Raw genomic sequence first — 130,069 nt, 5'->3', positions numbered from 1 at the left:
TAGTTCCCATCAGAGACATCCAAAACACCAATGCCAGCTATTTTATCCTGTATGGGGCCCTAGACAGTAGCCCCAAAGGGCCCCACCCCCCATAGGCCTACGTATAAACACACACAAACATTGATTTCATTCAATTAAAAAGAGTCACGGCTAATTTCTTTTGCAATGGAAGGAGTACCAATCAGAGATATCCAAGACACCAAAGCCAGCTATTTTATCCTGCACGGGGCCCCAGACAGTAGCCCCAAAGTGCCCCACCCCCTATAAGCCCTACGTGCAAACACACACACACACACACACACACACACACATTGACTTTATTCAGCTGATAAGAGTAACGGCTAATTTCATTTGCAATGGGAGTAGTACCCATCAGAGACATACAAAACACCAAAGCCAGTTATTTTGTCCTGTGCGGGGCCCCAGACAGTAGCCCCAAAGTGCCCCCCCCCCCCCAACACACATACTCACACAATAGTTTCATAGCTGAAAAAGGGTCACGGCTAATTTCTTTTGCAATGGAATTAGTACCCATCAGAGAAATCCAAAATACCAAAGCCAGTTATTTTATCCTGCATGGGGCCCCAGACAGTAGCCCCAGACAGTAGCCCCTAATTGCCCCCTTACCCCCTCCCCCCCCCCCCCCCCCCACACACACACATTGATTTCATTCAGCTGAAAAGGGTCACGGCTACTTGCTTTTGCAATCGGAAGTAGTACTCATCAGAGATATCCAAAGCACTAAAGCCAGTTATTTCATCCTGTATTATTCGGGGCCCCGGACAGTAGCTCCAAAGTGCCCCCTACACACACACACACACACATACACACACACACACACACACATATATTGGTTCCATTCAGCCGGAAAGGGTCACGGCTAATTTCTTTTGCAATGGAAGTAGTATCCATCGGATATCAAAATACCAAAGTCAGATATCTTATCCTGCACGGGGTCCCGTACAGTAGCTCCAAAGTGTTTTGCTTTATTCTCTTTATTGTTTGCATCTCTTCTTCTTAAATATGCGCTCCTTCGTCTTCATTTTTGCGACAACGACAACGCGCCCTCCTCATCATCATCAGTTTTGCTGTTCTGGCAAACATTTTCCAGCGTATCGGCTACGTTCGATTTTAGAGCGGCGAGAGCGGAAGACGTGCATAATTGAGTCTGGGAAAGCGTATAGGAACAGCGTAGCTAAAGCGGCCAACAGCGTTATCGAAGCAGGAATGAAGCGTCGTTGGAACAGGCCTTGATTTTATACGAGAGTAGAGAACTTAGTGAGAGCGTCGTTAAAGCGGGAAGGTCGTGCTTTGATCAAGAAAGCGGCGTAGCAGCGGGACCATGTCGTCGGTGTCTAGTTTAGACTATATTTCCCGTTCTTGTGCCGCTGTTACTACGGTCAGAAAAACCTGGAATTGTTACGCTCATCCCGCGGTATTTCAACTGTCACTGCTCTCTCCCCGTTTGAGCTACGATTCAAAATAGGTCAATCTTGATGGGGAGATGAGGAAGAAATTTTGAACCAGTTCAAAATTTCTTCCCGATCTGTAAAATTGCCAGATCCAACCCCATCACCCAAACGCTGTTGCTACGATGCTCCCGGTCCCCGTACACTTTTGCCGCTCTCTCCGGATCTGACAGATTGAATAGATCGAGATGCAGATCTTGATAGTGGAATTACATGTGGGGACACTGTCTTTAGGAACACTCCTCGGGGCCCCGTACAGCTATATAACTGGTTTCGGTGTTTTTGTGTATACCTCGCTGAGTACTACTTCCATTGCAAAAGAAATTATAGCAGTGATTCTTTTACACACACATTGACTTTATTCAGCTGATAAGAGTAACGGCTAATTCCATTTGCAATGGAAGTAGTACCCATCAGAGACATACAAAACACCAAAGCCAGTTATTTTGCCCTGTACGGGGCCCCAGACAGTAGCCCCAAAGTGCCCCCCCCCCCCCCCAACACACATACTCACACAATAGTTTCATTCAGCTGAAAAAGGGTCACGGCTAATTTCTTTTGCAATGGAATTAGTACCCATCAGAGAAATCCAAAATACCAAAGCCAGTTATTTTATCCTGCATGGGGCCCCAGACAGTAGCCCCAGACAGTAGCCCCAAATTGTCCCCTTACCCCCTCCCCCCACCCCCACACACACATTGATTTTATTCAGCTGAAAAGGGTCACGGCTACTTTCTTTGCAATCGGAAGTAGTACTCATCAGAGAATACTAAAGCCAGTTATGTTATCCTGTACGGGGCCCCAGACAGTAACCCCAAAGTGCCCCCTACACACACACACACACACACACACACACACACACACACACACACATACACACACACACACACACACACACACACACACACACACACACACACACACATAATATATTGGTTTCATTCAGCCGAAAAGGGTCACGGCTAATTTCTTTTGCAATGGAAGTAGTATCCATCGGATATCAAAATACCAAAGTCAGATATCTTATCCTGCACGGGGTCCCGTATATAGCTCCAAAGTGTTTTGCTTTATTTCATTTATTGTGTGCATCTTTTCTTCTTAAATATGCGCTCCTTCGTCTTCATTTTCGCGACAACGACAACGCGCCCTCCTCATCATCATCAGTTTTGCTGTTCTGGCAAACATTTTCCAGCGTATCGGCTACGTTCGATTTTAGAGCGGCGAGAGCGGAAGACGTGCATAATTGAGTCTGGGAAAGCGTAGGAACAGCGTAGCTAAAGCGGCCAACAGCGTTATCGAAGCAGGAATGAAGCGTCGTAGGAACATGCCTTGATTTTATACGAGAGTAGAGAACTTAGTGAGAGCGTCGTTAAAGCGGGAAGGTCGTGCTTTGATCAAGAAAGCGGCGTAGCAGCGGGACCATGTCGTCGGTGTCTAGTTTTGACTATATTTCCCGTTCTTGTGCCGCTGTTACTACGGTCAGAAAAACCTGGAATTGTTACGCTCATCCCGCGGTATTTACACTGTCACTGCTCTCTCCCCGTTTGAGCTACGATTCAAAATAGGTCAATCTTGATGGGAAGATGAGGAAGAAATTTTGAACCAGTTCAAAATTTCTTCCCGATCTGTAAAATTGCCAGATCCAACCCCATCACCCAAACGCTGCTGCTACGATGCTCCCGGTCCCCGTACACTCTTGCCGCTCTCTCCGGATCTGACAAATTGAATAGATCGGGATGCAGATCTTGATAGTGGAATTACATGTGGGGACACTTAAGGAACACTCCGTGGGGCCCCGTACAGCTATCTGTAACTGGTTTCGGTGTTTTTGATACCTCCTTGAGTACTACTTCCATTGCAAAAGAAATTATAGCAATGATTCTTTTCACTTATAATAAAATAATACGGGAGCACTTTCCAGCTACTGGCTGGGGGCCCTTAACTGGATGGGTTTGTGTTTTACGTATCTCAGCTGTTAATTCCACTGCCAAGGAAAATAGGCATATATGACTGTTTTCACCTAAAAACAATTAATTCATATGGGGTGGGAATACCTTGGGGCTATACCTGTCAAGGGCCCTGCATCCGGGCCAATATCGCACCTCTTTTAATCGAATTCTTTAATGTTGAATTAAATTTAGCAAAAATTTCGCCTAGATGACATGGTAGTTCAATGTCATATTAATCTCTTCATTCAAATTTATTTTGAAACATTCACATTACCTCTAACCTTATTCTAAATAACACTTTTTCAACTGAAATCCGCATAAGACAAGTACCATTCCACTATCCGTTCATTCATAAATTCATAATGATATAGTCACGTAATTACATGCTGCGCTCGTTCATTCAAATTGATTTTTGGCCATCTAATTTAACATGCTCTGCAGTCAATAAACAGATAATGTTCATGCTTGGCCTCTTTCCTTATTTTCTTTCGTCGTAGTTATTGTTTTGTAAGCATCATAGCATTTCATGTTTTCGTATTCGTTTAAGAGACTTTGACACCATTTTTTAACGTGCTTTTTGAATCCAAAGAAGTAAGAAGCCACAACTTAATTATCTGGCCGTTACGAGCGCTTTATTACGAGCGGTCGGCCAGTTACAAGAAGTCAAGGTTATGATCCTCAAATGTTTTTTTTTTTAATAATTCTTTCTATGTCTTCTAGAGATATACGTCTGTATTGTGCTGTCATGACTATAAAAAATGAAGTTAAGCTGCATTACTGGTACACGTATAGGCCTATAATGACATGTACTATATATGAAAGAGAAGGAGCGTTACCAGTCTGGTTACAGAATAACCAAATCCAGTTATACTAGATAAGAAATATGATACTTTTACTGCTTTATAACAGTAATTTATAGATGAAACGAAAACACACATAGAAAGACATGTTAAAAAGATTTGAAACAAAGAAATAGAATGATTTGAATTTGAATGAACACGTTTGGAATTTGACTGTCTTTCGGCAAGTCAAGGCGAATTTGAATGAACGTAATACTATAGGGTACCAGCCAATTTGAATACCCATTTTACGAATTCGAACCTTCTATCAAAATTAATGAACCAACAAAAGTGCGAAATTGGCTGGGAAAACCTAACTGGCTTTGATGTTTTGGGTATCTATGATGTAAACTAAGGCCTACTTCGATTGTAAAAGAAAAACAACTATGACTCTTTTCAGCTAAATGATGTCATAATAATTATGTGGGGGAGGGGCACTTTATGGCTACTGTAACCTGGGCCCAGTACAAGATGAAATGACAATCATGGTTTTCGTAATATGGTCATCTTGGTTGTGCACTATACAGAAGTATGCTTCCTTTGCAAATTTCTTGAGTGTTTTGCTACTGTAACCTATGGGAACCCGTATACAGGATAAGATGACTTGCTTTAGTGTTTGTGATATCTCTGTTCAGTAGGCCCTGATATTAACGTTACAAAAGAATTTGTAAGACCATTTTCAGCTGATTCACAGTACATGTATAATGGATGGGACACTGTGGAGCTACTGTCTAGGGCTCTGTGCAGGATGAAATAACTAGCCTTGGTGTGTTGAATATCTCTGATAGGTACTTCTTCCAGTGCAAAAGAAATTACCCGTGTTTGGGGCTATACTGTGCGGGGCCCCATACAGGATAAAATAACTGGCTTTGGTATTTTGGATATCTCTGATGGGTACTACTGTACTTCCATTGCAAAAGAAATTAGCCGTGACCCTTTTCAGCTGAATGAAACTAATGTGTGTGTGTGTGTGTGTGTGTGTGTGTGTGTGTATGTGTGTGTGTGTATGTGGAGAGGGGGGGGGGGCACTATGGGGCTACTGTCTGGGGCCCCGTTCAGGATTAATTACTGGCTTTGGTGCTTTGGATATCTCTGATGGGTATACTTCCATTGCAAAAGAAATTAGCCGTGACCCATTTTGGCTGAATGAAACTAATGTGTGTGTGTGTGTGTGTGTGTGTGTTGGGGGGGGGGGGGGGGGGGTGCACTTCGGGGCTACTGTCTGGGACCCCGTACAGGATAAAATAACTGGCTTTAGTGTTTTGGATATATCTCTGATGAGTATGCCTACTACTTCCACTCTCTTAATTTCTAGGACTTAAATTTTAAATCTTTCTTACGACTTAAAATATTTTAAGTCTTTAAGACTTATTTTAGGTGGCTTCGATTAAAAGTTGAGTGTCGAAGCTGTTCGCAATCTAAATCTAACAAGGACTTAAACTTTCAGCCAATCAGATGACTTGTAAATGACGTCATGCGCTATCTTGAACCGCCTAAAACCGGAATTGGCGCTGGCCGTCACTTTGCTTCATGCGATGCTAGATAGCGTAGTCATACACACACATTCATTGCACAATACACTGTATGTACATTGTACATGTACTATAGTACTTGTACCTATACCATCGACCATTTGCAAACAAACGCTATTGACTCGAACAGTTGAGTTGGTCTTGAAGGCAGAAGTCATGCAGGCCGGAGTTTTTTGAGGGCATGATCTGACGGAAGCTTGACCAAGTTGCTTAAAGGTGAGCATATTACTGTATGAGTGCTTAAGAATGTGTTTGATAACTCTGGGACTCAGTAACCAAAGACAAAAGATGTTAAGATGTGCACTAACCGCCCTACACTTTTGGCGAGTTTAAGCCTTGCCGCTGTATACAGCGCTGTCCATCCCTGAAGCGCCAGTGCTAACGTTAACCTAGCTGTTCATGGCTAATGTGTCTATCCAAACATTGTAACAAGTTACATGTAGGCTAACGTTATACTAGTATTGTGGGGGCTCTATTTCGGTGAAACTGCAAGTACAAGTGTAATAATACAGGGACTCTTATAAAGCGCCCATTCTACCCAATGATTTACGATGTTGGTGTCTTGACTGAAAGGTAAAGCTATGGGCATAACAGGCTACTGTAGCGTAGGCCTAACTGTCGTCTAACACTGAGTAACAGTAACAAGTTAGTGTCAGTTCACCCCTTCTTACACTCTTGTAAGGTTTAATTTATCAATTTCTACGTAGAAAGGCACAGTTCTAGGCCTTATCATGCCCCACTATGCTGTGATAAAATGTAGGGCATATGCTGTTAGATGGGTTTTATTTTTAACGTTGTGTTTAGGCCACCAATAGTACGTAGACCCTATATGGGCGCTACAATAGAACTGCGACCAGCCCAAACACGAAGCCCCCTGTGTGATGAGCGCCCCAGGGTTTAGGGCGCCAATGTTGCAATGCCAGTGCAGTGGCGTCAAGCTCTGAACTGTAAAAACTTCTATCGCATGGGCCATATTGGCTGACATCACCAATTTCCATTGACTGCCATATTAAAATAGGGGGTCTACAATTAATAAACAGTTTCTGTTCCATTGCATGACTAGGTCTACTGAGTCTGATGTCACAATAAACAATTACCTTTGGCGTGTGCACTCAACACTCTTACTATCAAGCGTGCATCATGTCACTCATTTTACTGGAATAATCAACTTCAATGCTACTTGCACTCGGCTGCGTACATGTGTATGTAATGTGAATGTGCTACTGATTTGCATTCCATGAAAATACTTCTACTATTATTACTACCACTCAGTAGTAGGCCTGGACACCTAGGCCTTATGGTTGCCATTTCTGCACTGAATTCAAGACTCTTTCTTGAACTAGTAATTAAGTCTGTTAGTGTTATTGTTGAAGGCGTTGTGTGAAACAAATAATGTATGGGATTAACTCGTGCAATGGAACAAGATTTCGCACCTGGATAAAGGTATTCTACTCCAGTCTTTCTCTTTGTAGCATAATCAATGTGGTGATCTGTGTTTGAGTAGAAGGATCTAGACTTAAAAATTCTACAGATCTACACTTCTGGCTGAGATGTATGCATTAAGCATCACATACATCAGTGAGAGAATGTAGTGAAGTTTTACAATATATGAGGCCTTTTTTTATTTTTTACTTTTAATATTCTTTTAAATAAAGGGAATGCAAATTACCTGTTATTTGTATAATTTGTACTCCAAGGAGTACTCTGTCAGGACTATCCCTTCTTGGTGTTTAGATATGCAAGACATCCCTGGTATTTCTAAAAATTGATTTTAACGATAACATCTGAAACAAAAATCAGAGATATCGGTCTCATTTTTTCCTCCAGCATGAAATACAACCCTCGAGACCAATAAGAAATAATTAATTACATAAAAATCTAGAAATGTGGCTATGGCGACCGTTTATACCCCCGAAGCATATTTGTTTTCTTCCTTTTTTTTTGTCAAGCGTTTCTGTTTTTCATTTTCCACTTCCTGATCACTGATATTTCACAGTTTTTGTGTTTATTTTCACATCAATGCGGACTTTGCCCAGTTGTACCGAGAAAAGTGCAGGAGATGGTGAACAGATGGGGGCCATTTTACGTCAATAGAATCTTGCACTTGCCAAGCGAAACCACCCTTAGTTGCAAGACATCGTAAGAAGATGTGAAGACATGGATGGAGACAGTAAGTCCTTCCGCCAATCCTCATAGATCTTGTGGCATTGATTATAATTACTGGAACAATTTCTGTCAAAAGTGTGAGAGTAAAACTTACTCATTTGTTTATGCTTCATTGCTATTACACCTTTCAGGAAAGTGAATGTGTACGAGTTTGCTCTTCATAGACTGATATTGATAATAAGTCGAAAACTGAATGTTAGGGATTGTCAGAGCTGATACAATACGTCATATCTAATATGTTAAAGAGAATGGGTGAAATACTTAAAGTTGAAAAAAAAAATTGTATTGTGTTCCATTCTATAGGAATTTTGTGGAATGTCACTACTTGCAGCGATGCTTCACAGACCCAACATCCCCATGTAGAAGAAAGGGAGAGGACCTCTCATGCTCCCGAGGGATGTCCAGCAGTACCTGGTGCAGAATGACTATGTGCCTGTAAGTACAGTATATGCTTAATGTTTATAGACTTGAAATCAGTTTATGATCAAATCATTGAGCTTCCAATTTTGAGCATTATCAATATGCATGTTTCATTGGGCTTTTAAGTACCAGCTCATGTTTAGAGAAGAATATTTGAGCTTCGTATCTTACAAAGCAAGACTCGTGTAGAATCTGCATGTACTCAGTAACAGGTGGAATTTAAAAATCTGAATTTCTCATGCTGTCGTGAGAAATACAAAGTTTTCTTCTCTGATATATCAGTGTTTTTGAAGCGATTCTTCTCAAACAAACTTTAGAACATTCAGCAATGAGTATTGTGTAGGGGTATCTACCGTGTTTTGACAGTTTTCTTTTAAATTCATTAAATTACGGATTAAAAATGCATGCTGACTTCTATTGATTTGTAATAATATGTACATCAAATATCTTATGAGTCTGGAACATTTAAATATCAAGTAGGCCCCACCCCGATGAAAAAAAGTAATCTGATTTCTGGGAACTTTTTTCAAGGCTTTGAGGTTTACCAGATGAGACAAAATGTTTTAAAATAATATGTTCCGAAATATGTCAGAAATATTTACTTGTACATCACAAACTAAAAGTTATGTGATGAATATGTTATTAGTACATTGTATTTAAGATCAAAATGTAAAATCATATCTTAATATTTTTTCCCTCCAGAGTGCCCTCTCACTGAGAACTTAACTTCCCTCTATGTGATGCAAAGTTTATTTGATAATAATTGTAGCCTTTGTCATTTGCTCAAACGATTCAAGTGAAATTTAGTTCGAAATATCAGTAGTGCTATACATGTTTAATCTCTTTTCAGGTAGGAACCAATGTTCATGGCATTGCTGATGCAGAGACTCCAACCCCAGCCCAAAGCATCTTCTGATCTGGAGATTCTCCCACCTGAAAGCCCTAGCAAACGGGAAACGCCAAGTTGATCCGCGCGAAACGTATACATCACGAGCGAGAAGCGCGAAGTTCAGTGATGCTAAAGATGCCACCTTCAGCCAGCCCTGCTTAGTCAGATAAGGGAGTGACTAGACGTACATCCAGTATTTTCTCATCCTGGACAAGACCATACTAAGTCCAGGCTGGAGATGACCGGAAGCAAGAATTTGACAGACTCTTTAAAGCCCACTGTGTCTTCATCGTCAAATATGCTTGGGTGCTTGAAGCATTCTTTGATTTTGTGGCGGCATATTCATGTACTGCTACAATCCCAAGTGAGGGCTTCGTTCTGGGCATTAGCCACGAACTTCAAGAACACGTCAGTGTATGATGCTAGTAAGATTTTTCGACATTGTGCCACAAACCCATGCACACAAGAAGCATATCTGACTTGCCCTGATGTGCAGCAAAGTTTTCTTAATTTTCGGTGAATTCTTAAATCAAAGTAACACAGGTAAAATGCTGCAATGTTTCCTTTGAAGATACTATCATGCATAATGTTTGACTCATGGATATTGAGTTATGTTATGTGTGCCTCACTTTTCCATTTACATTGAGCTACAAATCTATGCACACAAGAAGCATGTCTGTCATGCCCTGGTTGTAGTAAAGTTTCCTTGTAATTTTTTTTTGTGTGTGCATTTTTAAATGAAAATAACACAATAAGGAAAGTTAATGCCGCAGTGTTTCCTTTAGAGGTGATATCATGTATGTGTGTGCCTCACTTTTGCAATATTTCAAGTTTTTATACATGTCCAGTTTCAATTTATTTACTGTTCATCTTTGGCTTGTTTTCTGTATATTATGTCTGGTTGATGATGAAAAAAAAAAGTAATGCCAGATCCGCATTGATTTAAATTGAAAGAAGAAAGTTTAAGTTCCCTGAACACTTTTGTAATTGTTCAACGATTACCTAATTTTCATCACTCCCACAGTGTTGTTGAGCCATTGTCCATCACATTTATTGAGCGCTGATTTGTTGCTATTTTCATTATGACGTTGTGGCTAAACACTTTAATATGAAACTCTCTATTTATAAAGAAGTAAACTTTGGTTTTCCAGCCAAAGTATGTGTTTGAACCCACGAGGAAGGATAGATTCAGCGCAGATGGGCACCTTAAACAAATTTAGAGCATTTGACTTGAAATTTGGCACACATGAACACTATGGTATATAGACATGGAAACAATGTGGTGAGCAATGCGTTGCCATGGTAACAGCTTTTTTTAAACCAAAAAACATACAAAAATATTGTGGATTCAGCTAACTTCCTTTAGTCTTCGAGCATTTAGCTAGAAATTTGGCACAAAAGACCACTGTGGTATGTAGATGTGTAAACGTATTCTTTCGTAAGTGTCGATCAATGTGTTGCCATGGTAATGGCATATTTTGAATGAAAATCATACAAAAATATTGTGGATTCAGTTAACTCCCTCACTCTTTGAGTAATTGGCTTGACATTTGGCACATGCAACAACTTTAGCATATAGATGTGCAAACTTAATCTTTCATCAATGGTGAACAATGCGTTGCCATGGTAACAGCATCTTTTCACTAAAATGCATACAAAGATATTGTGGATTCATGTAACAACCTCAGTCTTTGAGCATTTAGCTTGAAATTTGGCACACCTGACCACTATGGTACGTACATGTGCAAACTTAACCTTTCGACATTGTTGATCATTGTGTTGCCATGGTAACAACATAGTTTGAATGAAAATCATACAAAAATATTTTGGATTCAGGTAACTCCCTCAGTCTTTGAGCATTTGGCTTGAAATTTGGCACATGCAACCATTGTAGTTCAGAAATATGCAAACTTCATATTTCTTCATTGTTAAACAATGTGTTGCCATGGTAACGGTGCATTTTCAATGAAAATCATACAAACATTTCGATTCTCCTGTCTCTGTTTAGAGCATTTTGGCTTCAGATTTGGCACATGTTACCTCTACATTACCTAGATGTGCAAAAAATCTTTTGTCAGTGTGGAAAATGTGTTGCCATGGTAACAGTATATTTTGCATGAAAATGATACACTAATGTGAATTCAACTAAACCCCTCACCCTTTTAGCATTTAGCTTGAAATTTGGCACATATGACGGCTATGATATAGGGCGTATAGTTGTGCAAACTTCATTTTTTTCTTAATGTCCAACATTGTGTTGCCATGGTTACACAATTTTTAGTAAAAACCATAGAAATCGTCAGTTTATTTATCTTGCTCACTCATTTTTTGAGCACTTGATTTGAGAGGTGGAACAGTGCATTGCCATGGTAATTTTTTTTCTTTATTAAAAAGTAAGAAAAAATAATCCTGGTTGAGCTAATTCCCTCAGTTGTGTGTGGGGGTATATTAATCACAATGAGTGATAATTCTAGTTAAAAATTCAGATTGCATCACTTCAACATAGTGCTTTGTTACGAGATACAGTATGACATCAAAGTAATTAAGAAACTAGTGGTCCATCTCACTTGAACAGTCTCTTGAGATGGTTCCCTGTCATCAGTTGAGATGGATTCTTAAATATCAATAGATTAAGCAGGAATTTGTATATTCTTTTGTCAAACATTTTGTCTACCAAAATGCAGTATGGAAATGTACTTATGTAAATCCATTTCAGACAATCGATATTCAAGGAATTTTAGAAGTAAGTTTAGAATGTTAATTGTTATTTGAGCTTCTTAATGTTTTAAGGTGAATTTACTTCAGAGTTTACATAGATCTTGCTCCCTACTGTTGTATGTAATACAGTTTGGATTCAATTGTAAATTTTCCCTATGGAATAGTGGAAAAATTAGGGAAGTCTGGTAAGAAATAAGGAAATGTAACACGTTTTCAGAAAACATTTCTTGACTAGTCCGTATGAATATGCAAATACATGCAGGTGAAAAGTGTAAAAATATTTTGAAGGAATGACATCATCAATTCCCTCATTTGGACGTTCATAAAGACTGGACAAGATCTGTTTTCTGGAAATGTGTGAAATTGAAAAGAGGCATATCTTCCTTATTTCGTAGCTGATTTTCATAGTCTTTACACCATTCTGTGTAGGGAAATTTCTTCTCTTTTCTAATGTGATTACACTAATTTTGGCCTTTACTTCCCTCTTGATTAAATTTATACTATGCATCATTCCAAAAAATGAAATAATTCTTTAAATTGCATGCATGGGACGTACAAAGCGTGTAAATCTAAACGTCAGCTTAATGGAGGCTGTATTATTTATTACACGGCATCATTTCTAAAATTCAAGTTATTAGAATTCATATATAATCTTATATTTGTTCATAGTTTCCATCTTACGACTTAACGATGCTCACCAGGGAAAGAAATACATAAAATGAAAGTGAATCGAGTCGTATGGAGTCATCTTGCAAGACTTAAAAAAAAAGTGAAAAAAAGTAATCTATTTGGCAATGAAGGTTCCAGTCGTCTAGTAACTTGTTTACAGAACACAGTGAAAGAAGCATCAGTAACATGAATGTGAAGATGTGACCATCTGAGACTATTGCAAAATATGCTCTGTTTTCATCATGTGGTATTTCATTTTTTCTGGAGCCTACATGTGTATGACAATCATCTGTATATTTTGTAACTTATCGTTGTTTGTGAAAAATGCATCAGTTTGATTTTGTTAAAATAAATAGACCTTTACATGTGAAGAAAGTGCATCAATTGGCTGTCATTTTCAGTAGTCTGAGTTTAAATCCATGATGGATTTATTTGAAATAAATCCAAGGAAGGCTTAAAATAAGTCTTTCGTCGTTTAAATCCAAGCTGGATTTATTCTAAAAACAAGTCTAAGAAAGATTTAAATGTAATCTAATAAGACGTAAAAAATAAATCCTATAGACTTGAAATTTAAGTCGAACATAGACTTAAATTTTTAAATCCTAGCTAAGACTTACTTTTAAGTCCTAAGGTTTTGTCTGTATTTACAGTCCGCTAGGACTTAAAGCAATAAATCCTTAGGACTTAAAAATAAATCCTAGAAATTAAGAGAGCAATTGCAAAAGAAAGTAGCCATGACCCTTTTCAGCTGAACAAAATCAATGTGTGTGTGTGGGGGGGGGGGGGGGGGAGCAATTTGGGGCTACTGACTGGGGGCCCCGTGCAGGATAAAAGTAGCTGGCTTTGGTATTTTGGATATCTCTGATGGGTACTACTTCCATTGCAAAAGAAATTAGCCGTGACTCTTTTCAGCTGAATGAAACTAGTGTGTGTGTGTGTGTGTGTGTGTTGGGGGGGGGGGGGGAGGGGGAGCTCCTTTGGGGCTATTGTCCGGGGCCCCGTATTGGATAAAATAGCTGACTTTGGTGTTTTTGATATCTCTGATGGGTACTCCTTCCATTGCAAATGAAATTAGCCGTGACTCTTCTCAGCTGCACGAATGAAATCAATGTTTGTGTGTGTGTGTACGTATGGCCTATGGGGGGTGGGGCACTTTGGGGCTACTGTCTGGGGCCCCGTACAGGATAAAATAGCTGGTATTGGTGTTTTGAATATCTCTGATGGGAACTACTTCAATTGCAAAAGAAATTAGCCGTGACTCTTTTCAACTGAATAAAATCAATGTTTGTGTGTGTTTGTAAGTAGGCCTATGGGGGGGGGGGGGGGGTGGGGCCCTTTGGGGCTATACTGTCTAGGGCCCCGTACAGGATAAAATAGCTGGCATTGGTGTTTTGGATATCTCTGATGGGAACTACTTCCATTGCAAAAGAAATTAGCCGTGACCCTTTTCAGCTGAATAACACCATATTTCTGGGGCCCTTTGGGGCTACTGTCTGGGGCCCCGTACAGGATAAAATAGCTGGCATTGCTGTTTTCATGATAAGTACACCCAAAGGAACAATATCCACCAACTTTTGTCCGTGACCCCCTTCGGCTGAATAAATCCATTTTTCGGGGTCCCTTTTTGTGGTCCCTAGGCTTACGGTACAGGATGTGACTTGCCAGCAATGCATTTTATTGACCCTTGGACACATCCCTATATGATGAGACCATTAAAAAGTGTGACCCTTTTCAGCTGAATAAATCTTCTGGGCCCCCGGTCTAATAGTGAAGAACCAATCTTGGAAGCACAAGTGCTAATTAGGCCTAAAATAATTTATCATCCAGTCTATATAGGTCTACTTCTGTTGTAAGTTTGGCAAGATTGATGGGGAAAGTATGTATCTAGGCCTATAATCGCGGCCTACTGACATGGATTAAACAGTGATATACACTAAAACACATAGGCCTACATAATTTCTTAAAACCAAGGTCTTATGAGCCTTGGCATAATAAGGGCCTATTTATTTAGGGCCTAATTTATACGTATGAATCTATACAATGTTACTATATATGATATCTTAGGGCCGGCGGGAGCAGGGGGCGCCGTCGTGGGCTATATAGGAAAGTTTTGTTGGGTGCTGTTCGTTATTCCGAAGGTTCGCTATTCCGAAGGTTCGTTATTCCGAAGGTTCGTTAATCCAAAACACACAATTCCAAATTCCCAAATTCCCTATACGGTACCTAGGGAGGTTCGTTAATCCGAAAATAAAAAAGGGCTCTTTCATCCGAACATTTGTGGCGTTATTCCGAAGGTCCGTTATTCCGAAGGTTCGTTAATCTGAAAATGAAATAGGGTTCGCTATTCCGAAGGCTCGTTTATCCGAAAATGAAATACAGTTCGTTATTCCGAAGGTTCGTTAATCCGTAAATGAAAAAGGGTTCGTTATTCCGAAGGTTCGTTAATCAGAAGAGATATAGGGTACAAAACGAACCTTCAAAACAACGAGTATTGTTTCATTTTCGGATTAACCAACCTTCGGAATAACGAACCGTATTTCATTTTCGGATTAATTACCTTCGGAATAACAAACCTCATCACATTTTCGGATTAACGAACCTTTGGAATAACGAATCTTCGGAATAACGAACATTCGGAATAACAAACCTTCGGACTAACCTTCGGAATAACGAACCTTCGGAATCGGAATAATGAGCTGTAACCGTTTTGTTGTTATTGTTGTTGTTGTTGTTCGTTGTTCGTTGTTTTGCCACATAGTTACACTGAGTCAACATGAAACCCGAAAGTGGCATCCCACGCACTTTAGTTGTAAAGGCCATGAATCTGGTATATTGATGCATTTCCGGTTAGATTTTAACAGAAACTGAACCCCCCCCCCCCCAAAAAAAAAAAAAAAAAATGTATTTTGGTCCTCTTGTGATTACATGAGTTCTAGTGTAAAAACACATTTGGCACCTTCTTGATTTACAGATCTTAATCAAAGCTAGCATATATAGGTCTTCTGAAAACTGACTTTGTCGCTATGAGGGCCTATAACTTTTTAATTGATTAATTATAATTATAATAATTGTCATGCTATCCGGTGCCATGTGCCGGTGGGTCTTTCGCTCAGCATGCATGATTTACGAGGTACATTTATAACTCATACATTTAGAAATATAGGCCTATATTTTTTTAACACATGCACTGTAGTGTTTGAAACCGAAAATTGAATTTGCGGACCGCCGTTAACAGAGTGCAGGAAACTGTGAGCCTATCCATATCTGAGAGTATAGGCCTATTGATCGACGGCCATTTTTGGGGCCAGCTGTGTAAAATAGAAGCTTTGTTGTTGTTGTTGTTGTTGTTGTTGTTGTTGTTGTTGTTTTAATAATAATGTTCCTCCACATCCCACGTGCAGCACCATAAGTTTCGAATCCCTAATCACAAATCCTGTCAACTTCAAATCAAAACAAAGCCATGATCAAGGTATAGTGCAAAAAAAAAAAATAAATAAAGCAAACGACTAGGGCCTATAATTGGTCCTATGCAAGAATAAAACTTTTGAAGTTGTAGTTCAGTCATACAGTAACAATAGCATGAGTCCAATTCAAAATCTACGGGGGTCTACAAATTATATTGCATGCACAAAAATCAAGGAACGGAAAACAAATCACAAATATATAATCAGTTAACAACATTCGCGGTATCAATCTACGTAATGATGAATAAATGGACAGTTTTTATTTTTCATTTGGCTATTAGTACTTGTATAGGATCAGTGATGCATGCCGCAGCAGGTTATTGAAACATTAAAAGTTTGAGGAAAAGTTCTGAAAAGGTTATGGAGTAACCTCCCCCCCCCCCCCCCCCCCCGGATTTTTAGTTTGATACTAATAAGTAACTGTAATTTGCAGTGTGCTGCCCTCTCTAGATGGCAACGCTACATCTTCCTGATGTTGTGCTGTGCTGTTGAGATCGATACACAGGGCCCCATTTCATAAAAGATGTTAGGTATACAGGATGACAACTCTTGCTGGAATTACAACTTCCAATAGCAACAGCCAATCAGAAAGCTGGATTCTTGTCGTTGTCATGACAATTGCCATTCCAGCAAGAGTTGCTGTATCATATTAACTTTTTATGAAACTGGGCTCCAGAACGATGCAGTTGAGAGAACTTCCTTTAAGGAGTTTCGCAAACACAATCATGTATCATCTTTTTAGGTCTATGGTACACTCCATAAACCTGCAGTAGTTAACATTTTTATGCCCCCCCCCCCCCCCCCATGATAATTCTGGGAATAAAAAAAAAGGCCTATATTATGTTCACGTAAACTACATTTATAGGCTACTATGTAAACCGTGGGCACCGTGGGTAAAACTGTTTAAAATAACAATATGGAGATAAGGCCTGGTATAATTCGCCTACATTGGTGACTGACTCCATAATTATGATGTTAATGGACATTGCTACGTCGAAGCTGTGACGGGATGGATTCCTATAGCTGGATATAATTTGCTGGATTAGCATTCATGCATTGACTGGACGTGGTTGTCATAATAAAAGCACCGGTGATAAGTTTTTTTTTTTTTTCAATTCAAATGGAATTTTATTTCCAATTTTCTCCTTGAAGTCGCGGGTGCAATCTAAGTCCAAAAGATTCGAGTAACAGAAACTGCAGGGAGTATATAATAATTCTATTACTATGCTTGACTTCATTAATTTGTTGGTACAGGGTACATGATTATGATTGATTACTTAAAAAAGGAAAAAATGTTTAAACGTTTATGCTTCAAAAGTCAGTTTGCTCCACTGATAAGTTTATATATCGAATAGATCAAACGCCTCTTTATAACAAGTAAAATCAGCCAAAAAAATAATAATTTCAGAAATATATAAACTACCCATTCTGGGGTGCATAATGATCGAGACAGTCAGTGTGGAATGACCACGTCGAGACTCTGCAGCCTGATGTTCTCATTATTAGGCCTATGCCGTAAACAATTTTCTGAAAGAGTAGGCTTATCCCACAGATGCAATTATTGGGTTCCGTAGAGGATTTTTTCTTATTTTAAGCGGGAAAATCTTAATCCATTTGTCCAGTCTCTTAGTGTTTATGGTAAGACTCAAATTTCAAAGAGATTAAAACACTATGGCAATGATAATTATGATAAAGAAATTTCATTGTACTTTTCCGATATTCCAATATAAGCAATATAGAGGGATGGATTTTCCGTAAAATCCTTTTTATAATATTGAAGGTCAGCCTCAAACTTGTTTTTAGCGTTAATTTCTTTTTTTTATGTGTTAGTTTGATAGTTTATTTTTTGTTTTGTTTGGGGGTCGTTTGTTTTTAACTTTTTTTCATCTTTATTACTGGTGTGTGCGTTGCTCCTGCAAAGTGTGCAAAAGTGTGCGCGTTCTCTTCAATTATGTGCACGTGTATGTGCATCGTCGGCGTCGAGTGCTATGGAGCATAGCACATGGTGTGTGTGTGCGTACCGTGGTGCGTACAACTTACGCACGCGCGGATACGTACTTTGCATGTTCATGAATCTGTTGGCAGTGCTGTGTTACGATTGAAGGAAGGCATCAAAAAGAACGTAAAATTATACAAAAATGGTAGCTCCTTGGCGACAAGTTGGAATGACGTAAGTAAAGCATATATTACAGCTGGAATCTGTCTCGTATACTGCTGGTTTTTCGATAAAATAAGATTTCTAGAGCCGTAGTTGGCAGTGCCAAACCTAGACAGAAAGATCTGTCTGTCCGGAGGACTCTTCTATATTTTGCCATTAACGCTGTCCTCCGTGTACTCTGTATGCGGAGGGGATCCGTGAAGCCAGACGTAGTCTCCGCCGAACATTCCCGACGGACAGATACAGACCGATCTTTCGGTCAATGCCAAACCCAAAGGCAAAGCGGTCGGTTTTTAAATGCTAATGACATACCCGTTGGTACCGGTTGTCTATGTGTACCAACTGAGACTCTACATGACATACGTGTAGGGACCTAACGTTTAAAGGCCTACTGTCATGACTGTAGGTTTTCTATCGTTAGGAATCTCTAAAACGAGTCGTAAATGTGAGCCAGTGAGCATGCATGCCCATGCTTTGTAATTTGTGGAGCTGGAGGCTACTGAAGTATATGATTGATGAGGGCCCCACAGTACAGCCGTGACTGGCACAACCCTGACCTTATTCTTCTTCTTGTTTATTCAGTTAAATTTACACTGAACTTGCACACACGTTTTTAGACAATCCGTTGTCTGTTGATGGGATTAGACAGCTGACACTGACAGTGTAGTGAATTGGTAATGGAGGCAAATTCTGGATCTGGATCTGGATGAATATGCTGAAAAACTCTGGATAGAGTATCACTCAGCACTGTGGTGTGTGATGTGCAGCTAATCACAACGGAGGTGACGCTGGAGCGCTTCTTTGAATGTGTCAAATTTATGAATCTGCTTTATGTTACTCGGCAGATTATTCCAATCCTTCGCTGTTCTATGGAAGAAGGAGTTGGCGAGAGCAGTTGAGGAACCGTGTAAAGTAGAGTAATTATCCGGATGATAACTTCGGGTTGTCATACCTCTCGGTGCTTGAGCAGGACTGATATAATCCTCTAGATTTAACATACCTTGGATAACATACCTTGGATGTGGGCGTAAAGTTATACTGAACTTATTTGCCCCTCGGTGTCGTCATTACATGACATTAATAACTTTTGGTTAGGCGCTGTGCAGTGTAACATGGACAAAAAAATATCCCATCGGGGTTGTATTTGTTCTTGTCTTGACTCCAAAACCTCTCTAGGTTAGACTTGAAACTATTCACGGATGGGCTGTCGATTACAAATGATGGCAACTTATTCCACTCACTAATAACTCTTTGAGAAAAAGAGCATTTAGATCAATATTGCCGTGCTTTATTTTATGAAATGTTGATAGCCTTAAAAGCTTGCGTCGTTCTGGGAGTGGATGAAGTTTGAGATCCTTTATCATTCCGGAGACGGAAGATTGCCACTTGTAATCATTACAGGTGAATCTGGCTGCTCTATTTTGTACTGCTTGAATCTTGGAGATGTTACGTTGAGTGAAGGGGTCCCATACTGTACAGCAATACTCCAAGTGGGGACGCACTAGGCTCTTGTATGCTTGTAATTTAACATTTCTCGGTGCATTATGTAGATTACGACGGAGAAAGCCAATCATGCTGCTTGCTCTGGCTGTAGTTATATCAATATGTCTATTCCATTTTAAATTGTCTGATAAGACAACTCCTAGGTATTTGTGACTGGACACTGTTTCTATCTGGTGACCGGCTAAGGTGTACGTGTGATGAATGGGACGAGACTTCCTTGTGAAGCGCATAACGTTGCATTTGTCCAGCTTGTATTTCATTTGCCATTTTTTTCCCCAAGCCTCTAAGGTACGTAGATCTTGTTGAAGTATGACACAATCTTTATGTGTCTTAATGGGACGGTAAACTACACAATCGTCTGCGAATAGGCAGACGTTGGATGAAACTTGTTCAGGGAGGTTATTAATATATGATAAGAAAAGCAATGGGCCCAGAACAGTGCCTTGGGGCACTCCTGAAGAAACATGAACGGGTCTTGAGGATGACCCTTGGACTACGACTGTTTGTTCCCTTTCTGTGAGAAATTGTGAAATCCATGAAAGTAATGAGCCCTGGATTCCAAGATACTTGAGGCGATGAAGGAGCCTCTGATGTGGTACAGTATCAAACGCTTTTGCAAAGTCTAACACAACAGCGTCAACTTGCTTAATGGTTTCGACAGAGGAGAAAATATGAATTGTTGTAATCAGTTGGGACTCACACGACCGTCTGGATCTGAATCCATGTTGTGTGTTACTGAGGATATTGTTATCCTCCAGATGGCTCATAATGTGGCGATAAATGATATGTTCTAAGACTTTGCAGCAGGTGGATGTGAGGGATACCGGCCTGTAGTTGGCTGGGTCGGATCTACTACCATTCTTATACAGAGCATTTATATTAGCTTGTCTCCAATCTCGGGGTAGCGTGCCAGTCCGAAGACTTTGCGTAAATATGACTTGCAATATAGGTGCTACTTGTGCAGCACATAACTTGAGAAATTTGGGAGAAATGCCGTCTGGGCCAGAAGCTTTATTCACATCTAAGCTCTTAAGAAGTTTCATAATACCTTCTGTAGAAATAATCAAATCTGATATTGTTGGGATTTGTCTCTGTCCCATATGAGGAATATTAATCAAATCTTCTTTAGTGAAAACTGATTGATATTGATCACTTAAGACTTCAGCTTTTTCACGAGCTGTATCGGCTAGTTTTCCCTTGGAGTATAAAGCCGATATACCATTTGTGTCACGCCTCTTTTGCTTAATAAAAGACCAAAATTTCTTGGGGTTAGAAGTGAGTGAGTCAAAAACTGTTGTTCCTAAAAAATGTTGTTCAGCTTTTCGAAGTTCTTTTTGGACTTGCTTACGAAGCTGCCTATAAGGCACCAGTTCCGATGGGATCCATCTGTTTTGGCACCATAAAACGCCCTATTTTTCTTTCTAATCAATCGCTTGAGGGTTCCGTTTATCCAAGGAAGATTAAATCGAGTACTCTTATACCTTGAAGGAACATTTGAATCAACACTGCTATAAATAGCTTCCTTAAATGCGTTCCAGTTCTCCTCCACTGTCTTATGTGCATAGTTGTCCTGGAAAACTTGAAAGAAATTTTCCATATCCTTTCTGAGATTAAATGTATCTGCTTTATCCCATAAATAAATCTTTCTACGTTTTGCTTTATGGAGAACTGGGCGTAAAGAAATTTCTGCTATCATATTGAAATGATCAGATATTCCTGCTTTTGTTACAATTGGTGCAAAACAGCCAGGGTTTGTTACGAGAAGTAGGTCCAGGATATTTCTAACATTGCCTGATCTCGTCTTCTGGTTGTGATTGGGTTCGTAAGCCAATTGAGTTAGTGAGAAATCGTGGATTAAATCGAGAAGCTCTGTGGTCAGTTCCTGGGGGTACACGCAGTGGTGTTCAGGCTTTCTACACAGATTGGACCAATCAATGTCTGGGACATTAAAGTCACCTCCTACCCATACTATAGGGTTTTTACTGAAATCTATCCTAGACAAGGATTCCCTGAGTTTCTTGATAGGGTCTGAACCCTTACTCGGTGGGCAATAAAAACACCCAATGTGGATTTGTTTGGAGTTCACCATCTGCAGTGAAATCCATATCAGTTCACAATCTACATCCAAAGAGATTAAATGAGTGGAGATGAGATCATTCCTTACTGCTATAAATACTCCTCCTGCTTTTCCCCTCTCTCTGTCTTTCCTATACACTGTATAATTCTCCGGAAAACACTCACTATTCTTTATGCTTGGGTTTAACCAAGACTCAGTGCCAACAATGATATGGGGGTCTGAAGAGTGAACAAGTTTAGCAAAGGCGGCTCTTTTACCAAAAATACTTTGACAATTGAGTATTAATAATCGCAATTTATTCTGATCAGCTGTTTGCCTAGAATGGTGGCTTGGCCCTGAGAAGGACCTTTTTTGTTTCTTACTGGGTTTACTAGGTGTGGATGAAGATACAGGTTCTCCTACAGAGCTATTCTTTCTGGAAGATGGTGAATCTGATAAATGGCTATAATCAGAATCAGAGTTGTTGTTTGATAGCTCTGGGCTGGACAATATTGCAAAACTATTATCATGAATAAAACTATTAGTTCCAGAGGTCCAAAACAGACTAGAGCTAAAAGAGGGCATGCCACATGTACAACAGCACCATGAAAGCTGGGAGTGTTCTGAAAGAATTTGGTACATGCCAGGGGACATAGGTATGCAGTCTCTATGGAGCCACTGCTCACAATGGTCACACTGAATGCCTTCTTGATTCCACCTGACTGCTTTGCCACAAATACCACATGGCCATTTACACTTCGGGCCTGGATTGGGATGTATGTCCCCTGAGGAGGACAAAATGACTAGCATCTGAGACATCAATGACATCTTGCATAGAATGAAAAGAGAGTTGGACTTTTGAAGGTGGAAAATGTGAGTGCTCACAATTGCAAAAGAGGGAGTAGTGATGTGAAGACCTTTTATCTTAAACCTGTTCTTCACTGGGTTGTGATCAAAACATACTATCTTGGACAAATCATGTGCCTGTAAAGACTGACAGAATCTCTCGTCTATGTAAAGGACGACAGTAAAGCCACATTCACGAGTGTGTGTGGACATGTTATTGCTGAAATCATGAGATGTGTAGGGGTTGGGTACCGAGTCAGCAAGGTAATCAAAGGGTAAAAAACTGACAAAAACCAGCAACAAGTATGAGGAGTGACTCTTCTGGTTATGACTGATGTCAGTACTGAGGTTCAGAGCTGGACTATGGCCAGCAAAATTTTGTAGTCCTAAGTTTGTTGTAAAGAGGAGAAAAATAACTGCTACAAGAACCCATAGGTTCTTGGATTTGCTGCAGGTATTGATGTCATACATTGTCATTGTCGAGAAAAAACGTCTGAAGTTCTTTAATAGGCAGACAAAGTTCAGTGAACTGCTGAATATCTCCTGGTAGAAACGTCAGATAATCTGAGCCGATATAATAAGTCTGCGAATTCTGAGTCTAATGTTGATGCTCGCTTTAACATCTAAGTAAAGCAGATAAATGTCGACAATCAGTCAGAGACTTTAAATCTGATATCGATAACAATATCAATTGTTCGAATAATTCTAATTTCAATAAGGGAGGAATGAATGAGTGTACTTCCCTTCTTGCTGTGAAACTTCTCGGTGCTCAAAATTGCTCTGGATATACTCCTTCTCCTTTTGGTTTGCCGAATACTTCAATAGGCTTCTAATCCTTCCAAATTCCCACTGTAGCCGACATGAGACAAAATGACTGCCGAGGTTCCCGCCACTGAAATTAGGTACACGTTGTAACTTGTAGTAGGCGTAGAAAACAAAATGGCTGCTGATATCCCGCCAAATGAATCAGGAGTGATTTCTCATAAAATATACACAAATATGATGACAAAACCGATGAAAAACAATCCTTCACGATGTGATGAAGAATGATGATAATGGATTGCAATTCGTTAAAAATGATTTCAGTCTTAAAACACAAGTTGTACACGCTGGTCAAAACTCCGAGGCAAGGGTTGATGCAGTAGGACGTGTCGTAGGAACACGTGCGTTTCACCGCCGCAGCGTGGCGTGGGTCGTATGTTGAGTAGCGTGGAGAAGTGTGTTCAAATGCACATTGACCGTGTTCCTCAGTTTCCTCAAACTTTTGGGTGCTCCATCCACAGATAAAATTTGAAAATAACACCGCAAGACTCACAGATGAATTAAAATACGCGGATTTTAATATATGCAGGTTTAAAAACACCAAAAGGTGACGAATAAGTTGACAAAAAATAATCATTCAGAAATTAAAAGACGGAGCTCCGAGCAGACACGTCCGTTCGCGAGCGCTGCACACCACTTGTGGTGCACTTTACGCCTTCCGCCTAATTAAGTTACGGCCCTATACCGTAGTTATGGGTAAACTCTGGCCCCCAGCGCGCACGTCACAATTATCTAACGTTATAATGCGCGCGCTGGGAGCCAAGTTTACCCGCTAGGCCGAGTTTACCCATAACTACGGTATCTACTGTAAAAGTAGAAATTTTTGCGGTGTTGACATTTTCGCACATTTTGCGCAACCAGAAACTAGCGGAAAAATAAAAGCATACAAATATTTTTGCTAGCTGAAGTGTATGTTCCTGTCCTTGGTATCTTGATTCCGCTGAATTAAAAACACAGGAAATGACTCTTCTCACTCGGCCAAGCGCGAAAATATCCACTTTTACAATATTGGTACGTCATTATGCCATGGTGATCAGGGTCTATCCCATGAACCACCACACTTGCTATAAGGGACGCCATTTGACAAGTGATAATATAAAGTCACTAGCGTCGCGCGTCAGTAGAAGCCTGCACGCCTCACTCACGGCCACTGAACTGCTACTAAGAGTGCTATGTACACACTTTGTAGCTAGCTGCGTAGCTGACCTATCAAACACTGCGATTGCGATACTGCGTGCCTTTGCTCTCTGCTGCAGGATTATCCAGCTTTACATTTCGTCGGTTGAGAATGATAAGGGTGTTAAGTTGCCACAAAACCCATAGTGTTTCAAGACAACTTGATGCCCTTCTCATTCTCAACAGACGAATTTTGTAATGTTACATCGCAGAAGATTACCGTGATCATGACGCAAAATGTGAGAAAGTTGGCAGTAAGTCTGTGCTACAGTAGCTTCCATTTCTGAACATCCTGGCTAGCCACAACATACAGTTACATGATTATTTTTATGTCTCTGTCATCCATCCCGACCTCATCACAAATCGTGCAAACCAATTTAACCACGCGGATGAGGCTTGTGTGTGGATGATACACAGCTCTGTCGCTGTATACAAGTGGGTGCTTCACATGATGTCTGGTCGGGGCCGATCGTGCAAGTAAATCGGAAACTGTGTAGACGATACAGTATAAACACAACAAACTGACGAATCAGGATAAGATTTTGGATTTTTTTGTTCATTATTTCGCAGAATGATTCCGCCAAGACAGTAGACATAATGTCCTCTGTGATAGGTTAATTACTGATCCCCTGCTTGAGATATAAAGAACGCAGCATCCATTCATTTAAAATTATGAATGAAGGAGGAAAGTTTACCACTGGTTGCATTCCGTTGTGTGTCATTGCACAGTACTCTGCTGTTTGTCTCTTCATAACTTTTCTGAGCATTATTAAAGAGCACTTAACTAACGGCTTTCAGAGAGCAGGGGGAATAATTGCTACCCTTAACATATGTCAGTATCAAGTTGATGGAATTTGTAATTTTATATGAAAAATGAATTTTTGTGGAATTTTCTTTATATTTTCTGGTTTATTGTCCACTCATATGTCATAACCTCTAGTCGTCTCCTAATCCAGCGGTTCCAATACCAAAACTTCAAAAATTCATAACTTTTGCATCAATGGCCCAATTTTCTTCAAACTTTCACTGATGTGTTCTACTAATATTGCTGCTTTCACTCAATCCACATTGCTCTTAGGGTTTGCGTTCCCTTTAACATGGAAGAGGGTACACACATACTCCGGGCAAGCAGTCTTCAAGTTCGAAACAAAACAGAACCCAAAGAAGATGCTGTGTTCGTTCAGTCACTAGACACAAAACGAGCTGCTGCATTGTGTACCAGGGGTGGTATTCTGAACACCGTTTTATCTCTGTTGTAACTTGTGTTGTAAGTCTGTGAGTTACAACACCGCTAAAACAGTTGTAAATCGGTATTCTGAAAACTGTGTTAATGGTGTTGTAAGTCATGATAACCACGCCCATCGCAATAATCATATCCAATAGGAAATATTGTTAGAAGTAGCATCTAAGACATTTCAACCAATAAGATCGCTCCCTTGGGCAAATGCGCCTTGCTTAACTCTGCACGTTTTAACAAGCGCTCATTCTCTGGCGTGCGCACAAATAGGACAATGGCATGCACAGGTAAAGAGAGCCAGAGATGTAAAGTAACAACAGAAGCTTGATCACTATGCCTTCTTACCGGTTTTGACGTATAGTTGGTGCGGTAGGGGATTCGCAAAGCTATCTCAGATTGAGTCTTTTTATTTGAAATTTTGTTTAAAAATTAAGAAGATATATGGCGTTCATAAGAGGAACCCAAATTTTATGGTTTATGGGGAACTAAACAGACGCTTCTAAATTAAGATAAGACCTTGCAATGCCATGTTATTATTATTATTACTATTATTATCATCATCGTTGTTGTTGTTGTTATCACTATCTTCACAAGATATCTCTTGGAGATCGATATCACGTCAAGTTCCATCATGGAACCTTACACTTCTAACACTTTTCTCAGGATTCGCGCCATCCCCATCAATAAGTATTTTTGAAACACCCAAAGGTACTGATAATGAATTCTTCATAGGTGAAGATAGTGTAATCATATTAAAAAATGTTTAATATTTAGAAAGATATTTTTGAAATGAATAGTGCTTAAAATAAACTGCCGACGGTGCCGGTAACCTTTCTGTTCATGCGTACGGTGTTTGTGTTTTTATCTATGTGCATAATTATGCTACGCTACGCGTAGGTACTTGCAATGTTACTGTTACCAAATTTTGTATTGTAGAATGAGTTTACATTTTGTCAAACTGCTATATCTTTTGCCTTTCTGTACATTGTTTTTATTTTTTGTATATCTTTTTTATTTTGAACTCGCATACCACAATACTGAGTTGATGAATTATCTCACTATCTAACATAAGTTAAAACGAAAGTTACAACGGAGTTAAAACACCTTCCACCCTGTTTTATCTCAGAAGCGTAATTTGCAGGGGGCATGACTTACAACTGAAGATAAAACAGTTTTCAGAATACCGTGTAATATAATGGGTGTTCAGGTTTGCGCCCACTGTTACGCGCTTGCGCATACCACAAGACAATGGTATGCGCAGGCAAAGAGTGTGCAAGATAAAACACAAGTTACAACACTAGTTACAACAGAAGTTACAACAGAGATAAAACGGTGTTCAGAATACCGATTTGTTACAACAGACTTACAACAGAGATAAAACAGTCTCAGAATACCACCCCTGGTCTTTCTCTCTGACCACTGTTGTGCTGTGATGATTCCATACTCCTGAAGAGTACTCTAGCTGGTTGGGAGCTAAGGCAGTACACTGACAGGCCCTGGCTTTGACCTCCTTTGAGCAGACGGAAGAGTTCTCTGTTGCATTACTGGACTGGTACATTTCTTACAACATTTTGTTACAATGTTGTAATGAGGCTTGATTGGTTTCAGTGGTTCTGCAAACCTCTCAGATTGGTAGTAGCCAAAGTAGCTTCTTGATAAATCTGAACTTGTTACTACATGTATGTCTAGATATAAAATGTGAACCTTTCCTCTTAATCAAAAGTCACAGCGTTTAGATGAATATCATGCTTTTCTCTGCGTTTTTTTTTTTAAAGTTTTGTCCAATAAAAAGAAAAGAAAAGCAGGCAGCCTCAAAAATGAAGTGGATGTAATGCTAAATATTTTGTTTTTATTCATTTATTTTTTTTTTTTACTCTGCCGAATGATTTCTTTGCTCAGTTGTGACCAGGAAAGTATCTGAAAGACAAAAATTCACAGTCATGAGTTGTCATGTGATACACATTTTCATGTGAGGCAAACATCACTCACTGGATGTGAACCCTCTCTCTCCTATCTTTCTGACATACAGGTACATCCAGTACTCATCAATATGTGCTCGACTGGTGAGGAGAGCACTGAAGCCAGAGCTGAGAACAGAAGCGCTCAAAGTGGAAGACACAGGGGCACGCTTCACAAAATGGGAGGGTGGCAAACCAGTATCAGCCAGTAAGTTCCATTTCTTTGACTTCAGCAGTAAGAGCTTTTTTCTCCTGCATGATCGAGTTGACCTTACTAAGGTGGCCCTTGTACCATTGCCCACGTTGAAATGGAATGAAAAGTTTTTGAAAACAATTAATACACATAACTGGAATTTATAAAAGTTGTTACTTTCGTGAGGGTCTAATTTTTTGCAAATTTTGTGAATCACTATCAGACCACAAATTTAACAACATGCGAAAATATTGTTGTGTACAGTGTGGCGTGTACTTGCAATAGCCTAGTGTTCTTTCATGTTCATTATATTGGATAAACTGTCTTAGGCTTAGCACTTACCTGTAGTGATATCACAAACTGTCAGAGTTACTGTTGACTTTATAGCATGAGAAAAGAAAGCTAGCAATATTGATTAGTATTGGATACCTATTTCTGGCATGTTCGGTTGTGGTTGGGATGATGATAGTCAGCTCCTCCACTTGATGGAATTGTACTTTATGTAATATTGGTAGTCACACAGTTGTAAGGACTGTAACAATGTAGCTCTTTTTCCTCTAAAAATTTTGTTCTGTCAAGGTACTCCAGAAAATCCTGATGTTATTTGTGTGTTGTAAACATGTTTCATTCTTTTTTACTGTCTTGTGAAACTTTTCAAAATATGACTGAGTCTTTGGGTAAGTCTTGGCTGTGTCGAAACATTATGTTACCCTCTAATGAAAGTAAACAAAGGATTCTACTCTAATATGGAAGCCACTGCTCATCAACACACAGCCACAGCAGTAAACATTGACATTATCCACATGGCTGCTTTTAGCCCTTCATTTGTGTTGTTATGTTTTTGAGGATGATGCACAATAATGACACTGTTGTTTGCTGCAGGGGTAGTAATAGCAAAGGTACTTATCCACTTATGTTATGTCACAGACTAAGGTAATGCTGTTAGATTGACTGACATCCTTTTAATGATACAGATGAGGTGGTCAGAACTCTTGAAAAGAGATTAAAGATCTGGTAGTAATGGAAGACCATGGAGTGGGAAGGCTGGCCCAGCTGGGATATACTAGTATACAAATAATGACTGCTATGAGGGGCACAGTTAAAATTATGGGCCCTCGGTGATGTGAAAACCGTAACCATGCCCGGAGCAAAGCTGAGGGCATGGTTATGGTTTTCACATCACCGAGGGCCTACATAATTTTAAGTGTGCCCCGAATATCAAGCAGTCATTATTTGTTTTATGTACCGAAAATATAGATTCCGAAATAAAGATACCGAAAATATAGATTCTAGTCTCTTTTACAGCACTCGTAATCAATGCTGATCGACAGCGCGGCGGTCGTATCATTGGTGCGTACGTACATGAGTGATCATTCTATGTGTACAGTGTACGGGGTTGCGACTAGACTGCCTCCAAACCAGTCTCTTTTACAGCTAGTCTCTTTTACAGCATGCTGATCGAATGCGCGGCGGTCGTATCATTGGTGCGTACATAATGAGCGATCTATGTGTACGGGGTCGCGACTGTCTCCAAACCTATTTACTAACTGTGCCCGGGCCCCGGTCACAGTAACTCAAAAAATAGGGCACAGCTATTTTCATGACTCCCCTTTTAACCAATCAGATGAGAGGATTCTCGAAATGAGGTATATAATATTCAAGAATCAATTCCTGTAACGAATTTTGTACAGCTCTATTATTGATCTCTCTGTGTAAAGTACACACACAGCCACACACACTCACACACACACACAGTCAACTTAAGTTGACTGTTACTGACGAGTGTACACTTCAATGTACATATTCGTTGACTGGTGCTACTTGTGGTTTTTTAATGTACCCTGGTGGGCAGCAAGTCAAATCGGGTCACCCTTAAATCCCCACACTATTGCATCTGTAACACACTTACAAAGTAATGTGTCCCTCGAGAGTATTATCAATTCTTGCCAACACAGAGAAAATAAGGAATGCTTAACATGAAATGTCTGTACAAAATGAATTCATGAAGTGGATGAAACGGTACTCACTCATTGTTATCTTTTTCCCACCTTTTTGTCCTTCTTGTGTGCAGAGGAAACTAAAGCGTGATGATTCGCCCTCAAAGATTAGTTGACATCTCTGCCATCAAGCTGGACTCAGATCAAGGAGACTGGAGTGAGACCAGGGAAGACCTATCACCCTTACAGAATGCATGGTGCTGGACTGCTTGAGGGATCTATTTTGCCACTGGTGTCGGATCAGCACTGTGGACATCTTTCTGCCCTTACAGACTTGGAGTTCAGGGAAATATTTGAAAATTTCACAGCGTCCCTTTCGGTTATTCTTCAAGTCGCAATGTAGAAGTAAAGAACATACTGCATGAAAATTCAGACTTTATGAACCTTGTCAATGATAACACAACCTCTTTCTCTCTTGACACAGATAGTGATTCTTTCAGAAATATCTAAAACTAATTGCTTAACTTTTCTGCTCAGATATTTGTTTTCCTACTTGAACAAGAGCTAGATGCCAGCTACTTCTTCTCAGATTAGTCTCAAAGTGGCAAACTGGGAGATGACTTTGAGCCAGGTTGATGGTAAAGACCATAGTTTATATCAAATTTGTGATGCATATCCTGCATTTTCAGTGGGACAGATTGTTGTTTATGTATTGAAGTTCGTTTTAAGATGAGGAAAACAAAGTACCAAAAGTGGATACTTGAAAGAGAAAGCTGTGTAATAAATAATTGACAAAGCACTGATCAGTTTTGGTGTCATGATTTGTGAGCGTTCAAATGGTTGTTGTATGGGCAAGGAAGCTTTTATTTCATGTAGCTTTATCAGCAGATCTTTTTTTTCAGTCTTTGTCTCTGTATTTTATATCCATTTTCTGTTTATTTGTGTGCTTGTTTGTTTGTCTTTCTGTCTAAAGCCTTTAGCATGAGTTTGTGTTGGAGGTATTCATATGTTTCGAGTGGTCTCTGTCACATACAGGGAAGCCGCATTCTAACAACCTCATGAACGAGGATGTACCATTTCTAACAAGGTGAACTTGGTGGTCCCAAGATTACATTACTGCATTTATCTGGTCTCTTTAGTGTGTATAATTCAACGGGGTACTGGTTATGACATGGTTAAGGTCAGCAATCCTGGTGACCTTGTTATAACAGGGTTTGCCTGTAATTATTACAAAGAGAACTGAAGATAAGCTGTCCTGAAATTAGCTGGAAGTTATGTTGAAATGCGACAGATGTGTACATGATATACCATACAAAACGGCTGAAAACATTTTGAATATGGATCAGTGGTCTAGATGGGGGAGAGTCAGAAGGTAACATAAAACCTGAAGCATTACATTGCAATTCTGTAAAGGAAAAAAAAAAGGGGTGGGGGCTTCAGCTCCAAGATTTGATTTTTATTCTTTGAAACAACAACCCGAATTCATGTTATTCTAAATGTTACTCATAATCGTCGTATCTAAAAAAAAAAAAAGTTGAGTGCTAGCGTTGCTGCAAAAAAAAAGAAGAAAGAAAGATGGGTCTATATTCTTTTGTTATGCAGGAATAATGACTTTATGATTGTCAGGAGCACTCTGAAAGCTGGATTGATTACCAAACTGTAGTGTTTCATTTTGTTTTTTTTGTTGAGCCCACCAGAGGTGAGGGAAGACTAAGGGATCACCTGCGGCGTCTGTCCATCCGTCGTCCGTCCGTCGTCCGTCCGTCGTCCGTCCGTCGTCCGTCCGTCGTCTGTCCGTAACGCTACAAAAACTTCAATAACTCATTACTCTAGGCTTCAATTGCAATCAAACTTCAAGGGAAGAGGGGTCATACAAAGTTTCACATTTTACAATATGTGAAGGTCACCTTAAGGTCATAGCTCACAGGCAGGGGTCAATGAACTTTAGGGCCCAATGTTAAGTTTTTATAAAATGGGTTCAAGAATGTAGCCAATAGGAAGTGCTGAAATGAGACACAAGTCCTTCCTTTACTTCAGTACAACTGCACTGCCTGTAATCCTATGGTAGATTGCCGATCGTCTGTGCGCGCGGCGGCTCCTTTGATGAATTGCATGCATACGCGTACGCGCTGTCAATCCTGTAAACAACTTCTAGTTCGGGCTGCCGGCCGGCCGGCCTGTCTTCCCTTGTGCATAACATATGTGGCGTACGTACGTATACTGTACTATACGTACACTTTGTACAGTACAGTAGACCAAGCGTTATGGGACCGGACGCGTACATGGAGTCACTTTGAAGAGCAAATCCAACGATTTAGCAGGTTAATTCTCACGCCGTTTTCAGAGTATGTTGTCTAGTAGGCCTATATGAGGAGTCTATATCAAGTCTTTAAGGTAAAGGGTGCATATTCTATGTAAAATAAGTAAGTTTTCATGCGGGTGTCCGGAAACCCAACCCCCCATTATACTTATACTGTATGTGCGGGACTTCCGCGAGTGCGACGTGCGTAAAAGTTTGGGACGAACATCTTCGGACGTCTTGACCCACAAAGGTACGTGAAAAACGCTGAAAAATGATGTTAGTTTTCGAATTTTCGACCCATTTTATAAAACAAATGATGCACAGGATTATTTCGTGGCGTTAGTGTAGGCGTAGCTCACTCTCGGGTATTTTACTAACGCACTCTATCCTGTGCATCATTTGTATATTATGGCACATTTTTATTATGGGTCATAACTTTTGATCCAAAACTCCATTTGCGACTAAACTTGGATGGTAGATGTCGCTTGGGGAGTGGATGGTCATCACAAGATCAATGGTCACAAGCATGGGTCAACAAACTTTTGGCGCGTTTCTATTACTGTATACGCTATATATTTCGCGGGGGTTTTATTTTCGCGAATTTCGCGAGTCGGGAGCTATTCGCGAAATTAACAACACGCGAAAATATTACCTTCCAAAATGAATCCCTTGCCTTGATGATACGAACATTTCAGTACTAGTATACAAATGTTCACGGCTTACCGAACAGACCATACTGGCTAAGCTTGTTTACGCACGTCCACGTCTACTTACGAATACTGTAGAGAGCCAATCCATTATCGCAAGGGGACCACTCGTCAGAAATCTAGCGCGATGGACTTAACCACTTCAAAAATGTTGAATTCTAACTTACTAGTTCGCAGAGTTTGGTAAGTTTTTTTCATGCAGTGTATAACTAGTATCATTCTTATTTGCTAGTAAGTTGAAAATTCACACTTTCTTTGCCACTTCATATTTTCTCTGGTCCCCCAATCGCGAATTTAACCACTCGCGAAAATGTGTGACAGCGGCAATTCGCGAAAATTTATGTACGCGAAAATTATAGCGTATACAGTATGGGTCAAAACTTTTGATCCATAGGTCCGTTGGATGGTAGATGTCCCTTGGGGAGTGGATGGTCACCACAGGGTCAATTTAAAGGTCACAGACAGGGGTCAACAAACTTTAAGGGCCCAATGTTAAGTTTTTATGGCACGTTTCTTTTTTGCCATAAATTTGTACCCTTTTATATCTTTTTTTATCTGTTATATCTCTTTTTATGCCTCCGCCACGAAGTGGTGCCGGAGGCATTATGTTTTCGGGTTGTCCGTCCGTCCGTCCGTCCGTCCGTCCGTCCGTCCTTCCGTCCGTCCGTCCGTCCTTCCGTCCGTCCGTAATAAATTTTGTGGACAGGGTAACTATCAAAACCTTTTAAGATATCCTAATGAAACTTGGCATGTATGTGTATTAGGGGGTGAAGTTGTGCCTATCAACTTTTGGGTGCACATGGTCAAGGTCAAAGGTCAAAAGGTCAAGGTCAAATATGTAAAATTTCACTATTTCCTCCATATCTATGCAATGCCTGAAGATATTTTCTTGAAACTTAGTGTATACATGTATTACCCAATTAAGATTCTCTGGTGAAAGTTTTGGGTCATGAGGTCAAAGGTCAAAGGTCAAAAGGTCAAGTTAAAATATTAAAACTTCGCTTTTATTCTCCGTACCTTGGAAATTGTTCAAGGTATCTTCATGGAACATAGTATATAAACATGTACTGACTGGCAGTTATTATTTAGAGAATCTAGGGTTCATAGGGTCAAAGGTCAGGGGTCAAAGGTCAAGTGCAACACTTCAAATTGTTACTATTTCCCTCATATTTATGTAATGCCAGCAATTTTTTTTTTTTTTTTTTTTTTTTACACTTGGTGAATGCATGTATAACCTAGATTATCTGGAAAGTTTCTTTTTCTCTTTTTTTTTTTTTTTGGGGGGGGGGGGGGTGGGGGTTTGCCTCAAAGGTCAAAAGGTCAAAGATCAAGGGAAAGTGCTGAACTAACTTTTTCCTCCATATCTCAGAAGTGGCTCAAGTTATCTTGAAGCTTACTACATATTTATGCATGTTCTGCCTGACAGTGATTATCCTATGAATTTAGGGTCAAAGGCCAAAAGAAAATGGTAACAGTGTACTTTTCAATACAGAAATTACACTTTTTCTCCATGCCTTGAAAATTACAGTATTCATACACTTATGAATGGGTCAAAGTCAAGTTAAAGTCCTGGAATCCCTAAATACATGCTCTCCTATTCATCTAATTAAACCTAGGTAAAGGAAGGTGAACATTCAACACATTTGTGGCACATGTAATTTCAATATTTGCCAATATTGTGAAAATGTAATTATGCATTGTCCACATGTACTATAGACCTATTAGGAGAATCATGCATTATGGCGGAGGCATAGCAGTTGCCTTAGCGACATTTCTAGTTTTAAAATCTGTTATATCCCATTTGCGTACAATTTCTTGTACGCGAATAGGCGAGACACATTATGGCACTTGCCTTGTTTAATATACAGGGGAGCTTTGTTACTGTTACGCAAGATATTTTTTGTGGCATCAAATTCATCGAACTGGAGCGGACGACCTTTTTGCAGCATGACATTTTTGTAAATTGTATTACCATTCCAATGTGTGGTGTAGACAAGAACTTTAGCGTGCATTTTATTCTTGAATCCTGCCTCGCGAAATTCGCAAAATCAAAATGCATGCGAACATTTGTTGTTTTACAGAGTTAAAAGGTCCTAAAAAACATGGCAATTACTTTGTTATGTCAGGTTTTTCCCTTTATCAGGGTTGGTTTGTTTGTTTATTTTCTCTCTGAGAAGATGGCTGGATAGCCCATATTCAGCTGCACTAGCTGGTCTTCCGTGGGGTCCAGTTGGATAATAGGGTACAAAATCAAAGAAATATACGAAGAGTTGGGACCTGAAAATCACCTTGTTATAAGTGGTCTTGATCCGACCTCTATATAACAGGATTCCTCTGTATACTTTAGAGTAAGTCAACACAGAACAGAATACAAGAATTGGAGATGTATGTGATGTGTAATTTCAGACTGAACAAGCAGCACAGAGACAGACAGACAGGCAGACAAAGAAGTGTGTGTGTGTGTGTGTGTGTGTGTGTGTGTGTGTGTATACTTTTTGAATATCCATGGTGTAAAACGAGGACACACATACGAACTTTACATTTAAACCGAGGGCACACAGAGAACCGAGGATGTCCTCAGTACACAGAGCATTCCAAACGGTCTGCTTTTGCATGCTTTTGCATGTAGGGGTACATGTTTGTAGGTCCTCGGTTAACATTATTGTAAGAAGTCCTCGGTTGGATTATAATATATGAATGAGTCCTTGCTTGACAAGAGTCCTACTGACACACAGGTCCTCAGTTATATGGTAAAATTCTTATGGGTAGAACAGGTCCTCAGTTTTTCCACCATAGACGCGTATGTGTGTGTGTGAGAGAGAGAGAGAGGGAGAAAAGGATGGAAGAAGGGCAAGGGAGAAAGAAATTGTATGGAATGAAAGGTTCGCTCCCGATGGTGAACAAAAGGATGAAAATGAGGTGCTACAAATACAGGGATGGCACAAATACTGGGGAAGTACCAAGTTTTCATGGTCTGTGTTTTCACTACATATGACTACAGATGCAAGCTGCCATTGGCCTAGTCCTTCTTCATTTACACTTGAAATCGAGGCATTATCGTGAGTGCGCCTGTCAAGACCAATCTACAATGAAGAAAAAGCAATGTGCAAACGTTTTGTTGATTTACAAGTTGTACTTATCATTTAAAAAAAGAATGGTTGACTGAGCTGCACAGTGACATTAAAATGGATGAAGAAGTACTCCAGAATACAAAAATGGGAAAATTAAAGCTGTTACCATAGAGGTATATATGAGAGAGAGAGAGAGAGAGAGAGAGAGAGAGAGAGAGAGAGAGAGAGAGAGAGAGAGAGAAAATTAACCTTGTCGATGAACCATTCAGGAACAGGCTACAATTGTATTCTGCATCTACTATCTGTAGGAAAAAATTGAATACATTGTACATACTGTCACTTGTTCATTGGACTTTACATGTCCATGCATTAGATATTAATGATTGCAGACAACTCTGAGCTCCCTCCTGGTGACATGTTATAAGGATAGGTGTGAATGATAATCATGTTTGATCTGTTAATGATTTTGCTTGATTTTATATTAGTACTATAGCTTTGGCAAATTATTTTCAATTCTCATGGTGAGACATCACAATTTATCATGAGCTGGAGTGAAAACAAACCCATCATCAGCATATTTTTGTGACAAAATTATCTAGTTTTCTTTGAAATTCTCTGAATCTATCAGGTATGATTTATCTTAAAATTTCTGAGAGCCGCAAAATGTTACTGACAAATTATGGTAAAGAATAGTAGATCAGGGAGTCCACTCCAGCTCTACCAGAGGATTTATGCATACCCCAACCAAGAGAGCAGAGCCCCTTCCTCCCCCCCCCCCCCCCAATCAAGAACAATAACATTCAAACTGCAGTTCATTCATAACTCATTTCACTCACTCATCAGAGACTTAGGTAGCTTGTTGGACCATAATGTTCACAATTTAGTTGTGATAGTTAACTTGAGGCTCTCTGCCTCCTGTTAGGGCATTGTAACCTGCCTGAGGAACAAGTGAATAGCCAAATACTGTAAAAGTGGAAATTTTCGCGGTGTTGAAATTTTCGTGTATTTCGTGCCATCAGAAACTAGCATGAAAATAAAAGCATGCAAATATTTTTGCATGCCATATATTCCAGTAGTTGATGTCTTCATTCTACGGAATCAAAAACACGCGAAACTCTTCTCACCCAGCCAAAGGCGAAAAATTAGTCACGCGAAAATATCAATTTTTACAGTATTAGTCACGTTATAGAAATGATAATATCATGAAGAACTGGAAATAACATGTAATTTGGATAGACATGCAGATTTGATGAGAGGAGCAATGATTTCCACCAAAATTCCAAACTTATTTTTCACAATGTGATGATGGAGAAATGAGTATTGTATGCAGAGTCATTTTATTTTTATTATTATCATTTTTTAAGCAGAAGTATTCTGCTACCCTTTGAACTGTTAGCCTGTTCGTAATGTGGCAAAAAAGAAAAAGTTAAGGGGACTGTACAGTACTGGTCGAGGTGAGGATTTAGCTTTTAGCATTGCGAGATATTAAAAAACTACTATGAGATGTCAAAGAGCATACAATTCTAAGGGAAATTAAAAGTTTGTTTGATTAAAATCGGTTTTGAAATGACCGAGATATCCAAAAATAAAGTGAAACAAAGAGATCCTAATAAAAGTCGTGGCCTGTCGCATTGTATTATTATTGCTTTTTTGGATATCAGCCATTTGAAAACCAATTTTCATCAAATGTTGAATCCTTGAAATTGCATGCTCTTTCATATTTCATGAGAGGTTTGTCATTATCTCACCAAAAAGAGTTACAGTATTAACTTGAATCCTCACCTCAACCAGTACTGTACAGTCCCTTTAATGGATTGCAACTCAAACATCATTGTTCATATATTCAAGAAGCAAAAAAACCCAGTGGATTGCTGTGTTTGTGTGAATTCAGAGGAGCTAAAAAAGGTGCCAGTGAATGAATGTTGAGAGTGCATGCTCATTGACCTTACTGTGACTGCCTCCTTGTGATGGTCAGTCATTATTGTGTGTTCTTCATTTACCTGCATATGTGCGTGTGTATGCCATACGCGTGTTGATATGCGATGGGATTGACAGAATAGTTTTGACTTCACCTCATTCGTCCAAGAAAGCTCACAATCAAAATACATGTACCGCTACTATTCATTGGGATTTTCATTGTCATCAAAATATCATAACAATGTTATTTTATTCGCATGTGGACTTTGGAATGTGATCCCCAACCAAAACATGTTTGAATCTCAATTCAAATGCTACTTTCTGCTTTATATGAAAGCAAGATTTGTTTCTGGAGCATTCTTTATTTTGCGTTGTTCCTTATATGTAACCTTGCAATTCCCTTTTAGTATGCACAGCCTTCTTCAAAGAAAATGTAATATGTGATTTCATGCTTAGTTTGGCAATATGGTTTTATTATCGAGAAACACTTCAACCTCTTGGTACATTGTGGCAATACTGTACATCAGGAATGAACTGTGGTATGAGGTCTGTTAAAATATGTCTTCTCATGTTCATCTATGAATGATTGGATTCATTGTTGAATTTTGTTAAGCATGTGAGACAGTTGACTTTCTTATTCACATGTTAAGTTTCCACACTTCTACATAAAAGCACGTAGATGCTCATAGACTCACACATATACTGTATGCATGCATGCACATGTGAAGGAAGCACACAAAAACACACGCACAAAACGTAGTTTGCATGTTGCTGTAATGGTGAAGGTTGCAAGATGTGGAACGTCACTTACAGGTGTAAAAATTACAAATATACCATCATTCACCACATCTCATAGCACAGATTTCACAGTCACAGCACATTAGTTGTATGTGTTTCCCTACTCAAATTTTGATTTTGTCACAACTCTACAACACACAATTAAAGCACCAGAATAACTACCAGACTAAACACACTGAGACTCGAATTCTACTTTTGCATAATGATTTTATTGCAAATTCAATTCCATCCAGTGAAATTCCATGCATCCAATACTGGCGACAATACAATGACTATCCATTGATAAGAGTAAAATTCCATTCATTAATCTAAATGATGAGGAAATTCCGGAGTTATGTATGATTTGCAGAAAATGACTTGTGTTTTCAGTTTGTTGTTTCGAAATGAAGCTCTTGTTGCACAGTGCACTCCCGTTATAATAAACACAGTTATAACGAAATTCCGGTTACAACGAAGGAAAAATTTAGGCCGCAACATTTTCAGGTTTATGTATTTTTATTGTTTATCTGTTCCGTTATAACGAAATTTCAATGTAACGAAAGAAAATTTCCGGTCCTGAAGGACTTCTTTATAACGGGAGTCCACTGTATGTGTGTTGCAAAGAAATTTACTCTGCAGCTCAACTGCATAGATCTTTTATTTCAGTTCTGCCTGATGTGAAAAGTTAATTTATGCAGCCTCCTCATCGCCTTCCTCCTCCTCGTCGAACTCTCCCTCCTCCTCAGCAGTGGCATCCTGGTACTGCTGGTACTCAGACACCAAGTCATTCATGTTGCTCTCAGCCTCTGTGAACTCCATCTCGTCCATGCCCTCACCAGTGTACCAGTGGAGGAAAGCCTTTCGCCTGAACATGGCGGTGAACTGCTCGGAGATGCGCTTGAAGAGCTCCTGGATGGCGGTGCTGTTGCCGATGAAAGTGGCAGACATCTTGAGGCCACGTGGTGGGATGTCACAGACTGCGGTCTTGACGTTGTTGGGGATCCATTCGACGAAGTAGCTGCTGTTCTTGTTCTGGACATTGAGCATCTGCTCGTCAACCTCCTTCATGGACATGCGGCCACGGAAGATGGCAGCAACGGTGAGGTAGCGGCCGTGACGGGGATCGCAGGCTGCCATCATGTTCTTGGCATCGAACATCTGCTGGGTCAGCTCTGGGACGGTCAGGGCACGGTACTGCTGGCTGCCACGGCTGGTAAGCGGGGCAAAGCCAGGCATGAAGAAGTGAAGACGGGGGAAGGGAACCATGTTGACAGCCAGTTTACGCAGATCAGCATTGAGCTGGCCAGGGAACCTGAGGCAGGTGGTGACTCCACTCATGGTGGCAGACACAAGATGGTTGAGATCGCCATAGGTTGGGGTGGTCAGCTTGAGGGTACGGAAGCAGATGTCGTACAGGGCTTCATTGTCGATGCAGTAGGTCTCGTCTGTGTTTTCAACCAGCTGATGGACGGAAAGAGTAGCATTGTATGGCTCAACAACAGTGTCCGATACTTTGGGTGATGGCACAACGCTGAATGTGTTCATGATGCGGTCTGGGTACTCTTCACGGATCTTGCTGATGAGGAGGGTTCCCATTCCGGAGCCAGTTCCACCACCAAGAGAATGTGTCAGCTGGAAGCCCTGCAATTTGATTGGAGGAATAGAAGTTTAATGTTATTGCTCGACTATCTTTAGTATTATGTCATAACAAACATGTGTTTACTTCAGTGGGAATATCAGTGATCAGAACTAAAATTAGACTGTTAAAACCTACTTTGGAATGGTTTGCATGCACTGGAAAATTACACACACACTACAAGAGAAAGACATAGGGAAAAGAGAAAAAAAATCGTACTGTGCAAAACCTATTGCCTGAAATGAAGTCTTCTGGTGTCTAGTAGTAGAGGCCAACAGAAAATATCCATCAATTGATATTTAATGAACAGTATAAAATACAAAATGCTATGTTGTAAATGGGCTACAGTACAGTGTGTTTATGAAAAAAATAAATAAAAGAAAGAGAAAGATTGCTTACCTGAAGACAGTCACAGCTCTCTGCTTCTTTGCGTACAACATCGAGGACGGAATCTACCAGTTCAGCACCTTCTGTGTAGTGACCCTTGGCCCAGTTGTTTCCAGCACCACTCTGCCCGAAGACGAAGTTGTCTGGTCTGAAGATCTGCCCAAATGGTCCAGATCGCACAGAGTCCATTGTGCCGGGCTCAAGATCGACGAGAACAGCACGGGGCACATATTTGCCTCCAGTTGCCTCGTTGTAGTAGACATTGATCCTCTCCAGCTGCAAGTCAGAGTCGCCATGGTAGGTGCCGGTGGGGTCGATGCCATGCTCATCTGAGATAACTTCCCAGAACTGTAAAAATCAACCATTAACATGAAAACATTGATTGATCACTCATCAGGTTCCACTTCTACATTAGAGTAGGCTATAACGTTAGAGATCGAGGGAACAAGCATAACGCTGGTTAACGGGTTAGAGCTAGCTAAAATCTAAAAGTTAGATTAAACATATAATAAAGATAACGTAGAGTTCTAACCATGTTACATTTCTTATTGACTCAGCCCGTCCTTCTGCAATAAAAAATACATTGTAACGTTAATGTTAGGCCCTATAAAAAATGTCTATTTCTTACTGTCCATTTGAATTTCACAGAAATTTCATACCGGAATTTTGCAAAAGAGAAATGAATACCCTCTAATCCAGGGAGGACTGCAACCGGTGCATGCCCCCCTTTATTTTTTGTTGAAACAAAAGAAATAAAAAGGAAAAAATGGGGAAGGGGTGCGTGCGCCCCCCTTTAATTTTGTAAACGCGCCCCCTCTTTACAGAATTCCTGGATCTGCCCCTGTATAACAGCTCGCAGCTGTTTATCTAGAGTCTAACCGTTACAGTTAGTTGATTTTAGCTGGACCATCAGGGTATGCTGTAGAAACATTTAAATATAAGTTTGTATGTAAATGTATGTTTGTTAAAACCTGTTGAAGTTAGACATCTAAAAACGTTTAACATGTTAACTGTTATTGTTAATTGCCACTGCATTGGCATTGGAATGGAAATCTCGTAAATTTCGTCTAACTTTAACACTATTGAAACGCTATAATTTAAACACTCACACAGCAACACAAGTTAGATCATGGAACATTAATTTACCTTGGCACCGATCTGGTTACCGCACTGTCCAGCTTGGATGTGAACGATTTCACGCATGTTGAGGTAGAGTTGTCAAATTCGAGTGAAGAAATCGAGGTAAAAAGTTGTGCAGGTAAATAGCTGCAAGCTCACGTCGTGGTGTGGAGTTAATGGAATTTGAAAGCTCTTCGAGTTTACACGTCCTTTTTGTACGCACGCCCTTCACAGCTGGTCACCAAGGACAACAAACAGTGAAATGTTTTGACTCCATAGTAATAAGACTACCGCGCGCACGCTCAGAGCGCACTTATTGTGACGTCTTCTAGGAACCTGTGAACCTTGTTAGGTTGCTAAGAAGGTTGTTAGTCTTGGAGACGCTCCACCACTAGTGCAAGGTGCACTGTGCTGGCTCGATGGGGCCGGGCGGGATTGATTGGCCCACGTTACCCGTTGATTACATTTAAACGCTAATAATCCCCTCTGTGTTACTTTTGTATGATTTTTTTTTTTTTTTCGGGGGGGGGGGGGGGGGGGGGAGGGTTGAATGGGAGGCGATGATAACTTTCTTGTTTAATCTGGTATCACTTGACATACAAACTGCATTTCGACGTTTGCCCCCAAATTTTTATGTAATTTTGAGGTGCACATTACGATGCCTGCAAGCTACATTATATTTTTCTGTCATTTTGCATCTGACGACGATTCTGCGAGGATCGAAAGCACAGGCTCCTTTTGACTCTATTTTTTGTACTTTTTGCTATACTATTATGATTTTTTTATTATTCTAATCTGAAGTTTGGGTCAGTTCCGATCTGTATCATCGAAAGTATGCACTACTGTAACTTATGACTTATCAACAAAACGTTTTTCTGTTACATAAATGCCACAAATTGATTACAAATGTATGCTGATCGTTTCGGCATTATCGTTAATTCAGATTAAACTAGTAAAATGTCCAATGTTATCTACACGATCACAATACTCAACAAGGCTCGAAATATTATGAGCGTTGACATGAGCAAACAAAAATTGATTTTTTTTTTTTTTTTTTTTTGTGGGGTGGGGTTGAGTGGGAGTTCTCCGACGCAACTAGCTATTGTCTTCGCCACTGATAATGCCTGAAGACCTTGGATATATGCACTATACTGGATATATAGTACATGGGTTAAGTATAGGCCGGTCAAAGTCAATGCAACAGCCTGTTATAAATAGAAGCACTATTGCTGTGTAGCCTGGGATTTAGCAGGCAGTGAAATACAATAAAGTACTAACCAAATGATAAAACGACATAAGAACTCGATTTGTGCGGTTACTGTATGTGTATTTAATTTGATGAAAGCCGTGCGTGAAAACCTTAAAGGCATCCGGGAGTAATATTTGTTTGTTTGTTTGTTTGTTTGTTTGTTTAGGGGAAAGTGGGAACACATTTACAGATGGGAGCATGGTCGTGACAGATTAAAAGTTTTTTAATTGGTCAGCAGAAACTTAAAAAGAATACACTACACTTTCTGATACAAACGATGCCAGAACTCGGCAAGGAATACACCTCTTCGACACTTACGCTTAAAATACAGAATCAGAGAAAATTCAGTCATCTTCATGCACTTTATATTCCATTCCACATATTACAGTGGCTCTATTGTAATTTCGTGAATGCCGTACGAAAAAGTGGAAGACAATTGCCTGAAATAGCAGTGCCGTACTCGTACAAAACAGTCTGGCCAACTCAAAGAGATTTTCTCCTTCCCACCACACTGGGGAAAATCTTTTTGGGCCAACTCGGCATAAAGAGATTTTTCTCCTCTGGGGAAAATCTCTTTGCAACTCGGTTACAGTAAATAATGTAGTTTTGATGACATGCGCCATCTACTGTTTGAAACAAGTGAGGCGTTGCCATGGTGCGAGTAGCGAGTTCGTTGGTGCAACTAATCCTCTCGGTACGTGCCGATGCCAGAAGGTCGAAATGGCTTAATGTAATTTACACGTCGACCTTTATATCCGCGTTTATCTGTGTTCCAATATCAAATGCTCATAATATACTAGTACGCTTCAATCTCTAATATTGCCTATTGCCTGCAGCGAAGGATCTGGTACTGTTCCTTTGCGTTTATGTTTTTTAACTTCGTCGTAAGAAATTCACCGCTGTAATTCAAAGGTCGATCCAAAATGCCATGGACGTACAGCTTACCTTGCACTGATCTATAGAATAATCATTCTATTTTTCATAAACACATTCTAACTTTTGTATATTTAATCGAAGAGTTTGGTCAAGTTGCATTTGTAATTTACCGCGACATAAAATCCTGGTAGTTATACCAAGGAGGTAAAAGGCGAGGATGGTACAGGCACAGGTACCACCTCCTTGGTAAAAGTGTCTGAAACTTTTATGCTCTTGTTTTGTTTGTTTGTTGCGAAGCGCTCGTGGGGGGGGGGGGGGGGGGGGTAACGAGGCAAGGGGAGTAGTGAATACAACTGCAAGAGTACAGTGTATATCATGTCCCACATGAAGATGTGCACTTTACATGCATACAGCGTAAATGTTCCTGAAGAGGGCACAATATGCTCCTGTGGGTTGGCAAGCGCATCCTTCCTATTTTTTATCTTGATATCAGCAGGCATGAGTGAGAATGAGTGAGAGTATATTGAACGAGGACAAATAACGATGTTCCATAATTTTTGGACACTTGCAATTATACATCCTGAGCTCATGCTATCACGGCCTTCTCAGTTTTTATACTACCCTGTAAGTACATAATGCATGATAGACAGACCATATCCATAATTATCTTATCAAGGAACTATCGCAGAACTTCTTGATGTTACAGACATGCTGTAAAAGCAGCCCAGTGTGTATGTTTCTATCATTTTGTGTTATTATTGTCTTCATATGAAGGTAGTTATTGTTCTTAAAGCCACTGTTTACCATTTGGAGCAGGGATAAGTTTTAAAAAAATGCTCGATTTATCACATACATATATTGTGATGCATAAGTATATTGTAGTTCAGTTATGTATCACAAAACATCCTGCCATAAATAAATTTGGCAATATAGCCACTAACATAACAATATAATTGTTTAAATTTCTCAGTATACCATATTGTAGACGGTTTACTCTTGAAACGATAAATAGATAAAAATATTGTTCACATTTTGTATATTCAACAATATTCTAAGAAGAAATCTACTCCAAAATATTGTTAATTTCATAAGAAAGGAACAGAAAGTCCCTGCAGAACAGTGCAAATACTGTATGATCTAAATCGAGGAAGAAATAAGGAAGTTATGACATTCTGAAATTTCAAAAATTTTCGGAAAATACTTATTGACCAGTCGTCATGAATATTCAAATTAGTAAGTTTGATGTCATGCCCGACCGAAAAAAAATCTCAGTTCAGGTGAATAAATATATAACTTGCTCAACCCCCCCCCCCCACACACACACACACAGACACACACACACAAACCCAACGAAACAAACAAATGTTACTTTTGATATACAGATATTTTGGTGTTTGAATATGCTTTTATCTGTGCTGGTTAGCTAAAAAAAAAAAAAAAAAAAAAAAGATCATTTTTCCGTATTTCATAATACATTGTATTATATAGCAGTACATTCATGAAAAATGTGAGGGCATGATAATCATGAACTCTCTCATTTGAATGAAGGACTGGTCAAAAATGTTTTCCGAAAAATGTGAAATTTCAAAATGTCATACATTGTATTTCCCTTACTTTTTACCCTTTTTGGGCCATTTTTGGAACGCTCTATAGGAATTTTTTCCTCTCTTCCTTTTACTTATTCTTAGGGGCGATTTTCTCTTTAACTTCGTGTTCGAGATTATGACCCCCATGTTCATCAAAGTTGGGATAACCATGTGTGTCATGTACCCGATAATCAACGTACATTTGAAAATGGAAACCCAAAGGCCACTTGGGGAGCCCTCAAATCCATCTGATTTTAACAATATTTTTTGATTAGAATAAAATGTGCCAGTTTATTCTCATATAGAATAACCATATGTAATTTTCTTCAGTTAAAACTTTTTGAGCAACTTCAATTACGTAAAATCCGAAATGAGCACAAATGTCATAAAATTCCTATTCTCTGTGATTTAGTACATGTATACATGTAAACATGTACAGACATCGTAAGGGCTACAATGCATGTCATTTGTGCTCGCTCATACAGCAAAAAACTACATACCATGTACAAGAAATTACGCACAACCCAAAGTTCAAGGTGGCGAGGAAGATGCGTGTACTTTTAGCGATTTTGTAGTAGGCAATGTAGATCCAATTTTTTGGGGAAAAAAACTGATGTGTACACAGCTGTGATGAGAAACTACCTGTGCATTCTGTACATGTACTTTACAAGCATCCAGGCATGTAAACTTTTTTGTTCAGATGGAAATGCAGAAAGTTTACACAATCATTGTACATGTATGTGCAAAATGTGCAAGTTTGGTGTAAATACTTTTTTTGCTTCCCACCACACACACACACACACATACAACCAACACAAACATGCACACAATGAAGTCAAAATAGAACACTGAGCACACCTTTCTGGATAGGTCTTGGTACATACAAATGTATTAGGCTAACAAGCTTTGTCAGTGTACAAATGTTGATCAATCTTTGTGGATGGATGTGCATGTGTATTATGCCAAGAGCATCTCTCAACATGTAACATCTGTAATAAAGGGACAGATCTTTTATCAGTTTAAAATTGTCACACTATTCCCAATAACAAAATTTACTAACATCCTTGAACTTAGTTTTAACATCAAATACGGTGCATTTGTGTCATGATCACAACTGACAACTCAACAAAATACTGAAACTGTCTTCAGATAAAGTTTGTTTCTGGAAGTGACAAAACCATTACGCATCCCATTCACTTGCCATCTCTAAACAGTACACACTCCATTCAGTTATTCACACCACATCATAAATGGGTATTACGCAACTAACGACATGGATACATTTTTTTTTCTTCTCACAAACTACACATTACAACACTTCACTCAACTATCACTCTCAAAATAGACACACATAGAACTGAAAAGTGGACACTTGGAAGTCTTAAGATTGTTGTAAAATATATTCTATTTCACTGTAATTCTATGAAATTTTGAACCAAATTCCAGGTGAGATTTGAACAAGTTAATCACTTGCCAAACATTTGTTTTGAACCAAAAATGTAATAAATCACATTATTCAAATATGTAGCATAATCGTTTCTAAATAAAAACTCTTTGGCTGGCCTGCTTGAAAAGTATCGTTGAAAGTGAAAGTGGTGGAGCTATCCTTCAATGGAAGGCCAAGTTGAAATCATGATTTTTTGGTTGAAAGCTGAAGCTCAATATATTGTACTTGAACAATTTGGGTCGCCAGATGTGGCATGTCACGAATAACTGCTTATCCAGTGGAATGAGATTTTGATCAAGTTTGTCAAAATAAACAGAATTTGGCTTAGGAGATTTTCATTAGGCATTCCAGTTGTCTGATAAATAAAGGTGAGTGTGTAGCAGCAGTCTGCTGTCCAGAAATGGGGCTTTGTTACTGTCCAATGACATAGAAGGCATCCAGAGTTCGTGTCTCATAAATTAAGCAGCCTCCTCATCGCCTTCCTCCTCCTCATCAAACTCTCCCTCCTCCTCAGCGGTGGCATCCTGGTACTGCTGGTACTCAGACACCAAGTCATTCATGTTGCTCTCAGCCTCTGTGAACTCCATCTCGTCCATGCCCTCACCAGTGTACCAGTGGAGGAAAGCCTTTCGCCTGAACATGGCGGTGAACTGCTCGGAGATGCGCTTGAAGAGCTCCTGGATGGCTGTGCTGTTGCCGATGAAAGTGGCAGACATCTTGAGACCACGTGGTGGGATGTCACAGACTGCGGTCTTGACGTTGTTGGGGATCCATTCGACGAAGTAGCTGCTGTTCTTGTTCTGGACGTTGAGCATCTGCTCGTCAACCTCCTTCATGGACATGCGGCCACGGAAGATGGCAGCAACGGTGAGGTAGCGGCCGTGACGGGGATCGCAGGCTGCCATCATGTTCTTGGCATCGAACATCTGCTGGGTCAGCTCTGGGACGGTCAGGGCACGGTACTGCTGGCTGCCACGGCTGGTAAGCGGGGCAAAGCCAGGCATGAAGAAGTGAAGACGGGGGAAGGGAACCATGTTGACAGCCAGTTTACGCAGATCAGCATTGAGCTGGCCAGGGAACCTGAGGCAGGTGGTGACTCCACTCATGGTGGCAGACACAAGATGGTTGAGATCGCCATAGGTTGGGGTGGTCAGCTTGAGGGTACGGAAGCAGATGTCGTACAGGGCTTCATTGTCAATACAGTAGGTCTCATCTGTGTTTTCAACCAGCTGATGGACGGAAAGAGTAGCATTGTATGGCTCAACAACAGTGTCCGATACTTTGGGTGATGGCACAACGCTGAATGTGTTCATGATGCGGTCTGGGTACTCTTCACGGATCTTGCTGATGAGGAGGGTTCCCATTCCGGAGCCAGTTCCACCACCAAGAGAATGCGTCAGCTGGAAGCCCTGCAATTTGATTGGAGGAAAGAAAGCTCCATGTCACTTCTCAGATACCTTCAGTGTTGTGTCACAATTTACATGATCACTCTTCACTAGGGGAAAAAATAAAATGTCGCTGATCTGCAGTAAAATTAGAAAGACCACAGAAAGTTTAACTAAGTGGATACTTGGGAATGCTTTACATGATTAGATAATTTAACTTCTGAATTCACACACATGAAAAAGGAAACAAAATGCCTTAATGAAAAGACTAAGGGGAGGTACCTGCAGAAACTGATTTTTGCTCTAAAATTAACATATGCACACAAAAATGAATGAAATAATGCTTTCACAAGTCATAACACAATTTCAGTTGGTTACTAGCCAGAAAAAGTATACTGACAGTACGTCAGTAGATCTAGATTATCAAGACAATAAGTTGCAACTTCCAAGAAAGTAAGCTGCCCAAGGAAAAAAAGAAACAAGGGGAAAAAAAAGGTATCACTTCTATTTATAAAGATCAGACTTGACTCTTATTATCAATTGCTTACCTGAAGGCAGTCACAGCTCTCTGCTTCCTTGCGCACAACATCGAGGACGGAATCTACCAGTTCAGCACCTTCTGTGTAGTGACCCTTGGCCCAGTTGTTTCCAGCACCACTCTGCCCGAAGACGAAGTTGTCTGGTCTGAAGATCTGCCCAAATGGTCCAGATCGCACAGAGTCCATTGTGCCGGGCTCAAGATCGACGAGAACAGCACGGGGCACATATTTGCCTCCAGTTGCCTCGTTGTAGTAGACATTGATCCTCTCCAGCTGCAGGTCGGAGTCGCCATGGTAGGTGCCAGTGGGGTCGATGCCATGCTCGTCGGAAATGACTTCCCAGAACTGGACAAGTAACAATGGAAAAGAAAAGTGTTACGAGACTCTATCCCTATTTTTTTTTTTTTTTTTTCATTTTGCAGTTGCGTAGAACTTAGACTAGAACAGTCTACTTGGAGGTCTACTTATATGCCGGTAGTTGAAGCCAAATCATGCAGGGGGCTCAAACTGAAGAGGGAGAACTCATTACCTGGTACTCGTCCAGGGGCTCAGAGCAAGACATCATCAGACAAATGACCACGATTTCTAACATTAAAGGGACAGTATAAAAAAGTTGACTGGTTGATATTTCATAAGACTAGGTTTCTCATTATTTCACCCAAAATATTAGAAACCCAAAATCGGGTCTCAACCAAAACTGTACGATCCCTTTAACCGTTTGAATTGCATGCTCTTTGACATCTCCACTCTCGCAAAACGTTAAAAGCTAAATCCTCACCTCTACCAGAACTGTAACCATGGTAACTGTTGATGTTAACGTTACACACCCTTTGCAAGTTTAAGTTCCTCACACATTTCTCACCGGTAAGCCTAATGTTAGTAACAAGTTAACAGGACCTTGTATTAGGACCATACAAGGCACGGTCTCATTTTTCAATGTAGCAAGTGAGGCATGCAGTGAAGTAGGCTATACAAGTAAGTAAACGTTAGGAATTGACTACTTCATTTTTAATGCTGTTAATTTACATGTGATTTATTAGGGTAAGAAATAAAATTGGGGTAGACTAGGCCCCCTAAAAGTTTCCGCGTTAGACTCAATGCCAAGCCCAAGAAGAAAATCTCAACACTGTCACGATAGATAACGAAATGTGTAACGTTACGTAGGGCCTATCGGTCGGTAGAGATGAACTTGAAGAGCAGCATTATCAGGCCCAGCGATAACGTTGACAATCAGTGTAAATAAAATAAAAAACAACGTAAATCAAGCTTACCTTGGCACCAATCTGGTTACCACACTGACCAGCTTGGATGTGCACAATTTCACGCATATTGATTTGTTACAGTATGATAAGTTATTGGAATTACAGAGAAGTCGTCTTCGTAGCGTCTTTCTCGCAAGCGATGAACTTCAGTAGTGCGGTACTTTCGTTTCGAATTAAAAGCATCGTGTGTGCATAAGCATGCCCGCCCGCTCGCACACGATCGATATTCATCCGCATGGCAACGGTTCTGCATAATAACCCAGGGATATCTCAACAGTAAAAGAAAATGTATGCAAAATATGAAATAAAACAAGTATAATTCAGTGTTGAACTTCACAAAAGCAATAAATAAGAATAAATTAAGATTCTCATGATTAAATAATGGGTTTTTATATCTGAGAATAGTCATAATGAAGAAAGAAAACATAATCCTATCATAAAATGATATGAACTTTCTGCGCTGGTCCCTGATACGCTGGAAGAGTATGAACCAATCAGATATGCCGGCGCTACTAAGGCATCGCCTGAAAAGCTATGTACACTCTGATTGGTCAATATTTGCCGCCCCTATGGCAACTTGCACCTAAACATCTCCGCTGAGTAAATTTGTAACGGACAGAAAATGACTGCCACAAGGCCAAGGCACCATGGCTACAAGCATGTAAAGTACTAGTACAGTACTTAGTACATGTATCAGCAACGCGTCAGTGAGCAGGGAGTTTGGGGAGTGATATCGCTCAAAGATGACAAGATAATCGTACATGACCTCAACTGCTACTTGCAACAGATCTTTACTTGTCTTCCGGCTTACGGACATAAGTCCTAGACCTATATTATTGTAGTTCATGTCGAAAATCCAAAGTTGACCACATTTATAGTCATTTTGTAATATGAACCCTAATTCTAACTTCGGGGGGAAAAGATATACAATGTACGTGATATATCACATGATATTCTCCCCCATTCGTGATAAGAAGGAAGAAATTGACCCCGTGTCGCCGTAATTTAACACTGGAGTAAAAATGTATAGGCCTAATTACCAACAGTGGACATGCTCATATAACAGCTATAATCAATCGTCTGTTACTAATATATATATATATATATATATATATATATATGATATATGTATATGCATCAAAATATGAAAGTTCTGCGTCGGTGTGTAGTAAATAGATATCAAGAGTAAAATCAGTCGTATAAACACCGCAGGACTCAGCTGGAGCGAAAAAAAAAATGGACTGACGTTTCGGTCAAAGACCTTTATCAAAGTAAGTCTGAACACAAACAATTTGATAGCATCAAATTGTTTGTGTCCAGACTTACTTTGATAAAGGTCTTTGACCGAAACGTCAGTCCATTTTTTTTTTTGGGCTTCTGCGGTGTTTATACGACTGATTTTACTCTTGATGTTGTATATATGTATATATATATATATATAATATATGTACATACATATATTATATATACTACATATATACACTGGACAGCAAAAGAAAGTACCCACTTCTGTCAAAGGCCGCACACAAAAATTCAACCGACTAGAAATAAACAATTTTTGTACACAGGTTTGCTACAATGCCCCTTACCCTAATCACATGCACATAAGCAAGTGAATGTCTTCAACAAAGAGGAACTTGACATGCCCAGCATTGTTGGTCACTAAATCAAAAGTCCCACACAAAAGCACTTTCCACCACGCCTAATCCTGGCCACTGAATGGACAACACTTTAAACAACCAATATGTCAAAGTGAACACCTGTTTTGTCAAAATGATGTTAATGAGTGTATTCTGTATCTAAGGATGCTATCCTTCCTAATTATGCTAATTTCTCTTTAGACTGGACATTAATTTACTCTGGTCTAAGCAAGCTTTCATCAGGAAGATTATGCCACGTCTTGTAAGGCTTGTAAGGCTTGTAAACAAGGCTCATTCTGTTACATTTTGTGACTTTTGATTCAGTGACCAAGATGCTGTGCATGTCAAGTTCTTCATTGTTATGAAGACATTCACCTGCTTATGTGCATTGTGATTAGTAAGGGGCATTGTAGCACACTAGAGTCCTGTGTACAAAATTGTTTATTTCTATAGGGGTGAATTTTTGTGTTCGGCCTTTGACAGAAGTGGGTATACTTTCTTTTGCTGTCCATCAGTGTATATTGGAGCTAATACATGAATTCGCACCATGTTTATATATATATATATATATATATAGGTCCTATATATATATATATACATTTATTTATTCATTTATAATATATATATAATATATATATATTTATATATATTATTTATCATTTTTTGCTGATAGAATGATAATCCATCGTTCAATATGATTAAACCGTCTAAATGCTACCTCAGAATCTTAAAATAATGTCTTAGCTCTATATTTGCAGAAAACCCCATTCAATTCGGTGATATACAGCGGTCACAGAAAAATGTGGATTTTTGTAAAGCATGTCATGAGTCCAAGTTTAGCACTTGGGTGCTCTTGGAAATTGTGTGAACACAGTGGACAGAACTTGGAGGGAAGAGACTTCTGACATGCATGCTCCACAAAAATAATATTGCTAATTTCTCCTTGACCAATGAAGCAAATCTTTTTATAATGGGGTCTACTGAAGATGTGGGCAATGAGTTACACAACTGTACAATGTAGTTTCATACCGTTAAATTGTATACTAGTATTGGATTGATTCACTATTTCAAAGAGCTCTAGATCGTTGCGGGAGATATCGTTGTAATCTTTTTGGGACATCGGTACAATATTATACTGGATGTACTTTACGTATAGCGTATACAGCAGCGATTAATCGATCTGTTGAATGTTTATAGACCTACAACTGCTTTTAATTACTTCAATATACACACTACTAATTTTGGTGACGTGGTTGATTGCATTATAAACACAAAATAATAGGATAAACAACCACAAACTTATGATTATACCGCCATTTAGCCATTGCGATTATGATTATCATATTCTGTATAATCAACATTTTGTTCTGCTGCATAAACCAACAGATTACACAAACTACATAATCTTATGCTGTTACTTATAATTTTACTGTCGCTCCAGTGTACTGATACCTCAGTGACGTACGGTATAGGTACCAACTATAAGTTGTCTAACGTATAGAGCACAAACATGTAAGAATCAGTATTAGGGCCTATACGGTTAAAGTGATGGAACGTGCATGTAGTATCTTTGGACGATTATACGGCGTTCACGACATTCATGCGAACCTTTATACATGTTAACATCTGACTTGAAAAATAGAAACGCTATAGAAAATAATTGATTTTTAAAATCCAATACATAGTAATAGTAAGGGAGACTTTTAAGAGCATGTATAGCCCCATATTCAGAAGGAAGGCCAATAGCTGCTGAATTATTGACCGAAGACACAAAATCGTATCCAACTATACCAAACCTATTGATGTTGAGAGGACATCGTATAAATATAATCTCATTCATTAATGTGATTGCATCTAGACAGCCGCTGCTCAGTAAAAAAAAATAAATAAATAAATAAAATAAAAATACAAAATACAAAAATTCATATCTCATTCCCATTTTCATTCCAACACGTTTCGTATTTCATGCTCAATTTCAATAACCGCTTTCTTTTGTTGGGACATTAATTGATTTGCTCTGATAAATCAAAATCGGCCTAAACATGGAATAGATTGTGAGATTTTTCACGACGGAAAGCGTGGACTATAGATAGCATGCCCCGCTGGTAGACTGCACTCTTATAATATAACAGAGGAATACCTATAATAGGAGGTAACTCATGTAAGCCTAATTATCACACAAGACATCTCCTTGGGGATACTCCCATCATCTGCCTCATGCATGCAATAAACGCAGATGTTGTGGCTCACTGGACATACAAGCAAGACCATTGCCTGATATCAATCACGAGGTATATCCCTTGGTATATCTTCGGGTGGCATTTTACGTCGTCGGTCCCTTGGTTTCATGCTTATAGTTTATTCACATGGTGGCCACCTGTGTGGGGGAATTGCGGTGTTAACAAAATAAAGTCGATATTGTTATTTCAAAAACGTAAGGTAAGACTTATTACCGGTTCACACTACTTAGCACACACTGAATCTTTATTTTATGATTTAAAGACTCCCATTCTGATATACAAACAGCAATATTTATGTATAAATATACATAACAATCAGCTCCCTGATTTGTTTAAAGACATATATATTTCAAATTATAGTATTCATTCATATCCTATACACCGTCCGCAGCAGATTATCATTTTGGAAAACCCTAAATTCATTGTAGCTCAAAATTCTATAAGACATCGTGGTCCAGATGTATGGAACTCATTGAAAGATGACCTTAAACGCAGTTCTTCTTTACAATGTTTTAAATCATCTTATAAACATATTCTTCTCGCAATGTACCACTCGAATTAGAAATTACGCTTTTGTTTTATAGTCCCCAACTCCTGAACACTGTATCTTATCGCTTTTCTTCTCTTCTCTCTATCTTCCTATTCGGGTACCTTATTCTCGGGCTTTGTTTTATTTTATTTTATTTTGTTCTGTCCTTCTTTCGCCTTTTTACATTCCACCTTGTGTTGTCCTTTTCCGTTAAATGACAGTTAAAATAATTTAAAGATTTACTCTATATTTTGTTCTATACGTGTGTATAATTGTTCCGTTCCTTCCTTTAGTTAAATTTTAAAAAAATTGTTATAAGGCATGTTATGTGCAGAGGCCGTTGTCCAAGTCAAGCGTTTTGCTGATAATTGATAACGGTCTCCTCCACCTGTACACTTAAAGATCGGAAATGATATCTATAATTCACATGATTATATATTTGTAATGCGACATTTTGTTTATATTTTCATGACTTGTGAATAATATGTTCGATATTGTCATACTTATCTTCTGTTACGTACAAATGGAGAAATAAAGCTTACTGAAACTGAAACTTCAAACACATACATTGATTTGTGTGCCATGTGCCATGCAGAACGTCATTTACATCACCAGGAAAGAGGTGGATGAGCAAAAAGCATGCAGAGAAGGAGGTACCTCCTTGCTTATCCATTTAGAACTATATAATTTATCTCCATCTCACTGCTTTCACCATGGACCTTATCTAAGGTCCAATACAGTTCTTTGCTATTTACCAAGGAGATATAGCTCCATTCTTATCTACCACAATGAGTATACTATAAGTGCATGCATTCCCCTATAACGAAGTCCTCGGGACTGGCGGGTTTCTTTCTTTATATCAAAATTTCGTGATAACCGAACAGTGAATTATGTAAAGAAATATAGCTTATAAAATCAAAGATATAGGTCTATAGATCATAATTCTGGGACCTCAATGTTAACCTCGATCTTTTCAACCGTGTTCGTTATGAGGGGAGCACTTTACCGATCTTTGCATACCACCCGTCTCACCTTGTCGCCGAGCATTCTTTGCTGGTCATTGTTTTAATGCCAAAGAGTGTTGCAAGTAAGTTGACCGATGCGATTTCGTTGTTGAGACAAAAATGCATAATACACCCAACCAAAAGAAGAAAATTACCGAACTTTCCAATGACTACTTGCACTTTAGATAAACATGCGTGCATGTATATTATGCTAATGATCAACTAGAGAATTCGGCGTTGAACTTTTAAAAGTTTTGATATTGTACTCAGACTTACATGTATATAAGTAGTAGTATAATACGGGACTTTGAAGAATAATAATGACAATCTTCCGTCCAGTGATGCCAATAATGATAGCGTTACAAAGATCAAGATCACGACTGGCAACCAAATCTGCAATGGCAAACTTAAATCCCCATAATTCTTTCAAAATCTACGTTATTTTCTTCAAAAATGTTCTCTAAATATGGGATATCATGCCACATCAATATAATCTCCATCGTGGTAATCTTTATACACACAAAGTGTTAAAGAAATACAGTTCGGAAAGCACATCATGGATGATTGGCCTATTATTTTACCTCATGTCAAAAATTTATTGGCACACACAATATGGATGGATGATTCCGTCAAGAGATTCAGTGATCTTTATGTTGGTGCAATAGATATTTCCTTAAAAATTTGGGAGTGTCAAAGCTGTTGACCATCCTTATTTCGTTGGCGCATATCCCAAAGACTGTCATTAATGCGTGGTGAAGAGACAGACAGAACTTTGAAATATTTAAACTTTCTTTGAGAAAGGCCTTTATTTTTTACATTCAGATATTGCTTTAATTCTTTAAATATCATGATGAAATTAAACCCTTCGTGACTGGCAATGAAATATAGCACGTGTATGTTTTTGTTCTGAATTAGCTATAGGCTGAATTGCTTTATTTCAGAAAGTTATCACACTGTCACTCTCCACCGCAGACATTACATTTTATTTCGAAGAGGGTTTTAGAGATAAAAATGGCGATTGTGTTAATATCGCTATCTTGCATTATTCTAATCAGCTCCATTACTCATTATTACTTGTCATACCCATATAGAAACATCGAGCATTAAGATTTGCTAAAAAAGAAATCCACAAAACAAAACACAACAAAACACACACACAAACACACACACACGAACACACCAAAAAATAACGCCAAATGAGGTACTTCTTGAACTGGTCATAGACCACTAAACTCCTATAAGAATTGAACCATTTACTGAAGAGTTTGTTAATCCAAACAAGTTTAGGGCGTTATTCCGAAGTATCGTAATTCCGGAAAAAAAGCTGAATATGAAAAACAGGTATCGTTATTCCGAAGGTTTGTTATTCCAAAAAAGAAAAAAAAATCGTCATTCCCAAGGTTCAATAATTCGAAAAATACAAATTGAAAGGATGATGTGAATACATAACAAACCTTCGGAATTTCGATTTTTTTTTTCATTTTCGAATTAACGAGCCTTCGGAATATCTAACTGCATGCAATCGGTTTCGCGGCACTTATATACAACATGCACTGATAGAGATTGAACTATATTACAGGCCGTGGAGGTTACATTTTAGATTCAGGAATTTGTTTTCTAGAAACATCATTACATTCGAAATTCATCTTGTGTGCTTGGTCTTCTGGATTCAATACCATATAACTATACATGGGCAAACGGTAGTTCTTGTTTCATATATCATTTACATTCGAATCTTCGAAAAGTTTCGAATTTGACACAACTGTGCAAGGAGGTATGTCGAGTGAGCGCTTTCAAGGGGGGGGGGGGGGGGAGGCACTTCCGGGTTTCATGAGCTAACAAGACTTTTTAGTGAAAAAAAAAAGGTCTTCAGCTCATCTCTCCCCTTCCCCTTTCTTCAGCTGACAAAAAAGGGGGTTTTCAGTGCAAACACATAACCTTACCTCACTCACACTTCAAGATCTCTATCTATTTCTTTTTAGTGCCGCTTACGTACTTCGGGGTTAAAAAAAAGTTGGGGGGGGGGGCAAAGTGATGACTTCTTATCTGAATAAGTAGGAAAATATATTCCTTGCAAAACATTGATGACTTATGACAAAAATTGTTAGTAGGACAATGAATAAAATGGATAAAAAACAGAAGACGGAAAGAGAGAGAGAGAGACAGGGAGAGAGGGAGATCACGAATGGATCTGAGACAGCTGACGCAAAAAGTTAAAGAACGCTCGTGGTCATACATTTTCGTCACATGCATCTTTAATAATTATGAATCTTGAAGGTATAGAATGAAATGCCATCTTTTCATGTACATCATTTAGAGGTTTGCTTATCATTCAAGCACATTGATCGATTTTGGTCTACAAGGCCGTCCTGAAGTGGGGACAACCACTCATCAGCTACGTTCAGAATATTCTCATTTGACGATAATTATATAAATACACTATGTAATTATGATGACGAATATAGTTTTGGGATTTCATTGACCTGACTATCATAAACCATACCACAGGTTGATGATATATCAAGCAATAATCATCATGACATGACCAAGCTATCACAAAATGTATAAAAAATCCAATTTCTGTACTAAAAATGACGGAGTTGTTCCTATGTATAGATTTTCGTTCATCCAGTGTTTCGATTCACATCTACAGTCTATACACTACACCGAATTACACAAGATCACGACAACATTGGCAATGATGAATACTTTAGTAATTCACTGTTTAAAAAAAATAATTATTAAGCATGCACAAAAAAGTGTTCATTTCTTCAACAGCAACAGGTATAGGCCTATCATCGATAAGGCGATTTAAAGAGGTGAACAGAAGGCAAAGGTGAGACATAACGGATCAACCTGGCTAAATTCCCTGCAAAGTTCATTTCTTTTCTCCCCCTCTCTCTCTTTCAAGAATTCGTTATAGGTGAGAGAAATATTGATCAGGCCAAGTCCTCTTCTTCCTCCTCCTCGTCAAACTCTCCCTCCTCCTCCGCAGTGGCATCCTGGTACTGCTGGTACTCAGACACCAAGTCATTCATGTTGCTCTCAGCCTCAGTGAACTCCATCTCGTCCATGCCCTCACCAGTGTACCAGTGGAGGAAAGCCTTTCGCCTGAACATGGCGGTGAACTGCTCCGAGACTCGCTTGAAGAGCTCCTGGATGGCTGTGCTGTTGCCGATGAAAGTGGCAGACATCTTGAGACCACGTGGTGGGATGTCACAGACGGCGGTCTTGACGTTGTTGGGGATCCATTCGACGAAGTAGCTGCTGTTCTTGTTCTGGACGTTGAGCATCTGCTCGTCAACCTCCTTCATGGACATGCGGCCACGGAAGATGGCAGCAACGGTGAGGTAGCGGCCGTGACGGGGATCGCAGGCTGCCATCATGTTCTTGGCATCGAACATCTGCTGGGTCAGCTCTGGAACGGTCAGGGCTCGGTATTGCTTACTTCCTCGGCTGGTAAGCGGGGCAAAGCCAGGCATGAAGAAGTGAAGACGGGGGAAGGGAACCATGTTGACAGCCAGTTTACGCAGATCAGCATTGAGCTGGCCAGGGAATCTGAGGCAGGTGGTGACTCCACTCATGGTGGCAGACACAAGATGGTTGAGATCACCATAGGTTGGGGTGGTCAGCTTGAGGGTACGGAAGCAGATGTCGTATAGGGCTTCATTGTCGATGCAGTAGGTCTCATCTGTGTTTTCAACCAGCTGATGGACGGAAAGAGTAGCATTGTATGGCTCAACAACAGTGTCTGATACTTTGGGTGATGGTACAACGCTGAATGTGTTCATGATGCGGTCTGGGTACTCTTCACGGATCTTGCTGATGAGGAGGGTTCCCATTCCGGAGCCAGTTCCACCACCAAGAGAATGTGTCAGCTGGAAGCCCTGGAGAGGAGCGTATGATGATGATAATATTATAACATTTTTGTGTTATCATATATTTTTCTAAGAATTCATTTGTCATTCTCCTCGTCTGGGTCTCTACTGGGTATGTTTCTGCTCATCCTTTTATTCTCCATAACATAGTGCAAAATTAGATTGTTGCCGTAGTACTATCAAGAAGGTGATACTTTAATTGGTCAGAATAAGAACAAAAGACATGCATCAATCTTCGTTGCCTGTATTGTTTCTTTATCAATGTTTCTTCATCCAACATCGATGTGGATATAGATACATCGAATTAATGACGGATATATTGGCAATGTATATGTACCTGCAGGCAATCACAATCTTCCGCTTCCTTCCGGAGTACGTCGAGCACATTGTCGACCAGTTCGGCTCCTTCCGTGTAGTGACCCTTGGCCCAGTTGTTTCCTGCTCCGCTCTGGCCGAAGACGAAATTGTCCGGTCGGAAGAGCAGGCCGAACTCTCCTGACCGGACGGAGTCCATTGTCCCGGGCTCCAGGTCAACGAGGATCGCCCGTGGAACATACTTGTTACCTGCAATACGGTACCATATAGGTGGAAAGAACATATTAAATGAAAATGGGAAAGATGTCCAGTATCTATTCAACATGTCGCCGACAGACATCATTATTATTATAACTACAGTATATTTGAAGTCAAACATCAGTGGCGGATCCAGAGGGGGGAGGGGCGCAAACGGCGCACGCCCCCCCCCTTTATTTTTCGTGAAAAACAAAAGAAATAAAAAGAAAAACAATGAAATGAAACCCGGAAGTGGCACCAGAAATATTAGTCATGTGAAAATAGAGAATGCAGTAAAAGTGCCGTGTAATATACGGAAGTTATTTTCTTATCTTATTTATGTAATTATACAGTCATTATCTATGTAGACTGTTCATGTATTTTGTCGCGATTATGTCATTATCAAAGTCAATTGTACTCATTGTGAATTTACAACGGTCAGATCGATCTTCTTATACGACCAAAACTATAGAATCAAGAATGGAGTTCTGCGAAAACATACATGTATATCCGAGCAGGGGCTTTGCTTTGCATTATTTGCTATGGAATACTGCGAAAACCTTTATGCATTTTTCATCTGCATGAGGATGATTGGTCTTTCGAATATGTTTTAAGACGTATGAAATCAAATTCAGTATCTCTTTATGAAACTTTGGATGTCAAGAGATCACAGTCCTCGTCGAAATCACAACGCGAAGCTGAAATTCTCTAGAAGATTCTTTACACTTGAGGGACTTGTGATTCAAGAACGCTCTATCAATAATCTCAATAAAGATCATTGATTCCATATTATATTATGTCTTCAGTACGATAAATCAGTACATTTCGAATGTGCCGATCTTTGAGCATCACGCACTCCTGACCACTTGTACACATTTGCCCTCAGTGCTTGAAATGGTTTCATCTAAAAATATTTGCATAACAGAACATACGACACCGTTCAAAAGCAGAAAGGGGGGGGGGGGGAGAAAGAGGGGAAAGAGGATGCATAAGAGCGGGAGATAAAGGTCAGATGAAAAACAACATCAAGAACAACTTCTCACGCAGCCCTGCGGTTGACGGAACGAGTAGAAGTCTCGTTCTTCTCACTTGTGATAGTCACGAGCCACACAGTGTGGAGTTTGAAAAGGCAAACAGCGATCCCTGTTACCTATAAAGAACTTTGGACTTCCCTATTCAGTCACTTGTAAAAACATCGGTTATACATTCTCCTTTGTGATTCAGCCTTTTGTTGACTTTGTCGGCATATTATTTTTTTTTCGCGTATTTCCCTTTTCTCGCTTCCTTTGAGATGTGACGATGGCATATTACTACTTACCAGATGCCTCCGAGTAATAGACGCTGATCTTGTCCAGCTGCAGGTCTTGTTCACCATGATAGGCTCCCGTAGTGTCAATGCCATGCTCGTCCGATATGACTTCCCAGAACTGGATGGTTTAAGAAAGTTAAATCATTCCTTCTTAATTTCAAGGTGAATAATTATAGCTCCTCTGAATGTGTCCACTGAACGAACAAGATAATACTTGATATCCAAACTAACTCAAACAAAATAATATCCAACAACGACAACAACAACAACAACAAATCATGTCAGGGATCTGCGTAATGATAAAGTTTTGTTTAGTCTTTTACAAAGATACCGTATATAAGTCTTCATTATTGTCTATTATGATACAATTAATGAAGCGCCGTTTGCCATAAAGTGCTGATAACTTATTAGTTTTCATAGTTTCATTTCAATTTCATATTCTAATTTCTGCATTTAACATATCACAGATGAACACTCTTAAAAACAACAGCAAGGCGTATACTATCAGTACATTCGACATTCGAAAATAAGATAAAATGTACAATAATACACTGCTTAAAAGTTTGAAAGAACACCCACGTTGATTTGGAGCTATTCAGGATAATGGAAGCTATTCAGCATATTAATGATTTGACTGTATATAGTATATAATGTATTGTGGGATCATGGGATGCTGTTAGAGGCTGTTGTTAAAAAAACATTATAAGCAAATATATCTTGAAAATACGACAGCCTGAAAAAAAAAAACACCCGATGTATAAAGATTTACATTGGTTACCTGGAACATAAAAGTCCCAAATCTGTGCGGTTGTGCCGATCTTATCGTGTTACAACCCTGAACTTGGCCATGCTTTGATTTCCTGTTTTCCCAATATACCCGAGCGGATCTTTACAGTACGGTCTATAATCTTATTTAGAAAGAAGGTCATTCCAAGTCAAATCCGGCCATATTGATGGCAAGACAAAGTGTGAACACGTCATCTATACAGGCAGTACGGTGTGATGGGTATATTGCATTATGCTTTTATATCCTATCTCAGTTTCAGACTTTGATCCGCATGTCACTTGAACCGTAAACCAGGTATCGTCTTGACCACACGCATGACTTCGCGTGGGTGGATAATGAACAGCGTATAGAATAGCATAGGTATGCGTACATGATATACAAGCACGTGGTGTAAAGTCTATTGAGGCTCAAGCATACCTGTACAGATATGGAAATCCTGATAAAATATAATAATTATTATCTCATTATCATCTGTATCTCTGTTGTTTCTTGCCTATCCCTTTACCCTACCTATTATGAATAGCTTAAACCTGATGCCATTTGGTGTGAGTCAGCTATAAACTTTCATTCTTTAATGTACTAAATGAACAGGAAATGATAATAATAGTGTACACCTATGGATGAGAGGCAATGGCATTAGAACTGTGGCCGACAAATTGGTTTCTCAGAACACTTCGGAATACAGTTTCGACATATAATGGGAATATGAAAGTAAATAATACTCGGCTTGGGGCTTGCGGCCACCAGGGAAAAGGCTGGCCCATAATATTCTGTATTCTGTTCATGTTTCTCTGTTGTTCATTTTCTTACTTTCATAATGCAGCTTGGATTAGTTTACGCCGGATATAAAGTGGTGTGATCAGTATTCGCGTGCTGCATGATTGGTTTCCCTATCTCTGACATGCTGGTTTAAAGTTTCTCGTCAGTCGCTTTCCCGTAGGTCGACAGCACCCGACTTTCAACATCAGCCATGTAAAATGATAAATTAATTACTAGGACTATGTTTATGTATGTGTGATTTGTGAAATTCAAAGAGAGCAGCGTGACATAGAAAAATGTCACACTTCCTGATTGGTGTTCTTTGTCACATTAGCACAGTTTTAGAGCTCAGCGTATACCCGATGGTCACCGATGACAATTTGTGACTATAACTATGTCGAAATACGAAACGTGGTCAATCATCCGATCTCGTATTCATTTTCACTTATGCCTTCACAATTATTATTGAATAGATACCTGATTTCCGTCATTTCGCATGCTGAAAAATATATCTACTAGTATATCAATAGATGTACAGCTGGTTTTCTGACACAAACAGTTTTTGAAAGGTATGTGCCTGAAGATTGCTGTATTCGCTGATGATGCTACGGTGTATTCATCCATCTTTTGTGGTGTTCTTCCTTTGAATATACAGGTCTGTGAATACAGCCTTTGTCCGAGAAAAGCAAGAAACGACTCCATGAAATGATGAAAGAGTTCTTTGGAAGTCGAGCAATACATCATGGAGTTAAAAATGCAGACACATTGTTTAGTTTTGTATTTTGACTGCAACTTTTCGTTGGCAAGCAGATAGCGAGGCAAGCAAAGTACATTATGTTATAGGTGCAATATCTGATCAGTATCATCAATGTGTGACCTCGATGACCTTTCAAAAGATAATCAGCCACTTCGGAATGCAGTCCTGCAACGTGTATCTAACGCACGGCTTGGCGGGACTAATGCACGACACTAACTTTTTAGCTCACCTGAGCCAAGGGCTCAAGTGAGCTATTGCGATCGCTCTTCGTCCGGCGTCCGTCGTGCGTCGTGCGTCGTGCGTCGTCCGTCGTGCGTCGTCCGTCGTCCGTCGTGCGTCGTCCGTCGTCCGTCGTGCGTAAACTTTTTACATTTTCATCTTCTTCTTGAGAACCCCATGACCGATTTTCACCAAACTTGGCAGGTAGCATCCCTAGGGGGATAGGATCTCAATTTGTTCAAATGGGCACCATGGCCCACCTGGGGGGCCCCAGGGGGGCCCAAACACCCTAAAATTAAGGAATCTTTAAAAATCTTCTTCTCTAGAACCAGAAGTGATAGGGCTTAAATGATACTATGAGTAAGTACACTGAAGACTGTAGTTTCAAGTTTGTTCATGGGGGAATCAGGGGTGCCCCCCTTGGGACCCAGGAGGGGGGTGGGGAGGGGTTCTAATGGGGCCTAAATTGTACATTTTCATCTTCACTTTGAGATCGCCATGTCTGATTTTCACCAAACTTGGTAGTTAGCATGCCTAGGGGGACAGGATCTCAATTTGTTCAAATGGGCACCATGGCCTACCTGGGGGGTCCCCAGGGGGCCCAAACCCCCTAAAATTAAGGAACCTTTAAAAATCTTCTCTAGAACCAGAAGTGATAGGGCTTGGATGATACTATGAGTTAGTACATTGATGACACACATAGTTTCAAGTTTGTTCATGGCGGAATCAGGGGTGCCCACCCCCCCCCCCCTTGGGGATCCAGGAGAGGGATGGGAAGAAGTCCTACAGTTGTAATGGAGCCTGAATTGTACATGTTCATCTTCTTCTTGAAAACCTCATGATGAATTTTGACCAAACTTAGCAGGTAGCATCCCTAGGGGGATAGAATCTCAATTCCTTCAAATGGGCACCATGTCCCTCTTGGGGGGCCCCTAGGGGGCCCACCCCTCCCCCACATTAAGGAATATTTAAGATCTTCTGCTCTAGAACCAGAAATGATAAAGCAAAGTTAATATCATGAGTTTGTACATTGATGACTTTAGTTCAAAGTTTGTTAATTGCAGATCCAGGGCTGCCCCCCCCCCCCCCCCCTGTCTAATGCAAGATCATGCCTGCACATCGACGTCTCGGGGACGGATTCATTTGGTTTGAGGAATACCTGTAGACTCTTCGGACGAACTATGCAGTGTGTATGATTTAAGAGCCACATCTTGAGCTAGCACCATAGCATGTTCTTCGTCTATTAGGTTAGGTGTCTGTAGAGAGTATTATAGTAATGAGAGGATTTCAACAGATACGAAGTCAACAAACCGGGTGCTGTGGAACAGTCCATAAATTACACGAAACAAAATCGGCATTACCCTGCATGGTTGACCTTCCTACTCTCTAAAAAAAATCGAGTGAAAATATTCACTCTTAAAGGAGTGAATATAAAAAAGAGTGAATTTAGAGTGAAATTTGTTCATTTTCACTCATTTTGGAGTGACCTCAGGGATCACTCGAAGATTTTGGAGTGATCCCTGACGTCACTCTAAAACGAGTGAAAATGAACATTTTCACTCAAAATTCACTCAAATTTCACTCTAAATTCACTCTTTTTTGTATTCACTCCTTTAAGAGTGAATATTTTCACTAGATTTTTTTTTAGAGAGTAAACAGTTATTTTCGGCAAAGTCTTACATTACTGCTTACAGGGGTTACATTATCTTTTCCGCATTATATTGCTATAAAGATCCAAACATAGCATTTTCCCAAAGAAGTGTGTACACTGCAAAAAGTCCGGTGTTAAATAGTGAACACCGAGCTGGTGTTAAATTTTCGGTGCTCATATGGTGTTAAATTAACACCTCAGGGTGTCATTTCCAAATATAAAACTGTTTTTGAAGAGTTTCTTAGTAACTGCACTTCTTGTTGATTTTTAATTTAAACAAGACGATCAAGAATTTTACATTGAAATACTAGATTTGTGAAAAAATGTGAAAATAAATTTACACCACAGTAACACTAACCAGCTGGTGTGGTCTCTTATTGAAGCTGGACGGGTGTTAAACCATTGATATTAACACCAACAAATATCAAATCAACACCATGTGGTGTCATTTTTGAATTAACACCAGTACAGTGTCAAAATAACACCAGGTACAGTTTGTTTGTTTGTTTGTTTGTTTGTTTGTTTGTTTGTTTGTTTTTATTTAATCACTTGACACCACGAAGTGTCAGGTGAACACTTTTCAACACCATCACAGTGCATTTTCTACACCTGTGGGTGTGGTCCTCTATTGAAGTTTGATCGGTGTTAGATTTAACACCAGTGGTGTTAAATCTAACACCGATGTTTTTACAGTGTAGGGGATAGTGCAGTCACGAATCTTTGCTATGACAGGAAAACAAGTAACAACCAAACACCAAGGCATGGCGACTGGATGTCAAACCGAGAGAGGGCGCTATAATACTTTTTCGTCCGGTGCCGTATAGTGGAGGTCATATTTCTTATTTGACTTTTAAACATCATAAATGTGTTTTTTATGATATTTGCCCCTACATCATATGAGAAATTACACTTTCAAGGATTATAAAGCTTCTCAAAGGGACACTTTTAGAAAATCAATCCCTTTAGGTTTTTTTTTTAAAATAAATCTTGCAGTTTTGATCAGTTCTTCATAAGATGAATACATAGATCCAGGCAGTTATCCTTGATTGTGGGTGTGTCATCATCACCTTATAGCCTACAAAGTACTTGATAAGACTTTGTTTTGTCAAACAGACTAATTTTATGTATTTTGAGCTGTTTCAGTGGTAGCCAAAACAAAGAAATACATTAAAATAACACAGTCATGCAAAGTTGTGTGATACTGATGACTGACTGCTATGTACTAAGATCTAGTGACAAGAACATAATATTAAGAAAAGAAAAAAAAAGTATCAAGGCAGAGTTGAGGAGGGGGGGGGGGAGTAGAGGAGAAAGGTAGAGAGGGGGGGGGGGTAGGGAGGGGAAGGGGAGGGAGGAAGAGATCTGACACAATACAAGATACACAATACAAGATTAACACAGTCATTCAAAGTTGTGTGATACTGATGACTGCTATTTACTAAGATCTAGTACCACCGCAAGAACATAATATTAAGAAGAGAAATTGTAGCAAGGAAGAGTGGGGGGGGGGGGGGGGAGTAGAGGAGAGAGGTAGAGGGAGGGGGTAGGGAGCAGAAGGGGGAGGGAGGAAGAGATCTGACACAATACAAGATACACAATACAAGAAGTCATTCAAAGTTGTGTGATACTGATGACTGCTATTTACTAAGATCTAGTACCACCGCAAGAACATAATATTAAGAAAAAAAATTGTAGCAAGGAAGGGGGGGGGGGGAGTAGAGGAGAGAGGTAGAGGGAGGGGGAGGGGGGTAGGGAGCAGAAGGGGGAGGGAGGAAGAGATCTGACACAATACAAGATACACAATACAAGAAGTCATTCAAAGTTGTGTGATACTGATGACTGCTATTTACTAAGATCTAGTACCACAAGAACATAATATTAAGAAAAGAAATTGTAGCTAGATAGAGTTGGGGGGGGGGGGGAGTAGAGGAGAGAGGTAGAGGGAGGGGGGGGGGGGAGTAGGGAGGAGAAGGGGGAGGGAGGAAGAGAGATCTGACACAATACAAGATCAACATAAACCAGCAGAGCTTGTATAGGATGAATACTTCCCATAGACTTGCATGTATTGCGTGCATTCTCTATAGGGCTCACACGGGTAAATAATTCCCCATAGAGACGTGTGTTAAAATTTAAATTTCAAAAAATTCTGTAAAATAGCTGGGAGAAATGAGGTGTTTCATCTTCACTAACCTGAATAAGTGAGATATTACCTTTCATCCATCAGATTGCCAGGGTGGGTTGTTCTGCTCTAATTCTGTCCTGGGGTCCGCAAAGCCAGACTACGAGTTCTTGTCACTCAAAAAATCACCTATTTTCCGTACACGTACCCAATGAAATATAGTCCCCTCAAATTCCATCAGAAAAGCTTTCATCTTCCAACCAAAATGCAGTTTGTAGAGGAATTCATACTCAATATATACAGCTATTCAGTTTTTTTGCCAAACTACATCATTGATTTTTAATTAATTTTTTTCTTCATTTATTTTGGTATCTTTGGTACGAATTTGTGAAGGGGTCTGGGACAGTCCATTTTATTTACAGGTGTGAGCCCTATACGGCACTGTTTTCTTCGCGTCGAATGGCAATAATAATGAAGTTGAATTCTAAATTCCTTTCATTAAATTTAATTAACACTAATTGTTGTAAAACGAATATGGGCTAAGTTGTCTTCTTAGAACAAGGTCTTCAATAATCACTGTACAATAAATGTTCCTGATGGACCAAGCTGCAGATAAAGCCTAAATAAAGCATATTGGTTGTCTAACCTCCTCATACTAGAGTTAGGCAAATAAATCAAAAAAGAAATAAAGTTTCATGATGATTAATATCTGAAAGGGATGATACAGTTTTGGTTGAGGTGGAGCTTCAGGTTTCCAACGCTTTTCGATAATTAGTTTTTTTTTTTTTTTTTTTTAGATAATCAGAGACCTCTCGTGGAATATGAAATAGGATAATAACAATTCTAAGAAGAATTCAAAGATTATTATTTTGATGAAACTTGGTTTTGAAATGACTGAGATATCCAAAATAAAGCGATCCTAAAGGTGGGGCCCACCTTGGTATAATAATGACAAACTAAAAAACGACTAATGAGCATGAGACAGATGTAAAATTGATTGTTCCTGTTCATAATCAGCTGTGCAAAGGCGTCTTTTATTTCTCTTTTAAAAAAAATCGGTAAACAGCCAGCGGCATTTCTCTCAGTCTTATGAACGAACTAACATCATTTTCTGAATAAAATTTTTGGTGACATGACATTTGTTCCTGCGAAAATTGTTCCTGTCTTATTTTCTCCAAGGACTTAGGGTTAGGATTGTGATATTTATTAGGATGCAGTAGGGTTTTAGGTGATAGTTTGATGTCAGGATTAGGATTGGGTGAGGGTTATGTTTGTGGGAGCAATCGGAGAGAATGTTATGGAACCGAAATTTTCAGATAACCAGTTGATAGGATTTGCAAATAAGCATCATCGCCTCTATTGGAGACGCCTATGGTATAGAATACCTCCTTGGAATTGACGGACAGGGAATAAACTAACCTTTGCGCCAATCTGGTTTCCACACTGGCCGGCTTGAATGTGGACAATCTCACGCATGTTGATTTTTGTTCTACAGGATGATGAGACAAAACGATCATGATGAGAGAAGACAATGAGTGTAATCATATGTCCTCGTTTAAAGGGCATGGCTAGTAACTGATCAGTGGGAATCAGTAGGAATGCTGGGGGAAGATTGTTCCAATCCTTTGTTGTGTGATCATTTGCTTCAGAATGGTCTCATATTCAAGTAATGTGCAGTTTAAAGGACAAGTTCACCTTCATAGACAAGTGGGTTGAGTGAATGCAGCAATATTAGTAGAACACATCAGTGAGAGTTTGAGCAAAATCGGAAAATCCGTTAAAAAGTTATGAATTTTTGAAGTTTCTGCTCAGTCACGGCTTGATGAAAAGACTACTATAGCTTGTGATGTCGCATGAGTACAACGATATAAAGAAAGAATAAAGAAAATTCAACATATTTCCATTTTTCTCGCATAACAAAAGAACACTCGACTTTTCTCTTTCAGAAGGTAGGGGGAATAATATTACCCTTAACATACGTCAGTAGCAAGTCAAAGAAATGTGCACTTTATTCAAAAAGTAAAGTTTTGCGAAATTCTCTTTTTATTTGCCTTATATAGTTGTACGCATGTGGCATCATACACTGTAGTAGTCTTCTCTTCCAGCAGTGACTGCGCAGATACTTAAAATATTCGTAACTTTTGAACGGATTGTCCAATTTTCCTCAAACTTTCACTGATGTGTTCTACTGTAAATATTGCTGCATTCTCTCAATCCTTATGTATATGAAGGTGGACTTGTCCTTTAATGTTTCCAGGTTAGCATGCCTGTACAGTGACAGGGCGATTAAACTGGTCATTACTTGAATATGAGACCATTCTGAAGCAAATAATTTTCAGACAACAATAGCTATATATTGTACTCTTAAATGAATCCCACAAAGATTGGAATAATCGTTCCCCAGCATTCCCACTGATTCCCACAGATCAGTTTACTAGCCATCCCCTTTAAAATTACGAATATAGGCTTCAGATTGATAGCTCTAGAGAATGTCGACTGAAATAAAATGTCGGAATGACAATGAATGCGATGGATGAATGAATGAATGAATGAATGAATGAATGATGAATGAAGAAATTCAGAAAGGATTTGAAAAGCTTGTATTCTGTTAAACAAATCGCTCGCTGAGATTTTACAATAATCAGAGTAATGTCTGCAAACGCCAACCAAACATAAACCCATAACACTGTTATATGTTGAGAAGTCGTAAGCATTTTCTGTTTCATGTTATCGTGCTGAAACATCAGCCATTCTGAAAACTCAAAATTCTATTATATAAAGCCTCCCATAGTATATATTATATAAAGCCTAAGAATCGATTGGTTTTCCTGCAATGATTAATGAACTAAACAACAATAACAAGCAAAAGCGAATTTGATCAAAATATGGTGAAAATAGCGCGTAATCTCACACAATCAATACAATATAATTATACTCACAAGACTTCAGGTGTAGGGGTGCAGAGAAGAGAAGCTCTTGCCGATGAATGGGACAAGGATATTTGCTGAGCAGGGTAATATACTAAAGAAAATGAGACTATCGAAAATAGGCTTCATCCCGTCGCTAAATAAGAATATCCTCTCTCGCTGGCGTGCAGGGGCGCGCTTGGCTCAGATCATCCGTTCGTTGCAAATGTGCCATAAAAGCAGAGATAAAGTGACAAATGACAGCTGTTTTAGTTCTTTTGTTGTTGTTGTTGTTCCTTTTTTTTCTAGAAACGCTATATGATATAAATCTCAGCGATAATGTGATGTATATAATAGTAAACATTCTATCCTTACAAATTTCATATCTGTACTTAGAGGTAGGAGAAATCTTTCAATTCCTTTTTTCAATTTACTTGCTTTGTCCACGGTAACGTCTCCGATATCGCGCAAAAAAAGGAAGCTGTATGAAAAGAAAAAAATGTGGATGAAACTGACCGCTAAATAATTCAAATATTTTAGAGGGTGAAAATAAATTTGAGGGAATGACTGGATTTACTTCTCTTATATTTATATAAACAAAATGTCACACAGTGTTGAGAATAAACCATTGAGTAGTAAACAGTTCATTTTATTTGTGCTATTTGTTCATACAGATAATGGTGACAACTGGCCGACAACTTTTGCATTGAGTCCCCACACAACAGTGTCTAGAAATAGTAACAAACACCTTGAAAATATTACAATTTTACAGAGTTTGATAACAGTGAGAGATTAAGTGCTATATACGACGCTTTTTTTTCGAGGCGCTTTGTTTGCATCTTAATTATTGTTCAAGGAAGAGATGAAGATCTCATCTGTCACCATGTGAGACTTTGCCTGGCCCAAGTCAACCATGGGTGATTCAAGCGACAGATTAGCGTAGCAGGAAGCAAACAGGAAAAGTGCGCCTCAAAGACGGGGGTGCCGCGGCTGTGACCCCTTGTCAATTCTCGCTTCCTGTGAGCACATTGGGTGTCGAGGGTCTATAGCAGAAACCCATTCCTGCACAGTAATAATGCACAAAGAAAAGGAAGAAAGTAACACACACAAAACAAGGAAGCAAAGCAACAATCCGACAATAGCAATAGCTGTGTGAATGGGAATTTACTCGCTACAATAAAATAATGCTGTTATAAATTATGCAGACATCGCTGGGAATGGGGATCATTTTTGGTTTTCAACGACGAATGTTTCTGGCGTCTTGTCAGTCCACATGAAAGAAGATTCAAAATCATGATACATCTGTAATATACTCACAAAGGCACGGTAATTTAGAGCAAAGGATTTCCATGACCTGTGACTGTCGCCACCATTAATCTAACTGCCAAATCTAGGGTACTCCACAACAACCACTACAACAACACCAACAATCAGACAGTAAAATTTCCCCAACTTTCACTTTCACTCTCGTACACGGTGTCGTTTTTGTTACTGCTGTTGTTGATGCCGTTATTCATTTCAAATCCATGTCCGACAATGCTACTAAAGCAAGTGCATTGGCGCCATGATTTCTACAAGCAAGTGTCTACACCATTGACCATGTCTTGTCAACAAAGCGGGCTAATAGCCCCCTGGCCATTTTAACCCGCACTCTGTTCAAGAGTTGTTGTGCTGTTATTATATATCTTATTGATTTCAACAATTGACATACAAATATAAGTCATTTCAAATTATTATATGTAAATGACACAAACAGAAAATGGATTTGAAAAAAAAAAAAACAAGAGAAAAAGGGAATAGAGACAGCAGGACAGGAATATGCTTGACCTCAAGATGCCTCCATCAAGGGGAGAGGGGAAATGATAAAACCCGATGATGATTGCTATAGTTCACACGAAAAAAAAAAAGAAAAAGAGAAGAATATATCTTACTATTAGACCCTATCTCGAAATGTGCAAATATTGTGATGAAATAGAAAGATTGATAGAGCACCCATTCCATCTGTTGGAGTGTTGAAACAAAGAGGTGGGAAACCAGCCAGAGCCAGAGACGAGATCAAGAGGGGCTAGCTGGAGGCGAGGAGCTCGCTAAAAAATGGATATGGTGTGCACGCTCACTCGATAGCGCTCGGCCTAGCCTGATTGGCGCGTGCAGGAATGGTACATGGACAGAGCCGAGTCGTACAACGTCTCCAGGCTGTCAAAGATAAAGATTATTACAAGGTGAAGTCAGATGTTAATATCAAAACTCCCGATTTAGCTTATATTCTCCATAACCATCGGCAATCTGAAAATGCTACTACTTTTACTACAATAGAACTTCAGTTACTTCCGAGGATCCAGCTCTCCCGGTGTTCAGCTAACGGTCCCACATATGCTATTCTGTGTTACTTTCATGAATAGGTTTTACACAGTCTATTATTATTAACACACTGCACTGTAAATTTGCAGTTACACTACACTAGACTAGAGCTATGTAAACTAGACGCCCTATGCTATAGATCTATACACAGCCCAGTCGCTGTATAAATAGCTTTGCTTCGCACAGCGTCTGGTCGGGCTAAAGTTACGACAGCTTCTTACTTAAAGTCTCATTTAGATAAAGACTCTTGTATGTTCCTCTGTTTATTTATATTACTGTCTATATTATTTGTGAAATCAACTTTAAAAGTTGGTGTGGTGTATGTGGGCACTGGACTGCATGCACTGGGCCACTGCACAATCATGACAATTGTTTAAAGTAACTCCAAAGTTCAAATGTAAGGTGTCTCTACCCCTCTCTTGTTCTAAGCAGGGCAGGGCATCCAAAAAGTCCACGATGCGATAATAGATGAATGTGTTTTCATGGGTACATGCGGTATGCGCATGCCATAAACCAGGTATTGTGCTTGCAGGAGCTGTTTTGTTTTGTTTTTTTCATTTTCTTTGTACCCTAAAAGAGACTCTGTCTTATGCCGCTGCAGAGCTAAACACCTGACATGACAGATAACAGCTCAAGGGTACTTCAGAGAATCTAATATCTAAGTTGTTACGTTTACCCCATTTGTATACTCCTTTTGCAGATTGTTCAAGCCGCACAATACGCAGCATTGACTGCAGAAACCAGTGTACAACTACAAGAATACCTTGCCAGTTAGAAAACAGACTTTATCACTGTGACAAACATTCTACGGTACTAGCCATTGCCCATATGAAAGGATAGTCAATTACAAGAGCTCTCCAGAGACAAGCAGAGGTACCTGCTAGTTTCTCAAGGATATCACCTGCAAGTAGATGGTCCTTCACTGCTTCGCCAAGCTTCTATCTTTTCCCAATGGCAACATCAACATTAGACAGTAACGGGACAGAGCGAGAGGTGGCATCAGCCGATCCAGCGCTGTGCAGACTGGCTGTGCACAGTTTCTCAGAGAAGCTCCTCGACACTGAGATTTTCTTTCATGTGACCAAGCTCATGGACAGCTTTCTGTTGTGGATTGGGAATAAACCTGCTCGTATGTCCAATCTTGCTGTTGCTTTGAATACAAGATGTGTAAGTGGACCGGTCATTTTGTCCAAATTGCATTTGCTAGTGTCAGCAGTCAAGGCTTACAGTTCCACAATTCTAGTATTTCAGTATTTTAAGCTTTAAATGTAATATAAGCTTGTGGAAAAAAGAAAGTCAATGTGGAAAAGATTCTACAATTAGTTCTTATCTACATATCATGATAGTAAGCAAAAACACAGAATATGAGTATTCATTCAGAGTATTCAAGAAATTACTGTGTCTAGTCAATATTCTACCAGAGCCAAGACTCCAACCCCAAACATCTCTTAAACAGGAGATTCTCCTGCCTGGACCCTCTTGCAATTTAGAGACTCTTATGGCACAGACAAACACAGAGTATTACTGTATGTGCTCGTAGCGCACATCATGGGCACAGGCACAACACATACGTGGCTGGGGTCCAAGGCCCACTTCAGGGCAGTGGAAGCTCTGCGATTTTTTTGTTTTTCTTGGGCTGTCTATAAGCCTTAATGTTTAAACATACTGTATATGACAAGAATAACTTGGACATGAGAAATCTCAATCTAACATTTTTGTTGAATGTAATGAAATGAGACAATTTACTGTTCATTAGACCAATTAGACCATCAAATAGGGCATCCAAAACAGCTGCTTTGGTCATACTTTTTTGTGGCTTTGTCTCGAGAAAAAAGTTTTCAAGAAGCTTCCACAATGTTGGTCAGTGTATGCTGTTTCTCAGAAGAAAAAAAAAAATCTTTATTACTGTATGCAAGATGTATCAAATCATGATGTGCAAAAAAGTTCTCAAACTGTTTTGTTTCTCTTTTATCTTTTCAATAGGACAAAGTTCCCAGCGCAGCAATGTTGCTTGGTGATACTGCCAATACGCAGCCATCCACTCTGGCACAGAAATTAGGTGAGTCTATGTAAATGACCATGTCACTTTAACCCATTGAGGACAAGTCCGGAGTATACTCGGGCAGGTGTCTGTGGGAAATGCGTGTTATAGTAAAATCAGCCCGTCCTCAATGGGTTAAGCTCATCTTGGCCACCATTTGTGACAATAGTTACTATTGTCATTATGATTAGGCATGCCTACCATATTGTATGTCTCTTCCGTGCATAAATTTAGATGGTTGTGTCTTTGTCCCTAAAATGTTGTTGTATGTATGCAGTTTTGCAATCTTATTTCAAAACAAACAAAAAGAAACAATGTCCAGTATCCTGCTGTATTCATGTGAAACTATACAGAATAGCAGAAGCACTTTTCCATTCATAAAGGACAAAAGTAAGGTCTCCAGCATAATATCTCACATCTATAAGCCTTGTTAATACTAGAGGGGTTCATACATGAGTTTGTGCATACATGTAGTCCATTGGCTAAAATAGAAAAGACCTCCCCACCCCCTAAAAAAAACACAACTACAACAACAACAAAAACTCCAGCAAGTAAATAAAATACTACAATATATCAAATATGAAGACTTCAATGTATTAATTTGTATCAAATAAAAGAAGTGCTGTTGGGCAGTCGAAAGACAAAATTGTTGTGGTAGGACAAACACTAAGACAAGAAGTCTGTTAGGTGTTTCTTTCAGAGAAAAAAAAAAGAAAGAAAAAATGGAAAGCAAAGAACATGGTTCTGCCAAGTCTTTTGCAATTCAAGGTAATCCACAAAGTTCTGATTTTGATATTTGGTACACTGTGTTTTGTGTTGCTCTAATCCTTGCCTTCAAAACTTTGAGAGCTTGTAAACACAGCTAAGATCAGGTAATGTTTAGGGAAAAAAAGACCGGGTAATGTTGAAAAGCTGTTTAATACTTTGGTTACAGAATTATTTCTGACAGACATATTATTAGCGGAAAGAGATGTCTAGAAATAGCACTGCATGTATATATTGCTGGAATGCTCAACAGGCCAGTTTCCATGGTACCAAGTCTTCTCTTTGTTTTCATGTATTATCATAGCAAAGTCAACTGGAAAGCAAGTATTTGTGAGCTGCAGTCTTCCCTTGATGGATCAAATGCTGGTCTCTCTAGTTGAAAAACGGATCAAGGAGGAACTCAAGGCCAATCCTCAGTGCTTTTGATATTTAGTTGACAACCCAGTATCTGATCAATTTCGGTAAGTGTCTGCCGTTTCACAAGTACATTTTTATAGCTACCTGGTATGCAACTAATGATGTACATTGATTACCTGGTTTACTGTAATTAATAGAGTACATGGATTACGTAAATATCATATATGATGGACACTGTTAACAAAAAATACCCCTAACAAAAACCTCAACAATGCATTTCAGCTAGTTTCTGCAACGAGGGTTGCCAGGTGGCCACTAGTTTTCTTGGCCATTTTCCGTGGCCTATTTTACAGCCAAGACCAGTTTTCTTCATCTATATTACAGCCAATTTGGCTAAGCTATTTTCATTTTTTTTTATACCAAATTTTAGGACCAAATCTTATCTTTCCAGTGATGGAACTAGATATTGAATATAGTCATGTGGTGAATAAATGGTTTCATAGAAGATATTATGCGTCAATTCAATGTTGAATATTTTAGACTTAGTGGACATACAATTGTAGTCACAGTATATTGAAGCCCTTTGTCATACCATTACTGCCATGCTTTATGATTATTTTGCTTTTGTTTTTTGTTGTATGTAAACTCTTTCAATTCTAAGTATTTTTCTTTCTAGTCACAGTACATGCTAATTTAACCTTTTTATCATATCTGTCAATTTTCACATGATTATCATGGTTTATTTTATTATTTTGATATTATATATTTTTGATTTTGTTATATTTTTCTTTATCAAATACTCTTAGGCCACAAAAAAAGAGAAGAAATTTAATGATTTTGGTGGCCTGAACAGGCTATAGTATGAAAAAAGAAGTGTAAGTAAGTTGCCTTGATATTGCCAGTGGAATAGAAAGCTGCATGACTGCTGGGTTGCATGCAGTTAACATGAGTTACAGGAGACAAAGAAGTGTATTGCTTATTACAATAGCAGTGGCTGATTTGTGCATCTCTTCATATTAAACATTATTGTTTTCCTCTGTATTTGTTCAGTTTGCTTACTTTGATCTATTGAGAGTTTTAAACTGTGATCATTTTATGAAGAAGTATATTGCAAACATAGATTGGTATGCCATTTTTAATTTTTTGTGAAGTAACGTCATCGTCAAATAGCAAAAAATAAGATCCTCGCATTGATATTGTACACGTGTTACTTAAAGGACAAGTCCACCTTTATATACATGTGGATTGAGTGAGTGCAGCAATATTAGTAGAACACATCAGTGAAAGTTTGGGGAAAATCGGACAATCCGTTCAAAAGTTATGAATTTTTAAAGTATCAGCGTAGTCACTGCTGGATGAGAAGACTACTACAGTGTATGATGTCATATGCGTACAACCATATAAAGAAAATAAAAAGAGAATTTCACAAAACTTTACTTTTTGAATAAAGTGCACATTTCTTCGACTTGTTACTGACATATGTTAAGGGTAATATTATTCCCCCTGCCTTCTGAAAGAGAGAGGTCAAGTGTTCTTTTGTTATGCGAGAAAAGTGAAAATATGTTGAATTTTCTTTATTCTTTCTTTATATCGTTGTACTCATGTGACATCACAAGCTATAGTAGTCTTCTTATCCAGCCTTGAGTGAGCAGAAACTTCAAAAATTCATAGCTTTTGAACGGATTGTCCGATTTTCCTCAAACTCTCAATGATGTGCTCTACTAATATTGCTGCATTCACTCAACCCACTTGTCTATGAAGGTGAACTTGTCCTTTAACAAGAAACTGTTGTTGAGATATTAAAATTGTCACATGTTTTAATCATATTCTGTTTTTCAGCAGGTTAAATCACAAATCGATAAAAATGGGTAGTCTGTTTTTGCATTTAAACTCTTCATAACTGCATGCTGTAGTTATGGAGTGTGCCATGTTCATTTTCATATGTTATATATTTTCATGTTTTTTATGCCTCCGCCACGAAGTGGTGCCGCCTGTCGGAGGCATTATGTTTTCGGGTTGTCCGTCCGTCCGTCCGTCCGTCCTTCCGTCCTTCCGTCCTTCTGTCCGTCCGTCCGTCCGTCCGTCCGTCCGTCCTTCCGTCCGTCCGTAATGAATTACATGGACAAGGCAACTATCAAAACCTGTTGAGGTATCCTAATGAAACTTGGCATGTCTGTGTATTAGGGGGTGAAATTGTGCCTATCAACTTAGGGGTGCACATGCTCAAGGTCAAAGGTCAAATACATAAAATTTCACTATTTCCACCATATCTATGCAATGCCTGAAGATATTTTCTTGAAACTTAGTGTATACATGTATTACCCAATTAAGATTCTCTGGTGAAAGTTTGGGGTCATGAGGTCAAAGGTCAAAAGGTCAAGTAAAAATATTAAAACTTCTTTTTTCTCCGTACCTTGGAAAATTGTTCAAGGTATCTTCATGGAACATATTATGTACTGACTGGCAGTGATTATTTAGAGAATGTAGGGTTCATGGGGTCAAAGATCAGGGGTCAAAGGTCAAGTGCAACACTTCAAAATTTTACTATTTCCCTCATGTTTATGCAATGCCATCAGGATTATGTTTTTTTTACACTTGGTGTATGCATGTGTAACCTAATAGAAATTATCTGGAAAGTTTTTTTTTTCTTTTTCTTTTTTTTTTTGCTTCAAAGGTCAAAAGGTCAAAGATCAAGTGAAAGTGCTGAACTAACTTTTTCCTCCATATCTCGGAAGTGGCTCAAGTTATCTTGAAACTTACTACACATACTTGCCAACTAATAAGATTTTATCAGATTCAGTAAGATTTTTTACGTTAAAAATAGCAAAATCAGATTTTCTGTCAGAGACATCAGATTTTCAAAAGATATTTAGATATACTTTTCATGTGTATTTTCTGAAGATTTGACTGAAAGTAAGATTTTTAGCTTCAGTTTGCATATAAAATAAGATTTTTGCAATCCACGAGTAAGATATTTCATCTTGAAATGTTGGCAGGTATGACTACATGATTATGCATGTTCTACCTGAAAGTGATTATCTTATGAATTTTAGGGTCAAAGGCCAGATGAAAATGGTAACAATTTACTATTCAGTACAGAAATTGCACTTTTTCTCCATACCGGTACCTTGAAAATTACTCAATGCATAAATGTATGAATAGGTCAAAGTCAAGTTAAAGTCCTTAAATCTCCAAATACATGCTCTCCTATTCATCCAATTAAACCGAGGTCAAGGAAGGTGAACATTCAACACATTTGTGACAAACTTGTCATTTTAATATATTGCCAATTTTGTGAAAATGTTTAATCACACATTGTCCACATGTACTATGTAGACCTATTAGGAGAATCATGCATTATGGCGGAGGCATACCAGTCGCCATAGCGACATTTCTAGTTCTTAGTTTTTACGAGATATCTGTTAAGTAGGAGTCATGACAAGATTGGTATTTTCATGGTATCTGTATGGCGTACATTTTGATTTGATGATAGTAAATTTGCATTAAACCGTATAATACGACAGGGATGCAATTTATCAACGGCCGTCGATGGCCATGGCTGTCGTTACCTTTTTGATTGGCTGTGATGCCCCCCAGAAAAATCATATTCTCAAGGCCATAAATTTACCTGCCCTATTTCTTTTGGCCGTCATGCCCTGTAGTCTAAGATGTGCCCTTTTTCTATTGGCTGTCATGCTCCTTTTCTCTTGACCATCGTTTCGCTGTTCTTATCACGCACATCAAAAGGCCAATGAATTTATTCAGACTTTAGACGTATGCGATATTGCTAGTTTCTGGTACCAAAGTGCCTTACATTGCGCCACTTTTCATTTTAGAAAAAAAAAATGGCCTCGGTGCCCTTTTTATGACCAGAATTAGCTGCCCTTTAAAGGGATGGTATGATTGGTGGAGATGAGGTTTGGGCTTTTAACTTTTTGCGAGATACCAAGAAACCACTATGAAATAGTACAGAGCATGCCATTCTAAACGGAATTCAAAGTTTATATGAGAAAAATCGGTTTGTAAATGACCGAGACATCCAAAAACAAAGTAAAACAAGACAAAATTGTCATAAAAGGTGAGTCCCACCTTTTATTAGAATCGCTCTGTTTTAGATTTCGCAGCCATTTCAAAACCAATTTTCATCAAATAAACACTGAATTCCTCTTCGAATTACAACCTCTTTGAAATTTCATCTAAGAGATTTCTCATTATCTCACCAAAAAATGCTAGAATTAGAAACCTGAAATAAGGTCTCAACCAAAACTACACCATGCCTTTAGAAGTGGTCATAATGCCCTTTTGAATGGCCTTAGTGGCCCTTGAAATTTTGGGGCATCCAAGGCCACTTTGTCCCAAGCCAAAAGTGAATTAAAATGGCCTTTACCTTCAAAAATCTTATTTCGAGCCCTGATACAACTTATGATTGTTGGTAAAGACCAGAATTCTTACTACTTCTACTACCACAGTTTACATACATTCATTCTGTATGATTGAAAGGGGAGGGGGGGGGGGGGGGATATAAAGACACAACATTTTGGTAAGATTTTAGATTTGTAAGTACATTCATCGTAAACTCTGCAAAATATGCTCTCCATATGGCAGAAACTCATCATAGAGATGACACTTGAGTTGAAATAAGAAATAATTTATGGGAGTGAGCAACTGAAGAAAAGGCATACAATATGTAATTTGTGTCACTTTGATGTAAAGTTTAGTGTGCAAAGTGTTAATGGAATATGGTTGTACAGCTGTACTTATCTTTACTGGCTAGAAGGGTAAAAATCTCCCTCTGTACTGTAAAGAATTTTCCACAGAGATAAACTGAAGTATTAATACAGAAGTGTCAAATTCCTATAAAAGACATGGGATAATTTTGAATGTGTTTTGTGTATATGGAATCCTAGTAAACCAACATGTTTCAGCTCAGCTATAAAGTTTGCTGCACACATGGGACTTTGTTCAAATTTGGCTCAGAGAAAGGAGGCATAGGTAGATATATACTTTTTTTTTTAACTACCCAAAATTTTTTTTCCTTGCTGTGATCATTAAAAATGCAGTCCCATCTAAATTTGATGGGCATCATGTTCAAATGTTAGGTGGAGCAGGGAGGTGCACCTCCCTGGGTGGAGTTAGTACTGGATGGAAGGAACTTTCCCTCAATTAGGAGAGTTTTCACAAAGAGGTCAGAGGATTAGCTAATGACAGATTCCAGAATTTCACCAGTTCTTTTTTTAATAATCTGGAGAAGAACATGTATGATTTTGATGTCACTCCATGCTTCCACTCAGGTGCATACTTTTGCATGACAGGGAAAATAAAGACAGCCACTTTGAAGGATAAACAGCCTGCAAACCATTGTATTTGCAATAATTTATGATCTTACATTTATACACACCTTTTTGTTATCATTGTCGACCATGTTATGCAATTTGCCATTGTCGTCCATGATATGCGAATTTTTGCAATTTTGTCAGAAAGGTAAATTTGGCCTTGTTCTACATCTCAGTGATTGACATGGACATGAAAGACTTCAAGTATAAGATTGATTTCCCTAAAGGGGCATTCGAGACAATTAATATGATGTACAATTTGTAACATATCAGGTTGTACGTTAATCAGAAGTGCCATACATACAGAGTTGTGAATGTTATTGTGGTCCTGGAGCATAGGCTATAAATCAAAACTGTGAACCCTCCCCCCCCCCAAAAAAAAAAAGGAAAGAAAGAAAGAAAGAAAGAAAGTAATGTACTGAACAAGGATGATGACATAGAGGCTCACATATTTCAGTAATGTAGCAATGTAATTCCATTACAATATCACTTCCTTAAGAAGTTCACCTGTGTACAATTTATGCATGCTTTCTTCTTTTGTGCTGCTTCCTTGAGCACCCAATCATGCATCTCATATGAAGCTGCCATGTCACCATCCTTATTCATTGTGATTTATTATGAATTTTGAAAACATTCTTATTCCTCACCCCAATCAATATTAATTCTGAAACTCTGTATACCTGGTACCCAGTGTAACCAACTCATACAGATGTTCTTAAAATGCAAAAGTCTGAAAATCATCTGGATGTCTCCTTTAACTGTTTCAAAATTTCTGAACTATTGACCAGCGATGTTAGCCATTCACATACAATTTTGAAAATAGAATTGAAAATGTCATTTATAAGCAGAATGCAGTTTCCCTCAATCATTTAACAGGAAAATGCAACATTATGTGAGTATAAGAAACTACTCTTAATCAGCCAATTATACATGAAGAAGAAACCATTTTCTCAGTATAATAGATGCTCCGAGTAGTCTCACCAGAACATGTTGGCTAGCTGTGTTACCTGTACTTTCTGTGGAATTAATACACTGTAGAAGTTTGGAAGCTGCTAGCCATTAATCAGTCATGTCATCAACTTGTGAATTCATTGTCATTATGACTAAAGATCGAGAATGCAATATGCTTGTATCATCATGATCACAGAGTTTTTCAGTCAAAACAGTGCAAGAACTCATGGTATCAAAAACATTTTAAAGGCAGTTTGCTTTTAACACTGGAAGAAAGAATGTGATTTATTGTCTGGCAGCAGGAAAGCAGATGATGACAAAGGCATGCGAATGCTTTAGAATACTTAGCATTCCCTTATATACTAAATAGATTCTTCCTGCTTGCTATTCATGATGTGTATCCATGCTGTGTGTGAGAGCGCAGATCAGGGCATTATGTGTGTATGATTGCAGGTACACACCACTGCGGTGTGCACAGGAGTGCACCGATACACAGAGTGCATATTTGATGTGTGTCTGTGTATGTCTAGTGTGTGCTTGTGTGAGTCCTGTGTGTGTGTGCGTGTGTGTGTGTGTGTGTGTGTGTGTTTGAAATGCTCTGGAGTGCACAACCCAGTGTGTGAACTCTCATAAATGCATGTGAATGCGAACTGGGTTGAATGCAGTTACAACCACTGGGATTCTTGCAGTGCATGAGTGTGTCCCAATACATGAGTGAGTGCACAGGACAGCTCTCTGTCACCTATGTTGAGAGATTTGCTAGTGATTCTGGTACAGCTGTCTCTTATTACTTGGAAATCACAAGCATTTTAGCTTGTCTAAACCAGACAGTTGTGATTACATGAATTGTGAGAAGGTTTATAGACAATTTCTGTCCTCTCTGATGACATTTCTGAATTGCAGGGCTTGAGATTCTACATATAGGGAAGCTCCTAACTTGACTGCCATGAGTGCAAGTTGATTTTTGCAACATGGACACCGCACAAGCACAGTGGAGGCCGTGGATGGCTGCTAGTGAAAAGAAGGTGTTGATGGACCTGGTGAAACAACAGGCTCCAGATTTATTGCAACCTGGAGAAGTAAAGAGGGTCTCCAAGGATACATGGGAGACCATTACCTCACAGTACAATGCCAGGACCTCCATCAGGCGATCCACCAAGCAACTCAAGTCATTCCTCAAAAACATTTTGATCAAGTCGCTTAAGAAGCGGACAAACAACAACTCCTCGCTGCCCTCCTTTAAGACCAACTTTACGCCATATGAAAAGAGAGTCCTCATAAACCTGGCCAAGAATTGCATGGTGCTGTTTTCACAGCTGAAGGATGGCGACACGCAGAAGATGAAGAGAAGAGCCTGGTCCAACATGATGTGGGCCTTCAACCGAACTCAGAGCATCACAACGCCGAGGACAGCCAGGGAGATCAAGACATGCATCATGAACATGTTGAACAGGTCGCAGGAGAGAGACGTGCAAGAGCTGAAGATGAAAATTAGGGAAGCCAATTCCACAAATGTCTTTGACTTTGGCCAACCTCTGGAAATGCTCACTGCTGGGACGCCCTCTATGCTGACACATGCAGATGATGTGCCTCAGAATCCCAGAGTGACGATGCAGTCCACTTCTCATATTCAGTCACTGACAAGCAAAACTGGCATAACCATGCAAGGATCATTCTCAGGACAGCAAGGACTTTTGTTACTTAGTGATCCTCTTGAACAACCATCTGCCAGCCAGAGGCCAAATATAGCAAAGGCTACCACACCTCCTACCCCGCCACTACTTATTCCCAAATCAGGGCATCTCAGGGGACAAATTTCATCCCGCAGACCTTGTCCCCGACCAGACACCAGCCTTCCATCGGGAAGGGTAGCAGCAAAATCCGTCCAGCCATCATCAGCTGCCTATCCCGTAATGTTGCAGGCTTCCAGCTACCTGCCAGCAGACATGTGTCAGGTGCCATCACAGACCTCTTCCCTGCACACATCTCCTCTGCCGACTCCAGAAGGAATTCTGCCGCGCCCGTCCAGTGCTGAGAACTCTCGCCTGGGACACGCTACTTCCATTCGACAGGAACCCATTGATGTGGATATTATTGAAATCAAAGAAGAGCATGAAGACTTGCCACTGGATGACTTAGAGGGCGCTCCAGTCATTGAGAGGTCACCTGACGCCAAGAGAGGAAAGCCCATTGAGCTGACAGACAGAGAAGCAGTGACAGGATCAGGGACTCGTGGTAAGTGAGAATGAAGCAGCAAATTGTGGTTACTTACATTTATAAAGTTCGTTCATTCTCAGAATGCATCCCCAGTTCATTATGTACTTCTGTTACAACCTTGTATTTTTTTCCAATCATCACAGTGTCAGTGCTCAGCAAGGCAACACTCGGTCAGCTGTAAACAGTTCAGTTTTTAGGGGGGTTACTGCAATCATAGAGATTTACAATGATTTCAAAACACAGGATGAACATAGTGGCTATGGCAAAATAGTTAAATTTCAGGTTTTGTTATTTGGGCCTTAGTTCGTCAGCAATTCAAGTTTGTCATAAACAGCTGTTCTTTATATTCTTCTTCATCAATGTATACTTCTACACACCCTGATGACAAATATGTGATATGCTCAGTACAATGTCTACCTACAAACTGATCGCTTAATTGCTCCAACAAGTCTTTTTTTATCATTGATCACTTGTTAATTATTATAATGATAATAATAATAATAATAATAATAATAATGATAGTAATGATAATAATAATAATAATGAAATAATAATACTCTCATACATTTATTAGGTGCTAAATACAGATGTTTCTAAATGCATAGTTTACTGGAAAATTAATATTTACTCCATAATAATAAAAAAATTTAACAGAAATATATGATTCAAATAATAGATACATTGTATTTAAGTACAATAAATAGATATTGAAAATCAAAGTCAGTGTGCACCTCCATTTACCAACCCACAACTGGACCATTCCAAAGGACTATCTGCTAAAAAAAAATGAGTTTTCAGCACAGTCTAAAATTGATTAACAGAAGTGGCGATATGTATAGGCAGGTAGAGAATTCCAGAGAGAAGGGGCAATTTTAGAAAAAGTGTGAGGTCCAGGAGGCAACTGCATTGTAGAGGATGAACAGAGGGATCTTGAGGAAGTAGTAGAACGTACGGAAATGAGATTCTGTTAACTTCCTTTTTTGGAGACATTTCATTGTTGTTAAATTTATTGTCCCAAAGTTCTATGAAGATGAGGCTTGTAACTTGATTGAAATGGGAATATGAATGAGTCCATGAATAGTAAATATATGCTGGTATTGACTCACTTGAAACATATATATTCCACTTAGAATACCTACATATGGATTGGAAACATTAGGAAGGTATAATCTATGAAAGCTGCACCAGCCTTTGACCAAAGAGCTACTTTAAATGCTCTCTTTCTTTTCTTTTCTTTCCTTTTTTGTGATGGGGGGGGGGGGGGGGTTTAAGGACACTTTTGTGGAATGATTTGAACATACAAAGACATAAACAATATGTACAAAAATTACCGTTTACTTACCTTTACATAAATAATTCAATCACTATACAGCTGCATGCATCTGAAAATCAGACAGATGTTTTGAATGAACCTTTGTAATATACCAAAATAATGCTAACTAAGGGAAGAGAATCCAGTGAGAAATCTCTTTTACTACAGTACATTCATGATGTTGGCTTTGCTCTGTATTAACTACATTTGTATGTGGTGCTCAGCAGAAGATATGTAACAGATATTAGTGTGCCTGCAGTTACCTGGGTTATTGATGTTCTGATAATGAAATGAGCAAGTTTGCTTGACTAATTAAGTGTTCAACAAATATGTTCATGTGCTTGTTGCATGTCAGTAGGTTTTTATCCTTTTTCTGTTCATAACTATCTGTGATTTGCCTTGCATTGTGTTTAATCTTAGTAGCCAAGAGGCAGACAAAAAGAAAAAAAAAAAATCTCTTGCAAGTTTATTGATCCATGGCTCATCATACATGTATCTCTGGTTTGGACTGGAATTGTTTTGTGGAAATCTTGACGAATGTTGAATGTGTTTCAAAGCAAAAGTGATTAAAATACTAGAATTGAACATAGAAGCTTTGAATCCTGGCAGTGCATCGTCATAGTGATCAGTCAATGTGTGGAAGTGTTTATGTCGAGAATGACTTAAATAGCGTGCAAAGATGGCCAATCACAAATTTGTAGGGTCACAGATCAGTATCACTGTTGTACAAAGTAAATCAAGAAATGTATGATTCAATGACTTTAAAAAAAAAATGATTGAAGCATTCATATTACATGTTCTCCAGTAATTGGAACAGGGCTTGGTGAACATATGTTTTTTACATTGTAGGTCATAAGATCAAAATATAATAACAAGGTCCTAAATTACTAATAACTTGATTGTTATCCATAGATTGTCCATTATTTATTGTATAATAGATAATGGTAAAGCATGATAAAGAAGCAAAGCTGGATATTTCCATTGAGATTATTTCTGCAAAGTCTCAGTGATTCTGCCAAAGGCTTTCTGAAAATTTAACTGTATTTTCACATCCTCACAAAAACAAAAACAAAATGGAAAGTGATGTGATGTGATGTGATGTAATGTGGAATCTGATGTGGAGTCCTTATTATCTGTTGAGATGTGTGCAACACTCAAGTGTCTCCAAAATAGCTCTGTGGAACCTTTGTGATTTTGCTATCAGATTGTGAATATTTGGCAGCTCTTATTGTTAGACTGGTAGCAGGATCATACAGTGTATTTTACAAGGTTACAGACGGAGATGATTCTTGAGAATAAAGTTATCATCAAATCATTCAGCAATTCGTCTTTCTGACCAAAGATTATTCTGTATCTTCGTGTTTGCTGCCCTTGTAGGTGGTGGTGATGTCATCCAGCTGGAGAAGGTGACCAATGATGCTGCCATGTACAGCGGTTCCTCTGCCAGCAGTTCTGGCACAAACCAAGCAGAGCCAGGAGGTATCCATATAGTCGTCCACCAGAATGGTCCCGAGCCTGTCTCCATGGAGGACGCATTGGCCCCACCATCCTCCCGGACTCCAACCACTCCCACCAGCCAGCCACACCTGTCACAACCCCACCCTCTGCGAGGGCACTCCCCTCAGCTGCACCAGTCCCCCAGCCCCAGCGGAGGGGGCAGTGGACACACACCACTCAACATTTCCTTGCGCGATGCCAGCACAGACCTCTCAATGCACATGGACGGTCTTGTGCAGTCTGCAAGTGATGGACAAATGGCCCGTGACAATTCAAGTTATCTCTTTCAGAATGTGTTGCAGTCAACAGAAGTGCGTGCGATGCCATGCGCTGACGGGCGAGAGGACATCCAAATGTCTGCAGAAAGTAATGATGTGATGTTAGCCAGTCAGAAAACGATGACATTACGGCATGCTCGTGCCGGTCAGTCGTGTAATGCAGCTCAAGCAGCGACGCGGGCAAGATTCCGGGGGAGGAAAGAGAGTCTTGGTAGAATGAAGAAGCGACTGCTCCAAGAAGAGTTTGACAAGCGTCTGGCGCTCATGCAAGAAGAACACGATGTCAAGTTGTCATTCATGAAAGACAACCATGCCATGCTGCTGGAAGAACATCGATGGAAGAAGGAAGAACATGAACTGCGCATGAACATGATCAGGATCAATTCAAAGTTTTGATTTTAGACAACCATGTTAGATCAATGATGAAATAGTAGTGATCATATTAAATGGATAGATGATTCGAAGAGTGAAGAAAAAAAGCAGAATGCACACACACAATCAAAAAGTACCCACCAAAAAGCCTTCCATGTAGTAAGGTATGGAGTAGAGGTAGGGAAAAGACATTCAAATTCTGTGAAATTGAAAATAAAACAAGAAATTTGGAAGAAAACCAAACCAGTGAAAATTACTGCACCATTTTGGCCAAATGTGCTACCAATCTTAGTAGCACACAACAGTGCTGTACAGGTGACAATTAATTGCATTTCATGCTCTAAAAAAAAAAAAGAAAAAAAGAGGTATTGATAGACAATTTCAAAAGCTTAGATATCAATCTGTCAGGATTTTATATTTGTAATCAGGTGTTCTTGTGCGTTGTATGTTTTGGAAACATGCATTTATACAATGTACTAAAGTAGTTACAATGCCAGCAATAAGAAATATTTAAGTAGCGGAGAATGATCACAATTCTGCTATTTCCCTTTGGTACAGCAGACATACCAGCAATCAGTCTCAATGGGTTTTTGTGCTGGCAAATACGCCACCTTGCATCGTCCAGAACTTAAAGCTCAGCTTTGGCAACATATCATATCAAGCATACACGAGTATCATTTTCAACCCAACGAAGTGAAAGCTTGTGTGTGTGACTGGTTTCTAGATGTTCCCTTTTTTTGCATTGATGTAACTTTGTAACAAAATCAGTGGAAACTAGACAAATTTGTCTCATGCTTAACAAAGTGGGTAATGACCAGTGGTCAACTTGGAATAAATTTTTATGACCAAAATGCTGCTGCCCAAAACGATTACCATAGTCTCTCACTTTATGAGTACAGTGTACTGTAAAACGAGGAATGTTCGCGTGCATTTTAATTTCGCGAATTTCGCGAGCGCCAAGTTTCGTGAAATTAAAATGCATGCGAAATTTCTTGTCTACACTCTATGCATTGAATGCTAGTGGCAATTTGCGAAAATTTCATGCCACAGAAAAGGCCGTTGGCTCCAATTCGAGAAAATTTCGTGCCGCGAATATATCATGTTTTACAGTACATCTGATATGTCATCACTTCCTGTTATATTGGCATTTGTCAGTCTCGGTGACAAGGAGAAGTCTAGATGCTGATTTTCTTTCGCGAGTTGTTAAAAGGAGGAACAGTCCCATAGCTTGGTTTGTTTTGTTTTGTTTTAGCATGATTTCAAGTTAGTATCTGTGGAGATGCCTTCTTGGTTTGTGAAAAAAAAGAGAAAAAGATAAAGCCCAAACATTGATGTTGACTTCCAAGGCTAGAGATATGAAGACGAAATTGTCCTGAGCATTTACTTTCCGCAGAATGAAGCCTTGTTCTCAAGAAAGGTTATAGCTAGTACTGAATTTGCTCGATTCCTGACAAGTTATTTCCTGTAAAAACTGAATTTTCTATGTGAAATGCAAATGTTCTCATATAGGAGTTTTGTAAAAAAATAAAAATAAAAAATTGAAGAAATTAGTATGTAAGTGTCAAACACAGCTGTAAAAGCTGCAATCAGGTATATAATGTTTCCATGGAAACAAGCTAAAGGGATAGTACAGTATTGGTGGAGGTGAAAATTAGGCTTCAACTTTCTTGCGAGATACCAAGAAAACACTTATGAAATAGTACAGAGCATACAATTTTAAGAGGAATTCACAGTTTATTTGATAAAAATCGAGTTTGGAATAGCTGAAACATCCAAAAACAGAGTAAAACAAAACGATCGTAATAAAATGTGGGTCCCACACTTTATTAGGATCGCTCTGTTTTCAATATCTCGGCCTCTTTAAAACCAATTTTCATCAAATAAACATTGAATCCCTCTTGGAATTACATGCTCTTTCATATTTCATATTTCATAAGAGGTTTCTAAATATCTCGTCGAAAAATGATAAAAACCTGAAGTTAAGTCTCAACCAAAACTATAATACGATCCCTTTAATGTTCATACTTTTCATGTCTGTTAAGAGCAGTAACAAGTGGTCTTGAATTCATTTTTGCTTCTTCAATATCTAGTTTTTAATGTGGCTTTGTATCATCAAAGATACTGTGTTAGATGCTTGCATTCCAGAATACTATACTGTATTATCTTTGTGTTTATGAGATAGGACGTGACATAGGCTTTTCAAAGGTATACCAGCACATACACACGTCATATTCAGCAGACAACAAAAACATTGAAAGCAGATAAACAGAACAGACTTGCTTTTTATTCTTTGGCCAAATTGGGATGTCAAGTGATGATTGTTTAAGTTAAGTCTCTATTTCTGAAGTGACATGGTACTTTAATTTTGCCACTTTTCAAACCTGAAAGTCAGTGAAGTTGGCACTTAGCTGAAGTGTGCAGTTAAAGGCAATGTGTGTGTAGCAGAGACAAAATGTGAATTTCAACATGGTGTAGGCATGCCAGAAGCCCTGAGAAAATGTGTTGAAAAATTTGTCTGTGAGAAAACTTTAGGTCAGCCAAAATTGGAGTGCAACTGCCAGCTCGCAATTTCTACCAAGGTCATGCTAGTAACCCTCAGTGAAATGAAAGTGTGTTAACAGCTGAAGGACATTTGACTGTGTTGTGCATAAGGGCTACAGGGCCACAAATGAGGTGCATAGTGAGTACGTGGTTCCTTTGTCAGTGAGCACTGTAAAGCCATCATTTCTAAGCATATTTCCCATTCATATTATTGTTTTTCATTTTGTAAGCAGTATGCTGGCTTGAAAGCACAATTCCACAGCATTTTCAAGTTGGCTGTAATAATTAGAATAAAAACCAGATGAGCAGAGTTGCAGAGGTCTTATCGAAAGCACAGATATAGAATAGAATCAGAAAGTGACGGAATCTTTGAAGTTTCCCATCTTTTTATGACTCAGTGATATTAGTTGAATCCACATACTTATAATATTTGCAGAGGTGATGTCATCACCATGCAAGTCACCTACTGAACTGTACAAAACTCTTCATCAAATTTCCTTTTTTGACGTAGAATCCACCAGAAGATGTATCCTTTGCTAAAAATCATAATACAGTCAACCTTTACTGAGTTGAATCTATTTGAATGAAGAAATAGCTTTGACTTAAAGGCACATGGTCCCGGTGATTTAGTCAAATATGCGTACGTGGGCGCATGGCACAAGTTTGCTATAGAGACCTACGCTATTGACTCCTCTTTAGTGCTTACACTGTGATGATACTGACCCATTTCCCCGAGTCTGTAGAAATCCGTCCACTGTAGTCACAGTTCAGCTCATGATTCGGCTGAGGGTGATGACAGCTTTAGCAAACTTCTTTTGTGATGTCATAATAAGAAGCATATATGCACACATCCTGGCATTACTACAGACTGCATGATGCGCAGAGAAGACAATGAAGGCAACGTCACCTAGCAACACCTACACGCTTTACTCTTGATGACAGCTCAACTTCGGCAATCTTCGTATCAATGCTAGCGGTGATCGGCAGTATCGTCAACAGCACCCTCTACACTACCGGGACTAGTTCGCCTTTAAAAGGGAAAATTCGGCTTTTGAGGGATTAAAGTCAATAGAATATAAAGAGAAGAGGACTTGAAAAGACCTTGACTGTGGCAATTATTTAACTTATGCGAGGTTGACTTAGGCAGGGTTGACTGTAGTCTTGTAACCCCCCCCCCCCCCAAAAAAAAAAAAAAAAAAAAAAACAAAAAAAAATAAATAAATAAATAAAATAAGATAAGAAATAAAAAATAGAACAAACCCATCTAACAATAAGGACTTTAAGGGGAGACAACCATCATCCCTAAATATAGCATGTTTAATGTTTCTGTGTGTAAACCAACAGATGGTTTATGAGGGAGATGATACCATTTTCTCATCTTCTAATTTGCATATGTGTGGATACAACCAACATGACTACCAGTATTCAGTAGAAACATCTGATACTTTATTAGTTCCATGACTTCTATTTTTTTTTTCAGATAATGATGAAACTTCTACAACTCTGGTCATCCAATTTCACTCTATTACCAGTGTAGTCAACATGAATAGGATGTGGAATTGCACTTAAAATATAGTACTGTATAATTGTGTAGATATACATGTGATATTTTGTCGTATGTTTTCCAATAAAAAATAATGAAAGTAAATCACTTTCATGTACGCCATGAAATCATTTTCTTTTTAATGTTCTGCATGGTAGCTGCAGTGTAAAGGCATTCACATTATGTACATAAAACTTGGTTACACAGGTTAAACTATGTATAGAGAGGTCATTAAACCAGAAAATTTTGTATTTAATATCTGTCATTATTATTCACAAATACACAAAACAATGAATTCAAGGGCATTTGATCAATTGATTGAGACTACAGAAAAAGACTTGTTTTATTTTAGTTTGTCGTGTCAATAAGATGGAAACTAGGCTCCTATTCTATGTCAAAATGGTAACAGAGGAACACACCACATGCATGAAGCATTCTGCAAGACACAGTATTAGTCCTATATTTAAACAAAATAGGGTCCTCTGTTGAGAAAGTATCACTCAGATAATACTGTTGATTCTAAAATACATTAACTGGTACATTTAGTGAGCAACAACAACAACTATCAGTACTTTTTGATGAAGATACATTTTGTTACAGTTGATTAAAGGCATAATTTACCATTTGCAGATGAAACAAAAACCCAGCATTACTGCTTTAAAATAGTTCTGAAATGTGAGTTAGGGACAGAAACAACCACTGTAAAAATCTGAATCGGTATAATCGATGTTAAGCATTGTTAAATGCACAAAATGTGAACAATAGTTGTAATAAAAATGTTTCCAGACTAAACCGTCTACAGCTATGGTTTATTGAGAGAAATACTGATATCTCCTTATATTTTAGGCTTTATTGCGAAAATGTTATATGGTAGGGTGTTTTGTGATACAACAGACCTACACATATGCATCAAATGTGATATCTTGAAAATTTTTTAAATCACTGCTCCCAAAGGTAAGCAGGACCTTTAAAATGTAGAATGCTTGTGGTTCGTTTGTCCTTGTTTCTACAAAAGAAAATATCCTCTCTTCAATATCACACAGCCTGATGTGAAAGGATCATAGATTTGTGAGAGAAATTTATGTCTTTTGACTTTTATGTTGTGGATCAGAGGTCAGTTTTTTTGCGTGAGATTTCCCTGTAGCAAATTATATTTACAGTCATGGACAATTCAAGATGAGAAATCTGCCTTTTTCCTAAATTGAGCAGCATTTGTGATGTCAAAATACTGTACAATGCATCAGTGTTTGTGTGTGTATGTGTGTGTGTGTGTGCAGTGCGTGTGTGTGTGTGTGTGTGTGTGTGTCTGTTTCCGTGTCTGTATCTGTTTCATAAGTTGTGCTAAAACTTCAGTTTTTTGTTTCATGTTACTTGAGAGATTACTGAGAGCAATTAGTGAGGGCAAGCAAATTTACATTCATTTTGATTTGATTTGATTTATTTGATTTATTGATTCCTGTATTATCATTGTACATGAACATACATGTAGATGTATATACTAGTATACATACATTGTTGGAGCCATACATACATAAATATCAGTTGTTGACAAAATATTTTTTCTTCATTGCCTTTACACAATGTACAGCAGAAACGTATCAGCAATACAACCGTACAATGAATAATTCAGTAGGCACTTGATTTGCGTGCAGCCCTCGTACATAATACACATAGAAAAAAAAATAGGAGGGAGGGATGACTTGCGAAGAGATAGGATAGTAAAAAAGGAGAAAGGGAAATGAGAAGTCTGTCTGCTTTCACTAAAGGCTTACACAAAGTTAGTTCACCTGGATCACTGATCAGTAAGGCATGACAAAATATTTCTCAACGAGGTACAGGTGAACAGTTACAGTTCATGGTTGGTTACGTGAGTCACATAATAGATAACATAATAAATGAAATGCGGCGAAGTTTCTACGAAGGAATTTCGTATATTATACACTAACAATGACAACGAAATTACTGATATCGAAAGAGTATCATTGTTTTTACAGCTTTCCAAAAGAATACAAGGACTTTAAACTTCGAATTTCAGAAGGAAGAGAGTTCCAAACATCGGGTCCGGTGTGTCTGATAGATTTCAGAGCCCTCACTGTTTTAGGATTATATAAATGAAATTTATCAGATTGTCTCGTAGGATAAGAATGTATTTCCTTGTTTAACTGAAATAGTGAGAAGAAAGAAGATGGTATTTTCGTTCATATTTAGGCCTGAAGGATAGATTCAGAGTTGGGTTTACACATGATTTTTATCTTTCATGGGGATGGATAGATGAATTTTTCAAGTGGCAACCGTGATGCGACAACATCGGATTGTGTGTGGGTTTATGTGAGAGTACGCAGTCATGTATTATGTTTTCTTTTTAGTCCCTTCCTCTGCTACCTCCATGCAGATCTTGCATGCATTTGAGACTTTTCCCCAAATAAAAGTATCATGATTTTTTAAAAAAAGTAAAAAACACACAGAATGGAACCCATTTGGTAATAGTTATGAAAAGCATGATAAATTTTACCGAGAATTTATGAACAATGAAAATTCAACAAGTTAGCTCATATGGCCTATGTCTAAATAAAACCTCAAACATAATTTTTGAAGAGCAAGTAAAGTCAACCCTTTGTGAAAATCCTTGAGAAACAGTCACTATAATGAGTATGCAAGAGATGATACAAAGTGAAATAACATTAACAGCTCTTAGTTATTCCATGGTCCATGGGTAGGCCCCTATTCCTATAGTTGATGATGAGTGCAGTACGTTAATTCGATTATCCTTCAGTTTTGCAAACTAAATTGAAATGACATTATACAAAATTAAATGAAATAATTTCATGATGACTAATGAACTGGACTTCACCGATTTCTTCAAGTTGATAGTTGTCATGAATATAATTATGTGGTCATTACAAGGAGATGAACACTAGGAAACCAGGATAACACAGATTACGTTACCATTACTCAGGGTAATGGGAGAGGCAATTACAATATGAATTAGGGGCTCAAACGTGGTAGATTGCATTTTGTGATAAAAGCGCACCACTTCATAATCATACATCGAACATGTAGGGCAATGGTATATATAGGGTTAATGCGAAAAGAAAGGGGAATAAAATCAATACACGGAACATTGCAAAACTCATTTATTTCTCACTGTGGAATACTGAGCAGCTTTGTCAATAAATCTCGAGAAACGGGGTTCTTTTGACACAAAATGACACCATATACAAGGTAAAGTTTTGTCAAGTTTCGAAATTTCCGTAAAAGCAAGCTACTACCCTGGATCCTCCGACGTTCAAAGGTAGAGTTCAAGTGAACTATTCTGTGAGTAAAGCAAAGAAGAAGCACGACAAACACTTCGATTCCTACAATAATGTTTCAAAAACAAACGGCAATTTCAATCGATTGGATAGAAGCTACAGGTGGGCAATACATAAGAAGAAAAATGACGTCATATGGCTATTTATAGCACGTCTGCCCGAACTACTTTCTCTGAACCTGCGAAGCCTCAACAAGGCTGTCTTGTCTGGCTGCGAAGCTGAGATGACGGTAGGTGTGGTGACTCACAGAATATGAATGGTTCCACGTCACCACGTATAGCCGTGGATCGCGTGTCGGGGAAGTAGTTTACTTCGACGAGACGCGGTTAGATATGTGAATGACACGTGGGGAAGGATTGGAATGCTGGAGATGAATCGTCTGATGATGATGCAGCGAGATATAAATTTACTACCGAAAATTGTCTCGTGTTGACTGTTCTCCGGGTTTACACTTGACACGCTTATAGGCCTATAATATATATCCTCAGATTAATCAGTCATGAAATGCTTTCAAGGAAAATACAATGTCTAAATTATATTAAGCTAATTCCCTCATGCTCGTCTATATTTTTGATTTGTCTTAATATATAACCAATATCCTATATAGCTGCATCTTGTTATCAGCATAAAATGTATTTTGGTGAGATCATTTTACCGAAGTCTCAATTTGTGAAAAAGGTTGTGTCTTGTCTGGGAATCACGATACAAGAGAAAGGTAAAACGTTATTCACGAGCTTAGACTACAAGACCGGCGCGCCGGGGCAGGGCGAGGTTGGCTCAAAAGTGTGACTGCTATCATGAATGTCCAGTACACGTGTAGGTCAATGCTGCGATCATAGACCCCCAGAGCGGGAGTGGCGATTGTGTTCATATGTCTGCAAGATACTCGCATGTCATAAATCTAAATTATCTCTGTCTGTCTGTCTGTCTGTCGATCTATCTATATCTATCTATCTATCTATCTATCTATCTATCTATCTATCTATCTATCTATCTATATCTATTCACCTACCCATTATATACCTGCCCATGTATATGTTATATGTATGTAGGTATATAGGCCTATTGTGTATGTAGGTCCTATGTATGTATGTATGTATGTATGTATGTAGGTATATGTATGTATCTATGAATGAGTGTATATCGTACATAATACATTGCATATAATGAACATAATATGATATTCAATAATCCATTATATCCATCTATTCATCTATATCTATCTATACTATCTACATACCATTGGGAATCAGGCGTTATGACACCGTCAGTTGACATACATATACAATTCTCTGAGTCTCCTGTTACCTGCTGAGGTGCTTGGAGATGTCAAGTTAGGGCCAATACCTCATCACTGAAGAATGTGAGCCGCAATACATATACTACCATGGGGCTACTACTATGGTACTGTATACTATCATAGCTAGCTCTACCAATGCCAAGGATATAACCACTCGTGTAGTCGGCGCCTCGTACTTCCTTGGTTCAATAAGACCAACCAACCCTGAAAGCTCAGTTGAACATAGAAATAATTCTATGTTCAGCTGAGCTTTCAGGTTATATCCTTGGCATTGGTATATAGCTAGCTATGATAGTATAGTAGTAGCTCCATGAGCTGTAGTACGCATCGCGGCTCACATTCTTCAGTGATGAGGTATTAGTCCTAACTTGACATCACCAAGCACCTCGATCAGCAGGTAACAGGAGACTCAAGAGGATTAACGCACACACACTTCTTAGCGATCACAAGTACACACAAACCAGGGATGTGAGACGAAACCTGCAACACACATTCACTTGCTCTTATTTGAAGCAGGGGGTGTTTTTTAAAGCCATTTATTTTGGCATGCACGTTTGGCCGGCAGGCGGAAATACAGAAGAAATGATGAAAGGGGATATTTCTTTTTTTAAATTGTCAATCCGAAGCCTTGCGGCTTGCATCATCGGGGAAAAAAAAGGAAAAGAAATATGAAACACTACAGGTACCAAAAAAAAACCCCAAACATAAACAACCGAAATTTATATAAATGTATGTATCATGAAAAGCCCCCAAAGCGCTAGTACTTAGGAACAAGGGCATATTCAGACAGTCATCCTCGCAGTGCATAATAATTATAGAGATGTACTAGTAAATCAAAGTAAAAAATAAGGTTGAGAGAGATCGACTAGAGATGGCGCTATTGCATAATCGATGTGCACCCTGAGCCCTTGGTACATGGAACATGGTGAGGCAAGAGGCACAAACCCCAACCTGTCGGGTGCAATGCTAAATTAACCGATGAGCAAGGAGGTTACTCGATATGAGTCATCTTGGGCATGACACATTGTGATTTAACGCCATGTCTGCGTCATGATTTTTTTTTTTCACTGTGATACTTGACAGATGACAGCTCTGAATTTTAAGAGTTTTATTGCAAAATGGGCTAGGCGCTATTTCTAAACATTTTGAAATAAGTCCATCATCAGATGGAGCGAAATAAATCCTTTCCCGGAATACCTCAGTCACTTGTAACATAACAATGAATATAATTGAAGTTATGATCAACATTCCTTTTTTTCTCGTTATTTTCTTATTATTTTTAGCAGCTTTTATCGCAACAATCTCAACATTAATGGAGATATAGTAACTCATTTTGCTATAATACTCTCTTGTTGTGTTCTTCTAGCTGGCGTTTATCTACAGTAAAGATAAAATGATAATTAAAAAAAATCCTTACGATATAAGTTCTTGCAAATTACAGTTCCTTATGTGCCGCCATCATTACATGATGGAAAAACAAACAGATGAATTAAAAAAAGGAAAGACTTCACAAATAAAAAAATGAGCGCTGAAGAATGACTGAATGATACTGATAGATCAGTAAATATGAAACATGGAAAGTAGGTAATGAATGAATGAGAAAATACACGTACATTGAAAATGGTAAAGCAGCAGCTGATGTTTCTTGCATTTAATGAATACACCGATATGTTTCACAAAACCAATAGAAAAAATTCAACCGATTTCTGTAAATACAGGAAATCAATTCAAAATTACAAAATATTTTAGACACAAAGTAATATCGATGGCTGGTAAAGCTCCCGCCTTCATTTTCATCACTTTACTGCATCGAATGTCATAGTCGTCATTTTCATTAGAATTCTTGATCTGTGATTTGTTTGGCAATATAATGTGGTTTATAGATACAAGGTTATTCTGACTGGAAATTATTAACCTTTTTATCCGCGATTGCGAGTTTAATGTAAAACAAAGGACTGACGTGCTCTTAATGTATAAAGTCTGGTTTGCATAAACATGTCGTACTTTAAGAGATAAAGTGAAAATACCTTACCGGTGTATAACAACCCTGAACATGCACGGATATTATATTGAGAAAAGATATTCTTTCCATCATGTAAAACAATAACACTGGTTTCAATGATTAGACTTTGTATTTTTCTCCATTTAAAAACTGTAACAAATGAGCTCATTTTCACCAGGAAGGTTGGAGAGAAATAATATTTCCCTGATTCAATTTCAACGGTAACAAGTCGAAATCCTGACAGCCGATAGATTATTACGTCACGATTGTTTCAGCGTTAACGACGAGTTATTAGGCAATAGATGCCCTCTGCAATGATGCTTATAATATTCATGATTATGCTAACAATGACGTACATTCACAACCGTCAGACTTTTTCTGTTGATCAAGATAATGTACAGAATCAAGTCACGCATGATATTTGGATTTCTCTGAAGTAAATTTGTTACATCGACCATTTTTTTCCAATAATGTAGTAGGCCTTATAGGACAAAGAGGACAAACAAGATTAAAAAAGATATTGCTGAGAATATTGTAAGATACTTTCTCCTACAGATCACACATAGACACAGTACAAATGGCTTCAAAACTATAATCATCTTGAACTATTAGCCTTTTTGGACAAGCTGCACTTTTGAGTTTGAATGCTTGCACGAGTTCATGAGTTGCTTATAACAAGAAATGAATTAACAAACGAGTTCATAGTACTGTATACTGCTTTATTGACGTACATCATGAGCAAAGCTCTCCAAAAGATCAAGATATCTTTCCAATATTGCTAAAGTCAAGTTTGCTGGAACATGTAATAGATGCACGGAGAATATCATAGTTTATTCTATGTTGCGTTTTACACTGTTTTGTTTTAAAGTTTACATTTTTCTAGCAGTATAACAACAAGAACATGAACAACAACATTAAGGCACAAATAATGATGGAAGAACATACTTAATGATCCTGGTAAGACACTCACCACACGCCAACCAAAAAACTAATTAACATCATTCTCAGCACTATTGATATCAGCACAGTTAACAAACTCATTACCCTGTGCCCCCGGCTTTTCCACGTATATAATAAAGGTGCAAAATTAGCGGTAAGTTTGTCATGGCTGGGTGCGAACGTTTAAAATGATATCATGATTTGGAGTGTTCTTGAGGGAACAATCATTATATACAATTAGTATATAAAAAAGCATATAGACATAGCAATGCTGAATACGACTTGCTTGGATTAATCTTTGGTGGATTATTCATATTCATAGTCATAGCAGACTGTTCTTTCTTTCTTTTTTCACTTACTATAGAACATTGCCACAAAAATTAATACCACCCCATAAACTTAGTAGCTTAAATATGACTTAAATACGTATAGCTAAGCGTTATTGCAACGTTTTGATTACTGAACTCCACACACATATATTCGATCTTGAAATTGTTACGGACTGCAAAAATCGAGGAAAAAATACGAAACCTGGCTGCATAAACGATGCGCAGAAACGATCAAACAGGAAATGGTTATTCGAGATGAGAATATTATGACAAGATAACTCATTTCTGGGTCATGACGATATCAATGTCAGTACATGATATCAACAAATCGGTTATCGAGAGACTTCCTTTTCATGGCCTTATCTGAACAATAGCTGGTTGCCAACTTCTTTATAACTGGGATGTCTCACCAAAGTGATAAATATTTCAATTATTTGGGAAATTTTATTAGGGCTTTCAAGGAGAATCTTAAATTCCAATAGGCAAATTTATATTGAACACAGGAATATAGAAAGATAAGAAGAATAGACAATTTTTCAGAGAGCATCAAAGTAAAAACAGACAAAATTACAGATCCATTTCCATCTGGACAAGACAAGACGATTGGATAACCCATATTCAGCTGCAGTATTAGTGCTGCTGGTCTAGTAAATAAAAGGAATGTACTTGCATTCGAAAATATACAGCTGCCATTACCATAAGCAGTAGCATTGCCTATTTCCAATATTACCAGTTATGTGCCTGGAAATGTCACTACTTTGCTTTCATCTTTCAAACAAAGCATATTCTCTAAATCTCTCATATATATATATATATCACTTTTAGGTGATACATGTTCAGAATCACAATCTTTATACGTCATCAGAAGTTGATACTGTATAGAAAAGTAAAGAACCCTCCCCCCCCCCCCCCCAAAAAAAAAAAAAGATAAAGAGAGAAATATCTCCTTACGTGCAAAATAAATGCCGAGTGAACTGCGAACTAATTCCACAAGACTGTGTGATCACACAAATTCGGAAAACATTCGACATGCCCCCGATATGACGTTATGTCGCTAATATTCTGACAATAATGAAGTCATAACTTTCAAATCATTGTAAAATTCATTCAGATTATATTTCGCTTGATCTCTTTTGATACATTTTCTGTCGTCCAAATCAACTTTCTCTTTTTCATATTCTTCTCTGTCCTATCCCTGAGCCTATTTTCTGGTACTAAAATTATTGCTTCCAATCACACTAAGTAGTTTAAGTCTATGGTGAATAGTAAATGTACTGAAAATAGTGAGAAACCAAAGAACACAACATGGCCTCAGGTCCGGCATCATGACCCAAGTATGACATACTACACGGAATGTTACGACGGAAAGGACTAACAAATTAACCTTACAGTGCATACATGTTTTACATGAAAACACATTTGTCCTGTATTTTGTTCTTCCATCATCCGGACCAAGCAAATGTGAAAATATGGGTTCCCTTTCATTTCTGTCTTTACTGAATCCTTGTGAATAGAAAAGGGAAATCGTTTGGTTATCACGGTGTCACAGCAAATGTGGCCAGGACAATATGTCAATAGCTTTTCAACTCCGGTGAACTGCGTGAATGCACTTTGCCTTGGACCTGAGCAGTGAATGTGGGACACTGTCACATACGAATGTCATCCTGCACTCTTTATGACGTAGTTCTAGCCTGGTATAAAACATTATGGTCTAGGAATTATGAAATGCATAGTACCAACCGACACCTCAACGCAGTGTAATGCCGTTGACCAACAGGGACATGTTTGCCTCGTTTACAACTTTCCCCATCCATGAAAGTATCTGGCAGGACGACTCATAAGTGCGTTTCATACTTATACCTCCTGCTAACATGGTCCCACAGCTTTGTGCTGGTGTGAGTGGGCAAACCGTGTATAGTTACTGCCGAATCTGGTTCGTCCTCATTGCATCTTTTCACCTCGCCTATTGCTCCATCGCTTCCTCTTCGCTGGGCTGTTCTGGGTACGGTTGTTGGTTTTAAATACTCGAACTGCTTTTCAAACGTTGGTAAGGTACTAGACGATTTGGGCGTGGGTGCAGTATTGTCATCGTCCACTCTCACCACAGTGAAACGGCTAGCTTGGTTCTTAGCTGGGGAAAGACTTGCTGACTTCTTGGTTTGCTCAGGCAGGTTCGGTTTCTTTTTGCCGGCATCGGGATTGCATTCTGACGTTGAGGGCTCCTCTTTGACTTTCTCCACAGTAAAGCGACTGCCAGTCGACTTGGCAGAGATTTCTTCCAGCTGTGTTTGAGTTGCACCAAGCGTTCCCTTGCGTGGTCGGGTGACCTCTAGATATTGCTTTGTTTTTGTCGGAGTCTTTCCTCTTTGCGACTGACTTCCTTCGCTTTGATGGCTTGCACTAACAGAAGGCTGTTTGGACGAAGATTTGGATGGAGGCGATGTTTCCGGTGATTTGGGTTTCAGGCGAGCATCCTCCGGTACCCTGGAGATGCTGAATCTCGAACCAACCGTCCTGGATGGAGAAAGGGAGCGCTGTTTGGATGGAGATTTAGTCTTGTCGTCCTCTGAAACGGACGTGACCTGAAATCTGGAGGGACGTTTCTGATACAGACTTTGCATGCTTTCGGGAGACGCCTCTCTCGCATCAGATGGGTGAAACAGCACCACTTGAGGTTTTTGATCTCCATCTTCAGTCACCACTACACTCGGCAGCGGAGGCGCTGGTTTGTCCTGTTTCCTCGCTCTCGATGGCGAGTTCGAGGAGGAGCTGGCTTTATTCTCCACACCAGCGAAAACTACGTTATTTTCAGAGTCGAGTAGTTTGACTATTTCACTATTGCTGTTGGCTCTGTTGTAGTGGTGTGATTGGAACGGACTGAAATTGGAGGCATCGTCATGCTGGGAGTTGTTGGGCCGCGTTACGTCACCAGGGCCTTTCTGAATCTGCTGTAGCTGCGATTTCAGCTGCCTCGCCAGCTCCCCACCCGTGATGGTATTCAGAGTTGTGTCATACGGCTGACTTACGCGTCTGTCGTACGCATTAGCCATCAATGCCTGCCGCAACTCCTCGTCGAACGTTCGCTCAACGGGAATCGACTCTTCCTCAGACGATTTCCTGAGCCGCTGAATTTGGCGCTTGACTTTCTTGATGGAGTCCCTGGTGCAGCAGATGGCGAAGATGAAGGAGAAGACCGCCGTGAAAAGCGTTGCCATGCCGATGAAAATCACCTCCTTATGCTCCAGGATCCTATCCCCGAGGTAAAAGGGGAGGTCGTCTGTTCATGGAAAGAAACAGAGAGGAAAATAGACTCATGATTACGATGACACGTCAACCTCATTACTTGAGCGGAACTTTTCTCGAAGTGCACATTAGCTCATGCAACTTAATCATGAAATGCACGTGGCGCACAACACATGACTATGTATGAGATCATAATGTTATGTGCAAGTGGCGAGGGAAATAATCTTCAAAAGTGAGTATAAGGAGAGATGACAGACTTAAAGGACAAGTTCGCCTTCATAAACATAAGGATTGAGAAAATGCAACAATATTAGTAGAACACATCAGTGAAAGTTGGAGGAAAATTGGACAATCGATGCAAAAGTTATGAATTTTTTAAATTTTTGCGTTGGAACCGCTGGATGAGGAGACTACTACAGCTTGTGAGTCATATGCGTACAACAGTATAAAGAAAATATAAAAGAAAATTCAACATATTTTCACTTTTTTTCGCATAATGAAAGAGCAATTGACTTGCCTCTTTCTAAAGGCAGGGGGAATAATATTACCTATAACATTTATCGGTAACGAGTCAGGGGAATGTGTATTTTTTTCAAAAGATGGAATTTTGTGAAATTCTCTTTATATTTTCCTTATATTGTTGTACGCATGTGACATCTAAGTTATTCATACACTGCAGTAGTCTTCTCATCCAGCGGGTACTGCAAAAAAACTTCAAAAATTCATAACTTTTGAACGGATTGTCTGATTTTCCTCAAACTTTCAATGATGTGTTCTACTAATATTGCTACATTCTCTCAATCCTTATGTTTATGAAGGTGGACTTGTCCTTTAATGAACGTGCTGGCCTGGAACGCTACAGTTCCTCCCTTCATATAGTTATCTGGTGCATGAACGGTGCAGAGGGTTGACTGCAAACTCTGCCTTGCCACCTTCTTCCTCGATACAAAGACAGAAGAAAGTTCTAGACTTTACAGGTGAGTCATAACTTATTGCGTATGTCTAATGCGGCGACATAAAAGCATACATGTAGTTATAATGTGAGGTGCAATTCAGAGAGCGACAAAGCGCGAAAGAGTGAAAGAGGGGGAGAGGAGAGAGAGAGAGAGGAGAGATCCATAGAGAGAGAGAGAGAGAGAGAGAGGGGGGATAGAGATAGAGTGGGAGAGGAGTTTGTGTGTGTGTGTCCCCTATCAATCCAAGGAAATACTCAGTAGATTTCACAGACAAGAGTTTGCCTAGCTTTATCACACTATGCATGCACATTCATTGCAAAATGAAAAAAAAAATCAGACCAGTGGATGCCCATATGATACGAAAGTAATGTACTGCAAGATATTAAAATCTGCTGGTGCATGACTGTGTGGAGTCTGTCCGGAAGCTTTTTCATCTATTTGCTATTGATATCCGAAACCAGTGTTTGAAATGGCTACTTATACAGTAGTTTCGTTTTTGTCTTTTTATCACAGACATGAACCGCGAGATGTAACATGAACCTGTAGCTGAAGACGCGGAAGTAATACCGCCGGCACCCGAATTCCAATGCCTCACGAGTTCACATGGCATGCATAGATTACTACCCTTTCCTACGAAGGTACGGGGCTATCCCGTCTTTACGTAGTATGCTCATGACAGCATGGCCACATTATAATCATTGCAAATTGCTTGCAAAGCAAGGGGTCCCTGGGGTTCATCGAGAAGTTTGCAATTATTGTAAGTTGCCAGAACAGGGCCGATAAGCCGTGGGCATTTTTAAGAGCCACTCTACACCGTTAAAGCACAATTCCACGTATAACATTCAAGTTGACTGTGTATAAATACATGGAGTAAAATCGGACTTGGAATAAAAGTTACGGAATTTGAAAGTTTAAAATTTCGCTGCAAGTATGGTTTTAGTGGGGTATCCACTAACTCACTGCTCTCTCTCCGGTTTGTAAATAAAAATATCACAGAAATCATCTAGATTGATTAATAAGCAACCCTTGCGATACTAGGGGCACTGTGGCATATGAATAAGACTCTTGTCTTTCAATCGGAGGTTTCGAGTTCGAATCCTGTCCAATGCTCACGTCCTTGGACAAGATGTTTTTACCCAGCATGTCTCTCTCGATCCAGGTGTGTAAATGGGGTTACAGCTCGTTTTTCCGAAGGTTCGTTTTTCCGAAGGCTCTTTATTCCTAAGATTCGTTATTCCGAAGGTTCATTGTTCCGAATTTCATTTTCGGATTAACCAATCTTCGGAATAACGAACCTTCGGAATAACGCCACAAATTTTCGGATTAACGAACCCTTTTTCAGTTTCGGATTAACGAACCTGTAGGTATAGGGAATTTGCGTGTTTCGGATTAACGACCCTTCAGAATAACGAAACTTCGGAATAGCGAACCTTCGGAATAACGAACAGCACCCTGTAAGGGGCTACCTGGCAACGCTAGGGTAATACTAAAGGCAGGGCCCTCTATAGTAGAGTATTAGCAACACTGAATAGGCTCCCCTGGATAAACGGGACCGTATTATTATTATCATTATTATTATTACTATTATTATTATAACTACTATTACTATTACTATTACTATTATTATCATTGTTATTAATACATCCGGTAGCTGCCTTTTTACTCCTAAAATGGCTACTTGAATATTAAAAGGTCTTGACGCGAAAGACACGAAATTTTTGTTTTCGATATAACGTCAAAAAAGGAAATGATGTTAAGATGTGTGTGTAAAGATCAGTCTTCTAACACTTTTATAGGGGTCATGACATCGTAATCTCATATTACTGCCACATCCCGTGACAAATAGTATCCAGTGCCTCCTTACCAAGTGAAAACTTAGACTTCCAAAACTTTCCTATCAAACCTCGACCATAAAGTTACTCTGTTCTTTAGCTTTAATTAAGGTTAAACCATGATTTAAAAAGGTCTCAAAAATTCATCAGCTATCGTTTGGAATTTGCTTGCGATATATCAAACAAGGCAATCGCCGAATTGTGTCTCGCCCATTCGCGTACAAGGAATTAATATTTTTTATAACTCCCACAAGTTAATTGACCTGCTTATGACCTTTGACCTTGTGGTGACCTTCAACACCCTAAGGGACATTCACCATCCAAGTTTGGTCACAAACGGACAAAGGGATCAAAAGTAATGAGCCATAATCGAAACGCGCCATAAAAACTTAACATTGGGCCCTAAAATTTTGTTGACCCCTTTCTGTGACCTTTGACCTTGTGATGACCTTTAACTTCCCAGGGGACATCTACCGTCCAAGTTTGGTAACAAACAGACATAGGGATCAAAAGTTATGAGCCACAATCAAAACGCGCCCTAAAAACATAACATTGGGCCCTAAAAGTTTGTTGACCCCTGTCTGTGACCTTTGACCTTGTGACGACCTTCACCTCCCCAAGGGACATCTTCCATCCAAGTCTGGTCACAAACGGACAAAGGGATCAAAAGTTATGAGCCATAAACGAAATGCGCCCTAAAAACTTAACATTGGGCCCTAAAAGTTCGTCTGTAACCTTTGACCTTGTGGTTACCTTCAACTTCCCAAGAGACATCTACCATCACCCAAGTTTGATTGCCATTGTAGCAACATGTGCTGAGTTACGTGTGATAAGAGAGTCTTGCAAGTAAACTTTAACGTATGACCTCAAATGACCTTTGACCTTATCATGTGACCTCTTACGGCACCATAACATGAAGGTACCCCCAGTGCATCCATCACCCAAGTTTGATTGCCATTGTAGCAACATGTGTCGAGTTACATGTGATAAGAGAGTCTTGCAAGTAAACTTTAACGTTTGACCTCAAATGACCTTTGACCTTATCCTGTGACCTCCAACGGCACCATAACATGAAGGTACCCCCAGTGCATCTATGACCCAAGTTAGGTTGTAATCCAAGCAACTTATGTGAAGTTATTTGTCAAAAGAGAGTCTTGCAGGTAAACTTTAACATAGAAAAGAGAGTCTTGCACATACTCTTTAATATATGACCTCAAATGACCTTTGACATCATCACATGACCTCTGACAACACCATAACATGAAGATACCCCTAGTGCTTCTATCACCCAAGTGTGGCTGCCATTGCTGTAACAGATGCCAAGTTATGCATCATAAGAGAGTCTTGCAGGTAAACTTTAACGTTTGTGACGGACGACGGACGGACGACGGACGACGGACGGACGACGGACGGACTACGGACGGACGACGGACGGACGACGGACGGACGCCATTTGGATCCCTTAGTCTCGCCTTCACCTCCGGTGGGCGAGACAAAAATGGTCTACCAAGGAACTTGTCTGGCTGATGCTATTTGCTCCAAAAATGAGTTGTTTTGGAGTATTTTGAGATCAAAAGTGTCAATCAATTTTGATCGCAGTACACAACTTTTATTCCTGAAGCGCCCTCCCCATTCAGCAGTATGTTGGTAGAACGTTACTAGTATACGTGATGATCGATGGATACTGCTATACATACGGCCTGATATCATTGATGCAATAAAATATAAAACCTCCCGTATATAACGCAACCACTATCGGGTATGCTCTTCCATTGCAATTTTATACTTCGCATTTTCATCGTTAACCGACTGAAATTGTTTTATCAAAGCGTTATTTCACACCATTTTTCTCTTCTTTAGAGAAAAATGTAACAGTTTCTGTAGGCGTATGAGAACTGTATTTTGCATGCCTTTAACGCCAACTTGCACATAGCGTGGAATTGAATCTTCAGGCGCTGCATTCATTGCATCTTAAAAGTTTGCAATCATTTTCAAGAAATTGAGCCCTGGATATCCATATTGAGGGTGCCATCATGCACCTACTATACTATTACACACCAATGCATCCGGTAGTCTCGTCCGAGCTGTCACCACAGTGATCCACCGAGTCACATCGTAGAATGGACGGGATGCACCGCCCGTTGTCACACTGGTACGTGTCGTAGCTCAGGCACAGGGCAATGTCTGCATGATGAGAGAACAAACACACCTATCATTGGAGTACGTCTTCCATCTTATGATATTCTATGATTTCGCAGGATTGTAGTTTACAACATTTACAAGTGAAAAACTAAGGTCATGGCATACATCTTTTTATGTTCATCATTTCATGTTGCTATGCCAACATCTATCTGTTGGGATGCTACAATTTGATATCAATGCATAATCCCTGCTTGGGTAAATTGTCTTTTTTTAATGAACTCAAGACAAATCTTTTAAATCAACGCACACAACAGCAATTTACCAAATCTTATTGAACTTTAACAATATTTCAGAGGGAGCTTTTTTTAAACGAAGAATATTTAGATAAATTTAAACAAAGTTGACGTACGTATATCTCCGTGAAAGTGGATGGAGAAACTGTATTTCTGAGGGCGCTTCACCCTATATACTTTAAACCTTGTCAGGGACAGAGTAAAATTCAAGCTTATCGTTTATTCACGGACAAAGGGATTTATATAAATAGAGATTAATATGCAAAATGATATACTCTGCAAGCTTTTGACCTCACACCAGGCATGCCCGATGGTTGTCATATACAGCTCATTACAACAGAAAACTGTCTGCTGAAATTAATGTTTCAATCAGCCCTTGAAACTACGGTATCGTTAAAGGGAACCAAAACCCAAAGAACAGTATGGATTGAGTGAAAGCAGCAACATTAGTCGAACACATCAGTGAAAGTTTGAGGAAAATCGGACAATTGATGCATAAGTTATGAATTTTTAAAGTTTTGGTGTTGTAATGACTAGACAAGGAGACTACTAGAATTTATGATGTCATGTGTGGACAACAATATAAAGAAAAGAAAAGAAGAATTCCACAAAAATTCAGTTTTCATGAAAATTACACATTCCATCAAATTGTTACTGACATATTAAGGGTAATATCATTCCCCCTGCTTTCTGAAAGAAGTTAGTCAAGGACTTTCATTAAGCTAGAAAAATGAAAGTATGTTGAATTTTCTTTATATATTATTTTCTTTATATTGATGTCCATACATGATGTCATAAACTCTAGTAGTCTCCGTATCCAGTCATTACAACACCAAAACTTTAAAAATTCATAACTTTTGCATCGATTGTCCGATTTACCTCAAACTTTCCCTGTTGTGTTCTAATAATGTTACTGCTTTCATTCAATCCACATTGCTCTTTGGGTTTTGGTTTCCTTTAATTGCTTAGTCCTCTCCGAATCGCAAAGTCTCATCCAGATCGACAAGAGCAGAAAGATCATTTATGATTTTAGAACTAAGAAATGATTTTTTTTTTTAACTAACGTAAATAACTGATGTTGTATCACAATGGATACACAGCAAATATGGTTATAGAGTTTGTCTTGAAAAATCACCCCGCTACACAATCTCACTTCAAAGGAGTGTATTCCGTGGATATGTTACCAGTAACAGTAAAAGACAAACATTATTGCTCTCTTGTAAACACTGATCCTATAGCAGTAGTCCCGGTATCCATATGGTTGTTTTCTACTCTGAAAAAGGTGAGGGTTAATTTTTAGACTCATATGGAAACTCCCCAGCATTTTATAGCACAAACTTTGTCAATTTTTTTGAGAAAAATAAAGCCAGTTGGAAATTTAATTGTAAATAATGTGTTTCAAGGTGCTTTTTCTATTGTGTGTGATCAATATTATCTTGTCAAGTGTTCTTTAGGTAATACATGTACATGTACTGGGAAGAATGTCTTGGATGTGTTCGGAAAGGACAAGAAAGCTAATGACTGGTTTAATCGGAAATACAACGCGATGCTACCCATATAATACGGTGTCTCTTTCACTCTATCATAAGACAAATTGCGAAAAGTATTGAAGAGTGGAAGCTAGTCTGATAAAGGATGTGTAATACCTGTTTTTTTTTCTACAACATTGTCCACGCAATATTTCCCATACAGTCAGTCATGCGTGTGTCTGTTTGTTTTTGATTTAATTTTTGTATCGAGTGTATCTTATCTTTGATATAGGCCTACATGTTAAAGAGTATGGATGACAAGAAGATTGTTACGCATCTAAATGTCACTGAAAACTGTTTCTTTAGTTGTTCACGCAATATAATTAGAGTCAGACGCGGAGCGCATTCATTCATCTTATTTACGTTTCCATTAGAGCAACATTGACACTACACTTCTAACTGTAAAATAACTGCAACGTGTATTTATGCTCGTCTTTGTGTGTTCATGATTGGTAAAGATTTCATTCTTGTGTCAAGCGTTTTTATCTTTGATGTACAATGTACATAATTATTACATACGACGAGAAAACTGTAACGTGTCTAAATGTCAATGAAAACTTTTACTTTGTAACGTAAGCTATGATAGTATTAATATATAGACTAAAATGCCACAGACAATTCTCGCACGAAACATAATTGTGTAAGATAAGCCATGCCCCCCCCCCACACACACACACTGTTCATGTACCGTCAACTAATAGTATCATTTTGAAGGAGAATGCACTTTGAAGGGATTGTAATTCATTTGTAAAGAATGTTTAATGAACAAGAATAAATTACGTTTTCATGTTACAAAGTTGTTTCACAGTGTTTCATTTTTGTTGTCATGTTTTCATTAAATATACAGGCCTACACACACACTTGAAATTAATGTATAAACAATACCAACACAAAGATATATCATTGTACAGAAACCAAAAATCAAATACATATGTATAGAAACCTAAAATACCAAACACATTCAATGGACTCCTGAAACATGTATAGCATTAAGAAATATTACTAGTAAACGTAAAGCTTTAAAAACAAACAACCGTATAAAGTGTCAATCAATGTATCAATAATCGTCAAATATGATGAAGACGTGGGTAAAGAACATTTTCATTCCTCCTTTCATAATTTCATCATGTCATTTGATATTTTCATAATGTGTGATCATTTTTATCATTTCATCGTACTATTAATTATTAAAGAAATTTATCTCAACTTTGTACACAATGATGGAAAAGCAAACATGTAGACACACAAACTTAATTACAGTATTAAGTATTACAAGTGCGAAGTAGCAGTTTGCAATGATATAAATCACACTGTCGAATTATTTATTTGATAAAATAAACTATCAGGAGAAAAAAGTCTGTCATTTCTTTCTTTTGAATGTGCGGAAATCAACTCTCAAATATATAACATTGTATATATATATATATATATATATTCAGCATAAATAAAATTGACAGCATGATTATTATGTAGAGGCTGTAGCACGCAGGAGTAATTCTGCACTTTACGAACCCATAAATGCGGTCAATAATAGGGAGATTTGAATGGATTATCCTCGGGTGACCGAGAAGTTTAGACAACGGCATTGAAAAAATAGACTGCTAGTATCCTTCACCTCCATGTGTGGACCTGATGTTTTCAACAGAGGATCTTCCTACAGCTCAATGACCCCCTTTCTTTTTAATTCATTTGGCAAAAAGTAAGAGTCGTAAGCTCTGGTGTTGCGTGCCATGTTGCAGAGCGGTATAGCATTGTAATATTGCTCACTATAAACAACCATTCTGTAAGATGTGTTTTTCTCGTGGAAGGAAACATGCCTTTCGCCCCACAGAGGGCGCACGTCTCTTCACCACTATCCCTTGTGTGTAAACCCGTTTACTGCGTGCACTCGAAATCAAGAAATATATATTTCTTTTAATTAGGCTTGTTCTCTTTCTCATTTTGATAAGAATTCGTGCATGGCTTGTGGTTTCCATTGTCACGTTCTTTCCTTGCTTTTTTTTTCAGTGCCTTTACAATAGTACGGACTTTGACGCGCAACGCGCCAGCACAGCAGGGCTGGCGCGGCGCCGCGTTTTTAAAAGTGTGTTGGTTGGGAAGGGGCAGTTTATCTTATGGTGCCACTTCCGGGTTTCATGAGCTAATCATGGTTCACAGACTTACCACGGTATGTTGAAATAATGTGTAACTTAAAGCACAGTTCAGACAGAAAATGTTCGTTACATGAAGTGTATGTAATCAAATTGTTTCTAACAGAACGTTCGCCTTTCTCGACATCACAGTCTGTCGTTTGACAAGCCCGACAGACGTTAAGACATTTTGTGATATCGAGGATCTTTGCCCATCTTGGACAATTTATTGTAGACAATATTTGGACTTACACAGGAATCATCTTATGGCAGAGATCACATGTAAGTGTTGATTACTTGTAAGGTACAAACACTATACACATTTGGATGGCGGACCTGCGTTTATCAAAGCTTCCATGTCTCGACCAGCAAGAACTATGAGACGCTTAGGTGCTAGCACTCTTTGGAAAGCTCAACTGACTTACATCTAGGTGTTTAATGACATCTCTCATGGAGTTCAGTGGTTTGGAGGTACTTTTCAAATCATACCATACTTCTTGGGTCCCGAGGCATCTCCAGCCGTTTATTTACATTGAGGGGGCGATTGGGAGGGGTAATTGTACCGTGATGAACTGGACTGTGACAATATATCTCCAGGACTGTATTCAAAGCTTGCATCTTCATGATCATCGGTATAGAGGGTTCGGTAAATGTTTGGTTTTAGTCTTACGCTTCCCACCTCTCTTTATTTTTTATGGTCTTGAACATCTTCGTTTTCCTGAAAAGTTCTTTTGATTTTACACGACCACCTTGTCGTGGAGGAGATAAGCAATCTCTAATAATTTTGATCGTCAAAATCATTATCGTCCGAGTAGAGTTGGACATTAACATGAGGAGGACCTGTATGAGAAAGCGTAAGTTTACAATATCTCGGCATATTCTCGTGGGAAATTGAGTTTGCTTTTATTTGAGAAGGCGTAACGGTGGGGTCACATGGTTGTTGTTGTTCTTCTTTACAACATTCACTGTACCCACGTTACAATCAACATCACGTTCACTTACATGTATCTCCATGTCTTGACGATCATCATTGCAATGAGGTGCTGATGATGGCACCTGTCGGACAAGTTTACACACACTACTTCAAGCTTTGTCGACAACCTTTTGTTATTGCGATGACGTCACATCGAGACTCGCTTTAAAAAAAAAATAATATCTCTCAAATTTTGCCTCATTCGCTAAATGTTCAGTGAACCTGATAGCTCAGACTCGTGTGTCGATCCCATCGTCTTTCTTGTTCTAAGCGATGTGTGCAACAGCCTCTAGCCTCATCCCAGTGGGAAATGTGATAGTGGGTGAAGAGTGGTATGGGGATATTGTACGCTTCTAGGGAGGGATGAGGTGGGGTAGGACAATCTCCTTGTGCAACTGTCAATGGATGAAAACCGTCATATTTTACGCGCTTTACGGAAATTATGTCAGGTAATCGATAGAGGACTTTTAAACATGGCTGTCGGGTTCCTCGCGTAGTTCTTTTTCTTTGAGTTTAATCCGTTGCCACGGACCCTTGAAGTGAAGGCGTCCTCTTCCCTCATTCCTCTGCTGCATGGTCAGCTCCATCAAAAGAGGAAGAAGGGCGCCTTCAACGTCTTCGCGATGAGACCGGAGAAGCTCAGCGATGTTCTCTCTCCTTTCACAAAGAGCTCACCATTCAGCAGCCGTCATGGCAACACCCTGTTCAGTCGGTCTGTCCATCTCAATGTCATTTGATCGTGTGTAACATCGCATATGAATAAGAATTTGTCCCTTGTAGCGCGAACTCACGATCATCTTGATGCCTGTTTTGTCTTTTGGAGAGAGGAATCTCAGTGGGCCAGCTTCTATGCGAAATCGCACTAAGTCCTTGTCCTCCCCCGTCATGTCTCAACTCTTCATGAGTTTTTACAGTCAATCTTACTCACAAGGTCCATTTTTTTTTCGAAAAATTTTTCGAATTCGGTCTTTGTCAAAAGGGCTCGTGAGAACACTATCACGTTTATTAAATTGCGCCAAGAGCTGCCCATGAAAGACGATGATACTTAATGAGTGTACGAACATTGAGCGGGTGACACGAAATTTCTCTGTAGGCGTGTATGCTAACAATACAGTTCTTGAAAATAGCACACTGCAACGACTGCCCGAAGGTAGACGTTCGGATGCGTGTCCGTGCAGATGGTGTTGAAAAGCAATGAACTCACGATCTCTTCAATATGTTTACGTTCATGAACTTCAATCATCTTGACAGTGTTCAAGCGATGAGAATCGATAAGCGTTCCACAAGTTCTCAGTGCAGTCTCGTTATGCCTTGATTTGCACGGGACATCGCTGGATGCTGTGATGATTTTTCCAACTAGTTCATGGTCTGATGTGACAACTGAAACTCTGGTAGGCCTGTTCCACGTTCATGGTATGATATATCAGCTGCTTCCAACCCTTCCACGCGCCTGGCTAGTCTCTGCTTCTCTCCACTACATAGCTCTACTTCCAGTTCGTTCATCAGTAGGTGTGGTTTTTTTTTTTCAGATGGCCTATGTATGTGCGGCATCATCAACCAGTTCCACGGCACCCGAGCAACTTGAGGGTTAAAGAACCTTTCCATGCGATGAGGTTCCAGATGCTGATACCGTCTTGCGAACCGATAGTTGCGGAATCTCGCCGACCACCTGTGGGGGAATCTGAAGGTCTTCGAGTACTGTATCTCCAACACAGTGAGATGCTCTCTCAGCATCAACAGTTCCATTTTCGACATTGCCGTCTATATCTGCGGACACAAATTGACGATTCCCGATAGATCTGTAATAGCATAAAGGTGCCAAGTTGTATCTATGGATGTGCGTTAGGTGCTGCCTGTCGCGTTTGTGATGGGTTGGCGAATAAAGTTTCGCTTTTTATAAGTCGTTGCTAACGCATCCATATTGCGTCTTACAGAAGTATTAAATGACTCCATGCTAGCTTCACATTATGTTCTATTACCTCCCTCAATAAATCTCAAGACGATAAGACAAAGCCATTGATAAAGAAAACTACCAAAAAAAAAAAATCTTCAGGCCCCCACCCCCCCCCCCCACCCCCCCCCCCAAAAAAAAAAGAAGGAAAAAGGACTAAAGAGGTTAAGGCTAAGCTATCGAATGCAAGCTTCAAATTATGTTCGATTTGTTATCTCCCTCAAGAAGTCTTAAGAAGATAAGGCAAAGCCGTTGAAAAAAAAAAGACACTCAAATGGAGAAAAGATTATAATGTCTTTAAAAAATAAAAAGTAAAAACCGTTTAAAAAATAAAACTTCGACAAAAGAAAAGACTATCAATTTCCTATTTCCCATCCATGGTTAAAACACCGAGCTCGTCCTGGACAAGCAGGGACATATCTGATGATCTCATGTTTGTGGGCTGTCCTACGAATATGGTATATTCATAATGTGTATAAAATAATGTGCATGAATTAGAAACCATTACGTCATAAATACATTAATATGTATATTTCATAAATCATATTTTATGATTCATAAGTCTGATGTTGTAAGAACAAAATAATATCATATGTAATTGTTCGATGACAACACGAAAATGATGACCATGAACTTGCATGAAGACAGTCTCTTACTACTGAGGTGGAAACTGGACAAATTCTGTGGCAGCGGTAATCGTCGGAATTTACTTCCTTACCAGACACCGTAGTAAAGATCCCAGCGATGCCGCGCCCGCTCAGGTGACTATCTGTTGCCATGCGGACCTGGAGGTAGGATCCCATGGAGACCACCTCTGATGGGGCGTCCCCGTCGCAAATCCGTCTCTTGGTGACATGAGCGCCGCTCTCGTCCCGCCCCTGGATGTGGGTTATCTCCAGGTAGTCCCTGCTGCAGTTATCACCTGACCTGAGGTCAACCTCTTTCAGCTGAAAAAGAAAGTTCAGTGATAGGGGAGGGAATCATACAGCGGATTAGATGAGATATGTACGTGAAAAGAGTTCATGCACTATAACATACTGGCAAAGCACGGGAGAGCATACGGGTTGATATAAGGGGCCCATATTGCATTGGAAAGGAGTGCCTCTTAATTGAAATACCGTTAATGATGTAGCTTATAGCCTTCAATGTAACGAACGGAATGCAAATCAAGGACCAATCAATCTTCACTAGCTCTGCGGCATACGAATACTGTTCTCGAATGTATCCAGAGTGTCTGGTGTCAAATCTATTCTCCCATACTCCCTCTTCCCTTTCTGTTAATGTACAGACAAAGTTTGGTCCATTATCATTTCCCTGCAAACAAGCTATACAGTGATACCAGTATAGTGCAGCTGATTCGCAGTAGACAGGTGTCAATAATGATATCACAGAACAGCTGTCCCGTTTACATTGCATGGATCAAAATAGATTGGCTTGGCACCTTTGCCCTTTGTTCAGAACAGTGAACCACCACTCAGTAGGAAAGATGAATTACAGCTTGAGGCAGATATGAAGCGCAATGAGTCAAACAACAACAAAAGCAACAACAGCATAATGCACAACTCATGGGTCTTGAATGCTAAACGTTATATTCTAACAACATATTATAAACTTACTCCTTAGAATATGAGCGAACAACTATAAGCTGTTAAAACATTCCCCTGGACATTAATACAGATTTATTTGAAGTAAGATTCATATACAGCTCTGCACAGTGTTTCACGTGTCATTATTATCATCGGCAGGCCTTGCCTTCTCTATGGGCGAGCTTTTCCACATTTTGTGTGCAATTCTGTCAAATTACTGAAATACTTTTGGCCATATGCAGACACAAGCATGTCGAGCAAAGAATTAGTTCTTTAGTCCAGCCTGAAAAGTCATATTGACCATAGGATGGTCCGTTCGCATGCCATCTCCTCAGTGCAGTCTGTCCACCGGGGGTAACCTCCTAAATAGCTCACCTACCTGCAAGAGTACCGATCCTTCCCCGACGGCCTGAATGGTGACGGTGCAGTTTGCGTTGGGTGGGTAGTAGAGACTCCCCTGGGACAGGATCAGGTCCCCCGCAGTGCGAATGGTCCGGCCGCAGTGATGCAACATGTACACTGCAAGTTGATTTGTAAGAGAAGCGAAAATATAAACGTTGTAATAAGGTTTAATTATATAACCTTGTCATCTTTGTTGAGAATAATCAAATAAGATTCTTAACAATCGTGCAGTTTGCGAGCAGTTTCTCCATATTACCAGTCTCGAGCACGCTATCCTATAATCACTCCTCTAAAATGTCATTTCAGGTTTTAGTTCTGTGCTGTTATTTTATGACCCGTATTCTCCTCCCTCTTTACACATGTTAGCTAATGAAAATTTGCACCGTCTTAGTTGACCCAGGGAGGTTTTAGAAAACGAGAGACAACTCTTCGTAATTCATGCAAACACATGTTTTGGTTCAAAGCGTTACAATGGGATGTCTAGCATTCCACTATACATGTATACGCTTTGAAGTCATGCTCTGCACCGCTCTAGTTGCAAGGCGAAGTTCGGAGACGAAGAACGCATTTCACCTTTCGTTGAATCACAAGCTTTATTTCCCCGTAAAATTTTAAATGCAATACTCGAATTGATTAAGAGTAGTTCAGGAAAGAATTCAATATTTTAAACATGTATTTCTAGCTTCTTCGTAATGCGCAAATTGAAATGAAATGAAAATTAGGCCATCTTAAAAACCGAATATTTTTCTATAATGCGCACATTTCCGCATGATAGTTTTCTATCCTTTAATCTGGGATATTTTGATCTTTCAAATAAAGTACTCCGCTAAAGCGTGCACCAGCGTGCTTTTAAACTATTTGCTGTTAAAATTGTCAGTTTTACCCTGCATTTTGATTCGCTGCTCCAATTCAAGGTACACAAATTCATTGTTGCAATCACATTGAAAGAGAGAGAGCGAAATGCAGTAGTGGCAAGTATTTCTAGATGTTAGAGCGCTAGTCCCGATTATTGATGCTCTCTTTTGTCAAAGCACATGGGTTCCACCTGTAGTTAAGCGCATAACTTCTCGGCGGTGCCGCGCATGACTTCAAAGGAGAACAGGAGTTGTCTCTCCTTTTCTATTACCTCCATGGTTGACCAGCGTTCATACTCAATTTCATTCCACCGGGGTTCAATGAAAGACTAAAAAAGTTGAAGTGAACCTGCGATAAATCAACGCTAGTCAGAGAGCGTGTATCAGGCGGATCGTGAGGGGAGGAAACCATCACTTGGAAAGAGAGGGAAGTGTGGAATCAGGAATCATGTGAAACACAGGATATGACATGATAAGCGTATGACTTGGACTACGTCGAATCCATAGTATCATCGCCGCAAAATTTCAGAATGCAGAGTCGAGTTCACTCCCCTTTTAAGCAGCAGAACGAAAATTGAGCGGGTAATCCCGCTCACACATTGCAGAATCGGGGTTTGACTTGTCGGCTCGTCTTCAAAATTCCATGTCGATATCTGTGCTGTTATAGTGATACTACCGCAGCAGCATTTGGCGGGATATTACCGTCAAATGCCTCCAGACATCCAACGTCCGTACTACGAGACTTTCAATCTGAAGAGACAGGGAATCTTATCAATTCAATTAAAGGACAAGTTCACCTTCATAGACATGTGGGTTGAGTGAATGCAACAATATTAGTAGAACACATCAGTGAGAGTTTGAGCAAAATCGGACAATCCGTTAAAAAGTTATGAATTTTTGAAGTTTCTGCTCAGTCACAGCTGGATGAACTTAAGACTGCTATAACTTGTGATGTCACATGAGTACAACAATACAAAGAAAGAATAAAGAAAATTCAACATATTTCCATTTTTCTCGCTTAACAAAAGAACACTCGACTTCTCTCTTTCAGAAGGCAGGGGGAATAATATTACCCTTAACATACGTCAGTAGCAAGTCGAAGAACTGTGAACTTTATTCAGAAAGTACAGTTTTGGGAAATTCTCTTTTTATTTCCCTTGTATAGTTGTACGCATGTGACATCATACACTGTAGTAGTCTTCTCTTCCAGCAGTAACTGCGCAGATACTTGAAATATTCGTAACTTTTGAACGGATTGTCCAATTTTCCTCAAACTTTCACTGATGTGTTCTACTAATATTGCTGCATTCTCTCGATCCTTATGTATATGAAGGTGGACTTGTCCTTTAACTCATTATTTCATCGACTTACGACATTACTTTTTCTCACAACGCACTTCTAGCTTTTTCTCACGGAGCACTTCTTCTAACTTTCTACCATTCCTGAAGCAGCACTGACATTGAAGTTTGTATATTAAATGCTATTTGGATAGCAATTGCACCATGTTATTCCCAAATAGGCGATGTAGGCGATCTTCGCGATGTAGCGATTTGAACTAAACATATTTATAGGACATGCATATACTCATTTATTCTTTGTAGATGTCAATTACAAATTAGCAAAGATTCCAGTTTTATCCTTCAAATCAAAATTCAGTCACATTCAGTCAAACTTGCACACATGCATGCCTTCTCGGAGTGTCAGAGGCTGTCTCATAACACTCCAAGCCAAAGAACATTTCTCCGGGGCCCTGTATCAATAGTTCTCCTTCTTACATAGATTGCCATTTCTGACAGTTGCAGCTAGAATAACATGAGCGAGGCAGAAACCAATAATGGCGCACCGCTGCAATCATTGTGAATCACAACAATTGCCAATTTCTATATGGAACCGCACCAATTTTACAGAACGTGCTGCTGTGCAGAGTGTTGACGATCGTGAATGCTCCTCACAAACTGTTGATATGCGCTCTCATATTTTAGTCTCTCTTCCATTGCTGGTAATTTTTTCAATTGATCCCTTCTGAATGCGAAGGATAACTTAACATTCAATGGCAGGTGGTTCTACATCCCACGTGTATGAATGTGAGTGAAATCCTTACAACAAAATTAGACAAACCTCAGCGAGGACTTATTTTGGTACATGTATTATGCACATGATTTACATTGTATTGCTTGTCTCCAGAACGATATCACGCACTCGTATTTTGTACCGATATCTTAATTTCTTTCACTCTGTCGTCAAATTATCACGTGATAAACGACGCGGGAGACATTTCTGGCGAACTACACCTACATTTAACGTCTACAGTCTCGTTAAACGACTGATGCTCGCTCTAAAAATAATGTTTAACAAATACCAGTGTGGGGAAACAAGCAACGAAATATGCGAAGGTACACGGGGGATATACGGGGATACACGGTTATTACACTGGTGCCATGGATCGAAAGCCTTTCGTGAATCAGTTTCTAATATGTGAAGAAATAATCTTCTCTTCCTCATCCTAACACACACACACACACACACACACACACATCAAACAGAGGAACTATGAGCATGCGACGAAAGTTAATTTTAATTGTAGCTTGGCAACAGCGGCATTAGTTCTCATTACCCACAAACCCATCACCACCGCGATTCAAGGACTACATTCTGCAGGGGCAAAATGACGAGTTGATTGCATGAAATCGTCGTCATGTTAACAGTGAGGGAAAATGCATCGAGAACCATGTGATTGTCGACATCATGTAGTGCCATGGGTGATCTATGAATGAGGTGCGCATGTATGTTTAAAATCATCCTATCCTTTATTGCTGTATTCATATCACCACAACTGCCAGAGATGTGGGTGGCAAAAATGTTCAATCCCAGCCATTGCTATTATCTATTTATCAAGCCGAAATGTATACGTTCATTTTACGGGAACATGCGATGATGTGGAAAATATGCCTTGTATACCATCATCTTTGCCGAGAAGAGTATGCTTTTGATAGCGTTTATTGATTTGTTTGTTTGCTTGTTTGACTGTTGTTTACTCGACTGTCTGTTGGCATACAAAAAAAAAACAAGAAACAGAGTAATCGAATTTTGGCATAATATGCAGGGAAGTTTAGAAAATGGGTCACGTATCAACTGAGTATTTCTTTATGGGGGGATGCTATAGGGTGATCGGAGTCTTCCTCTGAATACAGGAAATTTCGAAATACTTATTCAGCACTATACAGTGCATTATAAGGTTATAACGAAATTTCGGATACAACGAAGTAAAATTCAGGTCCAAAAATTACCATCTGTATATTTTTATACACGTTCCTGTTTGGCTATAATGAAATTTCAATAAAACGAAAGGAAATTGTGGGTCCCGAGGACTTCGTCATAACGGGAGTCACCTGTATAAGAAAGGGGCAGTTCCTCTAAATGTATATTTATAGTTATAGTTCTGTTTCAACAGTTTATCAAGAATGCCACCATGGTAAGAGGATAATGACCACATAAGCTGATAATGATCACAAATCACTGATATTCATCACATAATGATACAGTAAAAGTTCCTTGTTCGTCTTTTGTCACTGATCTATGAATGCTTCCCGCGTACAAAATCGGTGGACAGGGATATCTGTGTATGTGGTGGCCGTAGAACCATTTGCAAACAAAAATTCACTTTCACTTTGCTGCTAGCGTTTCTTTGAAATATTTTCTTGCTTGTGTTGCATGAATTTCCGCTTCCGAATAAATGAAAATATCTGGAATAAACCTGGCACAGAGTACACAAGACATACATCGATACAACGCTTTTAAAATCAAATACGTGCAACGGAGAGGAAATGGAATTTAGCAAAGTCAAGGTAGCAAAGTTACATTTTCGGACGAATGGTAGAGAAGTGACTGTTTACAAAAAATGAGACGATAATTACTGAGTATACTAGTATCCCCTAATGTTCCGCTGCTTGCTTTCTACAACACAATTAAGAAGAGATAATCAAACTTAGCAGGTAAAATCTCAAGTAGTCACTTATTGAATATACTGAACAAAAATAACTTTTTAATTTGTGTAGTTTTACTTCATACATGTCGATATATCCGTTTAGATTTTGCCAATCAGGACTCGCAAGCTTGAATTTGGTCAGATGTAACTTACAACTCTTAGTTGTTGATCACTTGAAGTTACTATGACGTGACCTCAGATGAAAAAATAAACGAATTTAATAACTGGAGTACAGCTTTCTGCTCACTGCTTCAACGACAATTTTCATGTAAAACATTATAGAATGTGGACCCCATGGAAGAACAGCGTTGCCATATTGGCAACGCTGAATATGGGCAATCCACCCGTTTTTTATTTTTATACGGAAATAAATACCATTCCATACCATAGAACCCGAGAATGTGGGGGCATTGTGGCATAATATAGTGGATAAGACTCTTGAATATCAGTCGGAGGTCCCAAGTTCGAATTCCGTCAACTCCCTTCGTCCTTGGACAAGATGTTTCTACCTATCATGTCCCTCTCGATCCCTAAAGTGCAAAAATGGGTGCCTGGCAACGCTGTATGAGGTAAAAGTAATGGTATAGCCCATTGGTATGATAGCGCAGTGGCAACACTGAATGGGCTACCCTGGGTAAAGAAGACCACCATTCCCATCATGATACCATGGGATACAAATAATATTATTCATGGATATACTGAAGACCCGCTCGTTTATGAATAGCTCATCAAGCCAACTTTTGGGTCTTTTTATTCCTTTGCTCATCAAGACCAGTTCAATCTACTTTTTCCTGTGTTAAATTGTATAACTTTTTATACTACCACATTGAAGGAATGTTTTCATCAGCACTCCCGTTTCTCAACTTTCAATCAAAATGTGTAAATTTTTTGCACTATGAATACAAAATGTAGTAATTCTGTATTAAACTTTAGTTTTTCTATCGTAATTGTAATCATGCAAGTCAACACAATTTAGTTTCACATCACTAAAACTCAAGCAAAAAAAAAGAAGAAGAAGAAGGAAGAAATAAAGAAAGAAAAACGAGGAACATCGGAATTTCTGAACAGTTAATTGTAATCATGTCCATCTATACTGAATATAGTCAGTATCTTCTCTACGTATGACATTGCATTTTATGGAGGGAACAAATGAAAACGGTTGGAATGATTGTTTAATTTATTTTGTCTTGAAGTTTTGAACCTTGAAACTGTAAATACGCATGTAGCCAATTACGTATACCAATACTGTACTAGTTGTTAAATCTGAATCGACGCGGAACGGAACGATACAGCCGGACCAGTGGTGTGATAGTAATTGCTGGTGATTGAAAGTGTGTTCGTGTGGTGGTGGTGGTGGTGGGGGGGGGGGGGGGGGGGGGGGGGGGACAAGAAGACCTGGGGAATACCCCACCCTCTCTCCACGCACACTGTACATGCTATGACATCTGAAGCCCTCCCCCCCCCCTCCCCCATCTATCTCTCACTTTACCTCCCCTTTCCTCCCTCCATCCCCATACCAGTCTGTCAGTCTCTGAAGACTGTGGCAATAAGCGTCACGCAAGATTTATGCCAGAGCATGACTGTATGAGCTAACACTTCTCGATGTATTTACATGGATGATGTCATAAATAGACACACACACACACACACACACACACACACACACACACACACACACACACACACAGCGTCTTGTCTATCGACACAAGTTCTTTAACGAGGCCCCTTGAGGAAGACAAGCGTTCGTTGTCCATGACCGATCGTGTCTTCCCGTGAAATGATGCGGAGCCATGAGTGCACCCCTAATCACGTGAATGTCAGGCACGTCGCTGCCTAATATCGCTTGATAGATTGATCTCGCAAGAATTTATTAGATGAAGAATAGCGGTGGTACCTGCGCCTCCAGCTTGAATGCCGGACGCCGGCCGGCTGGATAGATGGGGGCAGGCCGATGGTGTTTACGTTCGGATGGATTCATATCTCACAGAGAGCAGAAATAATTCATCAGTATTTTCATCGCGTCACCCTTAAGGATTGCTAAACGCAAAATTTCCGGAGCTCGACGTGGAAAGTATTCTCCAGTGGGAGGTTATCGCGGTACGTCCGGAAAATCAGAAGAGAATACGTAAACAAACAAAACAAAACAAAATAAAATAAAACAAACAAAACAAGGCAAATGCCATAACAAAAACTGAAACAAAGCAAGCTGTCTTGAGTGTTAGGTTGAATCCCTTAAAATCTGGTGAAGATTGAGAAACAAACCTTTTCCCAATTTCACCGACTTTACAATCAACTCGACAAACACAAACAAACAGACAGATTTTATTAACCAGATAATTAACTTGACAAACGATAGTATAACTATTGGACCACCACGTCGCGTTCAGATAAGTTTAGCTAATATCCTGTAGAATACAATCTGTAGAATACAAGAATGCCAGCGATATGAACAAGTTTTTGTTTTCCATTAAGGACGCCGAACATCACTCATTTCCGGTTCTTCCAACACTGAATGATTTCGCTGAAAAAATACAAGATGCCCCATCGGGGAGAGACGGGATTTGCACACGCGCAGGCACTCAAACAAACAGGAAGCACTCCACAAACAGGAATACGTCTATTACACTGATCGTACTCTCTCGCAGCTCTCCCCTTACATTGCAATATCAACATGGATGGTTCACATCAACAGTGGTTTGCAAAGTGAAGCCAAAACAAAAGGGATTAATACAATGTGAACAGAAAGTAAGAAGCATGTCATATAAATAGATATATATATATAGAGAGAGAGATAGAGTGTGTGTGTGTGTGTGTTTCCCCCTTGCGTGACAGAGACCGAGGGGTGACGTGTTAATTTGTGAACTATAATTATTGCTTAGTATATTCAGTAAATGACTTCAGCTGCATTTTAAAGACATTAACACGATACCATCGACGGTTGAGGGGTTGTTAAATTATGCGTGATATAATTTTCACTCCCTCTTCATAGTGAATGAAATAACTGCAAATAACGTGATTGAAATCGCGAGTAAAATAAAGAACGTATTGATGACAGATATACTGTGATACGTGTCATTAGGTGACAGAGACAAGGGAGAGCGGGAGATGTGTGCAGATAACCTGGACGGCGACTGTAGCAAACAGCAGCAGCAGCAACAACAACAACACCACCAACAACACTGTCTTATTCATCCAGAGGGTTATCATATCCCCTTATCATTACTGCTATTGTATTAATGCCGATGACACAGTATGGTATAAAGGAATATCGTGAACACCATAGACCACGCATTTAAGTAGCGAGCTGTGGCGGGATTCAAATTCGTGACCTGGCGTCTAAAAATCAAGAGCCAAAGTAATACCACTGATAAAGCAATAATGACCGACGGGTTTAGAACAGACAGTGTCATAAATTTAAATCTTATCGAAATCACTAAAGAACGCAAACATTACGTATAAGTTTGAGTTTCCAGACACGGATATACAGAACAACCTATTAATTCACATCTCACTAAACAAAATCGCATTTTTAAAAATTAATAATTAAACAACAACGACAAAGCTCTAGGCCTATCAGTGGGAATATTTGGTGCTGCTACTGCGTGGTTGGTGTTTTTCCTTGCGTCGATAGCGCAATATGACTTGTATTCCTAGCGAGGAACAGTGAAGTCCGCCAAATCCCACCTATCGACGCAAAGGAGGGACGCTATAACGACGCAAGGCATTTAAAGCCATGATGATAGTTTGGGTTGAGACGAAGCTTCAGGTTTCTAACTTGTTTTGTGAGATAACGAGAAAAAGCTTATGTCATATGAAAGAGCATGCAATTCTAAGAGGATTTCATACTTTATTTGATGAAAATCGGTTTTGAAATGGCTGAGATATCCAAAACAAAGTCATCTCAATAAAAGATGGGACCCACCATCCTTTATTAGGATCACTTTGTCTTACTTTGTCTTTGGATATCTCAGCCATTTCAAAACCGATTTTCGTCAAATAAACTTTGAATTCCTCGTAGAATTGTTTTCTCTTTAAATTTTCATAAAGTTGTCTCTGAAGTATCTCGCAAAAGTTAAAGGCTGAATCCTCATCTCAACTAATACTATACCATACTATACTTCTCTCCAAGATTTACACTGCGATGCGCTTTCCAGCACTTTCGCTCCAACGTCACATCACAAAAGATTACACAGGGTTAGGCTAAAGACTCGGGATAGGCTATCAAAATCTTGAATCGAAATGGTGACAAGTTTCGCCAAATGACAGCAGTTCATAACGACGAGATTATCTAGGAAAAAATGAAGGCATAATATTCATGAAGCTGCACAGCCTGCATACATGAAAAAAAAATAGAAAAATGAACCTTTCAAACTGTCAAGAATTTTAGGTGCGTTTCACTCGCGTCGATACAGCATGGACATCTATGACACGAAGGTCGTATTCAAACAAATAATCAAAAAATCTTTGCCGGGGCACAGACCCAATGAAACTCCAATTTGCTATTTATACGTTTAATGTATTTAGAATGACGTCATTTGCATTTGACAGCGGTTATTCGAAGTGTATAGACTGCTTCGGGCAGGCACCTATATATAGACAGCCGTCCGTCATCTCCAACGTGTTAGGTCGATGAACACAGCGCCATTATGGAAGACATCGAGATGAGATGAACACGTTTGTGTTTGGAAGATTATGACGATGGTCCTCATGCAATCAAGACATCAGCGCAATCCAGAGACAGGTGATGTACGGTGTAATCATTTCACTCCACAATCATCATGCGCAAGTTGGCTTTCATCAGGAGAGTGAAAATTAGTCTGACAGAAATGAGAGTCGGACCCGAAACGAGAGAGTTGCTGAAAATGATCTAGAGTTCCCCATGTTCTCATAGAATCAAACGTGATATCGGGCAGCTTTGAGGCAATTTATGATTGCCTCACAAGCCTCTCATTGGCATACACGCAAACCTTCCCATTTCCTTTATACTCTCTGACAGTAAATCACAGTAAAATGTCATCTTCGTTCAGAAACTATTGTGTTGAATGTGAGTTACACACAAACCTTCACAAAAACATTCCTTATTTCTGTACTCCAAATATCAATGTGTATAGAACAATATTGGCATATCATTTTGCATTGAATCTTTGTTGTGTTGCATAACCTAAAATCAATGACTTTTAAGGTCTATAATGATTATATAGATGCGAAATCAACTACCCCAAATGATCTGTATGCTCTTTTGCGCACAAACAAATGGAATGATTTGAGTTGATTGCATCACCATGCACCTCAGCCTACTTGCTTGGTAGCGGTTGCGATTATGATCACTTTTTGGTGGAAACATGTATAAACTTAGAAATTAATGACTATTTCATTCAGGCTATCCATAAAAGTCTCTTTTGAGCCCCGTAAAGTCAAACCCCCACACTTGTGATTTTACAGAGGCACGGAGGAATAGTAGGATAAGTCTCTGCATGCCATACCAAAAAGAAATCGTGGGTTTGAGTGATCTTGGTTCGAATCCCGCCTGGTACGTACATCCCAAGATGCCTTCATTCGTTTTGTCCCTCTTGGCCCAGTAAAAGAATTGCTAGATCTGGCGTTGCTGGGGCGTTACTCCATTGGTTAGATAATAAAATCATAATCATGACGTCTAAGTCGTGCGACTTCGGCGCGTCATGGATACTTCCTGCGGTTTGAGCACAGCAGTCTTACTGACCACTTGATACCTATGGAACATGTCGAGTACTGACTTTTCACAGGATTACGTTACTAACGACTAATTACGAACAACTTTTATAGAGACCAAATCTTATAATTGATGGAAGGTGTAAGATCGATCGAATCGTGCGAAACGAGCCGACAAACTGCCAACGACCTTACGACATAATGATTAGGCATTCGTGGCAGAATGCGTAGAAAAATTATCCGTGTTCGGCCGACACCTTCCACCTGCCTTCCACAGACAGTGCAAGGTTGCCACTGAATTTAATAGACAAAGTGGTGCCTGAATGCAGCCGAGATTTCAGGTGATGTAAACCGTTAGTGTTGAGCAGTTAATGGTTAAATTCTTCATGGCTGGTCTTTCGAGTCCCGCTTTCTACAAAAGTCGCATGACTTCTCTTGCAAGAAGACAACGCAGCTGGAAATTCGACTTTTCGGTAGCAATCACATGACTACGGAAGCTCGTGAGTGCCATGGAGAAGACGAGATCGCCATCTTCACTTTTTTTCGGATCCCAGACGACGAGATCCGAAATCTAGTCTTCTTGGTTTCTCGGGTCCCCGAGAAAACACGAAGGCGTGACATAATAATATCATTAGATCTCATCATCGCAACCGCCTGGGTGCGTGAAGGCGATGACATGAGATACTATGGTATCTTGTCTTCTCGACTTCTTAGATTATATAAGGCAAGAAGACGAGCTCTCTTAGTCATATCTGGCCTTCTGTGCATTATGTGTCGTGTTAACAACAGTCATTACCTTGGCCTTTCGGTCGCTGGTACAACGTTGGCTCTAATTTGTCAATTTTTTTCCGTTTTAGTATTGTGTGTCTCCATATAAAACAGAGCCAAGCAGTATCGCTTTTCGGAACGCAGCTCCATATTCTATAAAATCATGATAATCACGCGGGTCCGATTTGATGCTCTCGAAACACACGCTGGGACCTTTTCACACACATTATTATTATGATCGACAACCTGAAATACCACAGCAGCAGCAAGTCGACAACTATCGACAAACACAGTTCTCATGTGTTGCTCAAGTTAATGCGATCAAGTTGACAGGCCACTTCAAGTTTGAATTGACTTTCATCTATACAATGTTCAAGGACTTTTCGCCTTTTCAACTTCAAGTTTGAGTTGACTGCCTTCTGTACAATGTTCAAGGACCTTTCCTCTGTAGGCCCTAATACTCTCAATGTTAGGGAACCAATTCCTCAATTAAACCCTCTTTGTGTAAAACGTGTCATTGTTTGACAATAAAGATACTTTGGGTGGGGCTGTGCTAATCCTTTCCAATGCTGGAATGGTTGCACAGTGCATGGGCACATGAATAAAATTAGGCAACCATCCCAACCAATTACCCCTCAATGACGCGCCGTGCCAGTCAGAGAGAACGCATTCTTGATTATAGACTTGCCCATTCCTCGAAGCCCTTATTGTCTAATTAACCTTTTGATCGGTTTTTAAACTTTGATCAGGGCTGATCAATACACGAGACGCGCTTATAGATTATTATAGGCTGTTCGTCTTCCACGGAACATCCTCTACTTCGTACCGTGTAAAGCCTGTACCGTGTAAAGCCTGTACCTCTGAAAATGCCGGTGTGTAATTACTAACATTGACCATCGAACTATGTATGCTGTGATATAATTCATTTAATTTCAACTGAATGTATTCGTGATAGCTTGTAAAGTCTCCCAAATTAACAAAGGATGTTAAAATGATAGATCGAAATTGACTATACTTTAAAGAGCTCACTTCCACGCACAGTGGCATTATGGTCATTAAGTTTGATGGAAGAAAATGACAAAATACGGGCTGAATACATGTATAGCTTCTGAGATCAAGAGATATGTTCTTCGTTCGCTGTTATTGGACGTCTTAAAGGTCACACTGACGCAGCTGTTGTGGCTGCATGAATGTCTATTATGCTTGATTGCAATTTGATTCCCTGATTCCCAGGAAGTTGAACTAAGCAACACATGAATTCAGTCACGTTAGAACCCCAGTCACGTTTGAACCTCTTTTCTCCTTTTATAATCATACCTTGGGATCGTCATTCTATATTCTATTATGGCTTGAAATGAACACAATAGAAATGCATTATATTTTCATTAGTGACGAAGTTACATGCACCACTACCATGGAGAGCTCTTTCTATTTCCGCGCAGACACAGGGTTACACCTTGTAGCTCCGTGTTCGGACATTGAACAACACCGGTTGCCCTTCGCGTCGCTCCAAGAGCAAGCAGCAAATTTGTGATCCAAACGTTACTATGCGCAGGTGATAACCTTCATACTACTTTAGCACATCCATACAATGTTGTTGTTGTTGTTTTGGTTTTAATGGCGTATACTATCACTCAAGGTTGAATTTTTACGCCAGTCCTTATTTATACAAGTCCTA

General features: G+C 39.2%; 6 protein-coding genes across 7 annotated transcripts; 2 read left to right on the top strand and 4 right to left on the bottom strand.

Moving 5' to 3' along the window:
* Window positions 1-30,800: 30,800 nt before the first annotated feature.
* LOC139736172 (uncharacterized) lies at window positions 30,801-89,648 on the top strand. Of its 2 annotated transcripts, none has more exons than XM_071646907.1 (3): window positions 30,801-30,813; window positions 83,323-84,654; window positions 87,326-89,648. In XM_071646907.1, the coding sequence occupies exons 2-3, from the start codon at window positions 83,391-83,393 to the stop codon at window positions 88,117-88,119; spliced, it is 2,058 nt and encodes a 685-aa protein (XP_071503008.1). In that variant the 5' UTR covers window positions 30,801-30,813; window positions 83,323-83,390; the 3' UTR covers window positions 88,120-89,648. The 2 variants fall into 2 exon arrangements, with proteins under 2 accessions (XP_071503008.1, XP_071503007.1); XM_071646906.1 differs by lacking the exon at window positions 30,801-30,813 and adding an exon at window positions 76,112-76,239.
* LOC139736171 (tubulin beta chain) lies at window positions 38,859-42,084 on the bottom strand. Its single transcript, XM_071646905.1, has 3 exons — window positions 41,945-42,084; window positions 40,811-41,146; window positions 38,859-40,416 (listed from the first exon to the last, which is right to left on the bottom strand). The coding sequence occupies exons 1-3, from the start codon at window positions 41,999-42,001 to the stop codon at window positions 39,466-39,468; spliced, it is 1,344 nt and encodes a 447-aa protein (XP_071503006.1). The 5' UTR covers window positions 42,002-42,084; the 3' UTR covers window positions 38,859-39,465.
* Window positions 47,016-50,417, bottom strand: LOC139736170 (tubulin beta chain). Its single transcript, XM_071646904.1, has 3 exons — window positions 50,271-50,417; window positions 49,009-49,344; window positions 47,016-48,484 (listed from the first exon to the last, which is right to left on the bottom strand). The coding sequence occupies exons 1-3, from the start codon at window positions 50,325-50,327 to the stop codon at window positions 47,534-47,536; spliced, it is 1,344 nt and encodes a 447-aa protein (XP_071503005.1). The 5' UTR covers window positions 50,328-50,417; the 3' UTR covers window positions 47,016-47,533.
* LOC139736229 (tubulin beta-4 chain-like) lies at window positions 58,614-69,181 on the bottom strand. The gene is made up of 4 exons (XM_071646961.1): window positions 69,125-69,181; window positions 61,423-61,531; window positions 59,890-60,116; window positions 58,614-59,561 (listed from the first exon to the last, which is right to left on the bottom strand). The coding sequence occupies exons 1-4, from the start codon at window positions 69,179-69,181 to the stop codon at window positions 58,614-58,616; spliced, it is 1,341 nt and encodes a 446-aa protein (XP_071503062.1).
* Window positions 73,924-76,204, top strand: LOC139736209 (proteasome assembly chaperone 4-like). Its single transcript, XM_071646942.1, has 3 exons — window positions 73,924-74,139; window positions 74,956-75,031; window positions 76,083-76,204. Exons 1-3 carry the CDS (start codon window positions 73,924-73,926, stop codon window positions 76,202-76,204), a joined length of 414 nt encoding a protein of 137 aa, XP_071503043.1.
* A 12,247-nt stretch (window positions 89,649-101,895) lies between the features above and the next one.
* On the bottom strand, window positions 101,896-117,210 carry LOC139736208 (uncharacterized). The gene is made up of 4 exons (XM_071646941.1): window positions 117,074-117,210; window positions 115,827-116,055; window positions 108,150-108,275; window positions 101,896-103,337 (listed from the first exon to the last, which is right to left on the bottom strand). The coding sequence occupies exons 1-4, from the start codon at window positions 117,206-117,208 to the stop codon at window positions 101,896-101,898; spliced, it is 1,932 nt and encodes a 643-aa protein (XP_071503042.1). The 5' UTR covers window positions 117,209-117,210.
* Between the last annotated feature and the right edge of the window lie 12,859 nt (window positions 117,211-130,069).

Source organism: Diadema antillarum, unplaced genomic scaffold (assembly GCF_040938485.1).
Source record: "Diadema antillarum isolate AM-2024a unplaced genomic scaffold, OU_Dant_1.0 seq00000633_RagTag, whole genome shotgun sequence".
Classification (NCBI taxonomy): Eukaryota; Metazoa; Echinodermata; class Echinoidea; order Diadematoida; family Diadematidae; genus Diadema; species Diadema antillarum.
Note: the sequence above shows the minus strand (reverse complement) of the source record. Positions and strands in the feature narration are given on the sequence as shown.

Bases quoted from the DNA above. Each gene is read 5' to 3' on its own strand.
- LOC139736171 (XM_071646905.1), bottom strand. From the start codon at position 42,001: ATGCGTGAAATCGTTCACATCCAAGCTGGACAGTGCGGTAACCAGATC. The intron at 41,147-41,944 runs GTAAATTAATGT...TGATTTTTACAG, and splicing joins GTAACCAGATCGGTGCCAAG to TTCTGGGAAGTTATCTCAGA. The intron at 40,417-40,810 runs GTAAGCAATCTT...ATCAAATTGCAG, and splicing joins AGAGCTGTGACTGTCTTCAG to GGCTTCCAGCTGACACATTC.
- LOC139736170 (XM_071646904.1), bottom strand. From the start codon at position 50,327: ATGCGTGAAATTGTGCACATCCAAGCTGGTCAGTGTGGTAACCAGATT. The intron at 49,345-50,270 runs GTAAGCTTGATT...TTACTTGTCCAG, and splicing joins GTAACCAGATTGGTGCCAAG to TTCTGGGAAGTCATTTCCGA. The intron at 48,485-49,008 runs GTAAGCAATTGA...ATCAAATTGCAG, and splicing joins AGAGCTGTGACTGCCTTCAG to GGCTTCCAGCTGACGCATTC.
- LOC139736229 (XM_071646961.1), bottom strand. From the start codon at position 69,181: ATGCGTGAGATTGTCCACATTCAAGCCGGCCAGTGTGGAAACCAGATT. The intron at 61,532-69,124 runs GTTAGTTTATTC...TAAACCATCCAG, and splicing joins GAAACCAGATTGGCGCAAAG to TTCTGGGAAGTCATATCGGA. The intron at 59,562-59,889 runs GTACATATACAT...GCTCCTCTCCAG, and splicing joins AAGATTGTGATTGCCTGCAG to GGCTTCCAGCTGACACATTC.
- LOC139736209 (XM_071646942.1), top strand. From the start codon at position 73,924: ATGGCAACATCAACATTAGACAGTAACGGGACAGAGCGAGAGGTGGCA. The intron at 74,140-74,955 runs GTAAGTGGACCG...TCTTTTCAATAG, and splicing joins TTGCTTTGAATACAAGATGT to GACAAAGTTCCCAGCGCAGC. The intron at 75,032-76,082 runs GTGAGTCTATGT...GTATTATCATAG, and splicing joins CACTCTGGCACAGAAATTAG to CAAAGTCAACTGGAAAGCAA.
- LOC139736172 (XM_071646907.1), top strand. From the start codon at position 83,391: ATGGACACCGCACAAGCACAGTGGAGGCCGTGGATGGCTGCTAGTGAA. The intron at 84,655-87,325 runs GTAAGTGAGAAT...CTGCCCTTGTAG, and splicing joins GACAGGATCAGGGACTCGTG to GTGGTGGTGATGTCATCCAG.
- LOC139736208 (XM_071646941.1), bottom strand. From the start codon at position 117,208: ATGTTGCATCACTGCGGCCGGACCATTCGCACTGCGGGGGACCTGATC. The intron at 108,276-115,826 runs GTAAGGAAGTAA...CTCATCATGCAG, and splicing joins GATCTTTACTACGGTGTCTG to ACATTGCCCTGTGCCTGAGC. The intron at 103,338-108,149 runs GTGTGTAATAGT...TTCCATGAACAG, and splicing joins CGAGACTACCGGATGCATTG to ACGACCTCCCCTTTTACCTC.